We start from the raw sequence: 144,179 nt of genomic DNA, 5'->3' as shown, positions 1-144,179 counted from the left end.
GAATTAAAATATTTGGGGGTTTGAATTTTTGCTGCAAAATTGAAATTTTCCACCCCCCCCCCAAAACTCCATATTCCAACCACATCTAATATCAATACAAACTTTGATTTCCTGCTGCTTTAGAGAGGGCACCTACAATCTTACCAAGAGACATACTTTCTGATGTCTGTTGCTAGTTTAGATTTAGGGCTGTCAAGTGATTAAAAAAATTAATCGCGATTAATCACACTGTTAAACAATAATAGAATACCATTTATTTAAATATTATTGATGTTTTCTACATTTTCAAATATATTGATTTTAATTACAACACAGAATACAAAGTGCACAGTGCTCATTTTATATTTATTTTTATTACAAGTATTTGCACTATAAAAAACAAAAGAAATGGTATTTTTCAATTCACCTTCTACAAGTACTGTAGTGCAATATCTTTATCATGAAAGCTGAACTTACAAATGTAGAATTATGTACAAAAAAACTGCATTCAAAAATAAAACAATGTAAAATTTTAGAGGCTGCAAGTCCACTCAGTCCTACTTCTCTTTCAGCCAATTGCTCAGACAAACAAGTTTGTTTACATTTGCAGGAGATAGTGCAGCCCGCTTCTTGTTTACAATGTCAACTGAAGGTGAGAATGGGCATTCGCATGGCACTGTTGTAGCCGGCGTCGCAAGATATTCATGTGCCAGATGTGCTAAAGATTCAGATGTTCATTCATGCTTCAACCTGCATTCCAGGGAATATGCATTCATGCATCCATGTAGTGCAGACTGACTCATGTTCATTTTCATTATCTAAGTCAGATGCCACCAGCAGAAGGTTGATTTTCCTTTTTGGTGGTTCGGGTTCTGTAGTTTCTGCATCAGAGTGTTGCTCTTTTAAGATTTCTGAAAGCAAGCTCCACAGCTCATCCCCCTCAGATTTTGGAAGACACTTAAGATTCTTAAACCTTGGGTCGAGTGCTGTAACTATCTTTAGAAATCTCACATTGGTACCTTCTTTGTGTTTTGTCAAATCTGCAGTGAAACTGTTCTTAAAATGAACAACATTTGCTGGGTCATCATCCGAGTCTGCTATAATATGAAATATATGGCAGAATGCGGGTAAAACAGAGCAGGGGCCATACAATTCTCCTCCAAGGAGTTCAGTCACAAATTTAATAAACACATTTTTTTAATGAGCATCGTCAGCCTAGACGCATGTCCTCTGGAATGATGGCTGAAGCATGAAGGGGCATATGAATGTTTAGCATACCTGGCACATAAACACCTTGCAATGCTGCCTACAAAAATGCCATGCAAATGCCTGTTCTCACTTCCTGATTACATTGTAAATAAGAGGAGGGCAGCATTATCTCCTATAAATGTAAACAAATTTGTGTGTCTTAGTAATTGGCTAAACAAGAAGTAGGACTGAGTGGATTTGTAGGCTCTGAAGTTTTACATTGTTTTGGTTTTAGTGCAGTTATATAACCAAAAAAAATCTACAGCTGTAAGTTGCACTTTCACGATAAGAGATTGCACTATGGTACTTGTATAAGGTGAATTGAAAAATACTATTTCTTTTGTTTATCGTTTTTACAGTGCATGTATTTGTAATAAAAATAATATACACTTTGATTTTAATTACAACACAGAGTACAATATTTATGAAAATGTAGAAAAACATCCAAAATATTTAATAAATTTCAATTTCTAGTGTTTAACAGTGCGATTAAAACTGTGATTAATCATGATTTTTTTTGAATTAATCACGAGTTAACTGTGATTAATTAACAGCTCTAATTTTAGCATGAGATTTAATTTTCAATGTACATGTGCAAATTTGGTGTTTCCCTTTATTAAAATGAATCTGTGTCACACCAATGAGGGCAGCGACAAGCAGTCCATGCACATCTCCTATTGTTAGGCATTGGGGCCTCACAAGTGTCAACCTGCCTGGATGAGCTTGCAGGATCAGAACTTCAGTTCTTGAATAGGTTGGGCCTGTCCCTCCACTGTGTTGACACCTGTGCTAACAGCTGCCTGTTCAGAATGGTAGCTCTTTGCACCCAGGTGACTCTCTGCAAGGTGCAAAGCAGAATCAGATTCATGGTATATTTTAGAAACACAAAGCACCCACTTCCTTAACCGTATGCTGTAAGTGCAGGTCTGAGCTGAAAAGGGACTCTCTAAAAAGTCATCCTGCAGCTCACAAAAGCACAAACATGAAGTTTGCCTCAGTGCCTTCAAATCACATTGCTCACCTTACAAGTGAAAAATGGGGCTTCTAACTGGCCAGCTTCTGAAAACTCAGCTTGAGATCTCAGTGTCAAGCAGGGGTTCTTTCTGGCCACAGTGATTTTATTTAAATCATGATTTACATCACCAAGTGGAAATTTAAACCATTGATTTTCATCAACTTTCCCATTTGTACTTCAGTTATTTTCTAAAGAAAGGTACATTCTCATTGGCTGATATAACGCTAAAGCATGTTGATTTACAACTAAATTGAGGCTTGGTTTGGTGCATCTTTTTGCTACACTATAACTAGGTACATTAATTTAAGCAGTTATATAGCTTAGTATTATCAGTGTTATGAAGTACTTGAACTTTTTTTAGCATATTTGAAAATGGTGAATGATATCTTGCTTATTTACTAGATAATTAACGTTTTGCTGATAAATTGTGTCAAGCTGCATTAGAATGGTAACTGGAATTTAATTAATCATACAAAGCAGCATGTAAAGTTTGTTTTTGTTAAACAAAACAAGCCCTTAATACAGTACATGACGTGCTGTGCCATATTTATAAAACTTGACCTCAAAAGTTAGATGTTTTTTCCCCTGATTCTTTCTTTATGTAGAAAAGCAGACTTTAACTCAAAATTTATGATGGAGGTGCATAGATTCAGCATATTTGTTTAGTATTTAAGTATTTTAAAAGAGTATAACATGTTTAGGCCTTAAAATATTTTGTATTACATTCAGATTTTCATTGTAAACAGATTACTTTTTTTAAAGGAAAACTTCTTATAATTTTAATAACAAAGAAAAATCTGATAATTTTGATTTTAAAAAAATAGATTTGTATCCACCTGGTTTCTGGCTCTTGTATCACCACTAACAAAAGATTCTGTAAACCACAGTGTGCCCTCAAGTTCATTTGTGCAAGCTCAGCATGACGGCTTATCTGAGTGTAAGGGCGGGGGCCTGGGAATCAGAACTCTTGCGTTCCTAACTTTCACTAGCTCCCAGTGTAATCTTGGGCATCTTTTTGGGCCTCCTGTTTGTAAAGGACTTTGAAATCCTTGGATGAGAGATGCTAGAGAAGTGCAGAGTATCATTATTTACAATAGTGACATAGCCCAGGCATCTCCGGAGTTCTGAAGTTTCTTCCACAACAAACCATGTTAAAATTCCCCATTGCTCCTTCCGCGGAGGTAGGTAAATTGTTATGGGTGTGATCTGTCTGTGACATTTTGTTTATTCATTCAGGCCAAGCAGTGTCAAGAGGTGCCTGAAGAATGCAAATATGAACAGACCATTCAAAAGCTTCCGAAAGTAAGAATTCTTATTAGCACTTTCGAATACGCTGCAAATGGGCCAGTCCTCAACATAGCGCGCACACCCTGAGTTAGCAACTATGCACAGTCCTCCCTGGTGGTTGGCTAAAGGGTAACTCACAGCCAATAACATACAGCTCGCTCTAAGCTCTTTCCCCAAGCGTGCCTTTTCCAAGGTTTCCCTCTATATTACTATTTATATCCACCTATTGCTGGGGCCTTTCCAAAGAGAAAAGCTGGGATGTCTCACATGTTGCGCCCTGCAGAGCCTGGGTGCTTTGTGGCAGATGGCTATTATTGTGATGCTTTGCTCCTAGGTCTCCTGTGTGTCCATATTGAAGGAATCAACAAATGCTTATGAAAACGAGAATGAAAACCCACCCCGCAGGCTACCAGTGCCCATCCCCAGAAAATCCAACTGGGCCAGGAATATAAAGCAGGATGCTCGTCCTGCAGGACAGAAATCCTCGGAAGTAAGTCTGGAGGCAGTCTATGAAACTTGCATACCTTCCCCCATAATCGAGAAGAGGGCAAAGTGTGTGGGTTGGAACTGAAATCAACTGGCCATATGCTCTGCTTGGATGCCCCCGCCAATGCAGCTCCACTGCTGTTAGAAAGAGGGTAATTGGGCCTTTTGTGCCTGTGTATATTTGGATTGACACACAACAAAGAGAAGGCAGATGAAGGAGGACTATGTCTGGAATGATGCCTTCAGGATGCCGAAGCAAAGTGCCCCCAGCCATCCACAAGTGATAGCTTTGCTTGTCTGGCAAATTTTAACGGCATTTGAGTTGATTCACTCTAATCAAGAGCAGCTTACCCTTCGCATTGACACTGTGGATAGAAAAGCTCTGCCGCATGCACTGTATTCTATTCTTCCCCGTTTCTCCAAAGGGTCTAGTAAATACGCTCATGGTCTTAGCCCGTGTGCTATAAAATCATCTCTCATGTGACATGTTGTTTATTGCTTAGAGCAGGAACAGTGTCAGCACGAATGAACTAATCCTCTGTCCCAGCAACCCACTTCTTTCCAATTAAGACCTTGCTTGTCCCCATTCTCCCCCATTCCGTCGGAGTTTGTAATGCTTACAGAGTTTCGGGGATTCCTCTCACAAACTCTTTCCAGACTGTCCTAAATGAATGCAATAAATGTTTACACAAGCACATTGCATAAAGTCCTCAGTACAAATCAATGCATCACTCGTCCCTTTTCTGTATTCAAACCAGACACCCAAGTAGAAGACCAATAAGAATTTGGAAATTCCGTAATGAAGTCCAATCCTCTTTATTTCCAAACTTCCTGGAAAGTGTGAGCCATATCTCAGCTGGTGTAAATCAGCATTGCTCCATTGAACTCAGAGCAACTCCAGTTTATGCCAGCTGAGGATCTGGCCTTGCAATTCCAAGATCAATTAGTTACTCGCATTTCCAAACAGTTGGTGGCTCAAGAAGGCAAAACCCTATTTAACTCAGAGTTCTCAGCCTGGATCTCATGAACAGGTGTCGGGAGGCCATGACAACCAGCTCTTCTCATGGGGCTAAATGGGAGGAGGATCCAAGCTAAATCCCAGGGAGAGATTCTCAGTTCGCAGGGGGGAGTACTGGTATGGAAAAGGAATCATGCTGTAGCAAAGGTTGAGAACCTGCTGCTTTAACTCATTGATTAAAAAAAAATCACATATGTTAATATGTCTTATTAAATGGGTTATCAACATAACATCTATCTGTGTTTTTAATTTCTTACTTGCAGGAAAAAAATCTTTAATTCATTCACTGTAAATATCTCCTTTTTAATTCCATCCTCAAAATATATACACAAAAATACATTTCATTGTGTGTGTGGTTTTGATATATACGCACACCATCATTTAGATACATATATAAAACTCATTCAAGGTATTAAACTCTACATGCAAATACAAGTGAATAGCTTTAATTTTCGAGACAGTTATCCTACTCAAGTTATTAGCATTACATCATTGGAACAAGATCTCATTGGCTGATCAGGCCCAGTCGGCGGGACATACGCCTAATTGTGGAAGCAGGTACTTTGCACAAATTAAACCATTTCAGGGTCACGGCATAGGTCACTAAGAAAGCAAAAAGATAACTAGTTTATAGAAGAAAGCTGGTCACATCTGAGCTTCCCTGTGCACACTCCAAGCTAATCATACAAGGCTTTGAAAGTCAGCTCTATATGATACATCCTTAGATAGTTCTTTTCTTCACTTACTAGTTATTTGCTTGTTACTTGAAAAGCGAGGCACTTTGTCAGTGGGTTTCATGCCAATGTGCTTAGTAAGGGCCGGACATTTCTGGCATTGCGCGTCCAGCACCCACACCAATGCATAAGCGCAGCGGTGTATTATCGTATTATTATTCCTGGCTGTCTCATTAGCCTACTAGGCAACCGTGGGCAAGTCACTTCACCTCTGACTCAGTTTCCCCATCAATAAATTAGGGATAATGATACTGACCTCCTTTGTCAGCTGCTTTAAGATTTGCTGGGGGAAAGCACCATGTAAGAGCTAGGCATTATTAAGACTAGGCCTTGTTTCTCAGTGTTTGAACGTGTTAGAAGCAATTGGAATGTGTCTTTAAACTTCCCCAGCAATCAGCTTCAGAATCAAACTTATTGGAAAGACTCAGGTGTGGGGTACAAGTGTCCTTGCCTTTAAGAAGAGATCAGAGGCCCTTTCATACCTGCAGTGATTAATATGATCAGTCAAATTCCACACAATGTTTTCCCATCACTATGGGAACGTCACACAGGAGACCCCAGCTGTTGCACAGGTTTCTGCAGCTATCTGCCCCTTCAACAAAACTGCTCAGAGGTGCGCCTACTTCATGGAGGGTTCTGGACAAGGCCTTGGTTTTCAGCTGCAAGGCATTCCCTATGATGGTGAGAAGAACAGGTCCTGGTGGCAGCTTCCCATTTCTGGACAACTTTCTCCATGCTGTAAAGAAAAGAAGGCAAGAGATACAAGCCACCAGGAAATAGACTTGCTCCTGGAGGTTCCATTGCAGAATGTAGCAATTATTCTGGGTTCTAGTTGGAGTTAATTGGTATGTCAGAACCTGGAGTTGATATATTGCTGGCAAGTGACAGCAACTTAGCCAGTAGCAGCTCTTTGTTACTCTGTGTAAATAAAGGTTGACTATTAACTAGCTTGGTTTGCATAATATTATCAGATTAGGAATGAACTTCTCTGAACCCTTATTTATGCATCAGTTTGCATCTCCAGTTCCCTCCCACATCATATATATGCTCCCCAAAGACAATGGTGGTTACACAGCTAATTCTGCAGCATGGTGTCAAGATTTGCATGACAGCATCTTCTCTTTAAACGCAACACTGTTGCAATATCCTTCATCTCCCAGGTGCAAGCTGGAGCCTGACCATGTCACCTCTCATTAGGGTGACCAGACAGCAAATGTGAAAAATCAGGACAGGGGGTGGGGGATAATAGGAGCCTATAAGAAAAAGACCCAAAAATCGGGACTGTCCCTAAAAAATCGGGACATCTAGTCACCCTACCTCTCATTCACAGGAACTGGGCTTCCTCATTTGTAAAGCCCTGCTGAAGTCACTGAGATGGGAAATGGGGGGGGATTCACTCCCCCCACATATGCTAGTTGTGCTTATGCCTGAAGCTGGCTATAAGAGGTCACTAAACTAAACCCAGGTGAAAAGAGTTCATGTGGATTTTCACAAGTCCTGTGCACTCTCTTGAGTACAGTTACAGTAACCATCTACACAACCGGAACCTAAATAAATTCCAACTAAACCATCTAACTGCAGGATGTGGAACTATGAGTAAGCAACATTATAATTCTTGTAAATGAGGGTGGATGGTGCTGCCTTTTTTCACCTAATAGAGGAAGCCTCTAAACCTTCATCTTCTTGTGCGTACATGCCTATAGGTCTGTTATACTAGGCGAATGCTAAGTGATTCTGATTAAAATCGTAGCATTATACAAAATCAATATGGAACCTAGTAAATGTTTTACAAGCTGAATAACTGAGATCTCCAAACAGAGCTGTTAATGGGGATGTATCAACTGGTTCTGTTGGGGGGACTAGTTTTCAGCCCAGTGTTAGTGAGTATTTTTATCACTGATTTGGAAGAAAACATGAAACCTTTGCTGATAAAGTTTGCAGTTGATTCAAAGATTAGAGGGTTAGTTGACAACACCAAGGACAAATCATAGATACAGAGCAATCTGGACTACATGGTGAGTTAGGTTTAATCAAACAATGTGTGTTTTAATGCAGCCACCTGCTAGGCACAAAGAATGTAGGACATGCTTATCTGGGGCTCTGTATGGGATTTTATCCTAGAAATCAGTGACTCTGACAAGGCCTTAGCACCTTGGTGACTAACCATCGCCCAGTGTGATGCTGTGCCAAAAGGGCTAATGTGGTGCATAAGTGTATAAATAGGGGAGTATCATATAGGTGTATGGCAGGTACGACCCTACCAATGTTGACTTCATGACTAGCAAACTCTTCCCTTTAGTGCTCTGGGCTCTCCCGGTCACATAGATCCTGACACTCTCCAAGTCATAGTTCGCTTCCCAAAATCACTGACTGTAAAAGGCCACTGTGTCCTGCTGTTCTACACCTCAAACACACCAGTGCAGGGATCTGCCCCCTCTTTGATCTGTTCTCCAGAATCCCCACCTCTCTGGGAATTTCAAGCAATGTTTCCTGTTGACCTGCTAGGGCCCCCAACTCCCTTCCCCTGCTGCCAGCTCCCAGATGCTCTCCTGCTGAGAGGTGTACCTCTTCGGGGCCCAGAACAGTCCCAAACTTCTCCACCATAGCCTCAGAGCAGTCATATACCTACCATGAGACCTCTGGTCTTCAGGAACCCAGTGGCTTGCTCCACAGAAGCCCGAACACTCAGGAATGACTTTGGCTCGTTACTGGACACTTTCCCTCCATTCCAACTTAGCTGGAGCAAAAGGATCCTGCCAGTGGAGGGCTCCATAATGCCTAGAGTATCCTGGGGGACCCTGAGTGATGCCCAAGGGGACCAGGCTCAGAGGGTGCATGAGAGCAGGAGCAGCAGCCTGGAAGCTGGTGGCAGAGAGAGGCTGCACTGGGACAGGAAGGCTGAGAGCCAGGCAGAGTGACGCATGGTGCCAGCAGTAGCTGTTACAGGGAAGGATATGGGCAGTGGCTGGCAAAGGGTTGACAAAGAAAAACTGTTACCATTAGGAACTGTTGGGGGTCATCTTACATCTACTGTGATTCGGTATTTGCACTTTCTGGCAGCTAGCATTGTCCATGTGACTGGGTGACCCCCAGTACACTGAATGGACGAGTTTCCCAGCAAGTCATGGCTGAATTTTCTCTTTCCTCCAGCTAACTTCTCTTTCCTCCAGGATTGTGACTGCATGTGGGGAGGAAGGGCCTGTGCAGGGAGCAGCTGCAGTGGCACAGCAGCCAGCAAACAGAGCTGTAAACAGGGCAGTGTGATGGGGCAAGGCCAGATGGCTACAGTAAAGTACCGAGAAACAGGTATGTTAGCCCCAGACTAAACAAATCCCTAGTACCCTGGTAACCAAATGGCAGTTGCTCCAGGTTAATCAACACACCTGGAGCCAATTAAGATCTTTCTAGAAGGCAGTAGAGATAGCTACTTTAATTAGAACACCTGCAGCCAATCAAGGCAGGCTAATCAGGGCACCTGGGTTTAAAAAGGAGCTCACTCGGGTTTAAAAAGGAGCTCATACTCAGTCAGGCAGGAGATGGAGCCAGAGGAGAAGGAGCATGTGTGAGGAGCTTGGGAGCAAGAAGGCATAGGAGCTGAGAGTGAGAGAAGTGTACTGCTGGCAGGATTGAGGAGGGAAACAGGCGGTTTTCAACAAGACACCAGAAGGAAAGGTCCTGTAGGTGAGGATAAAGAAGGTGTTGAGGAGGCCATGGCGCGAAGTAGGCCCAGTGGAAGTTTGTAGCTGTCATGCAGTTGTTACAGGAGGCACTATAGACAGCTGCGATCCAACAGGGCCTTGGGCTGGAACCGGAGTAGAGGGTGGCCTGGGTTCCCCCAAACCTCCCAACTCCTGATCAGACCACCAGGAGGAGCTGACCCAGACTGTGGGTTTCCGCAAGAAGGGAAGTATCACTGAGGTGATACAAAATGCTGCCAATAACGCAGGACCACACACATGGTAGAGGAGGAACTTTGCACAGGAAGTTTTCAGGGGGAGTGTTAGCAGGGGGAAGTTGCGGGGGAGAAACTTAAAGACCTAAGCAGAGGAACCTGACCGGCCTACGTGAAGGGCAAGTGGGGTGGTGGTCTGGCCAAGTGTTCTGGTGCCTGTTGGGGGTTTGTTTTGGTTTGGTCCTTGACTCGAAAGGTTTTAGGTGGGAAGGCTATGATCGATAACAAAGGCAGCAGTGAAGAGTACATGGTGGATGATCCGGAATTGGAAGTCTGCGGCCATGTACATTGACACCTGGAGGGGGTACCAGAAAAGAGTTTTGTCTGCATGGAAGTGTCAACCTGAAGAGCTGATGAAGAAAATATCCGAGGACTGCGAGATTGCAGGTGGAAACTCTGGTCGATGTTTACGAAGCGGGGTTCGAGCACGAGATGGAGGCAAAGACATGAGGAGGCTGAAGGGACAAGCTCAGACTTGCCGATGGAAGCAGGACCAAAGAATTCCTGAGGGGAGATGCTGGTGAGGATAAGTGGTGTGGTGGAAAGCATGGTTGACTAAAGAGAACCAGGCAGAGGAAAGATCGGGGCAGTGAAGATAGAAAATAGAAGTCAGGAACTGGTTTGCAGAGTTGAAAATGAAGAGGGGCACAGAGAGTGGTCGCTGTAAGAGAGAGGGCAAGGAAAAGAGGAGAGCTGCCAGTCTACAGGAAAGAGGGAAGGACGTCAATGGAGAACAACACCTCGAAAATATGAGCCCAGGAGGATACGGGAAGGGTTGCGGCAGGATTGCAAGGGTGAATAAGGAATCGAGAGGATTGCAGCCAGTGGAGAGCAGGGTATAGATTCCAAAGAATCACACTGTCACCCAGAAAAAGGCAACTCAGATATACGTGTTTGGGGACTCTTACTGAGAAGAATAGACAGGCCCTGTAACTAGAGCATTGAATCCAGAGACAGAAGGGTGTGCTGTCTGCCAGGGCTAAGATACGGGATCGTGGTCCTGAGCTGAAGATCCTAAACAGGAGTGGGAAAGAATCAGCGTGATTGCCTTCATGTGGGAACAAATGATAGCGGCTAGTTTCTGACAGTGGACTCAAGGGAGACCTATGCCGACTTGGGAAGGACCACTTAAGGAAATCGAGGCTCAGGTGATCTTAACGTGGGATTCTGCCAGTTCCTAGAGAAGGGCAACAAAGGTGTGACGAGATTTGGCAAATCATCAGCGGATTTCAGCAGTGGTGCTTAAGGGGGCTTTGGGATGTAACGGCCCACTGGGAAGCATTTATTGGACGAGAAGACTGTTCTCTAGGAATGGACTTCACCTGAGTAGGGAGGGAAATAGGACTCTAGAATGGGAAGTTCACCCAACTGATTAAAGAGCTTTAAACTAGGAATTTGGGGGAATATGGTTGGGAGATGTCAGGTAATCTCACGCCGGAATTTAACTCTTGAGAGGGAAGAAAACAAGTCAGAGAGGATACAGCCGTGGACAGAGAATTGACATACGGAGGAGGGGTAGTGTAGATCACAGTCTAATGGTTGATGCTGTGGTAAGACGATGTCTGTGCCTAACTGGGTAAAGGAATGTCAGTAAAAGCAAACGGCACAAATTAAGATGTCTGTAAACTAATGCGAGAGCTAGGTAAAAAAAATGGGGAACTAGAGCAACCTGGTGCAGAAGTGTGAAACCGGATATTATAGGGATACAGAAACATGTGAATAGTAGTCTGACGGGAGACATTTTATTGAAGGATACGTGCTGTTTAGAAGACAGGAAAAAGACAAAGGTGGTGGAAGCATTGTACATCAATGATGAGGTTACTGTAAGCAAATAAGAAGTGATGGATATGGATAAGACAGAGTCTGTCGGGCAAAAATCACACTGGAAAGAACATACTAGAGCCTCCCCTGAGGACGTGCTTGGGGTGTGCTAACAGACTGCCAGATATGATCTGGATATGGATAGAGACTTCTTATGTTTTTAATGAAGTAAACACTAATGGGATTGTGTGATCATGGGAGAAACTTTAAACTTCCAGATTGGACCTTGGGAAACAAGTGCTAGTACAATAATAGGGCTCAGATTTTCTGGATGTGATAGCTGATGATTTCTTCACCAAGTAAGTTGAAAGAACCAACAAGAGGGGGTCATAACAAGTGTATGAGTAAATAGAACAGAAGTACTTATATCTTCTTTCACTGTAAAGGGTTAACAAGTTCAGTAACCTGGCTGTCACCTGACCAGGACACACTCAGGGGACAGGATCTTATTCAAATCTTGAGGGAGGAAGTTTCTGTGGTGCTGATGTTAGAATTTTGGCTGGTTTGTTCTCTCTGGTTTGAGAGTGACCACCCGATTGCAACCAGGTTCTCTCCAATCTCTCCGATTACATGGCTCTTATAGTTCAGAATATAGTACTAAGGTAGTATAGGCGAGTTATTTATGTTTGTTTTTATATTGCAAATGTGCATTGGCTGGAAGGAAGTTTAATTGTGTATTTGGCCGGAAGAGTTCAAATTTGTATTTTTTGAAAGGTTCTAAGTTTTACCTGCTATACCTTAGGCTGGGATGGTATTCCCAGTGTCTATAGCCTGAAAAACCCTGTCCTATCCATCTTTGACATTACAAAGATAATTTTTACTGTTTTTTCTCTCTTTACTTAAAATTTTTCTTGTTTAAGAACCTGATTGTTTTCTTACTTCTGGTTGAGACCCCAGGGGACTGTCTAGTATCACCAGGGAATTGGTGGGGAGAAAGGAGGGAGGGGGAGAGTAGTTATATTCTCTCTGTGTTGATACTGTTTCTCTCTCAGGAGAGGTCTGGGAGGGGAGAGAGAGGAGGGGAGGAAGTGTATTTTCCTCTCTGTTTTGTGATTTAAGCGAGTTTGAATCACAGTGATCTTTCAGGGTACCCAGGGAGGGAAGCCTGGGAGAGGCAACGGTGGGGTGAAAGGGTTTACTTTCCTTTGTTAGACCAGAGGTCTGGGTCTTGGGGGATGTCCCCAAGGCAAGGTTTGGGGGGACCAGAGTGTACCAGGCAACTGGGAATTCCTGGTTGGTGGACGTGGCTAACAGGTTCTAAGCGGAATAAGCTTAGAGGAATCATGCTTGGTACCTCCACGTTTCATCTTGGAGCTAAGGTTCAGTGGGGAATTATATATCCGAACAAGGGGATGCCTTTGTAGATTTGGTTTTGGTTGAGGTAGTGAGGACCTCATGAAGAATAGGTAGGTGGCTACCTTGTGTTCAGTGAATCATGAGCTAATCAGTTAAATTTAGATGTAAGGATAGAACAAAAATAGATCTTGGACTAGGGTTTTTGATTCAAAGGCTAATTTAAAGAATTAAGGAAATTAGTTTTAGGGCAGTGGATTGGACTGAAGAACTTGAAGGATCTAAAGTGGAGGAGGCCTGAAATTACTTAAGTCGAAGTTGCCAGAACTATCAGAATGTCCTGCATCCCAGAAAGGGAAAAAACCATAGCAGGAGTTGCAGACAACGTGGGATGAGCAAGCTCTTAGAAGAGGTGATTAAGGAAAAAAGCAGAAGCCTACAAGGAGTGGAAGATTGGGCGGAATTTACAAGGAACACTACCTTTAGTGAAGTCAGAACATGTAAGCGGACAAGCTGAGAAAGGCTAAAAGCCATGTTAGAGTTTTGACCTTGCAAAGGATTAAAAACCATTTAGAAAGGTTCATCAGCAATATAAATAGAGAAAACAAGAAAGAAGAAGTGGGACCGCTGAACACTGAGGGGAATGGATGGTTAAGGATACCATAGGCAGTGGCCAATCTAAATAAATACTTTGCCTCGTCTTTAATGAGGCTAATGAGGAGCTTAGGAATAATGGAACAGGATGACAATGGGAATGAGGACATGGGGTTAGATATTACCACATCTGAGGTAGACGGCCACTTAACAGCTTAATGGGACAGAACATAGAGGGCCCAGCTATATCTTCATCCAAGATATTAAGGAACTGGCACATGAAATTCGCAAAGCCCATTAGCAAGAATTTTAATGAATCGGTAACTCACGGGTTGTATCGTCAGCGACTGGAGAATTGCTAAAATAGTTCCATTTTTAGAAAGGGACAAAAGGTGATCCGGAGTAACTGTAGGCCTGTTAGTTTGACATCTGAGTATGTAAGGTCTTGGGAACAAAATTTGAAGGAGAAGTAGTTAGAACGATCGAGTCATATGTAATTGGGACCAAAAATACAACATGGTTTACAAAAGGTAGATCATGCCAAACCAACCGATCTCCTTCTTATGAGAAGTAACAGATTATTTATGACCAAAGGAAATGCAGTAGATATAATTTACCCTTCGATTTCAGTAAAGGCATTTGACCACGGTTCCACATGGGGAATTATTAATTAAAATTGAAAAGATGGGGATCAATATGAAATTAAAGGTAGATAAGTAACGGTTAAAGGGGAGACAACAAACTGGTCATGACTGAAGGTGTGAACTGTCAGGCTGGAAGGAGGTACAGTTGAGTTCCTCAGAGATTCAGTTTTGGACCCAATCTTATTATACCTTTTTTACTGACTGGCACAAAAAAGCAGGAATGTGCTCATACAGGTTTGCGGATGATACAAAGCTGGAACGTATTGCTAACACAGGAAGGACACGAGATATCATACAGGAAGATCTGGGATGACCTTGTAAATGGATAATAAGAATAGGATGAAATTTATAGTGAAAAGTGCAAGGTCATGATTTGGATTTTAATAATAAGAATTTAGTTATTAAATTGGGGACACATCACTTGGAGATAACAAGGAGAAGGACAAGGACCTTGGAGTTATTGGTTGGATCACAGGATGACTGTGAGCCGCAATGTGATATGGCTAGAAAAAGCTAATTGCGTTTTGGATGCATCAGGCGACGGTATTTCCAAGCAAAGATAAGGAGGTGTTAGTACCGTTATATAAGGCACTGGTGAGAACTTGTCTGGAATATGTGTGTGCAGTTCTGGTCTCCCATGTTTAAGAGGATAATGATCAAACTGGAACAGGTACAGAGACGGCTACTAGGATGGTCCGGAATGAAACACTGTCCTATGAAAGGTACTCAAAGAGTTGGCTTGTTTCGCCAACCAAAAAGCGTTGGGGGGACTATGATTGCTCTTATAAATATATCAGGGGATTAATATAGGGAGGGAGCGGAATTATTTAAGCTTAGTACAATGTGAAACAAGAACAAATGAATATAAGGGGACACTAGAAGTTTAGACTCGACATTAGACACAGGTTTCTAACCATTAGAGGAGTGAGTTTCTTGGAAACAGCCTCCAAGGGGAGTAGTGGGGCAAAAGCATATCTGGCTTCAGGAATAGCTTAATAAGTTTATGGGGGATGCGAGTGGGGCGGGCTTCTTTGTTTTGCGTCTGTTATTTAGGTCAAATATTTCTCAGTTAGCGGTAGTTTGGGGTGGTGGACATGTGCTGATTTTAATTCTTTTTAATTTTTATGCCATTTGGCAATTAACTTTGCAATGATCTTGTTTATCAGCAGGTAAGTTGCCCAGTTTCTGTGATGGGATGTTAATGGAATGGGATAGACTGAGTTACTGGCCGAGAATTCTTTTTCCTGGGTGCAGGCTGGTGGTCTTGCCCACATGCTCAGGGTTTAGGCTATCACCATTTTGGTGGTGAGACCGGGCAAGGCCCTGGAAGGTTTTCGCCTTCCTCTGCAGTTGTGGGGCATGTTCGTCACTTCCACTGCACTTCTCTGCAGCTTGAGGTCTTCAAACCACAATTTGAAGACTTCAATAACTCAGACATAGGTTAGGGGTTTGTTATAGAAGTGGATGGGTAGGATTCTGTGGCCTGCTTTGTGCAGGAGGTCAGACTAGATGATCATAATGGTCCCTTCTGACCTTGAAGTCTATGAGTCTATGAGCTGAGGAAGGAAATGCTTGGGGAATTAGCAGAAAATGCAAGCGGGAACAATGCTCAATGTGCTGAGCTGGAGGGGACATCTAAGAGCTAACATAACAGTACGCCTGTGGGAATTCTGCGCCAAAAAATGAAAAATTCTGTGCACAATATTTTTAAATTCTGCATATTTTAGTTGTCAAAATAACACAGTATAATCATGCCAGTTTCAATTATTTTGGTAATTTATTTCAAAATACCCATCAGCAGGTATGTCTGTAAACATACAACAAAGAAGCTTCAGGAAATGTTTTTTGACAAATAGATTCCTTACTAGGAATATTAATACAGAACTCTGAGTTATAAGTCATTTAAACTTCAATATGGAAATGTATTTCCCACACCCCTTAGAAGCGGTGCAAAGGCTTTGGGGAGTCAGGGGTAATGAAGGAGCTGAGGGAGAGGGAAGAAGTAGTGTGGGAGTGAACCTGGAGAGTTGTTGGGTGGGGGTAGGTGAAGTATGGAACAGTTTTGTTGTGGGGGGGAAGTGGGAAGGCTTGTTGGGGAGCTTCCCCCATGCAGTCCCTGGCTGACTCCCCGCCCCAGCCTCTCCCATTCAGTCAGACCCATCTGCACCTGTGCCCATGTGTCCCTGCAGCACCACTCAGCCACCCTCCCTCCCCTCCTCCCCGCTTAACTCCACCCTCCCCATCCAATGGGTCCCTGCATCCCCACTCACATTCAGCCCCGGCTCAATACTGTCACCCATTAGCTCCTATGCACCTGTTCCAGTCTGCCCCCCACTAGCCCTTCTGAACCCCCATCTGTGACCCCCCCTCCTCCCCAAAGCTGCACTCTGTCTGTCCTCTCATATTCTGTGCTGCCTCACCTGGCAGGCTGCTGTGAGGAAGGCAGCCTTTCCTCCTCCCTGTGTGTGGCTGGTTGCCCTCTCATCTGGTGCTACAGCAGCCTCTGTTGGGTGAAATGTATAATTGCAGTCCCTCCCTGGTAGAATGTATTTTCTGCGGGCTGGGGGTGGGGGTGGGAGGTGTCTGCAGGGGATATGAATTCTCTGTGTGCAGTGGCACAGAATTTCCCTCCAGAGTATAATAGAGAGAGGGCAGCAATGGGATGCAGTGTGGGAAATGTTTCAAGCAGAGTGTATCCCCCTAGTGCCCACCATAGAATCCACACAGAGGCAATGAGCTATCAATGCCCTAGCTGTGGGAAGGCGACACCATGCCAGCCCTGCCCTTCCTGGGCATCGCAGACACTCCAGGGAAAAGAGGCTGCAGCTGCGGGAAACGTTTCCTGCATGGCCTGGCCCTTCTCCAGTACTGCAGATGAGTCGCAGGGGACACTGGGTGGCTAGGGATGTAGGCACGTTACCTCCACCAACTTGCGCCAAGGCAACAGGTTCCTTACTAGTTTAATGTAACTGTTTCATTTGTGAAATTGGAATCTTCCTCTGCCCTCCCCGATTAAAATCCACTCTCTATCTTGCTTCTCAGCTGCTTTTTTCCTTCCGCTGCTTCTTTTGTCCAGGTGTTTGTACCCATCACTGTAGCATCTGACCATTGGCCGATTGTTAACCAGCATGTTCTCACCAGCCCTTAAGGAGGGGGAGCATCATCATTAAACACCTGTGTGATGAGGCCAGAGAGTTTCAGCTGTGGTCACATAGAGAGAGCTGGGAACTCAACTCCTGTCTCCTAGTCCAGTGCCTTAGCCACAGGCCTATCAGCGCCTCCGCCCTCCTTCAGCCCCCCTGAGCATAAAAGAGCAGTAAGCCAAGCTGATGTTAGTAGGAGCTCACCTAGGCAGAGCCCTCGGCCTCGCGCTAGCCTGTGACTGAGCAGGGGATGGTCACTGGGCAGCAGGATCTGGGAGGGGGTGGAGAGTGCTGTTGTTGCAGGACTTTTCAGGAGATGGTGCATATCAGTGCTGCAGAACAGGCTCTCTGGACAAGATGCAGAGGGCACTGCCCAAAGAAGTCATGCTGGAAAACTACAGGAACCTTGCATCACTTAGTAAGGTTTTGTTTCCCTATTTATGAGGCGCCGGGAGGTCTGTGAGTCCCATGCGTAAGACAGCTTCAGGTCACCTTAGGTTCTCTGGGGGCCAGCCCCTGAAATGGCCGTAAGAGTCATGGCTGCCCAAGTCCTCACAGAGCCATAGCAGTGATGTTGCCACAGGAGCCCTGCTGTGTTAGTATCCCCCGTTCCTCTTCCAGGGTCTGGTGCAGGACTGGTCTCAACATGGTAGATACAATCACAGATGTGTAGGGCTGGAAGTCCCGAAGGCCAAACTCCCGCATAGAGACTTCTCTGTCTGCTCTACTGTACAGCGTCTCCAGTGACTGAGTTCCCCCACATCCCTTAGAAGATTGCTCCCCACATGGGGCGCTTGCACTGCTGGGAAACTTCTCCTGACAGTCAGTCTGAGCTTGCCTTTCCCGTTAGTCCGCCTCCAGCACCTCCAGCCCTTCTTACTGCCCTGACTGCTCCCTTGTGCTGTCTGGGGGTTACAACCATTAAAAATATTTACAGCCTGTTCCTATGGCCCTACTTGCAGGGCTGGAGTAAAGAATTTTGGGGCTGTGCATTATGGAACTATCCCCCCCCCACCTCCCGCTTTCCTTTAACTCAATAGAGAAAGTGATTTACAAATATGAGATCTCCATTTATCTGTGTAACTAGATCATATGGACTCAGCTGGGTATTTTGCCAACACTCTAGAGATCATATTGCATATAGGGATTATCATTTTCATGTGTACATAGCACATGGGAGCTGGATAGCCATCTGAACACCCACACCCTGTTCTCTTCCCCCTCCCCTCTGTGCCAGTCAACCCCAAACAACATGGGTGGTTTGCAGCAAAGTAGCTGTCAGCACCTCAGGCCACCACAGGATTTAGTGTGGTGGTTTTTTCACTGATCAGGATATCAGAAATAGTAACTTCCCCGCCTTTCACTGAGAGCAGAGCTGTACACCAGGACCTTCCCAGAATAGCCAAATGAGAGACTTATTCAAAACGGGCAGAGCAAGATCGCAGACGACTTTAAAAAAAACTTCTAATATGAAATATATTAATATTAATAGAGCTAGACTGTTTACTGTAAATATGTACAGCAATTTAATTTTTAAACATCTATTAACCACTCTGCTCTTCTTTGTGCTCTGAGAACCATTTGCTGAGCGGGCTAACTGCTTGGGTGGGTTATGAACTGTGGCTTAGAAATGGAGTGGCCAGTGCCCCACTAGCTTCCCACTTATAGGGGAATGGGTTCCTCATGAAACCAGAATTTGGCAGAGGCCCTATACATCAGAAAAGAGAACATAGTGCAGGAAAGAGCTGCGGCAGAGCTGCTTTGTTGCCTTTTGGAAAACAGGCAGGGCAAAAAGAGGAACTTTACCAGCTTCTCGGAAAAGGGGCTCTGAGTCTCAGCTGGCTCAGAACATAAGTGTGAGCTGAATCACTACAAATCAGGGCCTGCCTGAGACACTGGGGTTCGGCAGCCAGGCAAGCAAGAAAGCTGGGGCTTATCCCTCAGGAAAGGAGGGTGAAGTTGGGTGCCATGACTGGCATGCTGAAAACTTGTCAGTTCATAGGAGCTGGAATAAGCACAGTACACATACTGCCTCCCCCCGCCCCCCCGATCACCATTCACAACTAATGTTGCTGCCTCTCTCAGCCCCACTCAGTGTCTCCTGTGGAGGGAAGAGGGGAAGAAGCAGCCCCTCATTGACTCAATGCAGGGGAGCTTTGGAGGAACAGGGGGTCAGAGGAATGGTGACAAACAGAGGATGGTTGGGGTGGGGAAGGGTAAGTACTGCCACGCTTCCTATAGAGCAAGATTTTTTGGGCTGCCACTGTCTCTCCCAGACAGCGTTTGGGGGTCCTGGCCTTAGCCCTATATGATAGACTATACTACTGTATTCAATACTGTAATAATTGTTGTCCAAAGAATGCCTGATGAGGGTTGTTGTTTTTTTCTTGACAAGATAAGTTGCAGCTCAGGTGTGGCCTGGTACAATACCTGTGGCACCATTATATGGGAAGTTATAAGATTCCTCAGTATGGTACTGTAGCATGGTGGTTACTCGCTCCAGCCCTGACAGGGTTAAAACTGGCCATAGAAGAACAGCCCAAGCTGAGTGGGAAGCAGGCTCAGCTGGGCCCATGCCCCAATTAGGGCCCAGCTGGCCCTATAAAGGCTTGAGCCACGAACTCAAGCAAACAGTCTCTCTCTGGCTGTAGAGGGAGATGGGCCTGGCTGTAGGGAGCTAGGCACAGGGTAACTGAGTGGAGCAGGGCTGGGGAAAGGCTGGGGAGCTCCAGCCTGGAAAGCCCCAGGCTGTGACCTAGCATTGGGCTAATAGGTATTGGGGATTGCAGAGGGCAGCCCAGGGGTAGGTAAAGGCAGCAGGTCCAAACCTTCCTTGCCAGTGATGAGTGGCTGCTACTGGAGGCTGCCCCAGGGTGTGGGGCTAGACAATGACTGGCAGTAGCTGTATACTGAGGTGAGGTGGGGCTAGTGGGGAGGGGGGGGGTCCCTGGGGTAGGGGGACCCTAAGACTGAGGGGTTACTGCCAAGGGGCAGTGCTCCAGATACCAGGGCACTGTGCGCAGGAGGGACATGGGGGCCAAGTGGTCCTGGGACACTGGCCTGCAGAGGGTGCTCCAACAGCTGGAGAGCTAATTCCCTGAGACCACCAGCAGGAGGCGCCACAGGGGTGAGTCCACTCCCTTACAGGTACCCAAACAGCCAAAGGAAGGTGTGCGCTGCTTAATTTGCATTTAAGCAGTAACCAGCATCATCAAGCAGGACAGGGTGGGGAAAAAGTTCAAACAGGTGGAAAACCAAGCAGGGCACAGCTTTCTACATAGACTCCTAGTTCTAATTCTCAGCTGGAAATGTTTTTCAAGAGGGGAACTAAAACTATAAAAAAAGAGGAACAAATACCCCAAGGCACCTCCTCTGTCTCTCCCTGACCACTGCAGTCACTGCCCCTGGAGAGATAAAGGAAGCAGCCATTGGACTTGGGGGGCGGGGTGGCTTGATTTAAAGATTTTGGTCAGAAAGCCAGCTGAAAGCATGTAGTGAGAAAACTTTCCTTTGAATCAAAGTTAGGCACCAGTAAACATCATGTCTTTCATTTTCTTGTACCCTTTTATGCCTCGTTACTTGTACTCATGTAAAATCTCTCTCTGTAGCTAATAAACTTGTTTTAGTATTTTAGCTAATTCAGTGTATTCATGTTAAAGTGGCTGGCTAATGCCATGGGGGTGTGTGTAACAAGTTGTGTGCATACTGTGCTCTTAAAGGATTAACAGACTCACTCAACATATTTGGACTGGGCAGGAGAGGGCTGGGCAGTACAGGACATACATTTCTGGACTGGGGACTGTGCCGTGGGGAGGTTACCTTGCAGCATAACCCAGGTTGGCAGGAGCCAAGGCCTGGCTGGGTGTGACTTATATGCAGGAGGCTGTTTGAGAGCAGTTCAGGTTTGTGGCTACAGCAGCAAGGCATTGTAAAGGGCACCCCCACTTACAGGGCTGGGGTGACACAGCTACTCAGTCTGAATTGGACCCCAGTATGTCATACTCCCTCCCTGGTTCATGGCCCAGCAAGACACCTCCCACTCCAAACCGGAGAAATAAAAAAAAAATTGTTTGGTAACAAAATACAAACAGCAACCGATCACAAAAATTGCCCCCTCCAGCCTGCTGCTCCCCTCACTGCATTCTGCCAGGGCTCACCCCTCCCCTTCTTCCCCTCACTGAGGTTGGGGTTGCAAGGATCTGGTTTTTGACCAGAACACCTAGTTGAAGAGGGACCCTGGCAGCTACAGTCTGGGAACTGCGGCCAATGGGAGCTGTGGGGGCAGCACCTGCGGGTGGGGACAGGCCAGGGAGCCCCCTGGCTACCCCTCTGTCTAGGAGATGAGGGACATGCCGTCGCTTCATGGGACCTGCGCAGACTTCTTCCATTCCTGGGAAATGCCAGGGCTGCCTGAGGTCTGCGCTGCCTGGAAGCTGTGCCCCAATGCTCTTCCCTCCCACACCCAAACTCCCTGCACCCCCTCCTCCACCCCTGCCCCTGCTCTGAGCCCCCTCCTGCACTCCAGACCCCTTGGCCCCAACCCAGAGCCCCCTCCCACACTCCAAACCCCTTGACCCCATCCCAGAGCCAGCAGTCCCAGACCCCAACCTCCTGCCCTAGTCCAGAGCCCTCTCCCCACTACAAACCCCTCAGCCCCCAGACCCTTTCTGAACCTCAAGCCCCCCAGGCCCACCCCCAGCCAGAAGTCTCACTCCCCTCCTGTACTCCAACCCCCTGTCCCAGCCCAGAGCCCCTCCTCACACTCTGAACCACTTGGCCCCAGTCCGGCACCCTCTCCTGTACCCCAAACCCCTCATCCCCATCCCCACCCCCACCCCAGAGTCCACATCCCCAGCTGGAGTCCTCACTCTCTCCCACTCAGCCCAGTAAAAATGAATGAGTGAGCAAGGGTGGGGGGTGAGTGATGGAGGGCATGGATGAGCATGGGGTGTGGCCTCAGAAAAGGGGCAGGGCCTTAAGGCAGGAGCAGGGCAAGGGTGTTCAATTTTCTGCAATTAGAAAGTTGGCAATCCTACTTGGGGCTGGGTGCTGTGGGGCCAGCGCAGGCCCCAGGTTGCTGAGGCCTGATGAGCCAGACAAATGAATGAGAATCCCCAGCTGAATCCCTTCTCCAAAGGTCCCTCTCTCCCTGGTGTGGGAAAGATCTCCAGATCCTCTCTCTGCTCCTGCTGTCAGGGAGCTCTCCACTGAGAACAATGCAGGAGAGAGACCAGCCTCCATGCTGCCCTCCCTCAGCTACGAGAATCCCCCAGCTCGCTGATGAGCCATGGAACCATGTCAGGAGCACGCAAGTAGCATTGGAGCCATCACGCAAGTTAGAAACCAGCTGCTGCCTTTGGGTCCATGGGGCAGCATCCTCAGCCCAGCTGAAAAGTGACTAAGACCCCAGTGCTTGTGGCTAAGAATGGATGTGCATCTCCCTGTCCCAGGGTGACACTCGCCAGGCTCTTAGCCATACATGCCAATTGGGCCAATTAATTGGGCTTAAATGAAGACACCTGGAGCCCAGGAAGGGCAGCGCTAGGGTGACCAGATATCCTGATTTTAGAGTCTTTTTCTTATATTGGTTCCTATTACACTCACCCCCATCCCAGTTTTTCACATCTTCTGTCTGGTCACCCTATGAGAAGCCCTGGTGAGGCAGGCTGGATGTTTAAGCTAGACGAATTCAAACTGGAAAGCTGGTGTAAATTTTTACCAGTTAGGCTAATTAACCCTGGGATAATTTACCAAGGGTTGTGGTGGATTCTCCATCATTGGCAATTTACTAAATCAAGACTGGATGTTCTTCTAAAAGATGTGCAATAGGAATTAGTTCGAGGCAGTTCTCTGGCCAGTCTAATACTGGATGATCACAATGGTCCATTCTGGCTTTGGAATTGATGTAGCTCCACCAGCTGCAGAGCTGAGCTTTCTACCTTGGTGTGAGAGCCCCCCTGTCCCTTGGTTTTCTATTTGCAGTGGCTCCTAACACCTGGTGCTGTGTTCCTGGGCCTGACCCGTCTCCCTGCGAAGTCAGCTGAAAGGCACACATAGACTTCAGTGGGACCTGGATCAGGTTGGTGAGCAGGAATCTATTAACCATCTTTGTAGGTCATTTAGTTGTCATTAGTGCATGAAGATAAAATGTAGGGCATTCAGTTGCAAGTGAGTCTGCACCTGTGACATTCTCTCTGGTCCTAAGAGGGAGGACTGGGGGGGAAAGGTCAGGCTCTAGGTGTTTCGCCAGTATGGACACGCATCATACTCATCGGTTAAAAGGCTTGGGAGAAAGTCTCCTCTGAACGGCATGGCTTGTATACTTTTATCTCACTGGTCTGAAACAAATGAGGCAGGAGAGTTCCAGTTCTCCTTCGCGTAGCCCCAACCAGTTCCAAATCACTGGATACAGGTGGAGGCCCATGAGCCTTTGGCTGAGAGAGAGAAGGTGAGTCTGGGACTAATGGATCAATACGGCTCTGTGCCAGTGGGTGGGGATAATTCCTCCGGTCCACTAACTGGAGGCAAAAGTAGGCTGAATGCTTGGAGCACGGTTCTCCATAGCAGCACAGAGACTCTTATACTGACTCACTTTCCAGCCAGTATGGAAGGAAGGGTCTCTCATCCGTATGTGCTCCAGCATCAACCAGCTCACTGGACTCTGGAATGGGAGGCCCATCAGGCGACCTTGGTTCTCCGGAGATTGGATCAGACTGGCCGTTATCAATTCAGTGCCAGTGCTCTAGGTATACCTGGCAATTCTACTTTTATGCCACCATCGAGTGCCAGTGACAGAGAACAAGAGTTGCAAGCGAGCGACTGGCTCCTCTGTTTGTTTTTAATTTCTGTAATTAAAGAAATAGAATTTTTGACAGTGCAAATTAGTTTCATAATCAGAAAGCATGCACCAAATATACCAGAGACCATAGCATCTGCAGCATTTTCTAATGTAGCTTTGTTTTGTGCCACTTGCACACACAGACATCTGATCCCCTGGTAAATACCCTGCGATTGCTAAACAAATACATAGCTTTACTCCTGCAGTCAGCACTTTTTAGGTACTGTGGTCAAAGAAAGGCACATCAACTTCAAATATTATCGCCCAGAAGGAAGTGGTTTTACCTTCCGCATTTGCTGTTATTATTCAGTGGGGGGCGGGAAAACAGTTTGTAATGTAAGATATATGAAATCTATTTGGCTTTCCTTTTCCACAAACCAAGGTGGGGGATATGCAACATAGGGGGATATAAAACATACACGTTTTAATGGCACCATTTTCTAAAATTTGTTAATAGTGAAAATGACCATATTTCTTTAACTGCAGAAGTGTGACCATCTCTAAATTGTGAACTGTACTAATTCATAAAATGCCTTTGCATCTCTTGGCTTTTGGTATATATGGAGCCTCTGTAATAGTTGATCATGGTTGATATTGAGAAATAAAATACTCAGACTGATTTTCTTGTTCAGTTTTATTCCATTAGCAAAACAGACTTATCTATGGAGAATACATTCTGTAAGGGCACAAGGGCATATTTCAGGCAACAAAATGTGGGAGAAATAACCAAGAGTGTTATTAACAAAAGAACAAACCTTCCCTTTACATTTCCCTAATCTCACTTCTACATTCATTATTACTGTGTTTAAAAAAAAACAAAAAAGAGTGGACCAACTTCATTTATGGTGTAACACCAATGACGCTACACCACAAATGAATTTAGCCTTTTGCACTGAGTTTCTTTATAACCAACGGTACTCTCCTTTTTCCAAGAAGTAATTTGCAAATATGCATAATGTCATGCAGTGGCAGCCAGATCACATATTAGTCAAGCCTAGTGACTTCAGTGCAGCACAAAGAGAAAATGTCGAACTGTTAGATGACACCAAATAGCCCTGACTCAAACTGGTCCAGGGCCTTTTCACACACTAGTCCCATCCCAAGCTTTCAGAAAGAAGCTGTTCTATTTATTGATTAGATCCTGTGAAGATCAAGGTCAAGGTTTGGGGTTTTCAGCTAAAAGGCCATGGAAACAAAACACAGATTGTTCCATGTCCCTGATCCTTCTAACACTTAGGTATCCTTGATGTGCATGCTGGAGGGGGACAGGGTGGGGGTGTTTCTGCAGTTTATGTACATGCACACAGCCAGTGAAGCTGGTCTTAACTACTCATTGGTACTGACAAAAAATAGTTACTTAATGAAAGAGTCCTTCTGATAAAGATGGTGAACTGTGCTGAATGGGGCAGTCACTGAGAAGCTGATTTCAGAGGCACTGGGGCCTTTCTATTCCCGTACCAGCCCTCTTGATCTACAACCTCAGATTTTCATTTCTAAACACTGAGCCCATATTGTACCTAAAATAAACAAACAAACAAACAAAAAAAAGGCGAACCAAACCCTGAACACCACCCACCTCAACCAAGAAACAAACTGAGCAAAAGCACTTCTCAGTCGCATTTATTGCTGTGCTAGCAAAAAGTCTGTCCATACGCAATACTACAAAACATCTGTTGAAAGACACTGAGAAGAGAACTTTTAAAATTTCATGTAGAAAGATAACACCCAGATTCAAAAACATTACTGAAGCCTCCTTCCACATGAGACCACACCACTTCATATTAATGCACAATGATATTTTCTGGCTTCTATTTCTGGTTCCAAATCAGGAAGTTTATGACTAAGATTAAAAAATACATTAAAAATTGGATTTACAAGCCCAGTTTTAAAAAGTAAATTTGCTTTGTTGTGTACCTGATATCACTGCCATTTATTAAAACAGAATTAAAATCTAATTTACTTGCTGCTCCTGATGATGTGTATTTTTGCTGACCAAGCTGAGTTAAGCGCGGGATGTGAATAGATCGGTCAGTTTCTGTTTTCAGTCAGTTTCTAGTCATCTGAACTTTCCTGATCTCATGCACAATTTGGGTTGCAAACACTGCTAGGTCTGAATATTTATAAAAGCATTTAAGATTAACTTCTGAACACATCTGAACTGATGTTTTCTGATAATAATTAACATGTAAGATGATTAAAGTAAGAACCAAACTTATTTTGTAACTCAAAAACCACTGAGGGTCCACTTTGAGTGAGGTCTGAGTTGCTTCTTGTTTTGCTGATGGGCCTGCTCATAAGTGGCGTGTGTCATGGAGTTTTCTTTCCAAACTTTCAGCCTCTCATGGAGCTCTGTTCAGACAGCGACGCTGTTGGGGATGCGGTTTGGGGAAAGGTAATAGTAGGGTAGTTTTTTGTTCTTGTTCCGTTCAGTGATAACGCTGATGATCTCATCGAGATCCTTGCGGAATTTCATCATGGCCTGCTTCACCGGCTTCTCTACGAAGTGCTCATCTGGGTACATACCCAGGAATAGCTAATCGTAGAAGACACAAAGAAATCACTCTTGGGGTAGGCTGGAAATAAACCCTGGAGACCCAGCTGTTCTGTCTAAATGTCCCATCCTGCAGCAATGCAACCCCCTCTCCCGGGACACTTCAGCGCTGCTGCTGGAGACTTTGGTCTGTTTGGATTTTAAAGAAAAGCCGCACCACATACCCTTTTGCCATCATGCAGCTCCCTGCTTTGGGCAACTACTCTAGAGTGTCCCTAGGAAGCTTCCATTTTTTCACCCTTTGAGTTGAGGCTCATCTCTTCTGACACAGAGTTATCACTGTATGTATCCTCACTCAACCGCCATCCCTTCAAAATGTGCTCCACAAACCTGCATAAATTTGGCCACACAACCCCTTTGCAAGGTAGGTGACTATCATTGTCCCATTTACAGAGGAGGAAACAGGCAGTGGGAGGCAAAGCGTCTTGCGAAGAGCCAGGAGCAGAACTCAGATCTCCTGGCTCCCAGTTTATGCGGTTCTGCCATGACCCTCCTTCTGCCCTCTCCTATAACTCTAGGTCACAGTACCCTCTTGGTTGGAGCCATGATAGAGATACAGTAATTGGCAGCGCACAGCCCACTTGCCAACAGGACTAGCAGCTGTGATATCATTGCCCAAGTACTGGGAAGAATTGAGGTCACAAAGCAACCGCTTCTGTGGTTCCACAAGTATTCAAGTGAAAAATGTTAACCTCTTCCTTGCCTTGTGAGGTGATTGAACCCCAAGTAGTCAAACTCCTGAGAGGTAATAGATAAGGTCTTGAACTTACTTCATTCTCCTGGAACTGGCTCAAGGCCCAGACAGCTCCAAGATGCCAACAAGAGCGACCCCTGTCTGGCAAGCTCTCCACAATCTGCTCAATTGTGACTGTCCCCTTTTCTGTAGGGGGAGGCTGCCGCATGGTTGGAGGGGAGTTGGGAATCCAGGAACACCAGTCATACTGAGAGATGCAAGACAAAGCAAGAGTGCTGTGAAAATCACAACCATCGGCATTTAGGAAAGTCACTAATACAGCGTTATTGTAGCTGTGTCGATCCCAGAATACCAGAGAGACAAGGTAGGTGAGGTAATATCTTTTATTGGGGCTGGGGGTTAGTCAGGTGACTTGAAACACCCCTTGACACCTAGTGTAGATGCAGTTTACCATGTTTAAAATCATGTTAGCCTTGGCTGTAGCCTTGACTATCCCTCAAAGTTATAAAAGGACAAGCTAACAGGATTTTAAAAGGCTTAAACTATGTCTACATTAGATATTAAGGGACATTTTCAGTCATGTTGGTTAACTTGAGTTAACTAACTGAGTTTAGGAAAGCACTTTTTTTGTAGTCCAGCCAGACCCACTGGAAGACCATTCAAGTCTGGTGAGACACTTAATTTGTTCCACATAGGAGATAAGGGGAGATTATTATATATTTTATTTTCCAGAGCTGTTCAATATTGAAAGGCTGTTTTGTGGTGGGTATACTGCCAGCATAGGGCATGTTGGGATACCCCTGTTATTATGTAAGAATATAAGAACATAGGAACAGCCATACTAGTTCAGATCAAAGGTCCATCTAGCCCAGTATCCCCTCTTCCCACAGTGGACAATGCCAGGTACCCCAGAGGGAATGAACAGAACAGGTAATCATCAAGTGATCCACTCATTGTTGCCCATTCCCAGCCTCTGGCAAATAGAGGCTAGGGACACCATCCCTGCCCATCCTGGTTAACAGCCATTGATGGACCTATCCTCCATGAATCTAGTTATTTTTTGAACCCTGTTATAGTCTTGGCCTTCACAACATCCTCTGGCAAGGAGTTCCACAGGTTGACTGTGTGTTGTATGAAGAAATACTTCCTTTTGTTTGTTTTAAACCTGCTGTTTATTAATTTCATTTGGTGACCCCTAGTTCGTGTGTTATGTGAAAGAGGAAATAACACTTCCTTATTTCCTTTCTCCACACCAGTCATGATTTTATAGACCTCTATCATATCTCCCTTTAGTTGTCTCTTTTCCAAGCTGAAAAGTCCCAGTCTTATTAATCTCTCCTCATATGGAAGCTGTTCCATACCCCTAATCATTTTTGTTGCCCTTTTCTGTACCTTTCCCAATTCCAATATATCTTTTTTGAGGTGGTGGGACCACATCTGCACACAGTATTCAAGGGATTTATATAGAGGCAATGTGATATTTTCTGTCTTATTATCTATCCCTTTCACAATGATTCCCAACATTCTGTTGGCAATATAGCATGATGAGCCCCATCGTGGGGCTTTAAAACCAGCAAGTGTCTCAGTAAACTTTAAAATGGCCTGAGATTCACTTCCTCATTGGTTGGGGTTATTGCACTTTTGAAAATTTTACCCAACATGACCTAAGAGTCAAAGGCCCATTGACTTTCTATGAAAGTTAGCCTTCTAAGACGCTTCTGAAATGGGACTTAGGCATGTTTGAAAATGTTACTCATAATCTGAACACTGAAGCCAAAATGTTCAAATCTGGGACTCAAGTTAGGCATCAAAATCCATATTTAAGCACTGAAATAAGTGGCCTTTCAAAAGGCACGATTCCCATGGACTCTGATGGTGTTTGCAGGAGGCTAGATGGGTATTTTAGCATAGAAGGGCAATAGAGTGTGTAAACATACATTTAAAAAGAAGTTCCCAGCCTGAGCCACTGCGGCTGCACGTCCCAACTGATATGAGCACTATTCTTGAAAATAAGAATGTGTGAACCCCATGCAGGAAATAAAGGGGTTAATGAGGGCCTGAGAGGCCAATTAACCCACCTGACGGCATCTGAAGAGTGAGCTAGGCTTAATTAAAGGTGAATCTCAGCTGGGGAGGAGCTGGCTGGTTGCTTTAAAGACTGGCAGGCTGGAGCAGAAAGGGGTTGCTGCAGGGAAAAACTCTGCAGTCACTCTCTGGGAGTAGAGAGTGGAGACAATGGAAGGATCAAAGAGGTTGTGTGGGAGAGAATTGGCCTTGGGATCCTCTCCTGAGTAGAGAAGTCTGGCGAGAGGACAGCAGAGACATGGAGCAGCCACAGGGGGGTGGAGCAGGCTCCAATGGGGAGCCTTCATACTGAGCTGTACTTCCAGGAAGAGAGCCCTTGTGGGCATTGGATTGAAGGATGAAAGATCAAGTCTGAGGAGGGCAGAAGTTGGTTTTGAGATTTAGCTGTTGGTTTGGGATTATGTTGAAGGAGTCCAAGGGGGAGCCCTGCAAGAAGGGTGAACCTAGTGATGCAGGGTGGGGGAGGCCTGGGAAAAGACCACAGCAGGAAGAAGCCCAGGGTGGAAGTTGGGGGCGGCTCTGAATAAACAGATCTTGCCTGCTCACCAGAGGGTCCCAGGGCTGGAACTCTCAGGAGAGGGAGACCCTGGGATCTCCTACCAGCCACTGGTGAAGGAGGCATGAAGCCCCCCGATATAAGGGGATAGGGATACTGGAAAGCCTTGAGACAAGGGTGTGCAAAGACCACAGGGCCCAGCGTCGGGGCCAAAGACTGGACATAAGGAGATTGGACATTTATTTGTTAGACTCTCTGGCAGGGAGGGGACTAAACATGACTGGCCAGGGGGCTGAGTCACGAGAAGAGGCGGGCCACAGTGGGACCGGCACAATGGTCAACAGGAGGCATCCAATGAGAAAAGAGCTGCTGCTCCACACCCAGCCATGAGGGTAGCACTCCAGCAATGAGTCCAACTCTTCTACACTCGTACCTGACCAAAATTCACAGCCGCGTGCTGGGCTGACGCTGTGAATATCGCCACAGTTAGATATTCCGATAGCTTCTCACGGGTCTTGATTGTCTTCGGAAATCCTAAAAGGGGGAGGAGAAGAAAGCTGGAAATAAGGTTTGGATCAGTTATGGCACACCTGAGTTATTGGTCTGTGGTAGGTCAAACAAACAGCACATGGCTTTCTGTTCCTGGCTTCTGCTATTGATCTGCCAGGTGGCCATGGGGCCTCTCTGATCCTCAGCAACCCATCTGTAAAACGGTGGATACACCGACCCACCTCACAGAGGGATTTTAAGGCTTCACTGATATTTGAAAGGCCCTGTGAGATCCTCAGGTGAAAGGTTCTATATGAAGGCAAAGGGATGTTTTTATATTTTAAAACAATTCTGTTCTATTTCTTCTGACCAGGTCCCCAGCAGCTAAGGACATGAATGAGAGCTGAGCAATCTCAGCCATCCTCTTTTCACCTCAGCTCACAATTCAAGCTGGGCAACGTTGTACAGGAGTAAACCTTGCTGCACTATGTCTAAAAAGTCTGTCGACTAAATGACCCAGGAGGCAGAGGGACAATGACGTATGATTAGCCTGAAGGCAGCATTGAAGTTTCAATATAATCATAGATTATTAAGGTTGGAAGGGACCTCAAGAGATCATCTAGTCCAACCCCTTGCTCAAAGCAGGACCAATCCCCCAAATGGCCCCCTCAAGGATTGAACTCACAACCCTGGGTTTAGCAGAGGTGGGAAAATGGCAATTCTAAACCTGCACAGGGGAACAAAGGGAGGAGGAACAGAAATATTCATATCAGACACCCTTAAGACTAGGTAAAACCAAGTGGAGCTCCAAAGAGGTGATTGCAGAGAAAGCCACACTTTTGTTAACTTATGGGACTCAGCTGGGGGCAGAAAAGGGAGTAGGGGGTCTCCTGTACATAATGCTATTCCCACCAGCAGAGATTTCCCCACCCTTCCTTGAGGCCAGACTGTGCGGGGTCGGGGAGGGAGGATGCATATACGGGGTGGTGAGACCAGTGTCACATAATCTATGGGCAGGTCCAATTCCAGCCAGCAACTTCCAAGAACGGGGAAGCAGAGAGACAAGAAAGCGAAGGTGAATCCAGCTTTGAAAGCATTGTGAGGGCTGCATCTCTCCAAGTGTGCAATACCTTAATAGCAAGGCAGCGATGGCACAACATTGGGTGAATCTGAAGGGCAGGGAGATATGGGTATAGCCAGTGCCCTCCCAGCTTACGGCAGGGCTTGGACTAGATGTATCAAAGATGCTTTTTTATTTATTATTTGTATTGTCCTGAGGCCCCGACCAAAATAAAGGCCTCATTGTGCTGGGGCAGCACATGCACAAAACTGCCCCTGTCCCAAGAAACTTACAAACCAAACAGACAAGATGAAATGCAGTTATCCCCAATGTACAGACAGCAAGCTTAGGGACAGAGACATTAGAAACCAGATCTCCTGTGCCCAGTGCCTTAACCACAAAACCAGGAGGGAGAGACTCCAAGGTGTTGGGGTGTGTGGCTCTGAGTGGTGGCTGGCACCATGGAAGACACAGCCCTGACCAGGCTTACACATCTCACCTGAAGACTTGTTGCCCTTCATTCCATAGACATAGACGTCCTTGACAAAGGCCTGAAGCTCCACGTCCTCACACACGACCTCATCACTCTCGTAGTAGATGTCAATCACGTCTGTTGTGAAGCTTCAGCCACAGCAAGGGAACAAAGAGCGGAAGGGAAGCCCTGTCATTTCCTGGAGACCCTTTGCCATGGTGTCTCAGAGAGCACATCAAACATTGCATGGGCATGGCTGCAACCTTCTGAACATGCATTTGCTCCCAGGACAGGAGGCAGTGGAGGGTGTAAGGCTCCATGATCCCAGAGGGCCTCATTGATGGCAATGTGGCTTGGGTGGGAAGTCACTTTAGCACTTCTGAGTCATCTGCAACTATGGCATTATCTCTGGCCTTTGCACATCTCCTTCAGCCTGCTCAGAATGATACCATTCCCTGATCTCCCCACCCCTGTTCTTTGACTCCCTTCAGTTCTCTCTGGCTAAGTCTGCATTTCTTGCCTTCCCCTTTGAGGCTCTGCCTAGATCTCTGATGACATTTCTTCACACTCCCTTCTGTCCAGACCTCCCTTTCTCTCCTCTTTCTTTACACTCTTTGCCTGCAGCTCCTTCCTAACCTGGTGCACTAAGTGATCATCCTCTCTCTATTCCAACACTTCCATTGAACTCCCTTGAGCTCAGTGGTTTGAGCATTGGCCTGCTAAACCCAGGGTTGTGAGTTCCATGCCTGAGGGGACCACTTAGGGATCTAGAGCAAAATCAGTACTTGGTCCTGCTAGTGAAGGCAGGGGGCTGGACTCGATGACCCTTCAAGGTCCCTTCCAGTTCTAGAAGTAGCTATATCTCCATTAATTTATTTATTTTATAAAATTTTATTTATTTAAGGGCTGCTGACACAAAGTGCTCTTAAACAAAATCCTGCAGCAGCTGAAGATAAAGCTCTCCACATTCTCCACTGTCTTCCCCCGGGGTATAAAATGCTCCCAGTTCTCCACTAACCCCACTGGCAGTGTTTTAGATCCACCTCGTCCAGATGCAGAGGACTATACCAGGTGCAGGGCAGTGCAAAATCAACCCCTGTGTGTCAGAATTGCCTTCCTTTCACTACACTGTGTTTAGCCTACAACTGGAAGAGTAATTGGCTGTGTGACCAGTGACCAGTATCTGCACCCCACATCCGAGCCGCTTAAGAACAGAGCAAACAATATTGACAGTGGCACTTACTGTGTCGGAGGACCCTAGCTGAGGTGTACTCTAGTGCTTAGGAGAAACACTGTGACTAGGTCTCTGCATGACAACACATTCACAGGTCAGTGTGTCATAGACCCTCTAACATGTACAATTTGAGAGTTCAGAAACTGAACGACTCGTTAACGAAGGATGTTTCACTGAGGACCAGATTCTGACACTCTCCCTCCATGCTGTCTAGCACCTACAAGCACTCCCATTGGCTGCCATGGGGCTATCGATGGAGTGAAGTACTATTCAGTATTTGTAAAGGCATATAAGCAAGATTAATCAGTAAAGGGGAGAAAAACATCATCCAGTGCATCAAGAAAATAACCACATGAAAGATAGGACTTCCCTGCCTTTCATCTGGGATCTAATGGTGTCGGGAGATACTCAAGATAAACAGCTGCCAAACCAAGAGCTGAGCATGGGAGAGTTTTCAAATATGATGACTATTAAGAACATGCACTAATGCTTTTCACATGAAAAAGTCCCAGCAATCTGTACAGCTTTATCTTTACTGACATCACTGGAAAAAGTCATGTGATCAGAGACGAACGTGCTTTAAAAAAAAAAAAAAAAAAACCTAAGGGGGGGAAACCAAGAATTTTTGAAAAGTAGAACACGAAGGAGAACAGCCACATGAATCAGTCAGTTCTGCAGGTGTGATTCAAATGAGTGTGTGAGAATGCAACTTCTAACTCAGTGCATCTGTTGTGTGTGTACACAGTCCTAGCTGCTGGCAAAACTCAGGCCTTGTCTACATGAGAAAGCACACTGGTTTAACTTAAATTGCTTTTGAAACTAGTGCAAATCCCGATGGGGATCTACCTTCAATTCAAGAGGGCTCTAACTCAGTTTAGCTGAAGCCTAATTGACTTAAGCAAGAGTAAGTCACTCTCAAACCAAAATAACGGCCTGCCCACATGTGAAATCACAACTCTCTGGTGTGAATGAGGCCTGTTGGCCCTGCCGAGCTAACAGCTCTGGGACAGGAAGATGGATTCTATTCTGGCTCATCCATCACTGACAGAACAGTTGATTATGTTCCATCTTGTGGCCAGATTCCACCCTTGCTTAACCCCGTGCAATCCTACTGAAAAGCATGTGGCTGCACAGGTGTCTCTGGGGGCAGAATTTGGCCAGCAGAATCTCTGTCACTGGTCAAGACACATGAGAAGGAAAGTACCCAGCACGGCTCCCAGAGCCCAGGTTCAATTTGCAGAGCTGGCAACAAACACCCACACCCCCCAACACACATTTTTACTTGCAAGAACAGACAGGCAAGTTTGATCCAAAGTGACAGATACAATAAATCTGGAACCCAAGGATGGAGTTTCTACCCTTCCTTTTTAGAGCAGAAGTGTCATAGACACACAGTGTCTCCTACCTCTTTATTGCCTCCCAGACTTTGATGCCATCATCCCGATAGTAGTAATATGGAATATCTTCCTTGCTGTCCATCCCTTTGGCTTTGATTTCCTCTGGGAAGCAGAGGGAACTGTAGGTAAGTTCTTTCGTTGCTCGCTGGACCATTTGCACATGCCCACCTCCGCCAGTGGCATTCGCCTTCAGCATAAAAAAACGAGACTCAAGAGCATTAGAAGAATGTGGTTGCCCTTGCTGAGGTCTCACACGCTGTCCTTTCCACCTCCCACCAGCTGGTATGGGAGCAGGCCCGTGCACATGTTTCTGCAGGAGAAACTCAAACCTCCATGTGAATTACTATTGGCTTAGCCAAACAGAGTGAGACTGCACATTTGGGTTTGGATCTTTCACACTCATTTAGTGGATCATCATTCACATCCAGGGTTTCTCCAGACTGGTTTTCTCCCACTTATAGCATCTCCTAATAATACCTTCCATTTATTGCCAAAGGATCCCAAAACACTTTACCACACATACATGCACATGCACCCCAGAATCACTTGGCCTGTCACTAGAATGCAGTCACATCTGAGGTGGAACATGCCAGCAGCTTAACCGTGCATCATAATTTTACATGACAGTTTACGACAAGAGGTGAAGATGGATACAGCATCCAATTTCGAGGGGTGGTAAGTATGTAATTACTCAAACTAGAATTTGGCCAAAACAACTGGATCACATCTTATGAAATGTGCTATGGGACCAAATCAGAAGTGGCCAAGGCTTCAGTTTACATCTCATGTGGAAGTATGGCATGCCAGTAACAAGCTGCATCATAACAGCATCTGATTAAATATTTTAAAAAACATTCTTCCCTCTAAGTTTTTCTCTTTCTAACATATGGCCCCACCACCTTCCGATCACTCATCTTGTATTTATTGAATTCTAGTCGCTTCTTAACCTAATCATCCGCATCTGACTCCAAATAGAAACTGCTCTCAGTGGAGGCTCAATTACTGAAAGACAACAAAATCATTATCTGTGAGCATCCCAAGCTGCAATTCTTCACACGACACTTATCTCATTTTCATTGATTACCAGCTGGCCTCCTGCCTGACTGATTCTCTGCCAATATACAGCAGGATTTTTCCTTCAGTGAGCAATTACCTGTGAACTTCTGCATGGAGTTGTCTGCAGTGTATACATGATGCTGTAGCACAGACAGGGTGCTGGGAAGTTTAGAGCAGATCCAGTCATACTTAGTGAGTGAGATCTGAGACAACTGTATCTCAAAGTGGAATGGCTGCAAGTTGATAGCAGCAGCAGCAGCAGCAGCAGCTCCAAAATTCATCATCACAAAGCCATGATTTGGCTGGTTTTCGCAATTTAAGGAAATGGTGGTCAGGACTGACGCAGGGCACTGGTGGTCCACAGAAACCTATCTTGCTTTCAGCATCACTTCTAGCAGGGTGTTTAGTGAGACTTGGTTTATCTCCTTGTCTTATCAGACCCTTACACTATTTTTGGTATACAACCCATGCAAATAATTAAACGCTTCAAAAACGAAGTCTAAGAACTACATTTAATAAGGTTAACTTTTGGGCACAAACACCACAGCAATGCCATCTAGTATTCAACACACAAACACCATGGGTAAACATCTTCACAAGCACCTAAAGTCCCATTTTCACTTCTGAAAATGAGCCATAGCCTCCTAAATCACTCTGGAGCTTTGGAAAATTGTACCCTACAGCCCTATAATATACAAACATACCATGTGTTTGCTTCTATATCTACAAAATTATACACATCTGAATACAATTGTGTGTGTATGTATATGCCCACATGCACTTGTATATTATATAAGCTCAGTTCACACAATCCAAACAGCCATTAGTGCCTATGATACTTGATTACTACAGACCCCATTCAGTTTTGAATCGGTCAGTTAAAGGTGAAAGACAGTCTCTTCATGTTATCTCATGCAACTTTTTGAACATCTAGCACAAGAAACAAAACAGCGCAACAGATAAGGGAATAAGCCTTACAGGACAAGGAAGGGTTGCAGGGTAGTTGACGGGAGAAGAAAAGCAGAAGTATGATTCTCTCACCTTGTCAAAGAGGCCACATTCACAGATGAGCTGCTCTCGGGCTTTGGTGTTGATGGCTATTGTGAAGCGCACATGGGGTACCAGGAGCTGTGCAGGAGAAGAGAAAGGAGCACAGTTTGTTTCACCTTTTATGATTTCATCTCATAGCAAATGTCTGACAAGTTTAAAGACCTGAAATTTCAGACTCTGTTGTGATGTCACCTTGGAGTGCAACCAACCAAACTATCTATACAACTAATACAACTTTGTTTTCTCCTGGTTCTTCAAAATATTCAGCCCACAGAAAGGAGAAAAGTGCCCTGAAAGCTGCAAACCTTTGTAAGCAGTGTTTTGAGCCACTGCTTCTCAGTCAGCCCTTGTTGAAACAGAGTGATAATTTCTCCGGCACATGCTCTCACTGGAATCTATTATTCTTCCTTGAAAGGAATTACCTACCTTGAAAAGAGGGTGCACAGCAGGCAGCTGCCGGAACATGGCTATACCAAACACTTCTGAAATTAAGTGTGTCCGCAGAAGATGGGTCACAGTCTGATGCATGTGGAAATCCGAAGAGCGAACCCAAATTTTCGCCAATAACCAGTCGTATTTGTCATCTGACGGAAGGAAAATGGGATTGTCTGGTCCAGGGGTTTGACTGATCTGAAAGGGTTAAAAAATCATTTTTTTAAAACACTGCTGATAACAATGTACAGTGTCCCACTAATGGCTCAGACAACAAACATACCTGGATAGCAATGGGAACTATCTTATTCTCCATGTTCTTATACAGTAAGCAGATGGGTGCAGCCAAGTACTGTAACGTGCATGGGTCTGTTTTATTGGCATCAATACCATCCAGCAGTTCATAGTCCACAAGAAAAATGTTCCCTTGCTGCAGAAAGAGAAAAGGAGGCAACACATTTAAGCAGAGAGATGGAAGGGGGCACAGGAACTGACTCACCAGACCAGAGCGTTCTGCCTCTGATGGTCTGAGATGCTTTGGACAAGGTGCAAGATACCCCATAGTGAACTATTACAGAATCATTTGCCCACGTGGGAAGTTTCTTCTAACCCCCATCAGTCAGAGGTTGGTTTATGTCCTGAAATCGTAGACTGGCAGTTGGACCAGGTTAGCCTAAGCTGTGCTTTGTTTAACTTACCATTTAAAGATCTAACTTTTTTCTAGGAGGGCTGTTTGCTTTAGTGACGTGCATCTTGCTGTGGCTCAACAGCTTTTTATCCAGCTTGGCTTTTCTTATGCGTGAGATACAATGATCATTTGCAGAACACATTCACCACATCTCTGTGGAACTTTACCGGGTCAGCTCGTTTGAGTCTGCACAGTCCAACATTCTGAGTTTGCTTTAGCAAAGAGTTATGCTCTTTTTAGGCATTTGCATTGTGGTCACTTGACACATGCCATCACATCACACTGCCAGCCCAGGACAGACTATATGCCCAGAGCGATGGCTTATCCCCATCCCCATGTTTCTTTGCCATTGCGACTCCACTCTGCATGATGTAGGAGAGCAGACCACCGCTAGGCGTGAGCTAGGAATTCAGTCCATTCCATCCTAGTCTTTTGCTGAAACTGCCAGTAAGGGAAACAAGATGGATCAGGTGATATCTTTTATTGGACCAACTTCTGTTGGTGAGAGAGAGACAAGCTTTTAAGCCACACTCAGCTTGTTTCTATCACCAACACAAGTTGGTCCAATAAAAGACATTACTTCATCCACCTTGTCTCTCTGCTATCATGGGAATATCATGGCTACAACTAAAGTGTAAGGGGGACAGTTACTGCCAACTGCAGCATTATTTTTTGTGATAACGATATTTCTCTAATGGGAAGTGGACTAAAACTTGCCTATCGAATACTCAAACTGCAGGCGTTCTCCTCAGCAGTGAAAAAAGTGAGCAGAATTGCTCTAATCTAAAAAGTTAGCTTTGCCATTGCAAACCACATGAAAGGAGATAACTGAAATCATGCCAGGATAGCACAGTGATTGGAGTGTTGTTATAAATATGTAGGGACAAAGTGAAAGAACAAGTCAATGCTCATTCAGTGCTGTACCTTTATTTCCTCTTCCAGAGTCAGGTTCCTTTCCAGGCTGCATTCTACCATATCGGTGGTAACTGGAAGCTTTGTGGGTAGCTCTCTGCATCTTTTGATCATTACAGGATTGCATCCATTCAGAAACTGGTATCCAAACATAAAATCTTCCTGCCAGTGCTGCATCACGTATTCTGAAGGAGACATAAACATGCAGCACCCATATCACCACCTCCTGCTGGTTTTTGTATTATACTGTGCCCAGAACCTCACTAAGTAAATGAGATATCCAGAAAAAGATTTGTTTTCAGTATATTTTGTGTCCTACATGTAATAGGGATTTATAACAGTCACTCAAATTAAACTGCTCTGGTAGTTGCAAAGGGATAATAAAATACCTTCACTGTTTATTTTCTGTTCTAAGCTATTGCACATTGTATCATTAATTGATCACACTGTTTCCACCCACTTGTGGGAGAATTTCAGTAGAGAGTGAAGCAATTCTTGAACACACAAAGTTTGCAAAGCATTTTGGAAACCTTTTGGTGCTGTAGAGATGAAAGATCATTAGGTATGAGAATCAATTATAATCATACAGGGAGATTCTGCATCCACTTGTACTAGATTAGGCAACATTACACTACCAAAATGCATAATTCATTCAGCCTTTTTGTTGCTTGTTTGTTTTTGTTGTATTTTTTGCCATGCTATTACTTCTGTGTTGCACTGGCGGTTTCCCACCATTATCTTGTGTTGTAGATTTCATAACATCATGCTGTCATTCCAGTCAATGACACATGAGACAGGAACACACAGTATTCACATTTCAACATCAGGTTACACCAAAAGAAAGTTCAGTTGATGCCTCATGGGCGGCGGGGGGAGATTTCCAATATTTCTTATTTTCTGCCTGACCAGACATTTTTATGAAAGGTCCTTCTTGTCTACTCTAGCTTAAAGCAAGAAGACCACAGACATATGGAAATATAAAGATGAATGGATCTGAAAAGTAAAATATTTCAAAACATTTCAAAACAGCAATTGCTTTCTTGGATTGCTTCAAGATTATATTATATTATATTATATTATTATAATATTAATATTAATTAATTAATATTAATTAATATATTATATTATTATAATATTAATATTAATATAATAATAATATTATAATATAATAATAATTAATATTAATTATTATTATATTATAATATTACTATTATTATATTAATTATTATATATTATATATTATATTATATTATATTATATTATATTCAAGATTATATTATATTTCAAAACAGCAATTGCTTTCTTGGATTGCTTCAAGATTATATTTCCATCATGCTTGCAAATTGCACAGTGATTTTGTATCTGTACTGGAAGTTGGGATGAGGTACCAACATTTCTCATGTTTGGGACAGAAACCATGGGATTGCAAAGAACAGTAACTTGAACTCATCCTCATATTGGTCCCGGTTCTGCAAAACTTACACATATGCTTAGCTTTAAGCAAGGGAATGGTCATATTAAGCACTAATTCTAATTAAATAAAAATCAAGCACACACACAAATGTTTGTGGCATTGGAGAGCCTTATCAGAACAGAAAAGTTATTAGTTAATTTATATGGCTTTCATCTATAATAAAGTACTTTAGGAAACAATCTTATTACATATTGTAATCAGGTTTTAACAGCTCTGCATGTCTTATGGGGCATTGTTTCTTGTATTCAAGAGTTCACAGACATTACCCATATTTTTGTTAATTCCCATTTTGCTTGACTAAACAGTTAATAGCTTCGGGGAATCTATAAAATTCTTAACCAGCACCTAAGGAAGTTTAAAGGAACACCATCAACTTAAAAAAACCTAAACATTCTTCTGTCCGAAAATCTTTTACCTACTATTGTTTCAAGTAACAGTGGAGATTACTACAATTAACTGAAAGGGATCAGAGACAAATGTGTTTTATTTTGGTATCTGACAGCATCTGGTATAGAGTCAGTTTCATTGTTTCCCCTTCATAGTCAGGGAGGGCAGTTTCCCATTTGCGTGGGTCTTTCACACAGCAACACAGAGAGAAAAACAAATAAATTTGATAGTAAAACCCCAAACATTGGCAGGAGAACTTGGGAGCAGGTGTAATCATAGAAATGTCAGACTGGGAGAGGTCTCAAGAGGTCCTAAAGTCCATCCCCCACACGCTAAGGCAGGACCAACACATGAAACTACTTTTGATTCATTTTTGGATTAGCATTTTCAAAAGTGCACTTAGGTTTCTATACCCCCCTCATTTTCAGTCAGAATTAGGAGCCTAAATCACTTTTGAAAATGGGGCTTTGGGTTTGGTTCTCTGGCCTGGGCCAGAGAGGATTTCCACAACAGTCTCTTCTAACCTTAAATCCGATGAATTTGAAGTGTAAAGTTTTCAGAAGTGCCCAAGGGACAGATTTACAAAGGTATCTAGGCATCTAAAGATACAGAGAGGTGTCTGATGGGATTTTCAAAAGCACTTGAACAGGTTGAGCGCCTAACTCTCCTTGAAATCAATGGGAGTTGGGCACCTGACCTGCTTAAGTGCTTTGAAAAATCCCCTTAGGTGCCGATGTGCATCTTCAGGTGTCTAAATACCTTTGAAAATCTGTCCCTAAGCATCTTGGGCACTTTGACAGTGTTCATAGATTTCCTAAGAGCTAGAAGGAACGATCTAGTCTGGCCTCCTGCCTAGTAGAGGGCAGAAAACCTCCCCTGGGGAATCCTGCCTCCAGCCCAGCTATTTGTGTTTGAAGTAGCACTTGGTTTTCGAGTTGAGTGGTGTCCTTTTGGCTCCATAAACTAGAGTTCAAACTGCTCATCTAAACTGTGCTTTCCAAACAGCATGTGGCTGAGGCGGATCAGAACAGACCAGACACTCAGAGGTGAGCCACTTCCCTTCCAGTTAGTGGAAAGGGGAACAATCAGTCACTCTATAAAGCAAACACTGACAAGTGAAGACAAACCCACCAGAGATTGTATTGCTGATTCGGACAAAGATCTTCTCAAAATCTGCAAAGTCACTCCAGGAGGACTGGAACATGTGCATGAAGCGGTTGACATAGAGATTCTCCATCCTATGAAAAAGACAACACTAGAAAGCCATTTGCAGCTTCCTCACCAGCCCTTCTTATACTTCTCCCCTTATCACACACACATAGTAAATTTCATGGTGATGAACTGTGTGATCTTATCCTCTCTAAAGACTGAACTCGTCTGGGCCGCATCTACACCCATCTATAGAACTGAGTTCAAATATTTAGGCTCAAAATTTCCCCCCCCATTTCTCCCTCGTGGGAGAAAGAAAAAGACAGAACCACACATGACCGGGAGGGGGCTTGGGTGCTGGGTGCAGAAAACCTGAATGGAGCAGGCTGGGCTGGGGTGCTTAGGAATTCTCTCACTGGTACATTGGCAACCCAAATCCACATCACACTGTTTAACCCAATCAACAACAGAGCTAGATGGCCTTGTAGTAAAAATGCTCTCAGAGCCAACTATTACTAAAAACACTTGCCACTAGCAGCACTGGAGAGAGGCATTGGTGTTAGACCAACACCGGGAGAGTCGTTAAAAACATTCTCTGTAGATGAGACACTATTTATCTAGCTATGCTAAGTACATTTATGACCCCCGCCCCTATCACTGTGGAACCTGAGCACTCAACAATCCTTAATGGATTTATCCTCACAACTCCCCTTTGGGGCAGGGCAGTGCCTTTATCCTCATTTAATACAGGGGGAATGGAGGCCCAGAGCGACTAAGCCATAGCTCCTCAAAAGGACTTAGGTGCCTAATGCACATTGATTTAAATGGGACTTAGTATCCCAAGTAAGTATCTTGGGAGATTCGGCCCTAAGTGACTTGCCCAAGGTCACAACACAGGAAGTCGGTGGCAGAGAGCACGCTTGAAGCCAGATCTTCCAAGTGCTAGGTCAGCCCTAACCACCTTGCCTGGAATTTCACTCAACTTGGTCTCCAGAAAACAAGCAGCACCAGCAGTCGCACAGCAAGTTTCTCCACAGTGCCCCATCAATAAGCCTGAGCCTTAGAGCAGGAGGGGAGAAAGTTCAGTTCCTGTGCAAATTCAAGAGACACTCTGCGGTGTTTTCACCTTCCTCTGCAGCATGGGGCACGGGTCACTTGCAGGTTTAAACTAGTGTAAATGGTGGATTCTCTGTAAGACCTTAAACCATGGACTTCAGTAATCCAGCCAGATGTTAGGGGTCTATTGCAGGAGTGGGTGGATGTGGTTCTGTGGCCTGCGATGTGCAGAAGGTCAGACTAGATGATCACGATGGTCCCTTCTGGCCTGAAAATCTCTGAGCCTATGAGCTTAAGGACAGAAAGCTCCACCAGAATGTCTGGTCTGATCTGTATCAAGCCCAATGCGCCCTAGGTTAGACATTCACGAATGGGGGCACCCAAAATTCAAGGCCACTTTGGAACCCTGGTTGTCTGCGACCCCAATATACTGACTGGACAAACCCACCTCGCAATCTAAGAATGGAGCTAGAGTTCTCTCCATCATTGTAAAGTCTTCTCCTCACACCTGGGTTCTTACGAAGTTATACATGTCACTCCTAAGGATGCCAACAGGAGTAACAAACTCAAATCCCAAGGCAGCGGGAGGAGAGTATATAACTCAGAGAATTGAATAGGAAATTATTGGTCTCTGCAGATTCAAAACTAACACAAGGATCCCAACTTCAGAAACAGTTATTTCCAGCTGCCTACTTACACTGATGCAACTTGCAATCATTGCGTAATGGACGACAACCTCCTCTGCAATTCCTGGCTTTAGTCTAGAGCATGAGATTTCCATGCCCCTTTGCTCTGCTACAGGGAAAGACATGCATGCAGTCATGCCCAGCTATTTAAGAACCAGTTCACTGAAAAGGAAACCACAATGCTTCCTCTTTTTGAATAACTTCCCCGGCAGGAGCTCAGAACTAAACTTTTCTCTCCACTGGCAATCGGGGCACTGCCTAGGAGTGAGGTAGATGTGGCTGGGAATTGTTTGCAATATGGTATCTTCACATGCAGGTTGCTGGCCCAGCACAGCCATACACACTGGGACTCTGGCACAGAGTTCAGGGTGAGCTTTGGGGTTTGCCAGACATCCACACCATCTAGATTAGCCCCCCTGTGCTCCGAACACCAGCTTACACATGACTTTCCTCAGTAACCTCCTGAGATTGAGTTCAGTTTTAAATATTCCAGGTGATGGCACTTACAACCATTCCACAGTTAGCACATTTTCCCTTGGCTTATGTTCACCTCATTCCTCCCAGTTATACTCTGTGCTTACAAACACCCTTCACTGCCTTTCTCCACAACACAGACCCTCACCTGAATGCTAACCCTGCCATGGGTTTTCTAGTTCTGGGTCCCAGACACTTCCAGAGATAGGCATCCCAGTCCCACAGCACTGATTTTATTTCTTCCATAGTAAAACTGCTTCCCAATTTCTTTCCCTTGCACGTGTCTGATGTATCACATGGTTTCTAGAGAACAGCTGCCTTAAAGATTTAGGCCAGGTCTACACTGCGACTTTAAATGGGTTTAATGGCCGATATACCGATTTAACGCTGTATCCGTTCACACGACGTCGTCATTAATATCGAGTTAAACGGCTCCTTAAATCGATTTCGGAACTCCTCCCAAACGAGAGGAGTAGCGCTAAATTCGATAGTGATAACTCGGATTAGGGTTCATGTGGACGGAAATCGACGTTATTGGCCTCCGGGCGGCATCCCAGAGTGCAGCACTGACCGCTCTGGACAGCAATCTGAACTCGGATGCAGCGGGCAGGTAAACAGGAAAAGCCCCGCGAACTTTTGAATTACATTTCCTGCTTGCCCAGCGTGGAGCTCTGATCAGCACGGCTGGCGATGCAGTCTGAAATCGAAAAAGAGCTCCAGCATAGACCGTACGGGAGATACTAGGTCTGATCGCTGTATGGGGAGACAAATCTGTTGTATCCAGCTCCGTTACAGAACACGAAATGCCAAAGCGTTTGAATAAAAAACTCCAGGATACACAGCGCTGCGTGACAAGCGTAACGGGAAGCCAGAGACTCAAATGGACGCTCATGAAGGGAGGGAGGGGGTACTGAGGACTCCAGCTATCCCACAGTCCACAGCAGTCTCTGAAAATTATTTGCATTCTTGGCTGAGCTCCCAATGTCTGTAGGTTCAAACACAGTGTCTGGCGTGGTTCAGGGAACAGCTCCTCAGTTTATTTCCCCCCACCACCACGTGAAAAAAAAAAGGGAAAGATTGCTGTGCTATGGCGTTTGCTCAATGCACTCCGCGAAAAAGGCGCCAAAGGGTTGTCTGCTGCCTTCACAAAGGGAGGGGTGAGGCTGTACCCAGCACCACCCGGGGCAGTGTTTTCTGCCCCATCAGGCACTGTGCTCTCAACACGGAAGTGGGAACTATGGGATAGCTGAGGAACAGCTACCCACAGTGCACCGCTCCTGAAATCGATGGTAGCTTTGGACCATGGACGCAAACAATCGATTTCAGGATCCCACTGTGGACACGCTAAACCGATTTTATTAGATCTGTTTTGTAATATCGGTTTAAGCTAATTCGAAATAATCGTGCAGTGTAGACGTACCCTTAGGTTCCTAGGAAGTGGGAGTAACCCATTGGAGATGCTATCTCTCCCTACTCTTCTAAATGCTCTGTGTAATTCTTTTCACTCTTATCAAGATATCTGGTAACAAGCTGCAAATAGCACAGCTCGCTTTCACATGTGGCTGCTCTTACTATGTCACCAAAGGGCCCTGCAATGTAGCCCCTTGAGGTTGGGGAGCAGGCATCTTGCACTAGCATAGGTAGCATCTCCTTGTGAATATGTGCTTTAAAAACTTGTAAATAACTTGTGGGGGAACTGGCACAGTTAGGAACACGTTCCTGAATCTGGGCTGGCTCTGTAATGCCTCTTTAAAGAATCCTCCTAAATGCCTTTGCGAGCATGCACAGACAGTGTCTGGACTCAGGGAGTAGCCTCAGGAGCTTTCGCCAGTTTCTGTTGCATGGATCTCTTTCTGTGGGGTTGCCCGCACTTTGTTCCAAGCTCATATTGTGACTGTATAACACTGAGTAGCCTGTTCTATGCCGGGCACTGCTCCCTGTAGAGCAAGCAAACATCACAATAACATTCTTCTCGCTTGCTTCTCCAAGCACCATAGTTACAAACACGCATGGAGTCTCCTCCCTGACTTCCCATGGGATTGGGAAGGTGAGCCACGGAGCTGACCTGGGCAAAATGTTTGCAAGTAACCCTGAAACCAGAAGAGGCTTGCCTGATTTCATCACAAACCAGGAACTTAGCCCTGGTTTGCTTGTAACTCTGCTAGAAATTGTTCCAAGAGCTTCTGAACCAGCCTCAGACTGCAAAACGTGTCACCTCCCTGGTTCCAATGCAAAACCAGGGGCAGGCCAACTGTTTTCACTAAGTATCAGAGGGGTAGCCATGTTAGTCTGGATCTGTAAAAGCAGCAAAGAATCCTGTGGCACCTTACAGACTAACAGACGTTTTGGAGCATGAGCTTTCGTGGTGAATACCCACTTCGTCAGATGCATGTAGTGGAAATTTCCAGGGGCAGGTAAAAATATGCAAGCAAGAAGCAGGCTAGAGATAACGAGGTTAGTTCATGAAGAGCTGAGGTGTGAAAACCAAGGAGGAGAAACTGGTTTTGTAGTTGCAAGCCATTCACAGTCTTTGAGCTGATGTGTCAATTTGCAGATGAACTGAAGCTCAGCAGTTTCTCTTTGAAGTCTGGTCCTGAAGTTTTTTTGCGCGTAATGGCCACCTTAAATCTGCTGTTGTGTGGCCAGGGAGATTGAAGTGTTCTCCTACAGGTTTTTGTATTTGCCATTCCTAATATCTATTGTGTCCATTTATCCTTTTCCTAAGGACGTCCAGTTGGCCGATGTACATAGCAGAGGGCATTGCTGGCATATGATTGCGTATATTATACTGGTGGACGTTGCAGGTGAATGAACCGGTGATATATGGCTGATTCTGGTTAGGTCCTGTGATGGTGTCGCGGGTGTAGTATGTTGCGAGTTGGCATCGAGGTTGTTTGCATGGATTGGTTCCTTAGTTAGAGTTACTATGGTGCAGTGTGCAGTTACTGAGTGAGATATGTTCAGTTGGCAGGTTGTCTGTGGCGCGAGGATGCCTGCCACCAAGGCTGTGAAAGTTGGGATCATTGTCCAGGATGGGTTGTAGATCCCTGATGATGCTTGAAGTGGTTTTAGCGGGACTGTATGTGATGGCCGTGGAGTCCTGTTGACTTCTTTCTTGGGTTTGTCTTGCAGTTGGAGGCTTCTGGGTACACGTTGGCTTGCTATCTGTTTCCTTATTTCTCGTGCGGTATTTAAGTTTTGGGAATGCTTGGTGGAGAATTTTGTAGGTGTTTGGTCTCTGTGAGGGGTTAGAGCAGATGCGTTGTCACTCAGTTGCTTTGGAGCTGTAGACAATTGGTCAGTAGTGGTACAGCCTGGATGAAGTGGGGCATGAAGATAGCATAGCAGTCCAGTAGTTTTGTATAGAGGTGGTGTTTTAATGTGACCATCACTTATTTGCACCGTGGAGTCAGGAAGTGCCTCCTGTTTAGATTGGTGGCGGCTGGAGTTGAATTGGGGTGGAGCTGTTGAAAAATTCGTGCTGGAATTCTTCCGCTTCCTTCCATGGTCCAGATGATGATGATGTCATCAATGTGTTAGAAGAGAAAGGTGACGGGACGAAGAGTAGAGGAAGTTGGTTCCCGGTCGCCATAAAATGTTGGATATTGGGGGCCATGTGGGTGCCTATGCGGTTGACCCTGATCTGGAGGTATACTATTGCCATCAAAATTTGCAATAGTTTGCGTGTGAGGATAAATGCACAGAGCTCAGGCCATGTTGATGCTTGGCATCATAGGGCATACTGTCCTGAAGCTTTGTTCCATCTGTGTGTGGATGTTTGGACACGCCACCTCCTTTTATCAGCCTCTTTGGAATATAATGTCAGGTTGGTTTCTGGACTGTGGATGCATTGTGTTCTGCAAGACTTAGGTTATGAGGCAAGCAATTTGTTTTCACATTTTCTGCCTGTGCACATCGGCGGAAGCATTCTTGTATAGTTCCAGTGTTCATTTCAACCTCAGGGGCAGTCCATTGTGAGTTTTTTTCTTTTGTGCGTTGGTGGGAGTGTAACTGTGTATCAGTGGGCTGTTCGTTCATCCTGAAGTATTCTTTGATTGGAGACGGCGAAGTAGGCTTCCAGGTCGCCGCAGAACTGTATTCATGTTAGTGGGGTGCAGGTGGCAGGCGAAAGAGAGTCCCCGGGTAGAACAGACTTTTCTTCTGGGCTGAGTATGTAGGTTGGATAGATTGATATATAAGGAGTGCTGTTGTCATCATGAACAGTCTGACTACAAAAAAGGAGACGCCAGACAACTCTCCAGTACAATTCTACAGGCCAGTTCCCTCAGATCCCCCAAGGATACACTAAGAAACTGCGACCATCTACTCAGGACGCTCCCTACACTAACCGGAACAAACCAACATCTCCTAGAGGCCCCGACCAGGGTTATTCTATCTACTACCAAGATCCACACCCGGAATCCTGGACGCCCATTCATCTCAGGCTATGGCACTCTCACTGAAGGACTGTCGGATTATGCGGACTCTCTACGCAAACAGCACTCCCAGCTATCTCTGTACACCAATGATTTCCAGAGGAACTACAATGCATTGGTGACCTTCCAGAAAACACCATCCTACGCCCCCCGAATTGCTGTCTATGTGTGGTGGTAGCCATTAGCCAGCCTACACGACACAGATGGAGAATTCCTCTAGCTGTCAGCAGTAACAGGTCTCTTCCCCTAACTTTGGACCGGGCAGTAGAGCAGAGTATTGCATACTGCTACTCATGTTACTAAGGACATAGAGAAAGCCAGTGGCAGATCTGAGCACAGAGTTTCTGGGGTGAACTCCTGATACCACTGAAGATCCCCACCCCCTTTCCTCTAACCACAGAACTCAGTCCCCCTCAAGAAAAGAATCCAGGAGTCCTGACACCCAATACTCTGCTCTAACCACCAGAGAGTGTCTCTTAAGCAAAATATTCAGCCCCTAAGTGACTTCAGTAAGTGAAAGCCCATGAAACTTGGGCTCCTAAGGACTGCATTTACAGGATATTTAGGTGCCTGAACTTGCTGTTTTGCACCTAGTGGGATTTATGTAAGCACCTAAATGGGTTAGGCACCTAAGTCCCATTGATTTCAAAGGGAGTTAGGTACTTCTAAAAATCCTACTAGGCTTAGGGGCCTTAGAAAATTTGACCCCAGGTTACTTAGGTGCTTTTGAAATGTTTACCCTGTGTCTTTAAAAAACCACCTCCAAGATTTTCCAGTAGTACTGATCTACCGTACTTTAGAATATTTTGGACACTATCACTGCTTATTGTACATTCTTTCCTCCTTATGTCCTGGCAGTTTCAAATTGTATTTCTCTTCCCTTCTTGTCCTAAAGAGCTGAGCCACTTTGTTGTGCACTGCCCAGCTACTGCTGCATTCTACTCCAGAGGCAGCTGCATTTCAGTGGTGGGTGAAATGATTCTTGTATCTAATTTGTAAACTGCATTGGGATCCTGCAGGCTGGTTGGTGCTATATAAATGTAAGATGATATTGTAAAGAGGCCATCTCCCCTCCTGCATGATGAAATAGTGGCATTTGAAGGTTGACAGAGCAGTTACTGATTCCACGTCAGCCCTGCCTATGGTACCAAATGAGGAACTCAGAAAGGGATACATTGTAAAACACCTTAAGACCTGAAGAAGAGCTCTGTGCGTGTTTGAAAGCTTGTTCCTCTCCCCAACAGAAGCTGGTCCACTAACAGACGTTACCTCACCCACCCTCTCTCTCTAAACACCTTATGTCACTGACAATAAATAAAAGGATTGTTCTTTAGAAACCCAATAAATATATAGAGAGAAATAATGCAGCTAACAACTTGACAACCGCTTGCAGAGTTATGCTCAACACAAACAGTTCCATGTCTCTGGAAGTCAAATTCATTGACAAATCTGGCTTTTATGGAGAAATGAAACTCAATCTGTTCAGCATTTACAGTCTGTTGGCAACAACTGCGTGTCATAAACAGATAGCTAAGGGTTAATGTTTCTTTTACCTGTAAAGGGTTAACAAAGGGAACCAAACACCTGACCAGAGGACCAATCAGGAAACCGGATTTTTCAAAGTGAGGGGAGGAATGTTTGGGTCTGTGTCTTTTGTCTGTCTCTCGCTATGAGAGGGATCTTTCTATCTCTCAAACTCTAATCTTTCTTCAGTTCCCAAGTTGTGAGTACAAAGGTAGAAAAACAATAGGCTTTTATTGTTTTTTTTTTGTATTTACATGTGTGTAGTTTGCTGAATGTTTAAATTGTATTTCTTTTTGAATAAGGCTGTTTATTCATATTTTTCTTTTAAGCAATAGCCCTGTATTGTCACCTTGATGCAGAGATCATGTTTATGTCTTTTTCTTTGCAGACTTCAGTTACACTTCTGCTTTTAGAAAGACAAAGCCTATCAAAGCAAAGGTTAAGAGGCGATTTGATCACAGCCTCTAAGTACCTCCATGGGAAATATTTGCGGTAAGAGGACTCTAATCTACCAGGCAAAGGCATAGCCAGAAGTTACAGGCTCAACACAAGAGCACAGGAATCCTCTGGCCTGTGTTATACAGGAGGTCAGACTATGATCTCTAGGGTCCCCCTTCTGTCCTTACCAACCAAGGAATCTGTGAAACAGTTAGAGCTTCTGGTATCTATAAATCATACAACTTTCCTTTCCTTTTTCCCTTACCAAGGAGTTGCGCCCCTCTCCCACCCCCTTTGTCATTAATAAGAATATGGGGGCACTGGATTAAGAATAAAGGAAATGCTGTCTCAAAAAAACCCCTCTCTTGTGTTGAGGGATATTCAAAGGGGACTAAGGGAGTCAGGCACCCAAATCTGGGCACCTAATTCCCTTAAGCATCTTTGAAAATCCCAAACGTATTCCTTGTAAGGATCCACAGGGCCTGGGCCCAGGCCTGCACGTCACTGCTGCTTCTACAACCCCTCTCCCCCCCGCACCCCAATGGCTCATCTAATTGGAGAACTGGTATTAAGGCCTTAAGCACCACTAAAGGTACCACCCACTGGGACCTGATTTGTCCAGATACACTATTTAAGCCAGAAGAGACATAAGGAGTTGTCTGCACAACAGCGTGGATCCCAGCTTGCTGCTGCTACAGACCCTGCCATACGCTATTCTATGTTACCTGACCTGACCTGCTCCTGGTTTCTGTCTTTTCCTGATCCCTGCACCTTGTCTCCAACTCTGGCTCCAATCCTTGGCTTGACTCTCTGACTCCGACTCTAGCTTTGACCCTTGGTTTGACTCCTGCTCCATCCAGTCGGGTTGACCATCCAATTCCCAGTTGTGACATTCCTCAAACAGTCTCACTAAAACTAATGGGACTATGTGACCAGTAACATACTATGCACAGTGAGTAGCGGTATCAGAATCTAGCCCTTAAGCAGAATAGGTATTTACTAACTGTGAGCATCAGTCAAAGGGGAAACACCGGACTATGATCTGTAACATCAACTTAATCACGTGCTGGAACACCCAGATGTCTCTCCTGCTGTCATGACCAAGCCGTAAGAGGGGGTGCATTAGTCAGCTATTCGTTCATGCCTTGAGTACACTGGGTAGCATAAGATGGAAGGCTAAGTCCCTGCAGCTGCTGGAGAAGGGTCCCAATAGCCTGTTTGTGCATACCTTGGAGGGGCTCATTGCTATATAGAGTTCAGCTCCTTCTCTTCAAGGGCCATATTTGCATTTCAAAAAAAGTTTTAAAACACTCAGTGTCCATCCACTATGAAAAATCCTTCCTAGGAGAAGGAAAAGTAGGAGGGAGAAGAAAAAGAGAAATGCCACTGTGGGACCAGGTGTGGCTGAGGGGGATGGATGCTCTCTCGCACGCCCACCCTCCAATTTAACCGTAGAATTCTATGTAACACGATGTGCGAAGGCATTTTCCTCTTGTTTTGATGGTGAAGGCCAAACACGCATTGCTGTGAGTTGGGGCATGGCTGTGACATCATAAAGAAGGCCCATGAGATCAAGGCTTGGGACAATCCAGGTGCTCAGCTGGACTCTGGGAAATAATAGTCCTTAGTTTGGATCAGGTCATGTTGGCTGACATTAATGATGTTTGGTTCCTCTAACGGGCAATAGCACTGCTATTAAAACAGCATTTTAAAGAAGTAAGATATCAAATGATTAATAGAATCAGAGATGGAATGATACAGTGGCTTGTCTAGTCCAACCCCTGGTGGATAGGACAGGCTTATTCTCAGTGAGGGTCGTCCATCAGCTGGTGACTGTCTCATTCCCCCTGTACTAAGAGTTCCACAGGATCTTTAATGCTGATGAATGGTCATGACCACGTTTCATGAGGGATGTGAGAGATGCAGGCATTGGTGGGTTAGCTGGACATTTCACTAACCCACATGCTTCAGACAAGTTACGTTTAATTGTGAGTTATCCCACCAAAAGGTACTGTACACTGCATGCCTAGTCTTTGCTCAGCAGACATTCTCTGTACCTTGGTTTGTCACCAATGTCTCTTTTGCTCCCCTGTGACCCTCAAAGCATGATTTAGTGAGGTGCCTGAAACTTTTCCAACTCAAAGCTCCAAATGTTTCAAATTTTGAAATGAAAAAAAAAAAGAAATTTGGGGGGAAAGTGTGCAGTATCTTCCTCATTTATTGACCAACCACAAAATCACTTCCAAATTTTCAAACTTCAATATCCCAATGAAATTTCTAGTTTTTAAATTTAAAAGAAGGGAAACATCTTTAACAAAATACAATTTCATGCATGTCCCCCACCCCCAGCTTTTCTGATCAGAAATTCTGAGCCCCAGAAACACATACGCTTTGGAGTAGTTCAGAACGAAATCGACTCCCTTCTCACTGTCAAACTGGATGTCGCGAGGCAAGTCACTGTGACAATTCGCATCGATGCTTAAAGGAAATCCGGGATGCCATTCCTTCCATCTGAGAAAGGGAAAAGGGAAAAAAAGAAAAGGAGTGGTGTCAATCATGTAAACAGCACAGTATAGTATCTTTAATGTCATTGTTATTAATTACTTGTACTACCATAAGAATAACAGAGATACTATGCTGGGTCGGATGATGGTCCATCCTGCCCAGTATCCTGTCTCCAACACTGGCCAGCACCAGCACTTTAGGGGAATTGCACAGAACAGGGCAATCATGGAATGATCCATCTCCATCTTCTCCTCCCAGCTTCTGGTATTCAGGGCTTTATGGTCACCCAGAGCATGGGGTTGGCTAATAGCCATTGACAGACCTACTCTCCATGAACTAATCCAGTTCCACCCACTTACACTTTTGGCCACCACAACTTCATATCACCTCCATGTTGGTGCACATAAAAAATTCATGTAGTGGAGGTGGGGCTGAGGGGTTCAGAGTGTGTGAGGGTGAGGGCTCCAGCTGTGAGTGTGGGCTCTGGGGTGGGGCCAGCGATGAGGGGCTCTGGGGTGGGGCAGAGGGTTGGGGGGGTGAGGACTCCGGCTGAGGGCGTGGGCTCTGGGGTGGGGCCAGAGATGAGGAGTTTGGGGTGAAGGCTTCCCCGGGGCTACAGTGGGGTGAGAGGACTCCCCCATCTCTCTCTCCCCACGGCAGCACCGGAGCTGGGGGAGGGGGAAGCGCCTCTCCCCCCTGTGGCAACTCCAGGGCTGGTGCCATGGAATAAGCACCTCTCCCCCAGCTGCGACATGTCCAAGGCTGGAGGAGAGCATCTCTCCCTGCCTCTCCCCGATGTGGCAACTCCGGGGCTGATGCCATGGGATAAGCACCTCTTCCCCAGCCGCGACATGTCCGATGCTGGACGAGAGCATCTCTCCCTGCCTCTCCCCAATGTGGCAGCTCTGGGGTTGGGGCCACAGGCAAGGCACCTCTTCCCTGACTGTGGCAGGTCCGGGCTGGGGCTGGGTTGGGGCTGGGTTGCCTCTCCTCTAGCCACAGTAGGTTTGGGGCTGGGATGGGCTGGATCCGCAGGATAGGTGCTTCTCCCAAGTCTCCCTCTCCCCACTGTGGCAATTTCGGGCAGGGCCGGCTCTAGGGATTTTGCTGCCCCAAGCATGGCAGGCAGGCTGCCTCCGGTGGTTTGCCTGCGGAGGGTTCGCTGGTCCCGCAACTTTGGTGGACCTCCCGCAGGCACTCCTGCGGAAGGTCTGCCGAAGCCGAGGGACCAGCGGACCCTCCGCAGGCACGCCTGAGGGAGGTCCACCAAAGCCACGGGACCAGTGGACCCTCCGCAGGCATGCCTGAGGGAGGTCCACCAAAGCCGCGGGACCAATGGACCCTCAGCAGGCAAGCTGCAGGAGGCAGCCTGCCTGCAGCCCTCGTGGTGCCGGCAGAGCGCCCCCCACGGCTTGCCACCCCAAGCATGCGCTTGGCATGCTGGGGCCTGGAGCCACCCCTGATTCCAGGGCTGGGGGACAGGCATCTCTCCCGACTGCAGCCCTGAGCAACTGCGCAGTGCTTAACAGGCTGCTGCACAGCCACGCAGCTTAGAAGGAACTTAGGGTCAGACCTAATTTATACCCCATCATTGTATATGTATAGTTGGAATGATTTTTTCCGCTGTGCGTTACTTTGCACTTATCACCACTGAATTTCATCTGCCCTTTTGCTACCCAGTCACCCAGTTTGGTGAGATCCCCTCTGATTCCCTCCGAGTCTGCTTTGGACTTAACTACTTTGAATAATTTTGTGTCATCTGCCAACTTTACCACTTCACTGCTCATCTCCTTTTCCCTTAATGAATATGTTGAATAACATAGGTCCTGAGACAGATCTGTGGGGGACCCTGCTACTTACCTCTCTCCATTCTGAAAACTGACCATTTATTCCTACCATTTTTTCCCTGTCTTTTAACTAGTTAATAACCTCTGAGAGGACCTCTCATCTTATCCTATGACTACTTACTTTCCTTAAGAGTCTTTGGTGAGGGACCTTGTCAAAGGCTTTCTGAAAATCTAAATACACTACGTCCACTGGATCACCCTCACCCACATGCCTGTTCACTCCCTCAAAGAATTCTAATAGATGAGTGAGGGATGATTTCCCTTTACAAAAGGCATGTTGACTCTTCCCCAACATACTGTGTTCATCTATGTGTCTGATCATTCTATTCTTTACTACAGTTTCAATCAGTTTGCCTGGTACTGAAGTCAGGCTTACTGGCCTGTAATTGCCAGGCTCACCTCTGGAGCCTTTTTAAAAAATTGGCATCACATTAGCTATTCTCCAGTCATCTGGTACAGAAGCTGATTTGAATGATAGGTTCCATACCACAGTTGGTAGTTCTGCAATTTCATAATTGAGTTTCAGAACTCTTGGGGGAATACCATCTGGTCCTGGTGACTGATTACTGTTTAGTTTATTAATGTGTTCTAAAACCTCTTCTATTGACAGATCGATTTGGGACAGTTCCTCAGATCTGTCACTCCAAAAGAATAGCTCTGATGTGGTTATTTTCCCCACATCCTCTGCAGTGAAGACCAATGAGAAGAATTCATTTAGCTCCTCTGCAATTCCCTTGTCTTCCTGAGTGCTCCCTTAACCATTTTGTCGTCCAGTAGCCCTGCTGACTGTTTGGGAGGCTTCTGGCTTCAATTTTACTCTGAGGTTTTTCATCTTTAGCAAGCTGCTTCTCAAATTCTTTCTTGGGCTGGCTTATTATACTTGTACATTTTACTTGACAGAGTTTGTGCTCCTTCCTATTTTCCCCATTAGGATTTGAGTTCCAAATTTTAAAGGATGCCTTTTTGCCTCCATTACTCTTCTGCTTAGCCATAGTGGCATTTTTTGGTCCTCCTATGGTCTTTTTTTTTTTATTTGGGGTATATATATATTCTGAGACTCTATTATGGTGTTTTAAGTAGTCTCCAGGCTGCTTGTAGGTATTTTACCCTTGTCACTGCTCTTTTTAATCTCTATCTAATCAGCATCCTCATTTTTGTGTAGCTCCCCTTTGCGAAGTTAACTGTTACTGTGGCAAGTGTTTTGGTATTTTCTCCCTCCCCCCGAGGAAGTTAAATTTAATTACATTATGGTAGCTATTACCAACAGGTTCAGCTATATTCACATCTTGGAAGAGATCCAGTAAGCCATTTAGGACTAAATCAAGAATTGCCTCTCCCCTTGTGGGTTCCAGGACTAGCAGCTCCAAGAAGCAGTAATTAATGGTGATTTGATTCTCCACAGCTTTACACCTTGCGTAGTCATTGACCTCTGTGTGCAGTGGGCGTCAAAGGCTATGAAATGAGTAGTGTGTTTACACCACTTTACACAGGTGTAAATGGTCATGCCTGGCAATGGAGAATCAGACCTACAGTGTGTGTGTGTGTAAATAAAGCATGTTGGGTTCCTTCAGAATGGAAGGCATTGTTATAAATGTGTCATTATCAGTATCCCTGATGAGTCTGCTGGAAATATCATCCACGGCACTGAGGCATATGGTTCACAGCAGTGAGCATGCAACTAGAGAGAACATTGTCAGCTGTTTTGGGCAGGGCCTATCTTTTCTGTGTTTGTACAGCGCCTAGCACAATGGGATCCTGGTCCTTGACTAGAGCTCCTAGGTGCTATAGTCTAAATGCATGGATGAGATGATGGCATAGGGAGGAGGGATTTAGGTTCATTAGGAACTGCGGAAACTTTTGGGGCGGGAGTAGCTTATGCAGGAGGGATGGGCTCCACCTTAACGAAAACGGAACCAGACTGCTGGCATGTAGAATTAAAAGGTTGTGGAAAATTTTTAAAGAAGGGTTGGGTGAAAGCCAACAGATGTGGAAGACCCTTTCCCCTTTCCAGTGGTTAAAGACAGAGCTGATTGGACTCAGCTGAGATCCTTATTTCTGTTCAGTGATTATTAGAACTGAAATCACTGATGAGAATGTTTTGGAGCTAAGAATCAGGCCCATAACGTATATATAGGGCCACAACCCAGAAGGCACTGAAATGCCCTTTGACTTCACTAGGAGGTGCAGTTGCTTAGCACCTCTTAAGATTTGGTTAATAAGATATGGATATGCAAGTATAACATATAGGACTCACTCACCCCACCCTCTCACACAGCCAGCACTGTGATGAAACAGGCCAGTGCACAGCAATACATCACTATTTTATTAATAATAGAAACACACACTACAGATAAGGAAACAGATGGCAAGGTGACATGCCTCAGAACTAGGATAAGTTCTTAGAAGGCCCTGCTGTCTCGTCCCATGCTCAGCCCACTAGACCACATTCCGCCTCTAGGCTGGAAATAAATAGTACTGTATCCAGCTAGAACTGCAGAAATCGTTTAGTGGGATGTACATTTGGCTGGCATGCCTCACTCTTATGCAGAAAAAGGGTCATAAAGTTTCTAACAGCTTAAAATGCTCAGGCTAAGATTGGTCTCTTCCAAAAGGCAACACTACAGAGACACAGAACTCCCTTAGCAGCTTAGAAGAAAACTTGTGCCTCCTTTAGGTAGCGTTATGCTGTGATACTTTCTACTATACTAATGTTCTTACATTGTGCCCATTTGGTTGGAATTTGAGTGGGAAATTTTTATTTCAAACGAAAGGAAGGTGGTTTGCAAAGGAAGAACTTTAGAAAGCCTGTCAGATTGCCAGTCCCATGCAGATTGCATTGTTTGTTTTCTGTCCTGATAGAGCTGCCATTTCTACCTCTGAACCTTAAACAGCCATTACCCTTCAATTCCAAATGGCTTTATTTGCATTCCCTTTTGTGCATGTAAAGCTGGTCTTGTCCAAAACATTTCCTCGGGAATTGTCCCGGGAGCCGCTCTTTCTATTCTGTTTCCCATCATTTCAAAGGAAGTCTCTGTCTCATTACAGACCAGTCAGCTTAACTTCTGTATCCAGAAAGATAATGGAGCAAATAATTAAGCAATCAATTTGCAAACATCTAGAAAATAATAAGGTGATAAGTAACAGTCAGCATGGATTTGTCAAGAACAAATCACGTCAAACCAACCTGATAACTTTCTTTGACAGGGTAACAACCTTTGTGGATAAGGGAGAAGTGGTAGATGTGGTATATCTTGACTTTAGTAAAGCTTTTGATATTGTCTCATATGACCTTCTCATTAACAAAGTAGGGAAATACAAACTAGATGGAGTTACTGTAAGGTGGGTGCATAACTGGTTGGAAAACAGTTCCAAGAGAGTAATTATCAGTGGTTCACAGTCAAGCTGGAAGGGTATAATGAGTGGGGTCCCGCAGGGATCAGTTCTGGGTCCGGTTCTGTTCAATATCTTTATCAATGATTTAGATAATGGCATAAAGAGTTCACTCATGAAGTTTGGAGAGGATACCAAGTTGGGAGGGGTTGCAAATGCTTTGGAGGATAGGATTAAAATTCAAACTGATCTGGACAAACTCCACTTAGGAAGGAACAATCAGTTGCACACATACAAAATGCGAAATGACTGCCTAGGAAGAAGTACAGACACTCCCCAAATTATGCAAGTGTTCTGTTCCGGAATGCCTTGCATAACTCGAATTTTGCGTAAGTCGGGAACATATCTCTAACAATTATACAACCCCCCCCCCCAAAAACCAACCAACAAAAGTTTCTAGCTTACGGAATGTACGGAACTTTTTTGTAAGTGCGGATTTGCGTACCCGAGGCGTCTGTACTGCAGAAGGGATCTGGAAGTGTAGTGGCACAAGCTAAATATGAGTCAACAGTGTAACAGCTGTTGCAAAACAACGAACATCATTCTGGATGTATTAGCAGGAGTGTTGTAGCAAGACATGAGAAGTAATTCTTCCGCTCTACACTCACACTGATTAGGCTCAACTGGAGTATTGTGTCCAGTTCTGGGTGTCATATTTCAGTAAAGATGTGGAACAATTGGAGAAATCCAGAGAGAGCAAAAAAAAATGACTAAAGGTCTAGAAAGCATGATCTATGAGGGAAGATTGAAAAAACGGATTGTTTAGTCTAAAAAAGAAGACTGAGAGGGGACATGATAACAGTTTCAAGTACATAAAAGGTGTTAAAGGAGGAGGAAGAAAATTGTTCTTATTAACCTCTGAGGATAGGACAAGAAGCAACCGGGCTTAAATTGCAGCAAGAGTGGTTTGGTTGGACATTAGGAAAAACTGCCCAACTGTCAGTGGTTAGCATGGAATAAATTGCCTCAATGAATTCAGCCTCAGTGAAATGTGTCATCTAGACAATATGGGTGACTGAAGGGTTTTCTCTGCTACAAACTGGTATGGTATTTGCAGTCTGGGCAAGCCTGACTACACCGTCCTTCCAGCCTGCTTTAACCCTGACTGCAGAGACGTGCTCCAGGAGCCAGAAGGACATTTTGTCTCCATCCAGTGCTGGGCCACTCTGCAGAAGCTGCCGGCTTATAACCCTTCTCCCCAGAGGAGTGGCAACAACAAGGCCAGGTTCAATAGCAGAGGTTCTCTCAACATGCAAAACAGAACTGGCTTGAGCCCTGTGACGATGTGGTTCTGGCGGACCCAACTGAGAGTGCCAAATCAGGACCAATTGCTCAAACAGGGCAGTCACAGCCCAGGCTGGGTTTTTCCACCTCTAAGCAACCAAACCAGCCAGACAAAAGACTTCGTATCACACCACTGGCTAACCGCAAGTACACAAGCAATTCCTTAGACACTCAGTCTCCCAGTATCACCACCAGTCCACACATCCTGGGGATGAATGGTTATGAAACCAACACCCAAGTAAAAGAAAAAGGTTCTCTTGATCAGAAAGGACAGCCCAGACACAGGTCAGTATATACACATCAGATTTACCACAAATCACGCTGTTGCCAACTTTAGAATCTAAAATCTAAAGGTTTATCATAAAAGGAAAAAGATAGAGGTGAGAGCTAGAATTGGTTAAATGGAATCATTACTACAGTGATGGCAAAGTCCTTAGTTCAGGCTTGTAGCAGTGATGAAGTAACTGCAGGTTCAAACCAAGTCTCTGGAGTACTCCCCAGCTGGGATGGTCCTCAGTCCCTTGTGTAGAGCTTCAGCTTGCAGCAATCCCTCCAGAGGTAAGAAGCAGGATCGAAGACAAAATGGAGATGAGGCCTTTGCCTAATATGAACCTTTCCAGGTGTAAGAACATCCTTTTTCCTACTGTGGAAAGTTACAGCAAAATGGAGTTTGCAGTCACATGGGCCAGTTTCTGCATACTCCAGTGGATCACAGGGCGTATCCACCTTCTCTCGATGGGTCAGTTGTGTAGTTGATGGTCCTTATGGCCATCAAGCAGGCTAAGCAGAGCTGACATCAGCCTGTCTGGGACTTTTCCAGTAACACAGAACAAGTATTGAAAACAGACCCAGTAACACTACGGCAATATTCATAACTTCAACTACAGAAATGATACAGACATACAGACAGCATAACCATAACCTGTAACCCGTAACCTGGTCTTAGATACCTTATATGACCCCCTTTACATAGAATTTGGTGGCACTACAGAACCGTGGTTGCAACCCATGTTCTATATGGTCCCAGTTTATATCAATAACGTCACAAGCCCTCACCCTGTAATCCATTAAAACAACACACCATCCCTGGGCACTATTAAGAAGCAACACTTCCCCACTCCCAAGCACGGAGCCTGTTATAGCAAAAGAAAACTTCAATTAAAAGAGGATTTGAAACCAGTGTTAATCTGGGAAAACACCACAACCACCATTCAAAAGCACATAACCATAAGCAAACATCCACCCTACAGTAAGTTGTGCACTATCCTTTGCCTCAGTTTCCCCACTTTGCATTGTGAAAGTCCAATGAACGAATGTCCCTTTAACATGCCACTCCCCTTTCCATCTGCTGCTCCCCACTCTCAGCTGATTGGCTTTGGTCAGTGACAATCCAGAGTTCAGAGATGCATTTGTATGGATTCACCTCCCACCCCTGCAAGGAGCGGGGCATTGAGCAATGCTTCTACTGCTACTGCTATCTGTGCCACTGCTCACCACTGCTGCTATTATCTCTGCTACTGCTGGCCACTTGCTGCGACTGTCCTCTCTGTCACTCATACCACTGCTGCTGTTCACTGCTCATCACCACTTCTGAAATGCCACATTCTCAGGTTCCATCCTTTAGCTCAGCTCTTTGCCCCTTCATTATCTTTCACTGCAACACTGTCCCCGTACCAGTTCTACAGCTTAGCCCCAAAACATGCTCATCGAGTTCAGTTCTAATAATCACTGAACAGAAACAAAGATCTCAGTTGAGTCCAGTCAGCTCTGTCTTTAATCACTGGAAAGGGGAGTAGAATTAAATATCTAGGACTCTTTTAGGCAACATCCATACCAAGAAACAAAAACACCTATCATCCTCCTCACTTTGGCTCTCATTGGGATTTGGCATCCCTACCTTCCAATTAGGTTTGGGTTAGGGTGACCCCCTCAGTCAGGACAGGCTCAGTACAGTTCTTCTGTCCTTTACTCATACAATAAGGTAACAATATTTCATTACCCCAGACCAGCCAAAACTGATCACTTAGGCAAAGAAACTCTGTGTGCTGAACACCTATGCAGAGTAGGCATGTCCATGAAAATACAGACTGCTCCTGAAGTCTTTCCCCCCAGTTCACCACTAGCTCATTCAGATCCTGTTTACAAACAGGTGCCAGTCACCAGACACTCACCTGCTAGGCACAAAACTAGACCTCCCTGGGCAGCTGACATCGCAAAGCAGGACTGTTAAAGGAAACTCACCGATACATTTTTTGCCGTTCTTCAAGTTCTTTGCGTCTGTGCTGCTTGAGGATCTGAGTCTTATCATCTCGGTGCAGCTTTGCTGTGAAAAAATGAAGAAACAGTGCTATGAGATTTCTTTACTGTTCACTGTCTAATCCTCCAGCTGGGTAATGGAACATAAGGACTCGGTGTCTGTCATTATCTGGGTTCTCTTAGTATGTGCTGTAGCAAATCAGCTGCAGTTCTCTCTTGTACTCAATTATAACAGACAGTTTGCCCCTCGCCCAATGAAATACAATGGGTCTGAACAGCAAAAGGGTTGTTTTCATCCCCAGAATTGCTGCCTTGCAGCCATGGATAGTGTCTCTAAGAATAACTTTTACACACCAGACTACAGTGGAATATTCATCTGCTGTGCTAGGGAGCCAGGCCCCCTCTGTACAGGAAGGAGGTTGGTTAAGGCTGAAGAGTGACAAGCAACAGAGGAAGAACCAGTGAGGAGAGTATGAGGCAGAGATTGCAATCCAGGCCCCAGTAAGAGTTGAACCTGGCATCCCTGGATTCTGAGACCACCACTTTAACCCAAGTCCCCTCAGTACAGGGAGGAGGTTGATTAAGGTTGAGGAGCGACAAATGATCAAGGAAGATACAGCCTTGTTAAATCTTCTCTGCTGAAGGATGCTGACTCTAGTAAATGTCTTGACATCCCTCTCCTAGGTTCATACTCTCTGTTCTTACACTGCAAGAACAAGTGTTTCTTCCATGCCAAGTTCCATGCTCCTAGCTTCGGGATCAGAAGAAAGAGAGAGGCTTTGCAAAACTGATGGCTTGATGGTCCAAACATGTGGCCCTGATGTTACTGAATGAAACAGAGACTTCCCTAGAAAGGATGGGGAACAGAAGAGAAAGAGCAGCTAACAGGAGAACCCACAAGGAAAAGTGATTGACAAGACCTGACCCACTTTACATACACAAAAGAGAATGCAAATAAAGGCATTAGGGATTTTCAGGAAATGTTTGTTTAAGGTTCAGAGGTAGAAATGGCAGATGGAACAGGGCTGATAGTAGACAATGCAGTCTGGGCTGGCTGGCAGTTTGGTTAAGCTACTGGCAGGATCTTGCTAATGTCCCTTACTTCTTCACAAACTGAAATCCACACACCGCCTTCCTCTCTTGAAAGCAGGGGTTGAAATAAAGCCAAGGCAAGTTATGGAGAATCCCTCTCCTGCCTCTCCAAATACCCCACAGGTGGAGAGATCAGTGAGGGAGCCAGAAGCTGAGAAAAAAAGTTGGCACCCGACTATTAAGGGCCTTAATCACTGGAAAGCAAACTCCTTAGGGCTGCATGTCTAATTAGGCAGCCAATGACCTGAATACAGCAAAACTGGTTAAATTCTTGGTTCCCAATCCATATCTACTGGCACTAGATCAACATTTTTAATAGTGCACACTATAGCATATTGCAGCAGTCAAACTTAATTGCCACAAAGGCACACTTGTGAGCAGCTAGATTATGCAGCCAATGAAGCGACTGTCTTTGGCCACGGTACTGTATTGGCAGTGGGTAACCAGAGCCAGTTAAAACCCAGGGGTAGTACACAAGTGCTAGGGCACTTTTCTCGGCACAGCACCAACAACTGTCTCCGACACATTTCACACCATCAGCCTATTCCTGGCTCTTGCAGGATGAAACAGCTTAGCTGAATTCTACTTCCCAGCCAGCCCTAATGCTCTCTGAACTGGAATTTCATTCCAAGCTGCCCTTTCCTGGGTTTTAGAAAACGGGACCATTTACAGGTGGATAATACTTGGAAAACTGCTATATTTTAGAGTCTCAAGGTTAGGCAGCCAGGGAATGCTTGGCCAAGGACTAGAGAGACTTTCAGGCAATGGATCGGCCGGAAATTGAGCACTGAGGCCAGCCTGCAATTTAGGAACAGTGTTCGGACCATCTCCACTGCTGGAAAAAAAAATCTCCTTAGCACGTGTCCTCAAAGTAACCCAACTCGTTTCCCTGTGTGAGACCCAGTGGACAGTTCATAAACCAGCACTGAGGTCACAGTCAGCTGGGACCATCTATCCCACAGGGAGTGTGGTAGGTTTGCAGGTGGGAGAGAAGAAACTGGAGTTGGAGAGAGGGTTTGGGTGCCTTTGGAAGGAGAGGGAAAGATAGGGGGAGTCCTCATTGCTGTAGAGGCAGGGGTGAGCACAAAGAGGGGGAGCAGGGGCACGGGTCCCCCCCCAGTAATCAGCGGGGGCATAGAACTCCTCTGGCCCCAGGGCTGGATAGATCCTCCAGCTCTGGGGCCACAACAAGGGCACAGAACATGCCCCCCACAAAAGCAGTGAAATTTAAATTCCTGAGCACGCCTGTCTAGGGATTAGTAGTTCTCTCATGGAGCTCACCTCTTCCATCTCGGAGGACAATCTCTTTATCCTCTGTAATCCATCTGTAACATGGGAATTCCAGATGGTCACCTACTGGCGTTTTCACAGTGATGTACCTGAGGTACCAGTCGTCATGAAACCAGTACTTTCGCTTCTCAATTTTTAGCAGCTGGATTTCTCCCAGGTCTTCTGCCACAGTCACATCATAGGAGTCGACCTGTGGAGAGGAAGAATGGTCTGTGACTGGCTGAACACACAGAAAGCACACCAGCTCCAAATGGAACCTCTTGTTTGCAAAGGGGAAAAAATGAAGGGATATTTTCAGACAGCAAATAAACAAATGGATGGGTAGAAGAATATCTAAGAACAAGCCATGTACAGATATTCTAGAAATATGGAAAGGGTGAAATTTCTGTGCTGGAGACTTGATAATGCTTTGATTCATTTATGATTTCTGAACAAACCTACCGCTAGAAAAATATTTATAACTACTCCAACTGCATCCCAGAAAAGAACGATTGGGAACCTAAAGTAGGTCACAACCCATTTTAAATGGGGTCACTTTAGACTTGCCTTAAACTTGCTGGGATCCAGGGCCAAAGCCTGAGTCCGAGGGGTTCAGCCCTGGATGGTTGGGTTCACGTTACAGCCCCCCCACCCTGGGCTGAAGCCCTCAGACTTTGACTTTACCCTCCCCCCATGCCCTGGTGGTGAGATTTGGGCAGGCTCAGACTTCAGTCCTCCCTCCTGGGGTCATGTAGTAATTGTCAGAAGGGGGTCACGGTGCAATGAAGTTTGAGAACACCTGAGGTAGACTGATGGGATATATATCCCATCCTGGCTTTATAAGTGTTAAAAGTGGGCCTGAAAGACCAATTAACCCACCTGGCTGCACCTGGAGGGTGGGCCAGGCTAAATTAAAGATGAGTCCCAGCTGGGAGGTTACTATAAAGACAGGAAGTCTAGAGCAGATGGGGGCTGTTGGAAGAAACTCTGCAGTCACTCTTTGGGATGAGAGAATGGAGAACTCAGGAGAAAGCCCAGGGGGTGAGTTGGACCTGAGATCCTTTCCTAGGCAGAGATGTCTGGCAGGAGGCCAGGAGAGACATGGAGCAGCCACATGGGTGGAAGGAGCAGCTCCAGTGAGAGGAGCCCTGATAAAAGTGCAGGATCTGGACTTCCAGAGAGCGCGCCCAAGAGACATCCATTCAAGAATGGGGCTGAGGAGATGTAAGGGATGATCGGTCAAGCTTGAGGAGGACAGAAGCTGGTCTAATCTGGTATTTTTGGTTTGGGATTTTGTTGGGAGATTCCAGGGCAGAGCCCTTCAAGTCCCAGCCCTGAAAGAAAGGTCACCTAGAGAGGAAGGCTCTTTCAGGGCAAGGAGAAAGTCCAGGGAAAGGCTTGGTTGATAGGAAGATGCCCAGAGAGGTGGCAGGAAGGAGACTGGCAGAGTGATCCCTGACTACCTGTCCTGAACCGAACCTAGGGTAGAGGACAGACCTGAGTTCCCCTATCAGGAACTGGCAAGGGGTGTGAAGTCCCTCAGAAGGGGATACAGATTCCTGGAAGCCCTAAGAAAGGGTGTACAGACCATTGGGCCCAGAATCAAAGTAGCAGACCAAACAGAGGGATTGGACACTTGTATTTGTTGGACTTTTTGTTACCCAGGGAGGGGTAGGAGCGATTGTGATGAGCCGTCAGGCCAGGTCAAGACGAGGCGACTGCGACAGAGGGGGCACTAGAAAGCAGACAGTGGCCACGCCCAGCTACATAGGGGTGCTCCAGCAGCAAGTCCACCCTTCTGCACCTAGTCATGCAAAATGAGAGAACAGTTGTTTTGGGGATTAAGGCACTGCACTGGAAATCAGATCTAGGTTCATTGTCCAGCTCTGCTATAGAGTTAGTGCAGGTCCTTGGGCAAGTCACTTAACATCTGTGTGCCTCAGTTCTCCAGGTGTTAAATGGGGATAACACTCCTTCCCTTTCTCCCACCCCTTGTTTGCCTCGTCTTTCAGAAGGTAAGGTCTTTAGGGTGAGGACTGTGTCTTATTCTATGTGTGTGCCATGCCTAGCACGTTGGGGCTCTGATCTCAGAGTCTCTAGGCACTACTGGAATACCAGTCATTAGAAATGCCTGTTTGCTTTTTCAGCTCAGCTGAGATAAACAGTGATGCTTTCATGTTTGGCGAGTCAGAATGGCAGCATCTGACACTCCCTTTGGACTAGAGTAATAGTGTAAATGGCTGCCAGCAGCGGCTCCAGGCACCAGCGCTCCAAGTGCGTGCCTGGGGTGGCAAGCTGTGGGAGGCGCCCTGCCGGTCCCTGCCTTTGGCGGCTTGCCTGCGGGAGGTCCCCAGTCCTGCAGGTTCGGCATACCTGCTGCCGAATCCGCGGGACCAGTGGACCTCCCGCAGGCAAGCCACCAGAGGCAGCCTGACAGCCGTGCTTGGGGCGGCAAAATAGCTAGAGCAGGACAACAGGCCCCTTGCCATGGCTAAGCTGAACTGGCTAGGACCGTCATGGGATTAGAAGCAAGAGCCCAATCTGTTCCCATGACCCCCCCCAGAAGAAGTTATGTTCTTGTTAAGACAGAGCATTACCAGAAAGACAAGCCTGGGTGAGAAATTGTTAGTCAGTTTTGGAATCATACTCTTTTTTTGTTTAAATTTGTTGCTTGATGTGGCTGCAAAATGAAACTTCCCTGGTTTGTGGTTTTGAACATTTTCAGTATACTTAGAAACCAACATGAACTGCACCTCTTCCTTCACTAAGTTTAGTACCATCTGAAATGATGCTGCATGTATATGCCCAGTCATTCAGCCCTCCCCCTCTGCTAAAACCACACTCTGCTTGTTCTTTTCAGGTACATTTTTTATTAACACTTCCTGTCAATATGAGGTCATTTGACTCAAGCCCTCATTATTTTATAGGTTAAGGCTAAGTCACAAAAATCAAGTCAGAAAAGTGAAGAAAATGTAGACAGACATGTTATAGATATCAGTTGCAACAGGAGTTTTGTAATGAGGACGTTTGTCCACAAGGAACGGGGCTGAGAGCCCCAACTTCCTCTACAATCCACTCCATACAGCCACCAGATAGTAATGGGGGGGGGGGGGGAGTCGCAAGGTTATTGTAGGGAGATTGCAATACTACTATCCTTACTTCTGTGTTGCTGCTGGCGGCGGCGCTGCCTTCAGCGCTGGGTAGCCAGAGAGCGGCGGCTGCTGGGCAGGAGCCCAGCTCTGAAAGCAATGCCGCCACCAGCAGCAATGCAGATGTAAGGATGGCAAAGTATGGTATTGCCACTATTACTTCTGTGCTGCTGCTTTCACAGCTGGGTCCTCAGCCAGCAGCTGCCACTCTCTAGCTGTCGAGCTCTGAAGGTGGCAGTGCAGAAATAAGGGTGACAACACTGCGATGCCCCCTAAAATAACCTTGTGACCCCGCCCGCGGCCGCCTTTTGGGTCAGCACCCCCAGTTTGAGAAACGCTGGTCTCCCCCAGAAAATCTGTAGTTTGTGGTAAAAGCACACACAAGACCAGATTTCATGGGGGAGACCAGCTTTCACAGTCCGTGATGCATTTTTCACGGCCATGAATTTGGTAGGGCCCTAGTTATAAGGGACTCAGAAGTTAGAGACGAGAGAGAATGTTTCTAAGCCCTGCAAAATGGTTCCCTCCAGTGCAAGCACAAGTGTTTTGCCCAATCAAGTTTTGGAGATTATTTTGAAGGGTGAAAAAATCTCATGAACAGGAAATGCCTCCTGATATTCAGTTTAACGCTCCCTTTCCTTAATTGCATTCCACTGTTGCTAGTTATCCTCCTGCTCCCATCCCAGCACTTCCACTCTCCATGTGAAGACCATAAAATAGCTGTTTATCACCTCCCCTCCCTATCCTCCTGCTCGACAGCCCCAGCCTAATTTAATCAAGCTATATATCTTGAGTTATTTCACCTTCCCTCCTGACAATCTCCCTCACAATTAAAAACTCCTTTAAACCAACCCACTAGAAGGCAGTGACACTGTCTTGGCTTTCAAGCTGTTCCCTGAAGTGGTTCTTAGAGGACCTGTTGGAGCAGGTTTCAGAGATAGGTCTGACTATTCCTTCACTCTGGAGGTGCTAGAGGGCAAGTCCTGGTTCTGATAGTGGCCAGAGCCAGATGAGCTTAGAAAGTGCTGCTGCTTCTGAGGAACATGGATTATCTTCACCAATGAGAAAACAGAGCTAATTTAAATTGGGCGCTCAGCTAGGAAAAGATGACGGCGGCCTTGAGGCTGCCCAGGGCTGGGGCTGGAGGTGTTTGCCCTGCATCTGAGGCACATGGTAGAGGAACTGCAAGCACTGATCATGATTATTTCAGCACCAGTGACATGCCTGGCCTGGTGTAAGATGAACATACAGACTGTCCCTGCCCCTCAAAGAGGTCACAGTCCAAAAGATTCACGAATAGCCTGTGCATATTCAGTATGTAGGCCACGAGAGCACCCGACAGGAGATGGTCCACAGGCGGAGTCACCTCCACCTAGTGTTGTCTCCCACAGGGCACAGAAAGACATTGGTTTGGAGAGAATGAGTCAGTATGCTCCCCAGTATGTCAGCCAGCAGCCATCCTGCTTAGATAAACACAACAGGGAATGCACTGCAAGTTACAAAAAAGAAAAACAAAAAACAAAATATGAACTACAGCTAGGCCTGAATCAAACCCAGCTCTTCCAATCTGTGGGGAAGTTTGGATACAGATCTGCATCCATAGCTTGCAACACCTCTGGATCCAACAGCTGCTAGATAGTGAGGCTCAAATTTTCAAAGCTGGACTCGGATACTGGATGCCTTGATTTCTGAGATACCAGGGCCCTGGTTTTCAGCTAGCATCAAGCCCTCACAACTCCAGGCAAGGCAACAGAAGGTGCAGTGCACGGCAGGTCCAAAAATCAGGCCCAAGATGTCTCTGCTTAAGCCAATGGTCACATCAGGAGGAGACTCAAACCCACGTGTATTTAACAGGCAGCAGGCGCAGTCCTGGTCCCACTGAAGTCAATGAGAGCTTAGCCACAGAGCTCAGTGGGGCCATGATCTGTAAGTTGTGCCTGTTATTTTCCCCCATGAGCGACAGCATCTCCTCAACAGAACAGAAGTGGCCCTTGAGCCACTTCACCAAGTGCATTCCTGTATTACTGACTCATCTGACAGAATATCTAACTTCATATTCCCCACCCTACCACCTCCTGCTGTAACTACTGATGTGCAGATTGAAACGTGTTTTAAGACTCCTCCAAGCTCTACAAGAATCCTCCTAAAACAGCCATTATTTGTGCCCAGCTGTGGCAGTAGCAGACTGCAGGACACCCCTCCATTGTATTCCTAGCCAGGCCATGTCCCACTCTCCCAGGGCAGCTGCCTTCCAGTGCCCTTCTGATCTCTGCTTATGTCCCACCCAAACTTCTCACTTTTCAGTTAAAAAACAGCTGCATCTCTGCATTTTCCAACGCCAACACAAGACCTCTCTTCTTTATTGGTCAACCTGTGCCAAGGATTCTGGGTCACATCTTGGAACTGAAGGTACCAGGAGGTAAAATGTTTCTCCTCTGCACTTTTCAATTTTTCTGTCAGAAATGACAATGCTTGACTCGTTTCTACTTCATACTCCTCTTTCTGCGGCTCCCAGTTTTCTCCATCGGCACTCATGAAAGCGTATTTGCTAGAAGAAGCTCCTGACTGGGCCTGCATTTCACATCTAGTGGGTTCTTTTGCAATATCATGATAATTTTCTGTAGTCCAGACCATGATACACAAAGTGGTTTCTATAATGTGGCTGTTTCCAGCTTGACCCATTCATGTCTATAAACAGCTTCATGGAATTGCTCACATATTTTTCTTCTTCCATCTCAGCATGGTTCTGTGCTGTTTGGAAGAACGTGGCTGAGGGCAACTAACATTCAACAGGACAATCTCCAACCCATGTGAACTTCAGTGTGCACCAGAACCCAGTTTGGTTACTGCCACACACGTCATGAAAGGGAATTCAAATACATGAATGCTTTCCCGATATTACCATGTAACATAATAAACATAACTGCATTGCAGTTCTACCTAGAAGAACCCAGCTCAGCCAACTGGTATGTACTACATGAATGGACCTGTCACACTCAATTAGTGTGTACTAATTAGCATGTTCTGCAGGCATGTTCTCCTTAAATGGACTTGGCAAGGGATATCTGGAGGTATATGGCACATTCATCAGCCCCAGACCTACCTGGTGTGTTCAAGCAACACAAACTAATAGAAGGGTTTCAGTTTATAAATCCAAGTAGGGTTTTGCTAATAAGAATTCCACCTTTCCTTTCCCACATCGGTGCCCTGCCTGGAAATAAAGAAATCCCTCTCCACCCCCCAGCACCATTCAGTACATAAGAACGGCCATTCTGGGTCAGATCAAAGGTCCATCTAGCCCAGTATCCTGCCTTCCGACAGTGGCCAATGCCGGGTGCCCCAAAGGAAATGAACAGAACAGGTAATTATCAAGTGATCCATCCCTTCACCCATTCCCAGCTTGTGGCAAAAGTAAGGGTGAGAGTACAAGTGAGAGGTTTTTATTATGATGATTATTACTGCTGATATTTAACATTACTGCTGGTGTTACACAGCCATCAAGAGGTCCCAGCTGTGATCAAGGCCCCATTGTACTGGGCACCCTACAAAGACAATAGGGTACGTCCACTCTTCAAGCTGGAGGTGTAAATTTCACCTCAAGGAGACTTACCTGTGTCAGCTCTGATCAAACTAGTGCGCTAAAAATAGTGTAGCCGTGGCACTGCGAGTGGTAAGTGGGGCTGGCCACCCGGAGGACATGCCTACCATCTCAGATGGGTACATACGCAGGGCAGCTAGCCCCTCGTGCCACCATGGCTGCACTCTAATTTTAGCCCATTAACTCAATCAGAGTCAACATGGGCACATCTCCTTAAGCTGGAGCTACCCTTCCAGCTCAAAGGGCAGACATTCCCATGCAGGCAACTTGCAGTCCAAGTGGATAAAACAAAGTGTGGGCAGTAAAGAGATTATTGTCATCCACATTTTAAGGATTGTGGGGAACTGAGGCACACAGAGAATATGTGGCATTTCCAGCTGCTAACAGGAAGACTGCGACAAAGCCAGGAATTGATCTACTTTCATTATAAACATGAAAGAGAGAATAAATGGATCATAGATTTAAAATATTACAGAACAATGTCACTAAGATCTAACAAACAATTACAAGCGAAATAACACAACCACGATTGATTCATTGGCACAAACTCATTCAGCTGATGGAAAACCTAGAGCTCTAAAATACATTTATATTTCACAAGTCCAAGTAATAGAAAAAGGCTGCCCAGTTTGCCTTAATAGACCTCAGTTTTTTTCATCTTTTCATGTACGTTTTGAAAACGTATCTCAGGGTGAATTGATTTAAATTGGGATTTAAATCACCAACTGGAAAACCTTGATTTAAATCACTAATTATCACCAACTTTACTGTTTGTAAAATGAGTTATTTTCTAAAGAAAGGTGCAGTCTCATTGGTTGATAGAATCATTAATATGTTGATTTACAACTAAATAAATCCTTCACCCGAGATTTGGTACATCTTTTTACAACCTAATATGGTACACTATAACTATATACATTTATTTAAGCAATTATATAGCTTAATATTTTCAAATTCTTAATTAATTGTATGTTTTTGTATGTTAGAAAATGGTGAATGATATCTTGCTTATTTACAGATAATTAACTTTTTGCTCAAGATTTGCATCAAGCAGCATTATAGTGGTAACTGGTATTTAATTAAACACACAAAACATCATATAATATTTATTTTTATTAAACAAAACAAGCCCTTAATACAGTACATGACCCATTTTGCCATATTTATAAAACGTGCCCTCCTCCCTCCTGATAGCTAGATATTTTCCCCCTGATTACTAACAACAAATCATGCCAAATCAGCATGATTTCCTTCTTTGACAAGGTAACTGGTTTGCTGCATAGGGGGAATGCGGTGGACATATTATATCTGGACTTTAGCAAGGCTTTTGACTAAGTCCCATATGACATTCTGATACGTAAGCTGGAAAAACGTGGGTTCGGCAGAACTACCATTAAGTGGACACATAATTGGTAAAACAACTGCAAACAAAGAGTAACTATTAATGGAATGATGTCAGACTGGAAGGTGTCAAATGGGGTTCTACAGGATTCTGTTCTGAGTCCGGTGTTGTTTGATCTAAGTGCAGTTATAGAGCATATTGATCATGTTTCCAGATGACACAAAGCTAGATAGGGGTTGCCAACCCTTTGGAGGATAGAGCTAAGATTCAGAGGGATCTTGATACACTGGAGAACTGGGCTATAGACAGCAAAATGAAATTCAAGAAAACAAATGTAAGGTGCTTCACTTAGAAAAGAAAAACCAAACGCACAAACACAGAATGGGAGATAATTGGCCGGGCAGCAGCACTGCTGAGAGGGATCTGGGAGTTGTGGTGGATCAGAACTTCAACATGAGTTAACAATGCAATGTTGTTGCAAAAAAAAAAAAAAAAAAGCAAATGCAATTTTGGGTTGCATTAACAGAGGCATAGCATGCAAGTCATGGGAAATGTGGAAGTAAAGAAAGAATTGACAGGGATTTGTAGGGGATCTCAATGCATGACAGTCCCTGTTAGCAAAAGTTAAGCTAACTATAACCCTAATAACGCAAAATCTATAAAAGCAAAAATTGTGTAAAGCAAGTAAAAAAAAAAAACTGTAAAAAGTTGTTTTAACCTTGTGTAAATAATACAAAATGTAGACTAAAGTCTCTTAAGTAAAAAAAAAAAAAAAATATTAATATAACCTGTGTATAAACAAAATGCAGCTATTGCTTATTATTGTCTGTAACAAAAGTATAAATGCTTGTTGTAATTGTTTACCTGTTGAGAGACCTGTCCGGGACTGGGGTGACCCTGTGTCCTACGGCACTCCCTCCCTCAATTGCAATTGCTTAAAAAATAATAAACTATCTAACTCCCTTGTACCCAAACAAAAAGTAAAAACTAAGTTTTTCTCCAACAATTTGGGGGCTCGTCCGGGATGGCAATGCCCACGGACCCACAGACGGCTGCTATGGATCGTTTCCCTTCGAACCCCATGGCGCCACAATAGAGGTAAGAGACCTTTTGAAATCTCTACTGGGGTGTCGGAGGACGACTGTCCGTAAGAACGTCTGTCCCTGTTGGGCTCACGCCATCTAAACTTATTGACCATGCAGCACGATCAAATGCGGGGTGGTATCGGTGTATGAATGAAGGCTGACGGAGGAAGAATAAGAGACATGAAGAAGAAATGACTGAGAAGGAGAATGATAGGAAGCGAGAAGAGAAAGAAGCAGATGGCAGAATTGGGCAAATGTGCACGTTTTCAACATTAAGCACATGGCTTCTGGGGAGGCAATGGAACTACTCCATGTGCTTAAAGTTAAGCACATATCTTGCAGAATTGGGGCCCAAGTCAAGACTTACTTGTCTATGAGATGTGATGGGCCTACAATAAGAAGTGATCTTGAAAGGTAAATATTTGCTCTGGTTTGACATACTTGAAGTATATTGCTGAACTACTTGCTCCCTCAAATATATTAAAAAGCTAACCGTGTACCTGTAGAAAACTATTGTAGATACATCAGGGTGGATAAAAAGTGATGATTCAAAAAAAAAATAAATAGTTTTTAATTTAAATTGGATTTTTTTAAATTTAAATCAGTCTTTTTATTTTGTTTAAATTATATTATGTTTTTCTTTTTAAAAATAAATCTATTTAAAATGAAATCTGAATTTAATACAAAATATGCTACGGCCTACATTTATAATCACTTAAACCATTTAAATAAAAAATAAATATGTTGAATCCATGAGCCTCTAAGAAAAAACTTTGAGTTAAAGGCTGCTTTCTGTATAAAGAAAGAATCATCATATCATAGGGTTAGAGGGGACCACAAAGGTCATCTAGTCTAACCTCCTGCCAAGATGCAGGAGTTATGTCTAAACCATCCAAGACAGATGGCTGCCCAGCCTCCTTTTGAAAACCTCCAGTGAAGGAGCTTCCACAGCCTCCCTAGGCAGTTTGCTCACATGGCTTGTATTCTGTCCTTTTGATCATGCTTGTCGCTCGCCTCTGTATTGTTTCCAGTTTCTCTTCATCCTTTCTATACAGCCGTACTCCAGCCAAAGCCTAACCAGTGCCGAGTAGAGCGGTTCTGGTCACAAGCTTTTGCTTTGCAGGGTACTTTGGGCGTTTTTTGGTAACAGTCATTTACACTGGTGTATACACACACCAAGGTCTTTATTTCAAACGATGCATTTGTACTTTACGTTTGGACCCAATACACATGAGGTGGTATAACAACCCCTCTTGAGGTGGTAAAAACCCCTCAGCACTGGTGCATACCTGATCCATTTTCCTATGCATTAATGTTATTGGCCAACCAAGCACTTTCCCAGTACTGCTTCAAACTAACCTTGCTGGGGTGGCAAAACCATTACCTGGCCAAATGTTAACTGTATTGTTGACCTACATTCCAGTAAGGTGGTGGTCTCATTTTTTAATGTTTGGAGCTAAAAAATGACAAGCACTTTGAACTTTCAAAGTTTCTCTTCACATTGTTACTTTTGCATGTGAACTCTTTGTATGCACTTTGGATAAACTTTACAGATGGGGCAATGATTGCATTGCAATCTCAAGCACTAAACTTAACCAAGGAACCTTTTAAAAATCTGACTTACCCAGCTAGAGGGCAATAAGTTAGGTGCACAAAACTGGGACGCAAAAGCTAACAATATTTTCAGGTGTACCTGGCACGTTAACTGGACATCGTATGTAAGACTTTAGAATCGGTTTGCAGCCCTTCCTCCTGTACTCTCTGAAAATTACCCTCCTTTGTGTTTAATATTTGGGCTTTAGGAGGTAGCAGAGATGGCCCAGAAATGTGATACAGCAATTACTCCTCTTGTGCACGCTGGGGCTGTCATTCTCAGCCAGTTTGTACTGGTGACAGTGTTGTGAGTCAGGGAACTGGAGCCTTTATATACAAAGACTCAGAATTAAAGTACAGAACTAATGTTTTATTGGATCTGTCAGATATGGCTGAAAATAAACTTGAAACTAAGCACCCAAAGTATCCTGTCCAAGCAACTAGTTCTCCCGCAAAACCTAGAATGAGTTGTTGAGGTGCAGTCTGTAGTCAGCTGTTCTAATTCTCTGCTCTGGATTTAGGGTGACCAGATGAAAGGGAGAAAATATTGGGAAACATGGGGGGAGGGGGTCCACGGAAGAAAAAAAAAAAAAGCCAAGTGCTGCTGGCAGAGCAGCGAGAAGAAGAAGGAGAAAAAAGCCGAGTGCTGCTGGCAGAGTGAAATATCGGGACAAATTGTGTCCCGACCAAAGATTGGTTGGGACGCGGGACAAACACCTAAATATCGGGACATCTGGTCACCCTATCTGGATTAAGGAGGGGAACTTTCTAGGACATTAAGAAGGACACAGATAAATCCTCTCCAAATAAAAATCTGAGATTGAAAAGTTGGGTTTCTTCTCTGGAAGTACTTGCAAGATGGGTTTGTTTTAACGACAGCAAACAGACAGACAGGGCTTAAATGGGAAATCAGAAGAAAATGGGGAACTGCGAAGTGCTACGCAACACTCACGGTAACATCTCTCTGCACCAACAGGAACTTACTCAAAACCAACTTGATAAAAACCAGCTTCTAAATAGTTTGTGTCTAATACTCAGAGTAAGTCCCATGAATATCAGAATCAAGACTTTTGTTGTACAAATCTCTTTGTGCTTTCCATATCCCCTCCCTCATGGAACATTTGACATGCAAATCTCTTACGCAGAACTTGCCCAAGCCTCGTTTATTATACCCAACAATAACCATGATTAGAATGAATTCAGAGGAAGCAAGTATCAGGATAATGGAAACAATCGAACTAGCCTACTTATGGAAAAGGGACTGTAAAAGTAGGTAAGGCCTTCTGCACTAACAAACTATACTGTGGAAGTTTTGCTCTGAGAACTGAATGGGTTCTCTTTTGCAGCCTGGGTTCAAGACTGCATTGTTTTGGGGTGAAAAATTACTTTGGGGAGTCCAGTGAGGAAAACAAAGCAAAACACTGGAACAGGATTGGTGTCACCAGTTGCACTGAAAAGCATAATATACAGACTTTGTGTCAGTTCAGTTTTGTTTATTTTTGTTCTGTGTGTCTTTTTGAAAATCTTCCACTATGAGTAACACGTCTAGTAAGTGTTGCAGCCTTTGTGGCAGTGTTTCTCAGGCCTAACAGCATGTGCCTGGACATATATACAGTATTCTGCATTAAAATGTTGACTTTAACCACAAAACCTCAGCACATCGTATTCAAAGATCTGACAATATAGTTGCCTATAGGAACATAGCTTTATATTTACTCTAATATAGCACGTAGTAAATGCATGCTGTAAAAATGGCAGGATACAGATAGTGTCATATGAATCATTAAAAATTGTTTGAGATAGTAAATATGTATGGACTGTAAGTTGTTTCAGTAGTACCCAGAAGCCTACAACAGGGAGCCACTGCTAGGTGCTAGACAGACATGTGATAAAGAGGCAGCCTCTGCCCCAGAAATCTTAGGACCTATCGAAATGAGTATGTGATATAAATAGGACAAAGATACAATTTTCTGATGTGCCTATGTTTCATTTTAAAAAGGGGCCCAGGCATTTAGGAGTCTAAGTCTCACTGAAAGTCATTTAATTCCATTGATTCTGTACGAGACCTAAGCTGCTACGTGCTCATGCCACTGTTGGAAATATGACTTAGGCTCCTAAATCACATGGGTACAATTTTCAAAGGTGCCTAATGCCAGGTCTACAGTAAAAAATTTGGTTAACCCCACTACATCATTCAGCGGTGTGAAATTTCCACCCCCCTGAGCGATACAGTTAAGCCAACCTAACCATCGGTGTAGACAGTGGTAGGTGGATGGAAGAATTCCTCCCCTGTTCTCAGGGAGGTGGATTAACTACAGCAACAGAAGACCTCCATCGTGTCTACACGGCAGCTGCACCACTGTAGCATTTCAAGTGTAGACATGGCCTAAGTCTAGTATTTCTGCATTATGGATGTAGAACAGATACTGAAGCTTACTATTATGAAACACAATATGGACTTTTAAAATAAATAAATAAATAAACCAACAGTATGGATGCTGGGATGTGACCAGCCAAACGAGGGTAAGGACAGAATAGGACTCTCAAAGAATTGTAGAAATAGGGATACAAAGTACATCAGTACAGTTCTTCAGTCCCCCATTTTCCTAGCACCTAGTGTGTGCGATATCCCTGTACTGTTCTCCTAGTTCCATTTAAGGCGTCTCAAACATCTTTCTTGGCAAGTAGCTCCCTTGCTTTGGCCTAGAGCAGTGGTTCTCAAACTGTGGATCGGGACCTCAGTGGGTCACAACCCCCTTTGAATGGGGTCACCAGGGCTGGCTCAGACTCGCTGGGGCCCGGGGATGAAGCCTGAGTCTCACTACCCAGGGCCGAAGCCAGAACCTGAGAGCTTCAGCCCTGGGTGGTGGGGCTCAGGTTGCAGGCCCCCTGCCTGTGGCTGAAGCCCTTGAGCTTCAGCTTTGGCCCTTATGTCCAGAGCAGTAGGACTCAGGCTTTGTCCCCCACACCCCGGGCAGTGGGGCTCGGGCGGGCTCAGGCTTCGGTCCCTCCTCTGGGAGTCATGAAGTAATTTTTGTTGTCAGAATGGGGTCGTGATGCTATGAAGTTTGACAGCTTAGAGGTCTGATAGTTATCTATAGCGGCTCTTCTCTCTGAACTCTTCTCAAGAGAGGTACAAGAGCTGTGTCTTGAACAGCCAGCATAATTCCAACATCTATCAACAGATTATTTAATTGGATGAACAATAAACAAACTGTCTAATTCCATATTTACATGGGCCAAATATGAAATTAAACAGTTTGTGTATTGTTCATCCAATTAAATAATCTGTTGATAGATGTATTTACTGTTGGAATTATGCTGGCTGTTCAACACACAGCTCTGATACCTCTCGAGTAAATAATACACATCCAGAAAACATTTTATTTTTTTCTGAAGAACCACTTAAAATATGTTCAATTAATGCTAAAGTCATAGCACAAAACCTACCAAGGGCTGAAAGTGCATTATCTCACTGTACTTTTCTTGTATTCCAAATGGGTAATACTTTAACCTTCCGTGGAGGCTCTCAAAGCACTTTGCAAATCTTAACAAATCAATCACCACAACACTCCAGTGAGGCATTATGACACCTTTTACAGACTGGGGAAACTGAGGCAAACTGACTCATTTTTCATCATGCCTAGCGCCAATGGCAGAGGAAGGAATAGGATGCAGGAGTCCTGACTCTTAATCCTCTCCTCTAAGCCCTGGCCCAGGCATAGGGGATCATGTTAGATTCTTGGGTTTGCTGGTTTAGAAGATATTACTAGAAGTAGTTCCCATGGGGCAATAAATCATGTCCATTATTCAGCTTGAGAATCTTGTCCAGAAGGGCTAGGAAACATCATCATGCCCCTTCATCTGCTTCAGTGACCTAGGAGCAGGTCTTCCCTGCATTGCAGCACCAGGTACACCAGGAACTAACCCATGTCACTCTTCTCTCCAAATCCCATCCCAAAGATCTCCTGACTCAGTCAAATCCCAGCCCTGCCGGCATGGGCAGTAGGTAGGATGCCTGTGCCTTCCCTGCTCTAGATCATAGAGGTGGGAAGGGTGAATGGGATTAGGGAGGGATGGAGTGTCAGGGTAGGGGCATAGCACTCCCAGCCCACCCCACTCCCAGTGTCCCAGTCCCCTTCCTGCTGAGAGCACCAAGACAAGGAGAGATGCAGGGACCTGCCCTGATTCTGACCCTACCAGGGGGGCAGCAATGGGGAAGGATAGAAGAGTGATGGGGTGTGGGCACCCAAATCCCCTTCCCCAGGGAAGTAGTAGGACAGAGAGAAAAGGCAGCAGTGGAGGGTTCCTAAGCCCCCTTTACAGGTGCTGCAAGAGATTGGAAAAAGGGAATAAATGGGTAAAATGTCCTCCACTGTCCGGAGAGCCGGAGCATCCACAGGGCACTATCCCATGGGCAGGGGGCAGAGCTGGGGACACAGTCCTAAGAGGTGGGTGTCTCAGAGCTGGGGAGGCCGCAGTCCCAGGGCAGGGGGCACAGGGCTGGACGCGGGGTGGTGGGTATGGAAAAGGCAGTGCAGGGCTGGCCAGGGAAAGGAGGTGCAGGGCTAGAGCTGTGAGCAGGGGGAACAGTCACATGGAGGGGACTGGCCCAAGGGAAAGGGACACGGGACTGTGCACAGTGGCGGGGGGCTGGGCTAGCCGGGGCTGGGGCTGGGGCTGGGGCTGGGACTGGGACACCGCGCTGGCCGGTCGGGGAAGGGGGCGCGGGGCCGGCCGGACGCGCACTCACCGCGCCCCTCTCGAAGTCGTTGTAGAAAGGCTTGTCCAGCAGGTGCCTCTCGCTGCAGCCCGCGGTGCCCTCCAGGCTCAGGTAGATGTAGTCGTCGGTGCCCGCGAACCACTGGGTGCCGGTGGCCACGGTCACGGTGTAGGACGGCATGGCCCGGCCGGAGCGCGCAGCCACCAGGAGCGGAGCTGCCCGCCCGAGCCAGCTGGGGAATGAGCGCCGGGCTCCACTGCTGCAGCACCGCCCCCTCCAACACAGCCCCGCCCCGGCCCCGGCTACACCCTCCCAATCCATAGCCCCCGGTTACCCCTCCCGGCCCCCGGCTAGACCCCTGCCGATCCACAGCCCCCAGCTACCCCTTCCTGCACCTGGCTACACCCTTCCCGGTACACAGCCCCCCAGCTACTCCTTCCTGCCCCCAGCTACACCCCTCTCGATCCAAAGCCACCAGCTACCCTTCCCTGCCCTCGGCTACCCCTCCCTGCCCCCGGCTACACCCCTCCTGATCCACAACCCCCAGCTACCCCTCCCTGCCCCCAGCTACACCCCTCTCGTTACACAGCCCCCAGCTACCCCTCCCTGCCCCCGACTACACCCCTCCAGGTACACAGCCCCCAGTTACCCCTTCTTGCACCCAGTTACACCCCTCCCATGCACAGCCCCTGGCTACCCCTCCCTGCACCCCGGCTACACCTCTCCCCTGCACCGCCCCTACCTACCTCTCCCTGCACTAGGCTACACTCCTCCTGGAGCACAGCCCCTAGCTACCCCTCTTTTCCAGGGGTGGCTCTAGGCACCAGCGCAGCAAGCACGTGCCTGGGGTGCCAAGCTGTGGGGGGTGTGGCCTGCTGGTGGCTGTGAGGGCAGCAGTCAGGAAGCCTTTGACGGTGTTTCTGCGGGAGGTCCACTGGTTCCATGGCTTTGACGGCAATTCGGCGGCGGGTACGCCGAAGGCGCGGGACCAACAGATCACCCACAGAACCGCCACGGATTCTGCGGGACTGGCAGCCCTCCCGCAGAAATGCTGCCATGCTCTTCTCCCTGTACCCTGGCTACCACCCCTCCTGTGTACATCCCCTAGATACCCCTCCCTGCACCTCCTCTATGCACAATCCCTCGTTATCCCTCCCCTCCCACAGCCCCTCCCTGAACCCGGCTACACCCTTTCCAGTGCATAGCCCCTAATTACCCCTCTCTGCATCCCAGATACACCCCTCCTGGTGCACAGCTCCTAGCTACCCCTCCCTACACCCCAGCTACACACCTCCCCTCACACAGTCCCTCCCTGTGAACAACCCCTACATACCCGTCCCTTCCTGCAGCCCTTCCCTGCACCCTTAGCTACAAGTTCCTCCTGCACACAGCCCCTAACTACACCGCTGAGCTATACCTCTCCCAGTGCACAGTCTCTAGCGACACCTTCAAGCTACACCCTTCCTGGTGCACAGCCCTTGCCTGCACCCCTGGTTACATTCCTCCTGCACACAGCCCCTTAACACACATCCCTGCCTTCACCCCACTCCCTTCCCTCCCCATCACCTATACTCAAAACCTGCACTCAGCCCTTGCCTGCACACCCACCTGCTATACCCCAACTACTGCACTCGGTACTAACCAACCACTATCTATACCTCACACCACTTGTACACAGACCTGCATACCCCTAACCACCACCTGCACACACAGCTCTGTATACCCCCATATATCCCTACACGCCTTATGAGTCCTGTCCTGCTCTAGTCCACCCCACAGCCCTACATACCAAAATAACCTCCTCCCATATCTATACCTCATACTCCCTTCACTCACAGCCCTACACACCCATAACCACCCCAACCGACTCACTCTCCACAATAACCACCTCTGCCTCTACATACATACCCCAACCACCACCTACACACATACACCTATACCTCTAATGTCTATATCCAACACCACTGCATATCTTTTATGTGTACCCTATAGCCCTACATACCCTACCCACACAGCCCCGCACACCCTCTATATATTTTCCACACACCCAAACAACCCCCACCCCATCCACACAGCCCCCTATACACACCCTATTTATACCCTAGAGTCCTACAATCCCTAACTACAATCACCTGTACACACCCAACCACCGCCTGCATGCAGCCTTACACCCCCATATGTACCGCACACCCCACACTGCACAGCCCAAAACATCTCCACCCCAACGCACAGCTCTACGTACCCCTAACTACCATGTTCATACACAGCCTTAAACACACCTATGTATACCTCACACCGCTGCACACACAGCTATACACACCATACCCCTTCATGCACAGCCCTGCACATACAGCTGTACACATTACACCCCTTCACACACAGCCGTACACACCCTAACCAGCCACCCCTCCTCTAATCCCCATAGTTCTATACACCCTTATATATACACCCCACAGCCCTTACATACGGTAACTCCCCTATACACCCTGCTTAGCACACCCTTAACTACCCCCTACCCACACCGTCCTACACATTCCACAGTGATACCCACCCCCTACACATCTTAACCACACCCACCCTCTGCACTCAGCCCCACAAATCCTTAACCACCTCTGCCCACTCTACACACAGCCCTTCATGCCCTAACCACCCTGAACACACACAGAACTACACACCCAAACCACCCCTCCTTCCTGCACACCTCTCATCCTCCTCACCCACTCTAGACACAGCTCCACACACCCCATCCACCTGCATAGTCCATGCACACACAAATTCCCATAACTTCCACCCTATAGAAACCCCTATAAATACATATCCTTATGCACATTCCATTGAGCTCTATACGTTCCCAGCATACCACTACAGCCAGTAGCTACTCCCTACAAATACACCCCAGTGGACACATGCTCTCTCTCTCTCTCTCACACACACACACAATATTCCTTTTAAATGCACACCCATTCATCTCCATACTCATATACTTAGGCCCTCTCTAAAAGTACCCACAACCTCCCCACACACACACCCTGACAATGAACAGCACAGCTTGATTTTGTTGCATATTACTTTATACGTAATAAATGGAAGGAGCCCAGATACTACAGTGATGGGCAACAGTGTAAAACCCTAAGATAGTAATTATATGTTACATTTCTATAGCACCTTTTGTAAGAACGGCCATAATGGGTCAGACCAATTGTCCATCTAGCCCAGTAGCCTGTATTGTGACAGTGGCCAATTCCAGGTGCTTCAGAGGGAATGAACAGAACAGGTAATCATCAAGTGATCCATCCCTTGTCTCCCATTCCCAGCTTCTGGCAAACAGCTTGCTTTCTGAGGATCTCAGAACAAACATTAATTGATCTTCACACACCCATAGGTAGCATTATTGCCCCACTTTACAGATGAGGAAGCTTAAGGACAGAGAGATTAAAGCCAAAGGGAAGAGACAGGTTCAGGCATGAGGTGGATTGGAAATAACGTGCTTTGCAGCAAAAACAGTATGCAGCATTCTGGGTTTGTGAGTACATAAGCCATGGCCTCTCCCCTTTGTCACCATTGGCGATTTCACGCCAGTAATATGTTGGGTGGAAAGTTCTATTTTTATTGTCTTTGGGGAACATGAAGTTTTTCACTTGCTGTGGCCCAAGCAATACAAGGAAGTCCCTCAGGCTACTGCTCAAGTGGGTCCACAATCCTGGGTCATCTAGACTTAAGGAACTACACTCAGCAGCAGCTGTTTCTTGCGCCTTCACCATGCTCTTCTCTGATCTACACTTTTCTTCAGGAATGTGCATGGTTACATCCATTTGAAATGGAGATATGGATGCTGCAGTAGCTGCCAGGTCACCTGCACTCTGACTAACGGGAAGATCAGGCATCTCATCACTCACATCCTCACTGGGGCTGGAAGGCTCACCATGAACATTTGTGTCTATGTATCTCAGGAGAGCTCCTTCCTGCTTAGATAGAAAAGCTTTCTTTGCTTTCTTTCATTTTCTGAATGCTGCCTCAGAGGGGCGTTTTCTTCTTTCACTCATGACTGCTGTTCTGTGCCAATTCTTTCTTTTTCTGAATGATGCCCCAGAGGGGCGTTTTCTTCTTTCACTCATGACTGCTGTTCTGTGCCAGCTATAGTGGCTCTCAGCACTCAATTGAAGGAGACAAATAAGCAGGCTGGTAGCAGGGCCTGAGTGAGAGAAGATATCAGTGTCTTAAAGGCCTAACTGGCTCCTGCTACTTCAGCTGACTGCCTGTTCTCCTCAAGGGCGTTCAGGGAAGCAGCAGGAAACAGGAAGCTCCCTGAGAAGCTGGTGTTAATCAGTCCAGGCTCCTGGGGCTGCTAGAGAGGTACATAAGAGGCTCCTCTGCCTCTCCCTCCCTGCAGCTCCTGCTGCTTTCTGTTATTCCCTCTCACCTTTTCTCTTGCCTGCCTGTTATATCTCTTGTGCCCTCCTTCCTACAGCACAGCACGCCACCATCTTTGTGCATCTAGAGCAGAGAGAATACATGTGCACCAGCAGCAGACACAATTTTCTACACTCTGGGTCTTAGTGCCTCCTCCCACCCACCGCCCGCCCCAAGTCTGGCACGTGAGGTGGCCGCCTCAGTTTGCCTCATAGTAAGGCCAGACCTGAATGAGCCAAAAAACAGTGTCTCTGTTTAGACTATGATTTTTAGTGTCTAGCAGAGTTATGCATTTAATTTCCAAGGCTCATCTTTTGAAGGTGTTGTCCAGGTTTCCTTTAAGGACAAGGATTGATAGGTCAGATCTGGAGCGATCACTTTGTGAAAAGTATTAGCCATGGGGTGATACTGTTAGGGTGTTTTTTTCTTTTATCATTTTTCTGGGTGAGTTCATTCGAGAGCATGGTGATTGTCTGGTTTCACCTGCATAGTTGTTGTTGGGGCATTTGACAACTTTGCAAATATTAAATATGTGGTCACTAAGGAAGTTAATTCATGTGCCTAGAAAGTAGCACAGTCTCTGTCTTTTTATATATATATTCTATTCGCATTATAACTTGGCAAGTTGGAAGATAATGATTCATGGATTTTAAGATCAGAAGGAACCATTGTAACCACCTAGTCTTGTACGGAAGATTTGGCCACTGGAAGGCTGCTGCTGTGCAACTTGAGAGCCACACTCAGCTTCAGTAATTATCGAGGGTTGGGGGTGTTTTACTAACCTGTTGCAGACGTGTGTAAGTGCTTGAGACAAAGTAAAGTTTAGCTTTAAGTGAAAGCACTCTTGTGGTGCCTTGTTTCTGCCAGCCACCTATCGGTCAGATGGCCGTGTCTCCCCTGATTTATTTCCTGGCACTGCCTCACACAGAGTAAAAGTTACCAAGAGCTTCGAGTTGAAAAAACCCCAGGTAACAGTAGACTTCCCGCATAACACTCACAGGCCACAGATCTTCTATGAATTAATTCCTGCTTCAAGTCCAATGGCTGTGTCTGAAGTAGAGATAATCTTCAAGAAAAACATACAGTTAATTCAAATATTTCCAATGATGGAGAAGCCTTTGGTAAGTGGTTCCAATGATTAATAACCCTCACTGATAAACATTATTTCTAGTCTGAATTTCTCTAGTTTCAACCTTAACTTTTTGTTCCTCATGCAACTATAAACTGTGATCATATCACCCCTTAACCTTCTCTTTGTTATGCTAAATAGATAGAGCTCTTTAAGTCTATCAGGTACATTTTCTAATTCTTTAGTCATCTCGTGGTTCTCGTCTGAACCCTCTCCAATTTATCACCAAGCTTGAATTGTGGGCAACAGAACAGGATTCCAGCAACAGTCGCACCAGTGCCAAATATAGAGTTAAAATAACCTCTCTACTGATACTCAAGATTTCCCAGTTTATGCATCTGAGGATCACCTTAGCTGTTTGGTCACAGTGTTGCACTGGTAGCTCAGGGTCAGCTGATTATCCACCAGTCCCCTCCAAATCCTTTTCAGAGTCACTCGCTGGATGGCCTTGAGCAAATCACTGAACATTTTTGTGTATCATTTTATCCATCCACACAATTATAACTGTACTTAGCTACCGCACAGCAGTGTTGAGTGGTCGAGTTAATTAGTGTTTGTAAAGTACATTGGAATTACATTCTTTGTTGCTAGATGCATGTATGGCCTTACATTTGGCTGTTCGGAAACATATTCTTTGCTTGAGCCCAGTTTACCAAGCAATCCAGATTGCTCTGTTTCAGTGACTTGCTCTCTTCATTATTTACCTCTCTCCCAATCTTTGTGTCTTCTGCAAACTGTACTAGTAATTATTTTATGTTTTCTTCCAGGCCATCCATAAAAATGTAAATAGTGTAGGGCCAAAAATCTATCCGCATGGGACCTGACTAGAAACACACTCACTCAGTGATAATTGCCAATTTACTATTACATTTTTAGACCTGTCAGGCAGTTTTTAATCCATTTAATGTGTCATGTTAACTTTGTATCACTGTAGTTTGTTAGTCAAAATGTTATGCGATACCAAGTCTGACCCCCACTCTGCATCCCACGATATTAGCATATCTCACTGATAGGTCATCTGTTATCAGCGATCCCTTGTTCTGCCAGTTACAAAATTCAAATTGGGCTCCCACGGTCCACCTGCTTGGCAGGTCCTTCCTACATGGACAGGGAATTTGAATGTGTCTAGCTGACACACACAAAGGAGCTAAGACACTAATGCAGTGGGTATAATAATGAAGAAGACATGTAAATGGGGATCTGCCTACCTCAGCATCCAGCATATAGGGAATGTGTGAAAAATGGAAGAGGTAGGTTCAGGCATGAGGTGGACTGGGAATAAAGTGCTTTGGTTTCTCCTTCCACATCACTGTTGATGTATCTTCTAACCTAGGATCAAATACACCAAAGGAACTCTCCCTAAATCAACAGCCTAGTACAGCAACTCTACACAATGGTTAGGAAGGAAGCTAAGAAGAATGCTGTGTACAATTGCAAACACAGGGGAAATTTAAGATAAACAGAGCATCATTTGCCAAATGAGAAGTGGGCCAGAATGCTGTGTTTAAAACCCCTTTATAAAACCATGTAGTGGGATCTTTAATGACTGCAAGACATCAGCATCTCTTATTATTGCTCGTCCAAAAGTTGGCCTCCTCCAGCAGAACAGTGCCCCTAACCACCATCCTGGGGCACTTGTTACTGGCTCAGATGAAAAAGTGCCGCATACTGAACCATCCCCAAACACTGTTGCCAGCTAATAGTTGTTCTGTCTAAGTTCCCCAGCTGAATACTGGCCTGGCCTGAGTTAGCTTAATTTGTGAAATCTTTGGAATCTTGTTATACCAAGAAAATAAAAACGAGCAGGATCTTATTTAAGGGATAAGGCAATATGCTGCATTTATTGTGAATACAAAAGGAGTCAGAGTAAGCTGTCACTTATAGTTATAACATTCCATTCACTCACACATTTATACACACATGCACACAAGTTCTGCAAGGTTGTTATAGTTATCAGTCTAGGAGTTGCTTGTGCCAAGTCACTTGCCAGGTGGCCTGGACACAAGGATGGAGCAAGGTTTTGTCAGATGCACATCCGATGCTCCTGGAAGTTGGTTGCAGAATCAGACTCACAGTTCTTAGTCTTCAGGGCCTCTTTTTATAAGGATTTAGTCTCATACAAGTCTATAGGGTTTGATTTGTCATGCTGTTCTCACATCTGAAGTGATAATTAATCACTGTTTTTACGTTTGAAGTGTTAGTCAATCACATCTACATTTTATTACCTATTTATTTTTTAATATAACCATTCTAAAATCATTGGGGCATGACAGACTTCAATAAGTCCAGAAAACAAGCAAGATAAGAGTAAGAGAGTGGGGCTCGTCTTCCTGAGTTCTGGAGAACAAAGTTGTAATAGTAGTTGTCGTAATGTTATCTTATCACTTTAGAGCAGACTCTTTGTCTTTGGATATTTTCCTGCAATTAATACAGACCTTGCAAATTGACAATCCTGCTTCAACTAGCACAAACTCAGCAGGCTGAAAGAACAGGCTGAGGGACATATTTCTTTCTAAAAATACAAGTCAAATGCGGTGTCTGTAAATCCCCGGGCCAAACTTTCCCCTCATTTTCCCTGTAACCACATAAAATATATTAATCATTGTTTTCATTCAACAATCTTACACATTTGGAAAGCCAAACAATGCTAATGATCCCCAGTCTCCCGTGTGCCATGACCAATGTTTTTAAACCCTGGTGCTTAAAGTTCCCCTAACTCTATGTTTAGGCACCCAAGTAAAAGTGGCCTGATTTTCAGAAGTGCTGAGCATCAGCAAACACCTGAAGCCCTTGAACTGCAGGTGCTTTGACAAACCAGCCCACTTTTATTTGGGTGCCTAAATATGAATTCAAGTGCCCAGGTTGAAAATGTTGGCCTGTTCATATTCCTGGGAGTACTCATAGTTTGCACTTTCATACCAAATTTCATCCAAGGATTCCAATGCTAATAAGCAATGATCACATGAATGCCACCCTATACCAGAAACCTACTGACCGCTATACTTACCTACATGCCTCCAGCTTTCATCCACATCACATGATCCATTGTCTTCAGCCAAGCTCTAAGATACAACCGAATTTGCTCCGATCCCTCAGACAGAGACAAACACCTACAGGATCTCTATCAAGCGTTCTTAAAACTACAATATCCACCCAGTGAAGTGAAGAAACAGATTGACGGAGCCAGAAGGGTACCCAGAAGTCTCCTACTACAAGACAGGCCCAACAAAGAAAGTAACAGAACACTACTAGCCGTCACCTACAGCCCCCAACTAAAACCTCTCCAGCGCATCATCAAGGATCTACAATCTATCTTGAAGGATGATTCCTCACTCTCACAGACCTTTGGACACAGACCTGTCCTCGCTTACAGACAACCCCACAACCTGATGCAAATACTCACCAGCAACTATACACCACACAACAAAAACACCAACCCAGGAACCAAACTCTGCAACAAACCCTGGTGCCAACTCTGTCCACATATCTATTTAAGGGACAACTTCATAGGACCTAACCACATCAGCCACACCATCAGGGGCTTGTTCACTTGCACATCTACCAATGTGATATATGCCATCATGTGCCAGCAATGCCCCTCTGCCATGTACATTGGCCAAACTGGACAGTCTCTATGCAAAAGAATAAATGGACACAAATCTGACATCAGGAATCATATCATTCAAAAGCCAGTAGGAGAACATGTCCATCTTCCTGGTCACTCAATAACAGACCTAAAAGTAGCAATTCTTCAACAAAAAAATTTCAAAAACAGACTCCAATGTGAAACTGCAGAACTGGAATTAATTTGCAAAGTGGACACCATCAGATTAGGCCTGAATAAAGACTGAGAGTGGTTGGGTCATTAAAAAACCTAAATCTAATTTCCTCTATACTAATTTTCCCCTACTGTTATTCACATCTTCTTGTCAACTGTTTCAAATGGGCCACTCTCATTAATACTACATACGTTATTTTTCCTCCCTTGGTATCCTGCTGTTAATTGAATTGTCTCATTAGACTGACTTCATACTTGGTAAGGCAACTCCCTCCTTTTTATGTATTTATACCTGCTCCTGTGTTTTCCACTCCATGCATCTAATGAAGTGGGTTCTAGCCCACAAAAGCTTATGCCCAAATGAATTTGTTAGTCTCTAAGGTGCCAAAAGGACTTCTCGTTGTTTTTGCTGATACAGACTAACATAGCTACCACTCTGAAAATTATTATTGTATGAATGGATAAACTGAGACACAAAAACATTCAGTGATTTGCTCAAGGCCATCCAGCAAGTGACTCTGAAAAAGATTTGGGGGTACTGGTGGATAATCAGCTGAACCTGAGCTACCAGTGCAACACTATGGCCAAAACTGCTAATGTGATCCTCGGATGCATAAGCTGGGGAATCTTCAGTAGGAGCAGAGAGGTGATTTTAACTCTTTATTTGGCACTGGTGCGACTGTTGCTGGAAGCCTATGTCCAGTTCTTATGCCCACAATTCAAGAAGGATATTGATAAATCAGAGAAAGTTCAGAGAAAAGCCACGAGAATGATTAAAGGATTGAAAAATCTATCTTATAGTGACAGACTCAAGGAGCTCCATCTACTCAGCTAACAAAGAGAAGGTTAAAGAATGACCTGATTACAGTCAATAAATATCTACATGGGGAACAGATGTTTACTACTGGGCTCTTCAATCTAGCAGAGAAAGTTCTAACACGAGCCAATGGCTGGAAGTTGAAGCTAGACATTCAGAGAGGAAATTAACAGTGAGACCAATTAGCTATTAGCACAATTTACCCAGGATAGTGGTAGATTTTCCATTACTAGCAACTTTTAAATGAAGATTGGATGTTTTTCTAAAAGATCTGCTCTAGGAATTCCTGTGGGCAGTTCTATGGTTTGTGCTGTACAGGAGATCAGGCTAGATGATCATAGAATCTATGAATCTATGTCCGTGGCAGAACCAGGGAAACTAGATGTCAGTTATATGTTCTGGCCAAGAGATTCCTTTCCATTCTGGTGTTGGAATTGGTGTTCAATAATAGAACACATTTGTCATTTGTGACAGTGGGGAGACAGGTCTATCTGCCATATAAAAGAACTAAACTCCTGCCTGAATGTGATTTGGAGAGCTTGGGGAGTGATAAAAGTAACTGCCCCTCTGCAGCTGCAGTAGGGATGAGGATGCTAAAGGAACAGGGAATCGTGGTCGCTATTTCTGTCACCTGTCTGCCAGAGGGGATCTGATTTTGAAGCATGCTCTAAAAAGTTGGATTAAGATGCGGTTAATTGTTCAGAAAAAAATCTGATGCATCTCTCATTTCAGCTTGGTCTATCTTGGGAAACTCACCGCAGACATTTGATATTGCTTTCAGAAATAACAAGAAGAAGTAACTGAGGTCAGTATTTATTTTGCTTAGCAGAGATTAGCACAGATTATTTTGAATATAATTTATTTTAGCTAGATTGAGGAGACTGAGAGCTTCTCTTTCTCTGTAGGACAGGTTTCAGTCAGGTGGATTCTCCCCAGTGCACCTCAATCCGGGACTTGAAATTACTATTAGAATGAGAAAAGAACTCAGAATTCAAGGCCTATTCAACGCTTATCCTTTCGGAGAAGCTTGCCAGCCAAGGGGTCCGTCTGAGTGCCTGTTGTGATGGTGGTCTTTGTGCTGCAGACCATTGTCAGAAATGGCGTGCTGGGTACTTACTTAGTATGCAAGGCATGGAGGTGTCACTGCGAAAGTTATAGAGCAAGGAATCTGGGCCTCCTGAGTTTTGCCATACTCTTCTCACCTGCATTGCTCTCCTAGTACTTAGACCGGAACACCCGGTTGAAAAGGGAGCTGTAGTAAGTGCTGCTGGAACCTCTCCCACATCCAAACTCCCTGCTGGAGCCTGCACCCCAGCTGCAATTCCTCAACACCCTGCCTCATCCCTAAGCCCCCTCCTGTACCCCAATCCCCTCCTCTGCAGCCCCACCCCAGAGCTTGCACCCCCGGCTGGAACCCTCACCTCCTCCTGCACTCCGAACCCCAGAGTCCCCAGCCAGAGCCAACATCCTTCCCTGCATGCCGAACCTCTCAGTTCCATCCTGGAGCCTCTTTCTACACCCCAACCCCTCATCCCAGCCCCACTCCAGAGCCTGCACCTCCAGCCAGAGTCCTCACCCCACCTTGCACTCCAACACCTGTCCCAGCCCAGAGCCCTCTTCTGCAAGCTGAACTCCTGATTTCTGGCCCCACCCAGAACCTGCACCCCCAACTCAGAACCCATACGCACCCCAATCCTCTGCCCCAGTCTGGAGCCCTTTCCTGCACCCCAAACTCCTCATCCCTGGCTCCACTCCAGAGCTCGCACTCCCACCCAGAGCCCTCACCCCCCTCGAGCACCCCAACCCCCTCCCCCAGCCTGGTGAAAGTGAGTGAGGGTGGGGGACAGCGAATGATGGAGGGAGGGGGTCTTGAGCGAGCGGGAGTGGGGTCTTGGAGAAGGGGCAGGGCGGGGCCTCAGGGAAAGGGCGGGGCAGGAATGTTCAGTTTTGTGCTATTAGAAAATTGGCAACCTACTTGTACTCTGGTCTCTCCTGAAAGCAGCAATGTTTTAGTAGAAGGTGCTGGGCAAGAAGGTCCTTCCTGGAGTATATGTGTCCCTTAGACTGTGCTGTATATTTCAGTTATGCAGACAGGGACATCAGTGCTCATTGGCCTTTCTTTAAAGGTCTTTTCCATTTGAACCATGCCAATGAGAACCCCATAGAGAGGAGCTGGGTTTTGCCTTTTGCAAATCCTCATTGTAACCGGCCAGCTCTTAGCCCAGGCTCAGTCTTCGTCTCTTTAAGTCCCTTGCCCCTGGGTTCCCTCCTAAACCTGCACTTGTGGGAATGCTCACTGTTCCCTATGGGAGTTAAGCTCACTCCCGGGGGCCTTTCTGAGTCTAATTACCTGCGCCTCAGGCCAAGCTACAGGCACTGACAGAGCCTAGGATTAAATTCAGCTGGAGCAGTGCTCTGGTAAATATTTTCAAATGTTGACTCCAGCCTGATGCTGTTTCAGTTCTTAGCTGGGGGTCCACAGCCCTCTAGGGGAGGCTGCAAGCCAATTTCAGGGGGCCCACTTGTCTGAAGACCCAAGCCACTGTGCGCCCCATGGAGAATCGGGGGTCGTGGTGGTGTAGTGGGCTCCAGGAAATTATGAAAATTTAAATCCTGCGGAGAGCAGACATCCAGGTCCCCTTTCAGGGCTCCAGAGTCTGTATACCCTAAACAAGGTGGGGGGAGGCTAGTCACTGCCTTCAGCTGAGCTCCCAGCAGCCTCTCTTCTTGGGCAAGCCTGCCCCCAATCTAAGGCCAGCCTCACCTGTTTAAGGTCCCCTTCTCCAAGCAGAGCATGCCCTACAAGTGTGCCTAATTGGTTCTACCTGGGTGCAGGGACGCTGGTTAGGCTTGCTGGCAGTGGGATGGGGCCATGTCCCATCATGCTCATCCCAAAGAGAATCTTCTTTGTTTTTGTATTTACTTTTTCTGGGGAAGCGCCAGAGCAGGGATCAGAGCCCCTGGAAGAAGAGCAGCATCCTGATTTGGAAAGCCCTGGAATAAAACCCAGGACTTAAACAATCACATCAGGCCAGATCCTGTGTTCAGCACGAGCCTGGGGTTTGTCCATAACATAGGCTTGGGCCAAAACAATAAGCTTGTGTTTTAAATTACAAAGAAAAGTAAATTTAGGTTTGTCTATTTATTACTAACTAACTGCTCTGCACTGTCCCACAGATCTGAGAGCAGCAGTAGTATGTTCCATAGGGCCCACACTTAAACGAGAGTTGGGCGCAAGTTGGAAAGTTAATATCAGATCTGAAGAGACTCTGAATTTCCCATGTCTAATTGTGTGGTTAACTTTGGGAACATTTTTGTTAGGAAAAAAATGCCTTCCCAGGCCAAATCATTTGAGGACATCCACTCTTCATTAGCTCCCTTTAATAGTGCGCTAAAATACTGTGTCCACAAGCTCCTCTATCATGGAAAAAAGTCAGGGCCAGAAACTGGCACCGTTTTTAATCCTCTCCTTGAAAGTGCAGGTTGTTTGGGACTAGGCCTGACTCAGTCACCTCTCTAGTTGTTGTAATTAGCAGGTGGGCAGAGGACGGATTATGGGGCAGGACTATTGGTTCTGGTAAAGAGAAGGGCTAAGAGGAGAGCTAGTAGCTCCATGGCAAATAAAGCTGGTATGAAGGAGGCCAGTCACAGACTCCTATACCCTGCCTTCATCATTGAAAAGAAGGGGCGAGTCAGTGACTTGACATGGCAGTATGGGAAGCCAGTGTAAGGAACAGAGGAGAGGTATGATGTGCTCATGGTAGCCTGTGTGTCTAAGAGATGTGCTGCAGCATCCTAGACTAGTTCTCAGCTGAAGGCTTCACACCCAGGTCTATCACCCTGCTGTGTAACCCTTCCGCCAAGTGGCGTCAGTAGCAACGAGGGCGTGGTTCAATATCAAGGGATGCCTCTTAACACTACAAGACAGAACTGGCTCAAGCCCCCACCCAGTAATCTGGGAAAAACTAACCACCACCTCGGGCACCTAGCAGAGGCAGTAATTCCCCATTTGCGAGCACTGAATCTGTGTATAACAAAAGAAACGTTTTCTTAAAAGGGAAAGGGAACACAGCATCCATTTGGAAAAACACAACCACACTCAAAACCATGTGACCATAAGCAAACCTGACCCCACAGTACATTGGGCAGCAGCCTTTGCCTCAGCTTCCCATCTTGCAGTGGGAAAAGTCTGACAAACAAAATCCCCTCCCCCCCGCACCACACTCAGAGTTGGTGGCTCATGGCTAGTGAAGATGCAGAGTTCAGATGTGCATTCACAGGATTCACATCCCACCCTGGGGTGGAGGGCAATCAAACAATACCTCCGCAAGTGGTTCACAGCAGCTGCTGTTTCTCTGCTACTGCCCTTCTGACACCACCAGCCACTGCTGCTCTGCTGCCACTAACCACCACTGCTTGCTGCTCACCCAGTATCGCGTTCTGAGGTTGCCACACTTCACCCAGCTCTTAGTGATTTCAGCAGGGAGTAGGGGACCTCACTACCAGTGCGATCTCTGTGTTTTCTTTCACAAGGTCTAAGACTTAGCTCCTAGACCTGCTCAGCATTAATGTCAACTCTACAAATCACCAGCAAGGACTCTCAATTTAATCATCTCTGCCATTAAACGCTAGAGAGGAGCAGCACAAATGGTCTCTGAGACTTTTTGGGCAAAGTCCACACTACCCAACACGCTACCTACTCTACCCACTCATCTTTTCTAGGATTTGGCATCCCCACTCCATGCTTAGCAAGTGAGGTTCAGGTTAGGGTCACCCCTCAGTCAGGGCAGGCTAAGCACAGTTCTGCTGCCCTTTACTTATAAAATAAAGATAATTACATTTCATTACTCCTGCATTCAAATACTAGAGTGATTTAGATCATTTTGGCAAAACAGCTCCATCCTGCTGTGCACTTCGGCAGGATCGGCATGTCTATGCAAACGTGGTCTGCTCCTGAAATCTTTTCCCCTAGTGTCTCACATGCTGTCAGGGCAGAGCTCATTCAGACCCTGCTTACAGTTGTAGTTCTCACAACTGAGCCAGGGCCAACGGAGGAGGGGCAGGCAAAAAAAGTGCTTCAAAGATACCCACAAAGCCAAAAGGAAAAAGTGCAATATTACCAAACGCATGGGAATCCCAAGCCCACAACTGACCAAAATGGAAAAGGACCTTGTGGCGAGGATCCCAGTATTTTGAGATCCAGTGCAGACACAAGGAAATGGGAAACAGGGAAAGAATGCGCCACAACCGACTGAACAATCCAGATTTGCCCCTCCCACCGGGAATGTCTGCCCCAACTGTGACAAGATCTGTGGGTCCTGGATCAGTCTCATTAACCACCTCTGGATCTGCCAGCGATAACTGTTTATCATTTTATGGAAGACAATCATCCTCGAATTCTGAGAGATCGCAGCAGTAGTGCGGCTGAGAGGTGATGAAGGCAGACATAACCGAGGCCCGATCCTCATGTATCAACATAGAATGCAGCTTCCTAGCCAACCAGAGATGAGAGAGAGCTTAGTGTTAGAGAAGATGCAAACAGTACAGAAGTCTGTATACAAGTTCCTGTGTTGCTAACCAGGTAACTTTGTTTTTCATTCCTGTGGCTGTTTTCCTGTTCCGACCTTTGTGAACGCCACCCTGGCTTATTAGCAGGAAGATTAACATAAGAATTACAGTTCAGGTAAGCATTCTTACCAGAGCTGGGCTTGAACCAGATGCCCCATTACTAACCCCTGAACTTTGGGTGTATCTGAAATCTGGATCCAGATCCAAATAGGCCTGTCTAGTGAGCAGAACCAAAACTGTGCCTCCAAACCACCCCACATGCCTGCCATCATTGTGATGTGTTTAAAATCCAGATCAGAGTCTGAATTTGGTGGTTAGGGCCCACCTCTAATTCAGTTACTGAGCTTCCAACTCGTAAATACCAAACAGTCATATGAAAACATCAATAACATCTATACTTTATGGGCCAAATCCATACTTGGAGTAACTCCACTGAAGTCAATGATGCTAAACCAGAGATGAATCTGGCCCACTATGACTTATTTGCCAGCTCAAAGAAGCAATACGTTAACAGATCAAAAATTCTTGACAGTGGACTATAAAGTTCATAGCCCCATCCTTGCCCATCACTGAGTGGGCTTCTTTGCAGAAAGGTGCCGATCTGTTGACTGTTCACAAACAGTTTCAGTTTCATTTACATTGGTTCAGGGGCCCAGCGCCTGGCTCTTTAGCGAAATACCATCAGTCATTTTGACAAAATGTTATTTTGCCTCAAAAGAAAAATCAAACTTTCAAGTTAAACTGTATCAAAAGTTTTAATATAGGTGAATGTAAGTGTGTATACACCTAGTGACAAAGAATGTGGGGCCAAACTTACAGGATGGGAGACTCTCCTGGGAAGCAGCGACTTGGGAAAAGATTTCAGGGTTATAGTGAATAATCAGCTGAACATGAGCTCCCAGTGCAATGTGATGGCAAAAGAGCTAATGCAATCCTGGGATGAATAAACAGGAGAGACTTGAGTAGGAGCAGAGATGATATTTTACCTCTGTATTTGGCACGGGGGGACTGCAGGGGCGGCTCTAGGTATTTTGCTGCCCCAAGCATGGCAGGCAGGCTGCCTTTGGCAGCTTGCCTGCGGGAGGTCCCTGGTCCCGCGGATTCGGCAGCACACCTGTGGGAGGTCCGCCGAAGCTGCGGGACCAGCGGACCCTCCACAGGCATGCCGCCGAAGGCAACCTACCTGCCGCCCTCACGGCTACCAGCAGAGCGCCCCCCGCGGCTTGCTGCCCCAAGCATGCACTTGGCGTGCTGGTGATTGGAGCTGCCCCTGGGTGACTGTTGCTGGAATCCTGTGTCCAGCTCTGGTGCCCACAATTCAAGAAAGATTTTAACTAATTGGCATTCAGAGAAGAGCCACAAAAATGTTTAAAGGCTTTGAAAACCTGCCTAATAGTGATAGACTCAAGGAGCTCTATCTAGGCTTAACAAAGAGACAGTGACTCAATCACAATCTTTATGTACTTGCATAAGGAACATAAAGTTGCAAATAGACTTTCAGATTAGAAATTCAGACTAGAAATTCAGACTAGAAATAATGTGAAAACTTTTATCAGTGAGGGTTATTAATCATTGGAATCACTTACCAAGGGCTGTGGTGCATTCTCCGTCACTGGAAATATTTGATTGTAAGATTGTATTGAAACTGAGACTCTTTGTGAATAGTGCAGGGGGTTGACGGGAACATCTGACCTGAAAAATGTTGGTAAAAATGTTTGGAGATTATTGAAGGTCTCATTTTGATACTGTTTAACTTGAAAGTGTGAATTTTGAGTCAAAAATGAAATGAAATGTTTGCCTCCCACTTGAATTTTTTTAGAGTTTTGGTTTGTGCATTTTTAGACTTTTTGTCACAGTTTGGGAAGGGGGATTTTTTTTGAAACGTCAAAAATTCTTGCTAACTGGGAAAACTACTTCCTGCTAAGCCCTTGTTGTGTCCCAGGAGAAGGCAGGGTGGAAGAGCTGTATTTGAACTCTGTTACTAAACCAAGGCTCTGGAAGGGGAGGGTTATTACGAAAACACTCTAACTGGGGAAGAAAGGAGACTGAGGCAATAGAGTGTCTGAAGTCAGACTGAGTGAGCACTGCTGCAACAATGAAGTAATACCACTTGTCCTGTGTTACATGTTGTGATGTATTTCCATAATGAAAAGAAACCCAGACTTCAGATATAAATAGGAAGAATGGCTCAAAGCATCCTTTCCAGTGCAAATACCAGCATGGCAAGAAAACTCTCTTAGGATATCCTAGCACAGTTTCCCCAGAATCATTCTAAGCAGTGGGGTGTTCCCCTTGCCCAATGAGTAGGGGCCTACCAAATTCACAGTCCATTCTGGTCAATTTCATGGCCATAGGATTTGAAAATTGGTGAATTTCATATTTTCAGATGTTTAAATTTGAAATTTCATGGTGGTGTAACCGTGGCGGACCCGACCCAAAAGGGATTTGTGGGGGTGGGGGTTTGGAAACCTGTTGTAGAGGGGTTATAGGGTTGCCACCCTCATTTCTGTGCTGCCTTCAGAGCTTCCTGTAGCTACAGGAGGTTCCCAGAGGTGGAGATAGGTCTGATCTCTCCTGTGTTGCTGGGAGCGCCCCAGCCAGGGACTCCTAGCTGCTAGTTCTGTCTGGGCTGGGGAGGGACTTGCTCTTCCCCTGCACAGCTGATCCTGTGGGGGTAGGGGGAATCATACCAACCTCCGTGTACCTCCCCCTGCTGCAGGAAGCTCTGGGGTGCATTCCCCCGCCTCCCAGAGCAGCCATGCAGGGGAAGGACAAGTCCTGTCCTTCCCCAGCCCAGCCAGGACTCAGAGCTGGGAGCCCCTGGCTGGGGCACTCCCAGCAGCACAGGGGAGATAAGATTTCACGTGGAAGGGCTTTTTTCACAGTCTGTGACATGTTTTTCACAGCTGTGAAATTGGTAGGGCCCTAAGAATGAGGTACTATGGAATTCTGGGGGATCTGCAGGAGATGTCAGCACCACCCATGTAGAAGCTCTATGCCTTTGCACTGGTTCTGGGATCTGGCTTTCTAGAAATATGCCTTCACAGTGAAAACACAGGGCCTCACCTGGGTCCATCTGCCCCAGGACTTAAAGAGGAACTCTGTGGAAAGGGTAATAGTTTGCGGCTGGCAGGAATCTCCCCTGATCATCTGTGCTGGTGAGTTTTCTGCCACTGGAGTCTGAAATCTCACAGGCTGTTCTTATGAGACTTCTACGTGGCCAACCCCTGAACTCACTGTCTACCTCTTTCCCTCAACGTGTCTTTGTTCTCTTTTGAACCCTAGCTAGGTCCAGCCATTGAACTCTAAACCCCCAGTCTGATTGTAATCTGGATCCACACTGGAATACTGAGACCTCTGCAAGAACAGGGAGAGAACAAGAGTAGGGGAGGGAAAACATGCTCATGCTGCAATCTCTTATGTTTTGCACTGGAACCATATAAGCAGACAGGGAAGGCTGGGTGATGCCAGTGAGCTGAAGGCCTGCAGCCAGGATGTGGGAAGGAAGTGTGGTAAGGGACTCTCCAAACCACTCTGTACTGTGATGCTGCATGGGGAGAGGTGGGCTGCACCAGGCAACAGGAAACCAAGCCCTCAGCATAATTATCAAGATTTGCAGAACTCCTTAGTCCCCCTAGCCAAAGGGCTGATACTCCCCACCAGGCTCAGTCCCTCAAGCCTGGTGTAGCTCAGAGAGAGGTGGGGGAAGGGGACAGTTCTGGCAAGTGTTGTGCCTTGCCTGATAAGAGAAAAGCAGTAGACACCTTCAGGCCAGCAATGGATGGGTCTGAGCCTCATACCCTGGAGAGGAAAATGTTCAAAAGCACCTAAGTCCTATTTTCAAAAGGAACTTAGAAGCTGAAAGTCAATGGGAGGTAGACTCCTAAATCACTTCAGCACCTTTGAAAACTTTACTTTGAATCCAGATTTGAGCCCTTTCAAAGTTTGAGGTGTTCAGACCCAGGGCTTTGGGCTCCTCTTTACATCAAATGCTCACAGGTTAGGTTTGACAGAGAATGCAGCATTCAGTGTGCCCTGAGCCTGATCCAAAACCCACTGGAGTCAGTGGGAGTCTTTCCTTTTACCCTTCTGAGGCTCAAGAGTGAAGCTCAAGAGTGAAGCTCAGGGTCACCAGAACCCTCCCCCCTCATTTTGGCTCAATTTGATGAGACCTTTGAGCCTATGCAATCTTTTACAAAGGATGGGAACAAAGGAGAACACTTATGTTTACAGATCTTAACTTTTGTTCCAAACGGTGTCACTTTGATTGAACTAAAGCGTAGTACAGTATGAAGTAATAATGCAAGAACTGAAAGCAATATTCACAGAATATAATCCATAATTTCATTTGTTAATATATTTCTTTTCTTTTCATTCATGCATTAAAAGCTCAGGATTTCACTTCTATTTAACACCTGTTTAAACACTACTTAACCTCTTGGCACTGCCCAAATTCAACTCCATTAAGAAAAACCAATGCTATTTATGTAGGAGTATTTGTCATTCTCTTTTATGTTAAATTGATTCCCTGCTGGGAAATGTCCCTATGGAACTGGTGGTCCCAATTAAGATGAGCATGCTGTATGTATATTATTAACTTCATATCATTTCAGGTGACAACATTTTCCATAAGCTCTATTGCTATGCCCTCTCCAGCCCATCATCCACTGCACCATAAAACAAGAAGCAGGTTGAGGTAGACAACTTCATTCACAAAAAAAGATTGTGGAAATCCTTGAGAAGGATGGCTACTTTTGTTACTATGGTTGCAGGAATTTCACTGGTGGGGATACCGTCATACAAGCCATATGCAAACCAATGAAGATTATCCTGGTTACTCTCGTACCAATCTACAAAGACCAAGCTTTCTTAAACTTTCAGATACATTTATAACTCTAGATCAGTTGAAAAGAATTGTGCTGCATTTGTTTGATGCTACCCATGTCAAGCCAGTTCTGTTGCAATGTTGGTTTCTCAGTGGAAGTGAATGACCCACAATGTTTACTCAAAATAATCAAAAACATAGATCGGCATAGGAAGCCATTTCAGTGAACAGAAGGAAACAGACAGTTTTGGAGGAATCTGACACAGGTGAGGTCATAGAACTTGGAATGTTTGACTGAGCTGATTAGGTGTATTAATTTACTATATTTAATTTTGTGCTGGTGAGATGTGCCCAAAGACAGCCATGGAGACTGAGGTTCTCCAGTTACAGAAGGAGGGACACAGTTTGGGCAGTGTCCATGCACATTTCCTCTGTGCACTAGCATGCCTTAGCCTAGATATGGACATAGGAAGGCAGTTCAGCCTCCATGCCCAGTCAACCCATATGTCCTCTGCTGCATCTTCTGTGAAAGATGCCACTTGTGATGGTGGGTTTTGTAATGTGGATATTTGACTTCTGGCTCTGGACTGAGACTCACCGGTTCATTTCACACCGGTCTCTGGGTTACTCTTTCACTTGCCTTACAGAGAAAGTATTTTAGAAATGCCTGAGAGTCCTGCAAAAATAGTCCCAGTGCATCTTTTTTAATTCTTCTGTCTGAGAAGCCTGGAGCCAGCTAGAGAGCTCGGACAATTTACAGCGGCTAAGGATCTGCCCCCACGAGTCCTACAGTCCAAACCTCTGATGGGCAGAGAAAACATATATTACTACAACTTAAATCCCCTCTAAAAATTACCTAAAGCAGCTGCTTTAGCTGGCACACATGTATCATGACTGTAGAATTCAGCATTGTCCCCTCCTTCTCTCTGGCCTTGTCAGTTGCAGTTTTGCCTCATGTGTATCCATTCAGAATGTTGCTGCAAAGACCATTCTCCTAGCCTGTCACTTTGACCACGTCACCCCCTTGTTGTATCCCTCCACTGGCTCCCCGTTCTCTATTACATCAACCATAAACCGTGGCAGTTGTCTTCACTTTTGAGGCCATTCACAACCTTTGCCCTCCCTTTCTAACCTCTCTCCTTTGCTATTGAACTGTCAGTGCTCACCACCAATGGGCCCACGATGGCAGATTCCATCGCCCCCTTGTTAAATTTCCAGACAAGTACCTTTGTCCTTTCTTCATGCTTGGGAAGTGCCCTCCACTAGGAACAGCCACAAAGCTACATTATCTTTCTTTAGATCTCTCCTTAAAGCCTATCATGCTGGTCAATATTGTTGCGTTGTTCCCTGGTACTCCCCTGGTGGTTGGTCTGTATCGATCTATTGTCTGTCATTTTATACTAAATTGTAAGCCCCATGGGGCAGGGACCATACTTTTGTTGTGTTTATATAGCACATAATATGGTGGAGTCCTGTGCTAGGCACTCCGTAATACAAACAATACATAAGCCCAGGAGAATTCTAAGAAACTTTCAAAGCTGCCCAGAAGGACCTGCAAAGCTTGTTTTACTCTGAATCTCTCCTTGGCAATGGTATAAAGCTCTCATCTAAGAGACTATTAAATGTCACGGATGCAGGAGTGATCATGCAATTATGGGGGTAGGGGTGTGTGCTAAGTTACCTCTTGGAAAATGCTAAGAGTTTGGGGACATTTGAATAAATCTTGGGAATTAATAGTATTTTACAGCACCCAGAAGTGTGCTAGCCACCTTACAAAATGGACCCTGCCCACCAAAGAGCTTGCAAACTAAAGCTGAGATTCTGCAACTGTACCCATGTGGCTGCAGGTTGATGCACATGCAGCGCCACACAGACTTCAGTACACACTCACCCTTGGTAAATCCCAAATATGCAGAGTACATGATACTAAACACTCCTTATTGTTCATTCTAGAGCATGTTATCTTAGATCCCACGAAGGAAGGCTTCCTTTGATTTATTGTCAGAGGTATGCTGGTGAAGAGTTCAATAATCCTGACTTTCTATTTTCTCTTTGCAGTCTATTTTATCCTCTGCTTTGAACACAGACAGAGACTGTAAGTTCTTCTGATGGGCTATATGGGTCCATCACAATATATACCCAGCACTTCAGAGTCTAGAGATGAGCTTAGTGTCTCAAATAATATATCTGTACATCACATTTGTTTTACAACCCCTATCAGGAGCTCAGATAGATTGAGGACAGGAGGGAAGTGCCACAGTACCCTTTTCTCTAGCAGGAATGTACGTTGGAAACTAAAGTACACAGAAGGGGGCCTCAAACCAGAACTCCCCAGACTTTGGTGTCACATCCAGATTTCACAGGTTTGAAACACAAAACGCACCAAGATCCATTCTACAGTGTGACTATCATTTAGCAAATGGTGCCATTTTTACTGGTTCTGAATATCTTCACACCCTACATCTGCACTCCTGTTAGCCCTGTGGAGCCAATACAGCTACAGGAGCAGGAGCTGGACTGAATTCTAGCTCAGCATTAGAATGGTTCACTAATTTCAAACAGCCAGGTCTTTGCGGGGTGATACAGCAAGAGGAGAAGTAAACCAGTTGGGTTTTCAGGTCCCATGGTGAGTTGGCAGTGCTCTCTTGTGACCTGTACAATGAACCAACTGGATCGAGACATTACTGAGGTCCTAATCCCGTGAAGCATTTATGCCCATACATAACTGCAAGCCACTGTGAAGATGGCAGTGACCAGGCCAGACAGCCCGTCAGCTGGGGGCTGACCTTGACCATCAAGAACATTCTGACTTCTCCGGTCTGCCTTTTGGCTTGGACAGCTTTGAGCAGAGAGTGAGAATTCTCATCCAAAATAACTAGTTCACATCTAACCTGGAGGAAGTCTATTGTTGGATCCGGACGGCAACCTTCATTCACGTCTCCAGAACGAATGACATGAGGCTGAAGGCTCAGCTGAGGGACCTGGACTTTACAAAGTACAAGGTCCTCTTGGAGCACAGAACTTATGAGCATCTGTGCTTCCAGGCCTACCAGCCAATCACAACCTCAGTCTGCATTGCTGCCAAGAAACCCCAAACCTGGCCAGATTTCATGGAGACAGATCTGAAGCATCTGGAAAGGTTTCTTAGGACACTGGAGCAGAGAGAGTCCTGCAGTTTCATCCGATCCAGAAGCACCTACTCAGAATACCCCAGGTGATCAGGCATATCTTTATTCTGGTTATTACTGAGAAGATGGGTAACAAACCAAGCAGCCAGCGACTGGTTTACTCTAGAGGTTCCACCTCCCCTGGGTTTGTTCATTAGAATTGATATACGTTTGGCTTGAAAGTTTATTAATTTAATTATTTAGTCTACATATTTAATGAAAATAAATGAATAACATGACAGTGCTGACATTGTTATACACAATACACTGTCACAGAGTATCACGTTATAATTTAGAATTTATTTTTCCATGGGGAAGGGAAGCAGACCGGGTTGAGTCAGTGGCGGTTCGGGTTTGGCTGGGGAATGCAATGGGAGCAGATTGGGTTCGGTCACTAGGAGGATCGGCTTTGGCTGGGGAGGGGAAGGGAAGCAGACCGGATTCAGACAGTGACAGTTCAAATTTGGCTGGGAGGAGAAGGAAGCTGACTGGGTTCAGGTCAGTGGGGGATTGGGTTTGTCTGGGGACCAGAAGGGAAGCAGACTGGGTTGAGTCAGTGGGGTATTGGGTTTGGTGGAGAGAGGAAGCAGACTGGGTTTGGTCAGTGGGGGTTTGGGTTTGGCTGGGGAGTGCAAGGGGAGCAGACCGGGTTCGGTCACTGGGAGGATCTAGTTTCGCTGGGGAGGGGAAGGGAAGCTGACCGGGTTTGGGTGTGGAGGGGGCGGCGTACGGGATAGGATTTAAAGAGCCGTAAGGTGAAATGGGCACTATCTTCTCCAGTCCCTGGCATGTAGCAGCAGTGGGCCAAGTGCACTTGCAACAGGGGAATGGGAGAGTGTGGCCTGCTTTGCCTTCACAAGTCCATCCTGCTCTCGCTCCAGCAGGGGAGCGTGGGGGGCAAGCAGGATTAGACTCATAAACTCATAGGTCAGAAGGGACCAATATGATCATCTAGTCTGACCTCCTGCACAAGGCAGGCCACAGAACCCTACCCATCCACTTTTATAACAACCCCTAACCCATGACTGAGTTATTGAAGTCCTCAAAATTGTGGTTTGAAGACCTCAAGCTGCAGAGAATCCACCAGCAAGCGACCCATGCCCCACGCTGCAGAGGAAGGCGAAAAACCTCCAGGGCCTCTGCCAATCCGCCCTGGAGGAAAATTCCTTCCCGACCCCAAATATGGCGATCAGCTAAACCCTGAGCATGTGGGCAAGACTCACCAGCCAGCACCCAAGAAAGAATTCTCTGCAGTAACTCAGTTCCCATCCCATCCAACATCCCCTCACAGACCATTGAGCAGACTTATCTGCTGATAATCCAAGATCAATTGCCCAAATTAAACTATCCCATCATAACATCCCCTCCATATACTTATCAAGCTTAGTCTTAAAGCCAGATAAGTCTTTTGCCCCCACTACTTCCCTCGGAAGGCTGTTCCAGAACTTCACTCCCCTAATGGTTAGAAACCTTCGTCTAATTTCAAGTCTAAACTTCCTAATATCCAGTTTGTACCCATTCGTCCTCGTGCCTACATTATTACTAAACTTAAATAATTCCTCTCCCTCCCTAACGTTAATCCCCCTGATATATTTATATAGAGCAAGCATATCCCCCCGGAGCCTTCTTTTGGCCAGGCTAAACAAGCCAAGCTCTTTGAGTCTCCTTTCATAAGGCAGATTTTCCATTCCTCGGATCATCCTAGTAGCCCGTCTCTGAACCTGTTCCAGTTTGAATTCATCCTTCTTAAACATGGGACACCAGAACTGCACACAATATTCCAGGTGGGGTCTCACCAGCGCCTTATATAACGGTACTAACACCTCCTTATCCTTGCTGGAAATACCTCGCCTGATGCACCCTAAAACCGCATTTGCTTTTTTAACGGCCATATCGCATTGGCATCTCATAGTCATCCTGCGATCATCTAATACTCCAAGGTCCTTCTCCTCCTCTGTTGTTTCCAACTGATGCGTCCCCAATGTATATCTAAAATTCTTATTATTAATCCCTAAGTGCATGACCTTGCACTTTTCACTATTATATTTCATCCTATTACTATTACTCCAGTTTACAAGGTGGTCCAGATCTTCCTGTATAGTATCCCGGTCCTTCTCCGTGTTAGCAATACCCCCCAGCTTTGTGTCATCCGCAAACTTTATTAGCACATTCCCGCTCTTTGTGCCAAGGTCAGTAATAAAAAGGTTAAATAAGATCGGTCCCAAAACCGATCCTTGAGGGACTCCACTAGTAACCTCCTTCCAGCCTGACAGTTCACCCTTCAGTACGACCCGCTGGAGTCTCCCCTTTAACCAGTTCCTTATCCACCTTACAACTTTCATATTCATCCCCATCTTTTCCAATTTAACTAACAGTTCCCCATGCGGAACCGTGTCAAACGCCTTACTGAAATCGAGGTAAATTAGATCTACCGCATTTCCTTTGTCTAAGTAATCCGTCACCTTCTCAAAGAAGGAGATCAGGTTGGTTTGGCACGATCTACCTTTAGTAAATCCATGTTGCAACTCGTCCCAATTACCATTGACCTCAATGTCCTTAACTACTTTCTCCCTTAAAATTTTTTCCAAGACCTTACACACTACAGACGTCAAGCTAACAGGCCTATAATTACCCGGATCACTTTTATTCCCTTTCTTAAAAATAGGAACTACGTTAGCAATTCTCCAGTCGTACGGTACAACCCCCGAGTTTACCGATTGCTTAAAAATTCTCGCTAACGGGCTCGCAATTTCACGCGCCAGTTCCTTTAATATCCTCGGATGGAGATTGTCCGGGCCCTCCGATTTTGTCCCATTAAGCTGTTCAAGTTTGGCCTCTACCTCAGATGCGGTAATATCCACCTCCATATCCACATTCCCGTTTGTCATCCCTCCATCGTCCCTAAACTCCTCACTAGTCTTATTAAAGACTGAGGCAAAGTACTTATTTAGATATTGGGCCATGCCTAGGTTATCCTTAACCTCCATTCCATCCTCAGTGTATAGCGGCCCTAACACCACAGCAAGGTAGAAAACTGGGGTCCAGGGAGGTGGGTTAAAGCGGCTTAGCCACCCCTCCATGCAAGAAAGCCTGCAGAGCTGCCAGCTGCAGCCTCCTTCCCTTCTCTCCCCAGAGAGCAGGGCGTCTGCCCTGAAAATCCTGCAGCCCGCTCTCCGAGCATGCCATGTGCAAGCCAGCCCTGCTTGCACCACACTGACAGCACAGCTCAGCCCCAGTGGAGGGGTCTTACACTTCCCACTGCAAGCTGCTCCACTCTCCTTCTGGCTGCTGCTGTGCAATCTACAAGACAGAGGAGCTAGTACTATAATAATGTGCCTACCAACACAGCAATCTGTACAATTATCGATTCACAATCAAAGGACTTCGCTGGCTTTCTAAATGGCAGGAGTGGGAGAGCAATTCATTGGCAGCGTGATTCTTATCACCTCCCTATAGTCTGCACTTTAATCAAAGGACTTCCCTAATCGCTGCCTGTCTAAATGGCAGGAGAGCAATTCATTGAGAGTGTGGTTCTTATCTACGTCCTCCCTACAATCTGAGATCTGCAGCCTGCGTCTTGATTGCTATCTGGTCCTATTTTTAGGCACCACTTTTCGGTGCACCCCCAAATCTCAGCGCCTTAGGCAGCCGCCTAGTTTGCCCAGTGCTTGCACCAGCACTGACGACTACACTTGGAGCTAAGGGTGTGATTCATAACTCACGCAAACACTCTCCCGGTAGCACTCATTGAGCTAGCATGCTAAAAATGGTGTAGCTGCAGTAACATGAGCAGCAGCGAGTGGTGGCATGGGCTAGCTGCCCCAAGTACATATCCACTGGGTACGGGTAGGTTTGTGCATGGGCTTGCCACCCTGAGCAATTATCAGTCATGGCCATTAAGGATGCCATGGCCCTTTTCTGCAAGGATGTGGCTGTTAGTTCTGAAGACTTGGCCAGCATCATATCTGGATAGCTACATTCAGCTTGTTTAAACACTGCTGCAGTTTCAGTGGGATACCATCATCTAGGTTTACTTGTGCAGCAGGCTGGAACTGTTGACTTCTTGAGGTCCCTTCCAGCCCCACATTTCTATAATTCTGTGATTCTTCACTGGAGTCTCAAATCGTTGTATAATGTTGCTGTGCTCTGTTAAACAGTCACCGTGCCCTGACGTGGTGTCCAAAGTGGTTCCTGCACTTTGTGAAATGCACTGGGATCCTTTGGGATGAAAGGAGCTATGTTAACATCAGAACATTCTAGCTGAGAGGCAGCATGTCTGGGGCTTCTTCCAAGCCCAGGGAAATGGTATGCAAGTGCTGGCACAAAAGGAAAGGAGCGTTTGGTGATGACTATCCTACATCAGTTCTTCCAAAAGCTGATCTACCACCTGCTAAGTGAGGCTAGGAATCTCATGGCACCTCTGCTTTTCAGCACCCCTGGCACATGTATCGGTGTTATCCATCTGGGAAACAAGTTGGTCTCAGATGATCGAGACTCATGGAGGCAATTAAAGGTCACGTCCCCAGATCTAACCATTAAGACACATCTGCAGCAAACTCTAAGAGCATGATTGTCTGGGGAAATGACTCCTTCTGGCGATATGCTGATCTACGAATCCAAACCAACATCCTGTAGGCTAGCTCTGCAAACAGAGACTGCGACAGCTTTCAAGAGGTAACCAGAACAGTGGAGCTGTGTGAGCCTGCAGAAGTCCCACTGCTGTACATGTCTCCCTTTCACATGCTGGGAGATGGGAAACTGCTCTTGGCCTTCCTGCTGACGAAGAGGAATCAGCTCACGCTGTCCAATATCGTGAGCCACTCCAGACAGGTTGATGAGCTCCATCAACCTCAACAGAGCTACCGTGATTGACATCGACTGACAATCTGGCCCATTGTGCTTGCATGTGCTAAGTTAGGGTGTACTCTGTGCAAAGGAAAAAGACAATAGTAAGATCAAAACACCCTATTGGTTGCAAAGAATCAAGTTGTAGGGGATTTTTCTAAAAATGTGGTTAATTTCTTTGAACGTAAAATGTTTTCATTTAAAATTCCTTAGAGAGGGATTTGTGCTGGTGAACTATTCCTAATCAACAACCCTGGCAAGAGAAGTTCTCTCTTTAAAGACACTGCAGTATGGAACTGGCTGCACTGGCTTCCCCAACACACCATTTTCTGCCCCTGTGGAAGGTCTTTCAGGTTCAGAGTGGATTCACACTCATAATACAATGAAAGTAAATAGCTCTTATAGGTTTCAGATTTATTGGCAACTTGACGTGGAAGAACATGCAAATGGGGACCCATAAGGCTTCTAAGGGAAACATGTGCTTGGATGTGGTTTGACCTGCACTTCCCAATGTGTCTCGTTGTGACTCTCTAGGTGGATGTGAGGTGTGTATTCAGTGTGAAACTCTTAATGTCTCTGCTTCCAAAATATCTTCTGAGAAGGACAGGACGGTCCTCCAACTTTCTCCAATAATTCTGAATAAGCAAGAGAGATTAACATCTCTACGGTGTATAGGAAGATCAGCTACTGCAAGGTGAGCATGGGATAGGTAGACTGCTCCACAGATGTTTTACTTGGTGTTTAATAGCGTCCTTTCCTCTTGAGGTGGAAGCTTGTCCAAGCTCACTTGCTGCCTCCAGTTTCCAGTTTTAAGCTGATGTGAGGGGCCAGAGCAGGGGTGAGGATCCCACCCATAGTTTTCATTCAGTCTCCCTTTGCTTGATTCTTCTGTTCATTCATATATCCAGAGTTAATATACACTTCCTCTCTGTGAATATTATTCGTACTAATTTCAGCATGAATGGTGTTTATTTAATTTAATCAGAGACTTTATTCTAAATTGAGAGGTTGAATTGACTTGTAAAATAGCATGGTTCCTAATAAATGGTTTAACTATGGAAGGATGCTAGACTTCTAATATAAGGCTGATTTTCAACCACTCCATGCACTTCCGTACTGTAAGTCAGATTGTTGCAGCAATGTCTGGCTATTTATTTCCATATCAGTTAAGTTATATTTACAATTGCCAGACTTGCAATAGGTATTTCAAAAGTACTGACCTGGAGATATATCTGCAATTGTCGATAGGTTCCAAGCTAGCTGACTTTTGAAATGCTGAAATGCATAGCAAATTCTTTTACATAATTTTTCTTCCCGTTTGCCTTTGTTTTGTTTTATTTTATTTTATTTTATTTTATTTTAAGGAAGAAAAAACTTGGGAATTCCCCAGTGACATGAAACTTTATTAAGAGAAATTAACATCACACAGTAGGCATGATATAACTTGGCTTGTCTATCTTGACTTGCTTCTGTGTGTCTAGATGGTGGCATCCACCTTCCACCTCAACTTGGCTCTTCTTCAATAATAAGTATCATCTTTGATTTCTTATTTAAGTATCCCCCAGCAGCATAGACCATATCTGGAAAAAATAATGCAGGGAAATCACACTGGGGTGACTGAGTTCATCCTCCTAGGATTCACAGACAGTCCACAGCTACAAACCATCCTCTTTGTGGTGTTTTTGGTTATCTACATTGTCACTCTGGGATGATTGCATTAATCATGGCTGAGTCCCAGCTACACACCCCCATGTACTTTTTCCTTCTCAACTTGTCCTTTATAGATACTGTTTACTCCTCTGTTATTGCCCCCCGGGCTCTGGTGAACTTCTTAGCAGAGTGTAAACCCATTTCCTTTGCTGATTGCGCCATGTAATTTTTCTTTCTCTCTCTTTGTGCAAATGCTGAGGTCTTGCTTCTGGCCGTGATGGCATATGATCGATTCATAGCTATATGCAAACCGCTGCTGTATACGATTATCATGTCAGGGAAAGTCTGCGTCCAGCTGGTAGCTGCATCATACTTCTACGCCTGTGCCAATGCCATTGTGCACACAGGCTCTTTGTTCAGCCGGTCCTTCTGTGGTCCCAACATCATCGATCACTTTTTCTGTGACATCCGCCCACTCCAGAAGCTCTCCTGCTCCAGCACGCACATGGATAGCAGAGTGCATTTCATCTTTGCTGCTGTAAATGCATTGAGTACTGTCCTGACCATCCTCATCTCCTACATTTATATTATAATCAACATCTTGAGAATCCGGTCTACGGAAGGCAGGCGCAAAGCCTTCTCCACCTGCGCCTCCCACTTAATGTCTGTCAGCATATTCTATGGGACTCTGTTCTTCATGTATTTATGGCCCACATCCGGCAACTCATCTGATCAGGACAAAGTAGTGTCCGTGGTCTACACCCCTGTGATCCCCAAGCTGAACCCCCTGATCTACAGCCTGAGGAACAAGGAGGTGAAACACCCCTGAGAAAAGTGATATACCGGACAATGAATGATTCTTTAGTGGTTGGATGATGATCATAGAATCATAGGATGGGCAGTGACCTCGAGAGGCCATCTAGTCCAATCAAGGCAGGACTAATTATTATTATTAACATTAAATCCTATTAACATGTTGATTTAATCGTCAATAAAGCTGGGGCAGGATCAAGTTTCTACTGTCATTGATGAAGTTTGTACCATTCCCTGTTTCTTTCCTGTGTAATCGACAGACAAGTGTGTGCTGTCATTTCTGTGTCCCTTTCTGCAAAAAGATCTGAGCTGTTACAGCCCCCAGCCATGGAGCTTTACCTCAAGCTGTCAAAGCTCATGCTTCTGGCTCTTCAGTTCTCCAGTTCAGTCCCTTGGGAGTCACGCCAGGAGCTGTCACTTATGGCAACAAGCCAACTAGAGGGTGTACTGCTCTATTGTGCCCTCAGCGAGGGGGTCAGCACATCAAGCTGCTGTACGTGTTATGTGTAGGTAACAGCAGGAGGGTTCCAGGCATTCGGCTACTCCGTGGGCCTCATTTTCCTCTCACTTCCACCAGTCAAAATCAGGTTTTGCCTTTTTCCTGATTTTTTGTTTTGTTTACCAAAATCAATGGGGTTCTGCCAAACAAGGCCTTGGTAATTCCCTGCAAAGTCTGGAATTGATTGTCTGTGGGGCCAACCAATCACATCGTACAAGCTAAAGCTTAGGGGATCTCTTAAGGAACCAGCAGGATTGTCCTGATGAAAGCAAGTGGGGAGAAGGGCTTGGATGCAACCTCAGTCCCTGACCCAGAATGCCCTGCCTTCCTAGAGCACCTCCCTTCTGAGGAGCTCAAAGCACTTCACAGACCTGAGGAATTTACCCTTCTGTCTGCCCTGGGCCAACAGGAGACAAAGGAGAATATATTTCATGACAGTCGGGTCCTGCTGCCTTCATCCCCTTCCACTTCCACTCCTCTGTCCCAGACCTCCCCTACCCTTGTAGCCTTCATGTTGCCCTATAGTCTGCCTACACAATGAGGAGCAGGGGGGACAAAGGGGCAGGGAGTTCAGGTGGCGGGGTAAAGAACAGGATGGGGGATTTAGGAGAGGGCTATGGAGGGGGACGGCACAGATTACATGGGTAGGGAGGGGGAATTCCAGAGGGTCGAGAGAAGCAGATTTGAGAAAAGGTTGTTGGGAAGGGAAGGGGCAGGAGGCAGGATTCAGGAAGTTGAGGGGAAGGGCCCTGTGGGATGGGGGAGATTGGGAGGGATCAGAGTGGGGAAGAGAGTTCAGAAGGCAGCAGACGTAGGGAAGTCAAGAGGAGGTTGGGAAGGAGAGGGGAAAATGTACATGGTGAAGGAGCAGCTCAAGGTTCATGAGGGAATTTAGTGAAGGGGTTTTCATGGGGGGTGGCACTTCTCAGGCCTTTCCCAGGCCCCCGGCTCTGGCAGCTGCCACTCTCCCATCAGCACCAGCTGGCCCCTCTGCCCTGGGCAGCGAGCTCTCAGGATAGGACTGTTTGCTCTGCAGCCTCAGCCCCCTCCCCGGGGGAGCTGTTTCCTCATTCCAGTCAGGCAGAGCAGTTCTCAGCTGACAGGACAAAGGGTGCAACCAGCGAATAAGCATCCGTGAAAGGACTGGGTTGCTACCTGCTCTAGGGTGGGGGGACATTGCAGCCACTGGAGGTGGCAATAGACCAGTGAGTTTGGGTCAGTCCCATTCCCTTCCCTTGTGATGCCTCCCAGAGATACCCAGGTCTGTGTGACACTTCATTAAAACCTGCCCTTCGCGTGCCAGGGGTCACTCCCCTCTAGGCCTCTGCAGGTCTTGATCTCTCGGTATAGGTTAGTGATATGCAAACACCAACCCTCGAGCATCACCCTGGAGTGTCCAGCCCCTGAACCACCAGACATGCAGAGTTACTAGACCCAGTGTTCCCAAACTGCATCGTACCAATTATACCACACTACACAGCTCCATTTAATACACCGCACTCACATTTCTTCACACAGAAAGCAAGTATGTTTATTTAACACAGGGATTCAAATGATAACAAGTAGAACTATTAGAAACAAAGTGTTGCATATAAAATAAAATCATGACATGCATACTCGAGCCTAAACCTGTTTAATAGGACATTGTCCTGTCATAAGAGCAAAAGCCCCAAATCCTTGTTTGCTGTGATCTTCTATTCATGAGACAAGCACACAGTCCTCTTGTCTCCTCAGTGGGAAGATGCAGAGTTTGTCTATTTATCTACAGTTATAGTCCAAAACTCCATTGTGTGCACTTGTAGGATAACTCTCGCTGCTTGTCTTTTCCTGTCCAGGACACTCTGCAAGTACTTGATTAACATTTTGCTCAGACTGTAAATGGTGCCCATTGTGAACCATACAATCCTCAGTGTACATTTAGATAGACCAATAAACATCTCTTGTCTGAAAGAAATCTGTTTTCACGTTTTCTCACCAGTTCCAAGTCACAGACCTTAAGAACATAATTTTCAGTCTATATACATAACCCCTTACATGTTATCGGTACATACATTTTGCAATGATTAAGATGACCAGTGTGATACAGGCTTTCAATAGAGGCCTGGCATGACACTCTTTGGTGAACTAGTATGTAGATACCAGGCCCAGGGGATCCTGGAAATCCTAATGCATCCCTGTGTCTTCTGCCAGTTGGCACCAAGAAGCCCCTGGGTCACATACCCCCATCTGTGTCCCAGTAACACTCATGCTACTGACTGGGGAGACCCCTAGAGTAGGAGACACTGGGATAAAGGAGAGCAAGGATCAGGGTGGAGAGCACTGAGTCCCAACCCCCCAGGGTCTCCCATTTACTCTGTAGGGACAGCTCTGCACTGGTGCTGCAGGAGCCCAGGATGAGAGCTGAGGTGTCCTCTACGGGTTCAGGCAGGGGTTCATTCACTGCAGGGAGTCAGGGTGTCCACAAGGCACTAAGTGCTGTCCAGGGTATTTATTAACCATCCAGGAGAAAGGGACCAAGAGACATATGGGGATTTGCCAATAATTCTGTTTTTTGGGAGGGGGCATTGTGGCGAGGCTCTAGGGAAAGATGATTACTGGGTAGTGCGGTGGCAAGGGCTATTTGGTGCAGATGAACATGAGGGGAAGCCCCTGGGGAAAGACACGGAACAGAGAGTGACACTAAAATATCAGGGACAGAGCTAGCAATACCCAGAGGGGATGGGAAGAGGGAGGGGTGTTGCCCTGGGGACACTAGAGGGAGCCACTTTCCCATCCAGCCACCATCTCAGGCCAGCAATTGAGAAAGGACATGGGTAGGGACAGGGCCATCTCTAGTCATTGTGGTGCCCTACGCAGCCCCCCTGCGGGAGGGGCCTTGCCCCAGGCCTCTGTGGGGTGGGGTGTCCACAGGCCTCTGCAAGGGGGAGGGGAGGCTCCACCCAAGGTCTGTGGGGGGCAGGAGCAGGCTTGTGGGGTTGGAGGGAAACCACCCCCCAGCATGAGCCGGCAGCACAGAGTGGGCTGGGGCTGGATCGTTCCAATTCCCACTGCCGGGTGAATGCACAGTAAGCCCAACCCCTGCTGCAGTCCCCCGGGACATAGCTCAGGGGAAGGGGTGGAGTGGGGACAGGGCTGGGGCAGAGCAGGGGTGGGAACGGGCGGAGCAAGGGTGGGGCAGGTTTCCTGGATGGCTCAGCCAGTTGGGGGATCAGGCTGGCCGCTGGAGCAGCATGCAGCTGCATAGGGCAGCAGAAAATTTGGAGCAATTTGGTACCCCAAATTTCCTGGTGCCCTACACAGCTGCATATTCTGCATATGGGTAAGGCCCTGGGTAGGGAGAGCAGAAGGGGTCCTGGGCTGGGGTGACTGCAGAGAGTTTGGGCCAGAAATGTTATTATTGATGATTTTTCTCTCTACACATTTCAATCAATGTCTCTATTTTTCTTTTATTTAATCCTCTTATTTCCTCTTTAACCGTAGAAAATCTTCCTTCTGGGGCTAGGGTTTAGCTGCATCCCTTGGGGACTGTTCCAGCAACTCAAAAGAGACCTTCTATTAACTGTGGTAACTATAGCCAACCGAACATTCCATAAGAGATAAAAAGTATCTTTTCCCCAATTTTTATCCCATTTCTCACATCCCATTCCCTTAACTTGCTGTCAGTCTTTGAAACACTCTAAGGGTATGTCTATACTACTCGCCGGATCGGTGGGCAGCGATCGATCCAGCGGGGGGCGATTTATCGCTTCTAGTCTAGACATAATAAATCAACCCCTGAGCGCTCTCCCATTGACTCCTGTACTCCACCGTCATGAGAGGTGCAGGCAGAGTCAACAGGGGAGCAGCAGCAGTCGACTCACTGCAGTGAAGACACCGCGGCGAGTAGGTCTAAGTACATGGACTTCAGCTACATTATTCACATAGCTGAAGTTGCATAACTTATATCAATTCCCCCCACCTCAGTGTAGACCGGGCCTGACATAGTAAGTGGCTGAACTTGGGGTCTGGGGAAAGTTTAACATGATCCTGGATGCATAGGCTCCGACTCCATGGGAACTTTGGGGAGGGAGTGGAATGGGGATGGGGCAGGGGTGGGGCCTCAGGGAAGGGGTGGAGTGGGGGTGGGGACAAGCGAGGGGTCGAGCACCAGGGGTGAAAGTAACTTATAGGACTTACCGGTACTGCGGGAAGTCATGAGGGGGCGTGGCCTCAACCGGAAGAGGTGTGGCCTCAACTGGAAGAGGCGTGGCCTCAAGATTTAAATGCCATGGGACATGAGCTGTGGCTGAGAGCCCCAGGGGCTTTAAATCAACCCGAAGCTCTCAGCTGCAGAGGTGGCTGGGGGCCCCCGGGGCTCACCGGCAAATTAAAGTGCCCAGGGCTCTGACCTCTGGCAGCTGGAGCTGCGGGCAGGATTTAAAGGGCCCAGAACTCCTGCAGCTGCGGGGAACCTTGAGCCTTGCTGGGCTGGGGCCGGGATTTAAAGGGCCCGGAGCTCCTGCCGCTGTGGGGAGCTCTGAGCCCTTTAAATCCGTTCCCAGCCCAGCTGCTGGAGCTGAGGGCGGGATTCAAAGGGCTCTGGGCTGCCCGCAGCTGCAGGAGCTCTGAGCCTTTAAATCCTGGTCCCAGCCCAGCCGCTGGAGCCGTGGGCGGGATTTAAAGGGCTCTGGGCTGCCTCCTGTGGCGGGGAGCCCAGAGTCCTTTAAATCCCCACCGCGGAACCTGGTGCAGTCCGGCACGGTGTGCTGGCTCTTGCCAGTATGCTATACTGGACCGTACCGGCTTACTTTCACCTCTGTCGAGCAAGCACCCGACAGGGGGAAGTCGGCGCCTATGCTGAGATGTATAAACAAAGAAGTATCAAGGAGGATTAGGGAGATATTACTTCTGTATATGCCAATGGTGAGATCATTACTGGGATATTGGGTCCATAGTTTAAAAAAAAGAGTGTTTGGAAAATTGGAGAGGTTTCAGAGAAGATCTGCAAGAATGATTCAAGGTTTGAAAAAACCTGCTTTATACTGTGACACTTGGAGCTCAATGCATTTACTTAACAAAAAGAAGGTTGATCATGATCTATAACTACTAAGGAAAAAAATAACAGATAGGAGAAGCCTCTTGAGTCTAGCAAACAAATATAGAACAAGATCCAATATCTGGAAATTGAAGTTAAATTTATTTTTAATTGAAAATAAAATTCAGCTTTTACAGTCAGGGTAACTGACCTGGAACAGCTTCCGAAGTGAATTGGTAAATTCATCATTATTTGAGGTCTTTAAATTGCACTTGGATTTCCTTCTAAAATATCTGCTCCTCTTAGTTCAACCACAAATTACTTGGCTTGATAATGAGCTGCTTCTTACCAACTATGGATGAATAATTTCCTCCGCAGCAGGAATTCTTGGATGGAATTCTCTGGCCAGGTGTTATGCTGAAAGCCAGACTAGTAGATGATTATTCTGGTTGCTGCTGGCCTTGAAATCTAATAATTTGTTAGGAAGAAACTTCTGTTGTTCCACAATTGTCCATTCGGGGTTCCTTGAACCTTCTTATGGAGTATCTGGTATTGGCCACTCTCAGAGACAGGATAGTAGACTAAATGGTCCTCTTTGCTCTGGTCAAGTGTGGCAGTTCTTATGTTCCTAGCAGTAATTGTACAGCAGCCAGACTGTAATTGTGTCATAAGTTGTCATGTGACATGAAAAGTCAGAAACCTGTCAGTTCCACTTAGAAGTTATGAAGTGAACATGAGGTTATGAGACTTAAAAAAAATACAATACAGAATATTTTTAACATGCCATTTTTTAAAATTAAGGAAAGTTTTAAAACATTTAAATATATGTACATTCCATTCCAACAGGCTCTCACCATGTTTTTATTTCATGTTAAAGTCTTCCTTTAGGCCCTCCAGTGCCTGAGTTTCAGTTATTTTCCCCCAGTTTCTTCGGAGATCTGCTGGGTTAGCATTATAACTTTTAGCTAACTGGTAACTGAACTTCTGAAAAACAAACTTCCAGTAAACAGAAGCCTCAATGCTGGGGTCTGGCTATATGTGCCAGTCTGGGTAGTAGACGCGAAAATCTTTGTAGGGAAGAAATTTCACTTTTTTGCCTGATTTTCGGCATGAGTTCTTAGAAACCACTTCTGATGAGCATATATCATAGATAAGTTTTTGTGTATAAAGATCCCTGAAATTGCATAATCCTTGTGGCCGATGCAGAGATGCAAAATGCTCCTTGTGGTCACTGCCTCCTACTTCACAGGGGACTTTACATAATGGACACTGCTTCCCACAGCCAAACATTCGCTTAAAGATTACATCCTGGGGTTTTAATGACAGGTTGGAGAGTTTGGTGTGAATATCCAAACAACCAAATTGAGATAAGATTTCTTGTTTCAGATCCAGAAGAAAGGTTTGAATATTAAAAGAAAACTGGCCTGTTTTTGCTGTGTTTTTAAACTGTATCCCAAGTAAGTTGTTCTTGGAAATGACTAGATCCTGCTGCAGCGCTTCACAAAAGTTGTTTAAAAATGCTAAGACTGTGGTATTTTTTTTTCATTTTTGGAGCTTTCCAGAACTTCCCTCACTTTCTTTACTATTGTAGATAGAATCTTTTTCTCCAACTCTCCCAAACACGTAGTTTCCCTGTAATGATCCATCATATATCTCTGAATCCAGGTTTTGACAAATTCTTCATCATTTTTAATATATTTCATATAGTTATCAAAGTTCATCTCCTCCAGAAACTTTTTCTGTACAGTGAACTGGAAGAAAGTCCGGCTGCCATATTCAATGGACTCTGCCTTGTTGAGAATGTCATCTACTGTCTCTATTCCTAGTCTTTTGTTGATATAAACCACCAAGGCAGGTTTGAGACATTGATCACAGAAATCCCTGGCCCTTGTTTGGTTCTCATCTTTTTCCAAATACAGGTCAATAAACGTGGAGAAATACTGAGGTTTCAGCTTCTCTAGATGACACTTAGGATCATTTTGTTTGATAAAATCATGCATCTTTTGAAATCTCCAAGCTGCCTCCCCTAAAATATGAAGTTTCAGGTCAACTTCAAAGCAAGCCGTAGTGCCAAGTTTTTTAACATCCTCCTGTTGGAACCTCTTGTTGATTATGTTCAGCAATTCTCTGCAATAGATTTCATTGTAGTCCACTTTGGAATTTGCCTTTTGTTCAGTGTATCTTTTACCCTTATCTATTAAGGATTTAGCAAGTTCTTCTGTGTGAATAGCTGTTTCATATTCCCCTATGAACCATTGTTTCATAGATTTGATCCATGCTGAATCTAGATACTCCTTTTTCATTCTGAAATTGTCAATTCCATGAAACAACAAACTACACGATTCCTGTAGTTTCTGCCTGATGGCACTCCCTCGATTTGCCAGGTCCTTTCTCAACTGTGGGTATGTCTGCGCTATGGGATTATTCCGATTTTACATAAACCAGTTTTGTAAAACAGATTGTATAAAGTCGAGTGCACGCAGCCACACTAAGCACATTAATTCGGTGGTGTGCGTCCATTTACCGAGGCTAGCGTTGATTTCTGGAGCGTTGCACTGTGGATAGCTATCCTGTAGCTATCCCATAGTTCCCACAGTCTTCCCCGCCCATTGGAATTCTGGGTTGAGATCCCAATGCGTGATGGTGCAAAAACAGTGTCGCGGGTGATTCTGGGTAAATGTCGTCACTCATTCCTTCCCCGGAGCACGCAGATCATTTCAGTGCCCTTTGCCTGAGTGCCCTGCAATGCCTGCATGCAACCAGGAGGCCCGTTTTTAGCCTTTTGTACTGTCAGCTATCGTGTCTGGATCCGACAGGCTTACTGCGCCTACAACAGCAGCATTCATTCTCCTTTGAATAGCAAGAGACAGTTTTCGTCGTCTACTGTTCGCCATGCCATTAGTAAATTGGCGCTAATGAGTTATCCGTTGTTCTGTCATCTCTGCTGTCAATGGTGCCTGGCTGACTTTCCACTGAGTCGGCCAGAGGGCGCACGACAAAATGGGAATGGCGCCCCGGGTCATTCCCTCCTTTATAGTTGTATTCTAAAATAGAGTCATCCTGCCTAGAATATCGGCAAGTGTCTAGCGACCCAAGTACCAGGAGCACAGCCGCTCCCTGTCATCCCGCCGATATAGCTGCAATGCCATTCTAGGTCCCCTGCAACAACCCCACCCGTTGCTTCCCTCCTCCTCCAACCTCGGGCTACTTTGCAGGTCCCCCATGTTGACATATAATTAAAGAAGCAGGCCATAATAAACACTACTTTTGAGTGAGATAAAATGAGGGGAGCAGCCTCCAGCTGTATGATAGTCCAGCAGGACAATTAAACGGCTGGCGGGAGGGCCAGGCATCCCACTGCTTTGATAGTCAGCAGATACAGAATCTTTATCTGTTAGACATGAATGGGAGGTGCTGATGGAGCTCCGCCCCCAGTTCTATGATAAGGATGGTTAAACCACCGTTCTTAACCATCTCTGGGAAGTAACCGGAGTCCTGCTATTTTTCCAGGGCCCCGGCTGACTTCACCTGCGCAGCAGGCATCACAGGTATCGATGCAGACAGCATACTAGTACCTACTGGCACTGTCCATCTCGCCACCGGGGATCAAGGAGGGAGAGATATCTGAGCGTTCAGTGCCGCAGCAGCAATCTACGCAGCAGCATGTAGGACTACAGGACGTTTGAAAAAAATGTTAAGAAACGCATTTTTTTCCCCTTTTCTTTCCAAGCGGAGCCGGGGGCTAAATTGACAGGATACCCTGAACACCCGGGACGTGTGTGGGGGGTGTACACTACAGGCATTGGGGAGCCAGGCCAGTATGCAATACTTTTTTGAGGGCGGTGCGGGTTGGGGGACTGTGGATGTTGGGCTTGGATCCTCAGTCCCCCCATCCCTTCTCCATGTGCGTCATTGATTCGTGTGGCTTTCCGTTTACGCTTGTACACAGTACTGTGCTCTGACTCGGTATCTAGCCTGGAGATTTTGTCAACAGCTTGCATTCTCGTCTGTCTGGAACAGGACTGCTGAGGAGAACCGATTTTTGTCTCCCTACCGCTTCAATCCAGTATCTCTCGTGTCAAAGTGCGAGGTTTTCCTGTCTACCTCCAGTGGCCTCCGAGTTCAGTGCTTATACTCCAGACGGTGCACGGGGTGGTTGGGGATTGGCTGCATTGTGGGATACCGCCCGGAGGCCAATACCATCAGTTTGTGGCCACACTAACCCTAATCCGACATGGCAATACTGATTTTGGCGCTACTCCTCTCATCGGGGAGGAGTACAGAAACCAGTTTAAAGAGCCCTTTATATCGATATTAAGGGCCTCGTTGTGTGGACGGGTGTAGGGTTAAATCGGTTTAACACTGCTAAATTCAGTTTAAACACATAGTGTAGACCAGGCCTGGGACTCCATCTCTTGATAAATTTCACGTTTCTCTAAACTGCTGAACTTCAGCTCTGACAGTGTTTCTTTCCACATGTCTTCAGATTCTAATTTCAGTTCCTCATTCTCTAGTTTATGTTTTTTGTTCCTACATTCATCCAAGACCCTGTCAACATTTCCCTCAATTATCTGCATGTATGAGGTCTGGATGTTTTCTGACTTGGTCTGGCCTTTTCTAATTGCTTCCTCATACTTGTTCTTGGAGTAGCTGTCAAGTTCATTTTTGAGGCTGTTTATACTCCTGATAAAATCTTCTCTGTACTTTTCTATCAGATGCAGATTCGAAAATCCACTTTCAAAATAATCTTGTAAATTATTCAAAACTTTTTGTTTCTCATGCTGCAGTTTTTCCCATGTCTCATTTTTCAACATGGATAAGGCACCAGCCTGTCTGATGTCTGATTCTGAACGATAGTTTCCTTTTCAGATACTCAGAGACTTTTCTCTTTGCGGAAATGCCATTCCCACTCCGAATACTTCATAGACAGCTGCTTATAGACTTCAGCTACAAGGCTGTTTCTGAAACTGAAGATGAAATTCTTGTGTTTTACAGCATTCCACAGGCTCTCAACCCATTTGACAAACTGGGAGATGTCCTTAGGGGTTCTATTATGTGACCGTTTCTTTATAAAATCAAACTGGTATTTCTTTAGCTCACACACACTCTCACTGTATCCCGTGTTCACTGGAGCCATGGGAGGGACTCCATGTCACAATCCAGGGATGTACCAATTGTGTTTCTCTGCATCATAGTCCATAATACATGAAAAAATCACCTTTTTACATTGCTTTTCCATCCTAGCTGCAGCTTTGGTCATTTCATTCAGCTGCTCATGTTTTGGTTATGCACAGACACATCATTGACATTCTGATGCACAAATTGGCAGCTGGGTTTTTGCCCTATTTCCTCCATTCTGAGAAAGGCATGGACCACAATTTGCAGAACATCCTTCATTTCTGTGACGTTCTCCATGGCCATGTTAATGATAGTTATGTGACTTAACCCAATCACCAGCGTGGCCAGCTCATTGTTATGTTGATAACTATCCTCCAGCAGGGCCAGTTCAGGGGCTTTCAAGCCTTCTGTGTCTATCACCAGGATGAAATCACAGCCCAGGTCCTGCTGAAAGTTCTCTGCCACTTTAATGAGTGTCATGAAGGCTCCTCCCATACATCGGCCACTACTCACTGCAAACTGCAGGCCAAATATGGTGTTGAGGAGGGTGGATTTCCCAGTGCTCTGCACTCCCTGCACCATTAGAACCACTATTCTGGACCTTCCCCCCAGCTTGGCATGGAGCTCAGTCAGAACATCTGTTACCCACTGCAGTGGGATATTGGATGAATCTGCATCTAGCAGTTCCATAGGAAAACCTTCCAGCATCAGGTCAGCTGCTATGCCTGGGAGATGGATGAATTGTCTTTGACATTCTGTCTTGTCTCCTTCTTTAACCATTGAGCATTCAGCTTCATAAAACTGCCCCAACTCACAAATGAAATACTCAGCCCCTAAAGAAGTGGTAGATATTAATTTATCCAGCATGGCTAGTGCTTGTGGGTCATCTCCTGCCATTTTACTTTTCCCTTTATATTGATCCCATAGTTTAAAAAGATTCTCTCGAGCAGTGTGATCCAGGCTAAACTTCATCCGTTTCAGGAAATAATGTTTCTCCACTGAAGGCAATTGTCCTATTCCATTAATAAATTTAATCAGTCCATCAGTAAGATCACATTAATTCTGCTGTCTACATAATTCCAACCGTTTCTCTCTTAGTTGATGTTTATAGTCTTCAGTGGCAGTCGCCCCTTGCCTTCTCATTCTGCACAGTTCTTTTTCCACTTTAGCCAATTTTTCCTCGAGATCTCCCTGCAGTCTTAGCATTTCCCTCTTGCACTTTGCCATATCTTTTATTTCCACAGTGATTTCTCTAGCCCGTTTGCTTGCTCTCGGACGTTCCTTACAGTCCTCATCTACCTGGATTCCTAGTTCACTTGAGGTCACAGCCATGGCTTCCAAATTCATTCTCTCAGGAGGTGAACTCGTTATGCTTTTCATGGCAGGTTTCAATTTTTGCACAAATCCTTCATTATTTGTGGTGCTGTCTTTCAGAGATTCAGCTGTGATTTTCTCAGATTCAGCACTGGAGTCAACTTATTAAGGAATCCCAGTGTTTCCTTGGGATTTGCATTCTTGCAATTGAGGACGAAGTAGTATTTAGTGGCTGATCCCTGCAGAGATGATAACAGTGCGTATTGCCTCTCACTGATGCTCTCAGTAACTGTGAACACTGCTGAGGAGACCACTGTTAAAAAGCTAAATTGTGGCCAGTGGGACTCAGTGTCTCCACGCAGATTTGTAACTGCAACGGGTTCTGGGAAAAGATCTGAATTCTTGCTCCCACCAGGGAAATACCAGGAAATCTCGACCAGCCCATCTGCAATTTCCCGAGGGATGTTCCCAGACCGTCCAGACTCCATGTCGCGATGGATAAAGAAATCATGGTGCTGCTGGGAGGGGCTGAGAACTTCATTGAGGAGTCTGGACTTGGAGAAACTGCAACTCCCCAGCCGCAAAAAGGAAATGGTTGGCATTTTGGTGAGCACTAGGCTCTCCTCTCTGAACCCTCTGCTGTCTGCCAGGGAGTGCAGCCCCCATTCCTGATGTCAGTGTCACTAAAACTAAAACCATCTCCACCTGCAATCTGTGCCTCCTCACTGCTGCCTTCATCATCACATGCTCTATGTCCAAGGTTTGTGTTTCTGGCTGTCCCATTCAGAGCCATTAGTTTCCTTAGGAAATGCCACAGTAAATCCTCTGAGGAGTCCACTTTTCTGTAGTTTCTGAGCCAATTTCCAGGACATCCCGCAGCCTGAGCTTTGTGCTTTGGTATTCCTGCAGGTTTAGCTTAGAAAGGAGTCCTTGAAAAGCTTTATTTTTCTCTGTAAAACAAAATAAAAATAGGATTCTCATGACTTTCTGAAGTTAGATATTCCCAGACAGAACATTTTTCAGAGATGGAGTTAATGATGTAAAACCTTCATAATGTAAAAGAAAATTCCCATTTGTGGCTAGTAATTAGGGGCTAATGGAGTTAAAGCTAATCCCCCTCTTCTATTTCTTTAACTAACCTTTACCGCAGAGGTTCTCAACCATTTTCTTTCTGAGGCCCCCTTCAACATGCTATTAAAACACCATGGCCCGCCTGTGCCACAATAACTGGCTTTCTGTGTGTAAATGCTGGGACCCCCATGAAGTTACATTGCTCTGGCTCCAGCTTCAGCCCTGGGAGACAGGGCTCAGAGCTCCGGGCTTCAGCCCCATGCGGTGGGGCTTCAGCTTTCTGCCCTGGACCCCAGCGAGTCTAGTGCTGGTCCTGCTTGGAGGTCCCCCATGAAACCTATTCAAGGCCCCCTATCTACCCAAGCTGGACATTACACTTTGAGCTCCAGTGTAGTCAGGACCTAAAAGAGCTCCTCTCTCCATTGAAAGTATAGCATGTTGCTGAGGTCACAACGTGCATACAGGCTGCCTTTTCAATTCTTTTGGCACAGAATCAGAGTAATCCTAGCATGTGAGTGCAAAGCTCCCCTCAGGAGCAGCATGCGGGGCCCAAATTGGAGGAAGACGAGGTAGAGTGAAGGAGGAACTGTCTAAGGTGTCACTTTCCTGGTAGGGACCTGTGACCAGGAAGCAGTAGTAGGCCCATGACACAGTGAAGTGAGTGAGCAGTGAAAAGAGTGGCAGGGAGGCCTGTGACAGGGAGGTGGGGAGCAGGGCACTGGGATTTCACAGTTTTTTATTTTTCCCAAGTGGGAGTAGGGCATGAGAAAGCAGAGTGATAATTATCTGTTCATTTTCACTAGGAGCAGAGGCAGGGGCGGCTCTAGGCATTTTGCCGCTCCAAGCACGGCAAGCAGGCTGCCTTTGGCGGCTTGCCTGCGGAGGGTCTGCTGGTCCCATGGCTTCAGCGGACCTCCCGCAGGTGTGCCTGTGGGAGGTCCGCTGAAGCCGCAGGACCAGCAGACCCTCCGCAGGCACGCCTGCGGGAGGTCTGCCGAAGCCACGGGACCAGCGGACCCTCTGCAGGCAAGCCACCGAAGGCAGCCTGCCTGCTGCCTTCGCGGCGACCGGTAGAGCACCCCCAGTGGCTTGCTGCCCCAAGCACACACATGGCGTGCTGACGCCTGAAGCCGTCCCTGAGCAGAGGAACAATGATAGGAGTTGCAGCATTAGGAACTACTGACAGGAGAGGCCACTGTCCTGCCATATGAAAAAGCTATATAAGATGGGGAGCAACATTACAAGGGTTATTCACTCACCGCCCAAGAAGAGTCCTGGAAACACCCAAGGAACAAAGACTGAACTGGGGAAGTGCAGGGTCCAGGCTAAAGGGATTTCTAGTCTGTGTATGAAACATCTGGGGGATTCCAAGCTGTAAAGCAAGGGCAGCTTGTCCTTTAAGGATCTGCAGCCTGCTTGTATCATCTCTCAGGGTGAGAATCTGCTAATTCATATCCAGTATATTTAGTATAATAAGTTTAGTTTATGTGTTTAGTTTATTTGCTAGGTAATCAGCTTTGATCTGTTTGCTATCCCTTATAATCACTTAAAATCTTTTGTGGTTAATAAACTTGTTTTTGCTTTATTTAAACCAGTGAGTTGCCAGAGTGAACTAATCTTAGCTCAGGGGCAAAAGGCTTTTGCGTATTCCTCTCCACATTGAGGGAAGGGTAGAATTTTATGGGCTTACGCTGTACAGTTCTCTGTGCAGCACAAGACAGTAAAATTTTGGGTTTATACTCCAGAGGGGGTGTATGCCTGAGGCAGGACCGGCACCAGGGTTTCTCGCGCCCTAGGTGCACGGCCATTTCGCCCCCCCGCGCACCGCTCCCGTGGCTCCAGTGGAGCTGCTGCAGCCATTTCTGCAGAGGGTCTGTTGGTGCCGTACGGGACCAGCGGACCATTCGCAGGCATGCCTGCGGCAGCTCCACCAGAGCCGCAAACCAACGGACCCTCCGCAGACACGACTGCGGCAGGTCCACCGGAGCCGGCTGCCACCCCCTCCGGCAAAATGCCGCCCCCTAATATTGCTGGCGCCCTAGGTGATTGCCTAAGCCACCTACATGCAAGTGCTGGCCCTGGCCTGAGGTGATGGGAGTTGACCTAACTGTAGCCTTCCTATACAGGGGCTGGTCAGAGAGCCTGAATAGAACTGCAGCTGGATGTGTCCCTACCTGTAGGTATGCTGGGGAAAGTGCAGGCTGGAGGGCTTTGCAGCTGGTCACAGGAATTCAGTGTGAGAGGAAGCCCAGTGTGGTGGGTCAGGGGGCTCAGTGGTACCCCAGTTCCAGGTGGCACCCTGGGAGGGGGAAGCCATCACACTGGGTTGGGCCAGCATTATCTGGTACACAACTGTAGTAACATATTAAGGAGGAGATAGTACCTTCAGCATTTTCTTTTTCTGAGGACACAGTGCCTCCTAAATTCTTGGGTTCATTCTCCATACTTGAAGATCATAGAAAGGAAACTACATTAAAACCTTCTCAGATCCTTAAAGACTTTGTTGATGTTCCTGTATTCTTAATAGTTCAAAATGATGAAGATGCTCCAAGAAGCTTTTTCTACAGTAAAAATAAAGCCAGTGACAATTCAAACGCTGTGCAGAAAATGCTAACCAGAGGAAACAAGAAGGCAAAATGTGGTTTGTTGTTATGTAGTGTAGATTGAATGTTCTAATTCTGTAGAGAGGTTCCAGGTTCTCTAGAGAGGTTCCAGAATTGTTTGTTGGGTTTTCTTTCTGACCTGTGAGGCCAGAAATTAGCTTGATTTCTACCTTTTTCTTTTGTGAAAGTGTCACACGGTATTACATTTTAATTGTGGATTTTGATGTTTTAATTTTGGTCTTTGCACTCATAGTTACCCTTTATTAGGCCTGGTAAGTTAAGTGCAGTTAGAAGAAAGTCTCAGATCTGTAACCATGCAAGGGATTTACATTCATGGCCAACTCAGACATAGGGTCCTTAACTGGATCTCTCTGAAGGCTGTTCCAACCATGAGCAGACTATATAAGGAGGGAGTGACTAGAGACCTGAGCACTTTGCAGCAGATATTACAGTTCTGTGTAATAGCCCTAGTGAGTCTTACTCACTCCACTCTGCACTCCCTGAGCCAGTCTCACTAATCAGAGGTGGAGGGCTTCAGTCAGATGAATCTGCAGATGGCCCAGGAAGTGCTTGTACCTGCCCTGAGAATAGCCATATGGAAAGCTCTACCAAGGGACAGAGTATGAGGGGAAACAAGCTACTCATGTCTTATTTCCACAGCCTATCCTCTCATTCTGCCCCTTTTCCCCATGCATTGATGAGTACTGCTGCTCCCTTTTCCCTCCACCATTCCCCTGGTGGCTCACCTTCTGTCTCCTCCTCTTCTCTGGTGTCTCCCTGAGAAATAACTAGGAGAAACAGGATTAAATTTAAGGAAAGACAAGATTAGGTGCAATATCCAGAAAAACTTCCCCTGACAGTGAGCCTATGAGGCTGTGAAATCATCTTCCTAGGGGGAAGGTTGGGAGCCCCATCACCTGGGTTATAGAAAATTGGGACTGCATAAACACTTGGTGGACAGACAGCATGCAAACATCCTACGCTTTTGCAAGTCTCCGTGCCAGAAAAATCCCCACCTGTTCCTGGCTGTTTTTGGTCTTAGTGATGGTTTCATTTTGTTTCTCTGTTTGAACTGTTGCTAGATGCTAATCTTTGTAACAAACAAATTGGCTGCTGTTTAAATCTTCCCTTGGGCCTTGTCTCTACTAGGAAAATTAAAACCGTAGATCAGCACCAATACAGAGCAACTGGATTTAACAACAGCAAGGGATGTTTTTTCAGTTTGCAGTCTGGTAGCGGGCAGTGTGTTGTGAGAGAAGCAGAGCCTTTGATGAAAGCTGAGCCCTGATTAGGGGGTGAGGCATCCCTGATTAGGCAGCCTAGAAAGGGCGCCATGCAACCAGCCAGTGGTACACGAGCAGCAACACAGAAGCCAGAAAACAGAGCTGACAACAGGGAAGTTTGAGAGGTAGTTTGCGGGAAGGTATGTGTGGGTCTTTGTGTGTGTTGTTGTTTTGACAGGTGCTTACAGAAGCAGCCATGGTAGTGACCCAAGGAATGGAAGAGACAATTAAGATGAGTGATGTGAAAGCTCCGGGATGTAGATCATTCTGAAGAGGGTACCTGAAAGCTGTTTCTTTTTTATGCCCGCTAGATTTGATGGAAGAGCTGATCCGAGGTTTGTATATGCTGTTAGAAGCCATGGTTCAGTTTCAAAGAGGATTTGAGCAGCTGATGGAAGGAAGGCGAGAGGAAACTGAAAAGAAAACTCAAGACTCGACACAAGCTAAACTGAAGAACTGTGAGGGTAGGCTGCTAGATGAGGAGAGTGGCCAGTGGAAACACGTGACTATGAAAACAAGGCAGATGAAAAGACCGGCTAGTGAACAAGAAATAGAGCTAAGGAACAGGTTTGCTGAGCTGGATATAGGGGAGAGTCAGACAGTAACAGAAGATGGGTGGGCAGGGAGAAAGAGAAGAATAGGTAAGCACCCACAAGAGGAGGAGAAGAGTCAATGGAGATAGCCAGAGTTCAGAGCCCCAGGAGGAAAGAGGATGACTTGCCAAAGACTGCAAGTGAGAACAGAAGGCAGAGAGACTTGCAGCCAGATAGAATACAAGGGGGAAGGCTGAAGAATCGAACCAACACCAGGAAGAGGCAGGTCTACATGACTGGAAACTTCCTACTAAGAAGAATAGACAGGCCTGTCACTGGAGTTGATCCAGAGAACAGAAGGCTGTGCTGTCTGATGGGAGCTAAGATATGGGATGTGGAACCGAGGCTGAAGTGGATTCTAATCGGAACAGGAAAGAATCTATAAAAACATAAGAACATAAGAACAGCCATACTGGGTCAGACTAAAGGTCGATCTAGCCCAGTATCCTGTCTTCTGACAGTGGCCATTACCAGGTGCCCCAGAGGGAATGAACAGAACAGAGAATCATCCAGTGATCCACCCCCTGTCACCTATTCCCAGCCTCTGACAAACAGACTCTAGGGACACCATCCCTGCCCATCCTGGCTAATGGCCATTGATAGACCTGTCCTCCATGAATTTGTCTAGTTCTTTTTTGAACCCTGTTATGGTCTTGGCCTTCACAACATCCTCTGGAAAGCAGTTCCACAGGTTGACTGTGTGTTGCGTGAAGAAATACTTCCTTTTATTTGTTTTAAACCTGATGCCTATTAATTTCATTTGGTGATCCCTAGTTCTTGTGTTATGAGAAGGAGTAAACAACACTTCCTTATCTACTTTCTTTACACCAGTCATGATTTTATAGACCTCAGTCGTATCCCCCCTTTTCCAAGCTGAAAAGTCCTAGTCTTATTAATCTCTCTTCATAAAGATTATGGCTATTATCGCTCTCTCTCTCTCTCTCTCTCTCTAAAATAAAACAGAAAGAGATTTGACTTACCATGACCAAAAGGTTGTAAATCCTGACTGATGCCAGGAAAGAGGATTTCTAAACACTTCAGAAATTGCTGGCAGGTTGACTAACCTTTTTTCTGTATGTGAATTAACAACTTCTTGATTTTCATCACTATGTCCTCTTTTTGATAGAAGCTGTTGTACTCCTCCTCTGTGATGATGGACTGGGCAAGTAACTCATCCAAGATGTTATCAGGCTCTCTTTGAATAATTTGTATCAGCTCTTTGCGTTTGGTGCATAGAATCCTGTATTTGTCACCCGTGGCCATTATCACTGAATCACAGGATCTGCAGAGGTTTGCTGTTAAAGGACGGAAGACACAGGATTTGTGAAGCTGCTAAAGACAACTTCAGTTTAGCGAGTAACACTCTAGGAAGGTGCCTTGTCTGTTTTCATGAGATTGGCCATTTAAACAATTTGAGAGACAGACCCACCAGGCTCCCCTCTTTCCTGTTGGAAATGGAATAGTTCTGTAATAACGACTGGAAATTAGCTATAGCAATGCACTGGGGGGGGCAGGAAAACTGGGTTTTTTCCATGGGGTTGAGACAGGGCCAACTCCAGTAATGCTGCCAAAACTGAACTGCAGCTCTGGATCATTGACACCTTCCTGCCTCACTGTTTCAAAGCTGCTGTGGCTCTGTCCCTCCTTTTATCCGTCTTTTTATCCATGTTTTGCTAGTTAGATACCAGCATGTCCTGATGGGAGTGGGGTCAAGGCTGCTTTTCTAAGTGGGAATGGGGAGATCTGCATGCAGAGAGTCCCTTCCTTGCAGGGCCGGCTTTAGCCAGTGCGGGCCTGATTCGTGGGGGATGTACTCTCTGGGCGGCACTTTGGATTCCTGCGCTCCGGCGGTGGTAGCAGGGACGTGGGATTGTGGTGCTCTGGCCGCGGAGCGGGGCAGCTGCACTTGCCATTCTCAGTCCGGGGGACAGGGGTTGTGGGGCTCTGGCTGGGAGAGTGGGGCCAAAAGGCAAAAGCTGACATTAACATTGTTTCAGGCTGTGTGTTACTTGACATTGTGTATTCATTGTCACCATAGAAGGGAAGGGCTCTGCATAGATGGAAATTTCCCTGGGCATCAGTAGAAAATGTTAAGTAAAATTTGCTTTAAAAATTAAACCTGGCGCTTTGTCATCTTGTGTCATCATTTTTATTTCTTAGCTTTCAGCTATTTAAGTGAACTCTAAAACTTTCATACTGACTGTTTACTATCAGACATTGTATCTCTCTAATCTCCTTCATAACCATCATTGACTTTTTTCCATTTTAATACTATACCATAGTATCAGAGACAGTGAAAAAATATCAAATAAAGGTACATGACTATCTTTCTATCTCTATAGAGAATGATAGATATACATGCATCTGTCTCACATAGAGAGATGTGATGTATTCCCTGCAGCCAGGGCCGGCTTTAGGAAGTGTGGGGCCCAATTCGAACAGTTTCGACGGCTCTGGGAGGGGAGTGGGGTCTAATTGTTAGCCAATGGATATCAGATTCCTTGGTCTTAACCCTAGTTCTGCCACTGAATTGTTTGACTGTGGGCACCACTGACACTGTTCTCTCACTTTTTATTTTAGTCTCTCCAAGATGATTTCTGGGAATCACTGTTGCTGGTGGAGATCAGGGGAAGTACCTGGCACTGATTAAGGTCAGAGTTACACTACAAACATTACCTGGGCTCAGGTGTACTGATGCACCTGCGACACTGTAGTGCTTCTGATGAAGATGCTTTAAGCTGATGGCAGAGAGCTCTTCTGTCTGCTTAGTAACCCCACCTCTGAGAGAGGTGGTAGCTATGTTGTCGGGAGAAGCTCTCCTGCTGATATACCATTGTCTACATGGGAGTGGGGCATTAAAGTTGGTATAACTACGTTGCTCAGGGGTGTGGATTTTTCACACCCCTGAGCGACACAGTTTATACAGAAGCAAGTGTAGTGTAGAGCTGGCCCAAGACTGTAGTAAAGCGAAAGCAATTACATTGTTGTAAATGAGGAGAGTCCTTCCCTGTCCTGACTCCTTTCCTCTCTCTCTCTCTCTCTCTGATTCTGTCTCAGAAGCAGTGTGTTTATGTAGGTGGGGGGCATGCAGGGTCATGTGCCCTCCCAGATTTGCTGCTTGGCTTGTACCGAGCATGCTCACACACACTGAGCATGCTCAAAAACATCTGCTGAAGCCACTGCCCTCACTCTGCCCCTCCACTATTGGCAGGTAAGGGTCATCTCTAGGGGTAGTGTTGGATTCCACCCAGACCAGAACACTCCTTCCACAGTCAAGATTCCGATCTGGTCAATCTCTCATGACAGACCTCAAGATTCACCCAATCATAGGCTCTTGAAGTTGTATGAGGCTTCTGGGCTTCATGAACATATCTAATATGACACATGAGGCTGCACCTCAGGCCCCTGCAGATGTGGCTGGCCCCCATTTATTCACACAGTCGCCATCTTCTGAGCACTGTGCTCATGATACCCTCACAGAAAGTGACTTCATTGGATTGGTGGCGAATTCACTCAGTGTTTGTGAAGGCATTCCCTTCATCCACCATCAACCTTCAATGATGCTGGTGTAGGATATGTCTGCTCTGGGGTGGGGAGCTCTGGTAGGCCCCCTTTGAACTCAAGATCTGTGGCTCTCGAGGGAGGCAAAGAAGGCCATCAGAAAATGTAGTCAGTTTTGTTCCCTGCAAGGCCATAGTCTGGGCTCTATTACAGACAAGTTTTTAAAGTGCTTGTACACAAATACTAGAGTCTAAATAATAAGATGGGTGAACTAGGGTGCCTCGTGATAAAGGAGGATATTGATATAATAGGCATCACAGAAACCTGGTGAAGTGGGGACAATCAATGGGACACAATCATTCTTGGGTACAAAATATATCGGAAGGACAGAACAGGTCCTGTATGGGGGAGTGGCACTATATGTGAAAGAAAATGTACAATCAAATGAAGTAAAAGTCTTAAATGAAGCCACATGTTCCATAGAATCTCTATGGATAGGAATTTCATGCTCTAATAAGGATATAACAGTAGGGATCTCTTATTGACCACCTGACCAGGACAGTGATAGAGACAATGAAATGCTAAGGGAGATTAGAGAGGCTAGCAAAATAAAGAACTCAATAATAGTGGGAGATTTTCAATTATTCCCATATTGACTGGGTACATGTCTCCTCAGGATGAAATGCAGAGACAAAATTTCTCAATACTTTAAATGACTGCTTCTATGGAATATGTGAATAGCTGTTGAAATAAAGGTCAGATTCTGAACAGAGATAACAGGGTTATTGTTATGTATCCTCATAAGTCAGAGAGAAAGATGTATTGGGAAGGCATCAATAGAGTCATAGATTCCTGGATTTTTTAAAGTGACTTAAACATGCTGAAACGACCAATATCTTTATCTAGCTTAACTTCCTTCATAACACAGGCACAAGACCCTCACCCAGTAATTTATCCATTGAGTCCATGAATTCTGTTCAAGCGATAGCATATGATTTAGAAAATATATTGCCTTGCTTTTAAGATGTTACATGATGAAAAGTCCACTATAGTAATAGGTAATTTGTTCCAATAATTATTTATCCTCACTAAGAAAAATGTACACCTCATATCTTGACTGAGTTTATTTAGCTTCCAGCCATTGAATCTTATGCCTTTGTCTGCAGGAATTAAAGATTTTTACCCTATTGGAAATCTTTGCCCCACACAGGCACATATACAGCATGTTTAAGTCACTTCTTGAATTTCCCTTGGACAAACTAACTAATAAAAATAATATGTATCATTAGAACTCATTATTTTCAGGACCAGATCCTCATTTGCTATCATTTGTGTAGCTCCACTGACTTCAAGTGACTTCAAGAAAACTATACAACAACTTAGGGTCTGAAACTCAGTTCCTAAAGCACAAGCCAATACTTGATGTGCTAAAGAAGAATTTCAACTGTCAGCAGTAGAGCTGTGCGGAGGACAGTGATTGCCAGGGGGATGTTGTGAAGGCCAAAAGTATAACTGGGTTCAAAAAAGAACTAGATAAGTTCCCAGAGAATTAGTCCATCAATGGCAATTAGGCAAGATGGTCAGGGACGCATCCCCATGCTATGGGTATCCCTAAACTTCTGACTGCCAAAAGCTGAGGGTGGATGACAGGGGGTAGGTCACTTGATAATTGCCCTGTTCTGTTCATTCTCACTGAAACATCTGGTATTGGCCATTGTGGAAGACAGGGCACTGGGGTAGATGGACCATTGGTCTGATCCAGTATCACCAGTCTTACGTTCTGATGCGATGGGCTGGGTGATGCTTTTTGTTAAGATGGCTGGTGCTGGTAGCTGGGTGTGGCTCTGTTTTTTGCCCCCTTCCTCTGCCTGCCCAGTTCTCAGCTCTAGGATACTGCTACCTCTGTAGGCCACGCAGCCTTTAGAATTGCTTTTCCCTGGCCCTGGGTCTGAGCTGTGTTAGGGGCAAGGGGGTGAGATAAAAACTCCACTGTGTTTGAGTGAGGGCAGAAAAGGGGGTGGCAGCAGCCAGAGGCAGGAGGGAGCAAATTGCATAAAAAAGAGGGGAAATGTTTGACTGGGCATCATGTGTCTGAAAGGCAGCAGGCCTAGGGGTTAGGCTGTGATTCCTCAGAACTTTTCAATCTCTCCATTCCTGATGGAGCTCTGCTGGGTCAAACATATAAAAACAAAGGATCCTAGAAGGAGCCTGGCATGTGGCTGAAACTTGCCTGTAGTTCAATATTATTATTACTTTAACAGTAATGACTGGTGGTGCAAACTGAGACCAGCGCCGCATTGTGCTGAACACACACCCACACCACAGTGACTCACTAACTCTCTGAGAACATGTCTTCACTGCAATGTAATCCCTGGGCTAGTAGAACTTGCGTTAGCAGACCCTGGGTTTGTTAACCTAGGGTTTGAGAATCTACACTCATTTGTAACCCCAGGTTAGGGATTGTTGCACCCTGGGTCCCAAACTCCGGCTCCAGCGTCTACATGGCATTATGTGGACCCCATTTCAACCACCCACATCCCAGAGTTCCTAGCGTGCTCCCAAAATGTGACCATTCTAGCTGTTTGTTCATGGTCTAGTGTGGGGTCACTTGACCATCCACAGGACAAAGAAACTCATCCTTTCGGATACTTTTCGCTGACTCCCAGAGCAGGAGTTCAGTGGGCCTGTGTTTACACTATAAACCAGTAAAGGGTTAGTGCAATTTGTATGTAGATGGAAGGGGGCTTAACTTGAGCATGAGTTTGAACCCTGGGCTTGCCCTGGACTTACATAGCAGTGTAAACGTACTGTGAGGTGACTGGTGCTTCGGAAATTCACTGTTGTAATTCGCCAAGCCCAAAAGATTCATCAATGGCCAGCGATTTTGGTAGCCTCTGTTTATGGGTGCCCAACTTCAGTCCCCTCGGTCAGATACTCTACCACTCCAGCTGAAGTCAACGGGAGCTGTAAGTACTCAGCACTTAAGAAAATAAGGCCCAAGGTCTTTTACATTGAGATCTCAATAACAGTGGCATTCACAATCAATGACTATCCTTGAAAATGTGTCTGTATATGTTTGGTCACCTAAACTACCATGTCTTTAATTGTGTGACTCCTAAACTCATAAAGAGTTGTGTGGGGGACTTTTGGTGTGAGTTCTGACGAAATATTATATCTGACTGAGCATTCATGACATTCTCCCTTTCAACAAACACAGCTTTGAATATAGTATTACGCACACAAATGTCTCCCAAAAAACGGATGAGTTGGGCTGAGGATCTGATTGAAGCAAAATCACAAAATTTAATTGAACAAATATCTGTCAACGTTTTTGGACATTAAAACCAGACTTGGTTATTGCTCATGAATCCATTGTTGCAGTGTGAACTTTTCCCTTTTATTCAGTAATTCTAAACAATATTTAAATCAGCTTTTTATATCTTACACTGAAAAACCAATTTTAAAGTATTTTATTATAGGCACAGGGGAGCAAACCATCATTAAATAACTGACATGGCCTTTCTATGCACATAAGGCCTCTATTCAGGTATGCATCTCTCTTTGAAGCAGCACTTAAATACAAATTTAACTTTAAACATGTGCTTAAGCCCCATTGAAGTCAAAGAGAGAGATACTTAAACATGTGCCTAAGGACTTTCTGAATCAGAGCCAATGGGCAGGTTTACGCTACGGGGACAGGTCGATCTAAGCTACACAATTTGAGTTACGTTAGTTGCATAACACAAGTTGATATAGCTTTGACATACTTACCACGGGGTTCACACTGCACTGGGTCGACAGAAGAAACTCTCCCGTAGACTCCCCTTACTCATCTCGTTCTGGTGGAGTCAGTGCTGAAGTGATAGTGTGTCAATCCAGTGGGTCTTCACTAGACCTGCTGAATTGTCCCCCGGTGGATTTATCACCACAGCATTGATCCACCCCCTAGTGGAGACAAGCCCTATGTGTGCAGAGAAGACATTGAAGGATTTGGTTGTCCTATTCTGACACCCTTTGGGGAAAAATGGGCCCTCAATTTTGTCTCTATTGCTCTCCTCAAGGAGTCCTTCACATTCTTGTTCCTCAAGCTGTAGATGAGGGGGTTCAGCATGGGGATCACCACTGTGTAGAACACAGAGGCCATTTTGTCTGTGTCCAACGAGTAGCTGGCGCTGGGTTGGAAATACATGAAGAGAATTGTCCCATGCAACATGGAGACAGCCATCAGGTGGGAGGTGCAGGTGTAGAAGGCTTTGCATCTGCCCTCAGTGGGGCAGATCCACAGCGTAGTCACAATAATTAAGATGTATGAGATGAGGTTGGTCACAATGGTGATCATCTCAATCAGACTGCCAAAGAGGAAAACAAGTAGCTGATTGATAGAGGTGCCAGAAGAGGACAGCTTTAGAAGTGGGTTGATATCACAGAAAAAATGATTCAAGATATTGGAGTCGCAATAGGATAATTTCACTTGTTAGTGTAGCCTCTTTCCTCACCCCGTGTCACAATAGTGATTGCCAAATCATATAATTGTTAATTGTACTTAGCTCATGTTGCACACTCCAGTTTGTGAAATTATCGGGATGGCTTGGTTCTTATTCATAACACCCTGGCAATGTAAAAGGTAGTGAACGTCTAGTGTGATCATCAGGTATGTATGTGTGGTATGTTTTTTGTGGCCAAAGATCAAGAAAAAGTGTTTGTCTATGTGTACATATTCACACATGACATACATACACACGTGTCATTTATTTCTTTACCTACTCTTTGGGTTTGGCCAAATAGCATGTCAGTCGGTTGGCATTCAGACTAATATTACAAATAAGTGGGCTGTAGTCCACAAAACCTTATGCTCAAATAAATTTGTTAGTCTCTAAGGTGCCACAAGTACTCCTGTTCTTTTTGCAGATACAGACTAACACGGCTGCTACTCTGAAACAAATAAAATGATTATTCAACTTCAAAGGCAGCTTGCTTAACATGCAGTTCTAGATAGAAGATAGAAAGGGAGAAGGACTTGACTTCTTTCATCAAATGCATGCAAGCAAAGAACAATAGGTCATTTAGGGCTGGATCCTGCATGGATCTGAGCATTCTTCCCTCAGTCCAGCAGAACATTTAAGCAGGTGCATAACTTTTAACAGAATAAAAGAAATGTAGGACCGGAAGAGGTCATCTAGTCCATCCCCCAGTGCTTCTAAACCTTTCATCATTTTTATTGCTCTCCTCTGGGCTGTCTCCAGTCTAGCTCCATCTTTCCTGAAGTGGAGCACCCAGAATTTTAAGCATGTTGATTTCAATGGGGCTTCTTACATTCTTAAAGTTGCTTAAAGTTAAGCATGTGCTTATATGTTTCTTTGGATTGGGGCTAATGTGCTCAGTACCTTGCTGGTCTGAGCTCTTCTGGATGAGCTGAGAAGTTGGGAAATGTCTTTAGCTCCTAGGAGTGCTGTTAAGAAGAAACTGGAGGGATCTGACAGCTTTATATGGCATAGTGTATGGATCTGGATGCTTAAGGGATACGAACCATCATGTTTCAGGACTAAAATGAATCTCTAACTACTAGAGATCAGGGCAAGATGAGGGAAGGACTGATTATTCCACACCTGCCTACTGAAGGTTATTAAACCTTCTTTTGCAACGTCTGGTACTAGCCATTATCAGAGCCAAAAGACTAGATGGGGCTCAGGTCTGACCCAATCTGGCAATTTCTGTGTGTTTATTCAGTGTTTCATAAAAATGCTTCTGCAGACCAAATTCCTTCTAAAGAGAGAATCTGAACCAGAGGTCAGCTAGTTACATTAGAGCAAATTTCTACTAAGCTATTTCCTACCCTACTTTTAAAGGAAGTGCGGGATTGATGACCATAAATAAATTTTTAATGTTAAAAGAGCTCTTCTGCCTGTTCACAGATCTCAGATCCTAAAAAAATCAATCTATCTATCTATCTATCTATCTATCTATCTATCTATCTATCTATCTATCTATCTATGTGCAAGCGAAAAGTACTCTCAAAAGAGGATGTAGAATTCCCCTCTATATAATTCAAGGAAGGATGGAGTTAAAAACATCAGAGAAAAGACTAATGTAAACACATTCTACATAATGCTCAGTAGAGCATCTGAGCTGACCATATCAATGAAAGCCCATTCGATCCACAGAAATGATTTATTTTCATTGGACTGAGCCTTTGTAGACATTGTCTCTGCTCGGCAAAGGAGTGATGTTCTACAAAGTGTTAATGAACATGCACGCCAAGATGCAGTGCTCTACACAACCAAACCTCCACATGGCACTCAAAGAAAGAGCTGAGCCTTACACTGTGCCTTGAAAACTCAGATTTTGGATGTGTGGAAATGACCTTCAGGTTTAGAAGACTCCCCTGTGAGAATGCTCGACCCTCATTCCTCACATATTTAATCTTGGCCCAGTTGAAGTCTATGGCAAAATTCCCATTAGTTTCAATGGCCCAGGATTTCCTCCTAGGTGTAATATCACCTGCAATTTAGTGGACAGCTGCATTTGGCAGTAGCTGTGCTTCAGCTGAGTTTCTCATGCTAGAGGTCCACTCCAAAAGTCACCCAAGGTATAGACTATAAAAGATAATTCATGTGAAAGACTCAGAACAATCTCTGGACTGTTCCCACATGGCTACATTACAGATTCAAATGATCAACAAGTTGACTTCTGCAAATTTCTGCCTTGGGCAAGATGACCTGAAAAGAACTATTTCCTGATATAACTAACAAAAGGAGATTTCAGTTCTATTGTAATGGAAATAATGTTCACTCCTACCTTCTGAGAGATGTCATCTTTCTTGATTTCAAAGTATAGGATGGAGGTGTGTTCATGTTTGGCATAACATCATTTGGGAGAGGATCCCTGTAGCACCTTTGAGCTCTGATCATCAAGACAAGCAAGGGCAGACTCATTAAAATACAGAGTATTTCTCTAGGGGACAGGGGATAATCACATGCAGATGCATTATCTTTAAAAGTTTTGCAAAGGTTTTTGCCACTGGGGGGATATGGGCTCTGTGGCTGATGTAGAACCCATCCCTTGCCTCCCCAACCCAGCACCTGCTATAGGAGGCAGGTTGGAGCAATCCAGCAGAAGGACAGGGTGTGGCCAGACTGCACTATTTTGTGGTTATACTGTGCTGGTGTAGTTGCCCTGAGTAGGTTTAACATCATTCTCATCATTGATTCCCAAGTTAGGAAATACCAGAATGAGCATTACCTATGCAACATTAATTCTGCAATAAATGAGGCAGGGATCCTATAGACAACAGACTCCTTCAATACACAGCCCCAGAGCAGAAAATCCTGTGCATTGAATAAGGAAGGAGTTCTGTGGAAAAAAAATAATATGGGATCATGTCATTAAAGTCTGCATCATCATGCAAATACACAAGAGGTCTAAATTAATGATGTCAGAGCAACATTTATTTGGACATTTGCTAACCTGAGAATGCTTAACTTTGTAAACATTTAATCCTTTTAAAAACCTTAACTTTGTATTTCCTAATTATTTTATGGTTTAGTTTATTGATGAAAGCAAACTTAAGTAACGTTAAACAAAGAGGTTTTTGTTTGTTAATTTCCTTAGTTTTTAATAGAAAGAAAATACTTTATATATGTGCTATTTAAACAATGAAGCTCTTACTCGTGTTGTTTCAGTATATATTTTATTGCCGTTGTTATCTTTGTGAAAATCCCAGTTTTACCACTCAATGCTGTGCTGATCAGAATATTGAAAGCAATTAAATTAAACAGTATTAAAACAAAACTCATTTTATGCAACTTCAGTTTCAGTGAAAGTTCTAAGCTATAACTCTGAATGTACAAGAAGCAGATAAACAATATCCAAGAAACAGAGCTGGAATTTTTCATCTTGTTTTCACCTAGCCCTTACTAAGGAAAGTAACAAACAACTGCCCTTTGAAAAGGAACACTGCACCGTACTGCAGTACAAACCCCAATGAGCACAACAGGAAGCTGTCCTGCTTATCCAAATCTGGCCCTGTTTCATTACAAACTTCCTTTCTGTGATGATATTCTGGTAATAAGGGGGCAGCCAGTTGTCAAAGGTAGCTGTTGCCATGGCAGCCAGGTTGCTAGTCATTCTCCAAAGTATGAAAATGAACCGCAGGGAGGGAGTGCTGAGTGGTGGGTTATCTCTGATGTCACGATGCAACTGCTCAAGCAACACCAGTGGGCAGCAAATGTGTGGGGCGTATGTGTATTGGGGGGGCAGACTTTCCCAGTGTTCCTGTTTTCACAAATTTCCTAAAGAAGCCAACAACATAACCACACAGAATGCACATTAATGATGATTCCACACACGATAGTCGCTGAAATTTGATTCAAATCTCTCATGGCATGTTTATAAACAAGGGTTCCAAAAATGAAGAGATCTTGTAAAACAGAAAATGTTGATGCTCTGGTGTATTTGTGGTAGTATTAAAATTGAATACTGTGACATTAAAGTTTGGGCAGGGTTCCTGGACATGCTTGCATGCTAGGGAGCTCACTCAGCAGGGCAGCACACAATCGGGGCTTAGCAGCAGTCAGTCAGCAGGTACCCAGCGAGTTGTGCCTCTCTGTTATAGGCAGTAGCCTACGTTCTCTCCCTCTGATTTTTGGGTTCTTACATGTTATTGTTCTGGCTCCTAAGAAACAAATTAGCGAGACATTGCGAATGTCCAGCAAGAGTATTTTACGTTTTCTCTAATTTGTCTGCTTGTGTGCCACAAAACATAAAAGGCACAATCTCATCAAAAAGAAACTTATGAAGCCAAATGTCCTTTTGAAACAAAAAAATGGAAGTATTTCATTGTGATAACGTTGATCTTACTGAAGCACTTCACTTTTCCTTTCCCTTTCACAGGGAGGAGCCTAAATTAGGTTTCCCTAAATCCATGATTGGAAAAGTGAAGTAAAGCCTCACTAGAAGCCAAGCAGCTCAGAAAGAATGGGATAACCCTGTTTATCTGACCCTCTATTATCCACTTCTACATATTAATCCAACAACCAGCGCACATAGGTACAGAAGTGAGCAGTATCTGCTATTGTCACTAGATGGTGCTGCAGCCTTGCACTTTCCCATTCATCTGATTATCCGAAATTTTGGTTAACCAATCTGGCCCTGGTCCCAATTCGATGGGATAAACGGGGTTCTGCTCTCCTTGTGAGCTATTGTTTGATGCAGGAGATCTGCTGCTGGTGTTATTCCTCATGGAAAAGTACAAATTGCAAAACTGATGGGAGGGGCCTTCTGAAGTGGTAGGGAGGGGTCACGCTGTTACCTGCAATATACACAGGCCCCACAGCAGAGATGCACCTCCAACTGTGCATATAAACAGGCTAAAAGTGTATCACAACAGTGAAGCCATTGTCAAGATAATATTCTGTGCAGAGGATTTTAAGACAGCCCCTGTTACTGATCTGAGGCCTGAATGCCATTGAGAGCATTGAGGTGTGTGAAGAGGTCACCGTAACTGAAAAGACAGAGGTCATGGCTATGCTGCAAAGTCACTGGCAGGTATTATCAAGCAGGCTAGGCCTGACCCACAAAAGTTGCCTAAGATGAACACTGTGGGATCACAACCTGTACCCAGCACAACATACCATGGAACTGGTTCATCAAAGCAGCAAGGTCATAATGAGATGGCAAGCCTGCTGGACAGGGAACAATTAAAAAGTCAAACAGTTTCTGGGTTGAGGAGGTTGTTTTGCTGATGTTTACAGGGTGTTCCTCCCGAGTGTGGGGGGCAGAATGGGAGAAAGCACGAAGGGGCTTGTTTGAAGATTTAACAAGGGAGTGATGGAGGCTAGCATCATGGGCCACGTAACTGCGAACACTGTGTGGACTTAGACCACGGGTGGGCAAACTGCCCTGTCTGCAGGCGCCGCCCTGGAAGCTCCCATTGGCTGTGGTTCCCATCCAATGGGACCTGCAGGGGCAGTGCTTGGGGCACGGGCATCGTGTGAAGCCTCCTGGCTTTCCCTATGCATAGAATCCCGATTGGGAATGTGCCGCTGCTTCAGAGAGCCACACGGAGACATGGCACTCGTGTTTCTGTCACTCTTATCTGGACTCTCTGCAATTTGTCCACATCTTTCCTGAAAAGTGGTGCCCAGAACTGGACACAATACTCTAGTTGAGGCCTAATCAGCACGGAGTAGAGCAGAAGAATTACTTCTTGTGTCTTGCTTATGTGAAAGTAGAATTAATTATATTGTAAAAATAAGAATGGATTAAAGAAATGTTGTATGTACCTTTAAGCAGAAATAAGAAATGTTGAAATACAGATGCCAGGAAAAGAAACATTAGGCATAAACAAGGGTGCTAATGGCGAAACATTAACAGAAGATCGGTAATAGTTAGTAAGGAAATAAGATATGCATGGCTAGCCGGAAAAAAACCATGGGCAGGAGTTGTAGGCCAGCTGGATGAGCAAGCAACTCAGAGAGGGGATTAGGAAAAAGCAGAAAGCTTACAGGGAGTGGAAGAAAGGCGGGATTAGCAAGGGAAGCTACCTTAGTGAGGTCAGAACGTGTAGGGATAAAGTGAGGAAGGCTAAAAGCCGCGTAGAACTGGACCTTGCGAAGGGAATCAAAACCAATAGTAAAAGGTTCTACAGCCACATAAATAAGAAGAAAACAAAGAAAGAAGAAGTGGGGCCGCTATACACTGAGGATGGAACGGAGGTATGGTGCTCACATTATCTGGGTGTATTAGCAGAGCGCTGCGCTAATAAAACAGAGTGGTCTGACAAACTGTGAGTCCTGAGTCTAACTTTGACACTTACAACACTCCTTCTCTTACCTCCATATTACAAGTGGCAAACAGAGGCAAAGGGAGACTAAACCCAGGCTTTTTAAAGGTATTTAGGCCACATAAATCCCATTGATTTCAATGGGAATTAGGAACTGAAATCCCTTTAAAAAATCTGTCCCTAAGTGATTTGCTCAAGGTCACAAAGGAAGTCTGCAGTGGAGGCAGAATTTAAACTCAAACTCCTCAAGTCTTAGGCGAGTGTGATAACCTCTGGACCATCCTTCCTTTCTCCTGTGTCTGTCTAATGACATGTTTCTGTCTATCTAACCCCAGATATAACCATGTCTCTGTCTATCCAGCCCCACAGAAAAACATCCGTCTGTCTAGTGTCTACCTTTTTGTCCCCAGACAGAACCACCTATATATCTATGTATAAAAACATCTCTCCATGTGCACCTCCCTTCATTTAATTATACAGTGATTTTAGGTGGGAGCTGTAGGAACTGAGATAACAGCAGTGGCAAATGGAAATAATTACAGTCTGAGTATCTCCTCTTTATATCATCTGCTACATTAAAACATAGTTCAAAAGGTAGTGGAACAAGCAGGGGGAGATGTCTATAGTGCAGAAATCACATATCAGTGCGTAAAGGAGAAGCTCTAACACAGTTACTGGACACTGTTTTTCAAAGGAAATGGCGCCTTCCTTCATTATCTGGCTCAAATTCCATTTCCATACTGTTTTCTCCTGTAAATCACGTAATGATAGAAATTTCTGCATAATGAGTTACGGAGTGATAACTAGCTCACATCTGCACTCCAGTAATGATCAGAAAAAACAGTCCCCATATTTACATACAGTGAGGAATAATCTTCTGGTGTATTGTCCTCCTCAGAGCATTTTTTACCTCCTTGCTCCTCAGGCTGTAGATCAGGGAGTTCAGCATGGAGATCACAAGGGTATCGGACATGGCCACCATTTTCTCACATTCCACTGAGCTGCCAGACGAGGGTCGTAAATATATAAAGATCAGGGTCTCCTATAAAGAAGGAAATGACAGTCAGGTGGGAGGCACAGGTGGAGAAAGCTTTGTGCCTTCCTGCTGTGGAGCAGATCCTCAGGATGGCAAAGATGATGTAAGTGTAGGAGATGAGGATGATGAGAATGGTGCCTATTGTTTCTATTGATGCAAAAGTCAGAGCAGGTGATTTCTTGAAGTGGGCGAATATCGCAGAAGAAATGATCAAGGACATTGGAGTGGCCGAAGGACAGATTGAATTCAGTACACGTATGCACAGTGGCATTGGCACAGGCGCACAGGTAAGAGCTAGCCACCAGCTGGAAGCAGACTCTCTTGGACATGATGACATTATAAAGCAATGGGTTGCAGATGGCCACAAAGCGATCGTAGGCCGTCACAGTGAGGAGGCAAAGCTCATCGGCACAGAAGGAGAAGAAGAAAAACTGAACCACATACCCAGGGAAAGAAATGTCTTTACTCTTCACTAGGGAACTGAGCATCACCTTGGGGGCAATCACAGAGGAGGAGACAACATCTAAGAGTGACAAGTTGCTGAGGAAAAAGTACATGGAGCTGTGGAGCTGGGAGTCAACACTAATCAGCACAATCATCCAGACATTTCCCACCAGCATGTAGAAATAAATGGCAAAGAAAAATACAAAGAGGATGTTTTGCAGCTTTAGACTGTCAGTTATTCCCCGGAAAATGAAGCCAGTCACTCTGGTGCAGTTTCTGGGAGCCATTTCTCCTGTCACTGCGCTCTTTGTCAAAGAAGAGGCAGAGGAGGCGATAGAAGCAATGGGTACCACACAAATAAATCTGCTGTACAGTGGAGAATCGTGTTATCTCTTAAGAGATGCCAAAACAATGGAAATTCAATTTAGTCATAGATTCCAAAGCCCAAAGGAACCATTTTGATTATCTAGACCAGTGGGTTTTTTTCTCATTTGCG

The 144,179-nt window shown here is 45.5% G+C and overlaps 1 protein-coding gene and 3 pseudogenes across 1 annotated transcript; 1 reads left to right on the top strand and 3 right to left on the bottom strand.

The window, feature by feature from the left end:
• Positions 1–24,668: 24,668 nt before the first annotated feature.
• On the bottom strand, positions 24,669–79,667 carry ALOX5 (arachidonate 5-lipoxygenase). Its single transcript, XM_032778201.2, has 14 exons — positions 79,456–79,667; positions 63,948–64,146; positions 61,560–61,641; positions 52,681–52,803; positions 41,661–41,767; positions 38,681–38,853; positions 37,352–37,498; positions 37,063–37,266; positions 36,628–36,714; positions 34,539–34,717; positions 31,927–32,048; positions 30,312–30,412; positions 27,374–27,544; positions 24,669–26,585 (listed from the first exon to the last, which is right to left on the bottom strand). The coding sequence occupies exons 1-14, from the start codon at positions 79,603–79,605 to the stop codon at positions 26,406–26,408; spliced, it is 2,025 nt and encodes a 674-aa protein (XP_032634092.1). The 5' UTR covers positions 79,606–79,667; the 3' UTR covers positions 24,669–26,405.
• Positions 79,668–106,518: 26,851 nt separating this feature from the next.
• On the top strand, positions 106,519–110,443 carry LOC116823578 (olfactory receptor 5AP2-like; annotated as a pseudogene).
• A 6,358-nt stretch (positions 110,444–116,801) lies between these two features.
• On the bottom strand, positions 116,802–139,547 carry LOC116823577 (interferon-induced very large GTPase 1-like; annotated as a pseudogene).
• Positions 139,548–143,056: 3,509 nt separating this feature from the next.
• LOC116823576 (olfactory receptor 5AP2-like) lies at positions 143,057–143,976 on the bottom strand (annotated as a pseudogene).
• Positions 143,977–144,179: the final 203 nt, after the last annotated feature.

This window comes from Chelonoidis abingdonii, chromosome 16, assembly GCF_003597395.2.
Source record: "Chelonoidis abingdonii isolate Lonesome George chromosome 16, CheloAbing_2.0, whole genome shotgun sequence".
NCBI classification, from domain to species: Eukaryota; Metazoa; Chordata; order Testudines; family Testudinidae; genus Chelonoidis; species Chelonoidis abingdonii.
The sequence above is the reverse complement of the archived record's forward strand: the minus strand, read 5'-3'. Positions and strand labels throughout refer to the sequence as shown.

Bases quoted from the DNA above. Each gene is read 5' to 3' on its own strand.
- ALOX5 (XM_032778201.2), bottom strand. From the start codon at position 79,605: ATGCCGTCCTACACCGTGACCGTGGCCACCGGCACCCAGTGGTTCGCG. The intron at 61,642-63,947 runs GTGAGCTCCATG...ATTTTTTCACAG, and splicing joins TGTCCTCCGAGATGGAAGAG to CAAAGCTGCACCGAGATGAT. The intron at 37,267-37,351 runs GTATGTTTGTTG...TAACCCTTTCAG, and splicing joins TAGTTCCCATTGCTATCCAG to ATCAGTCAAACCCCTGGACC.